The following is a 142,338-nucleotide window of genomic DNA, read 5'->3' as shown; positions in this document are numbered from 1 at the left end:
CACTCTCTCTCACACACAGTCACTCTCTCTCTCTCACACACACAGTCTCTCTCTGTCTCACACACAGTCTCTCTCTCTCTCACACACACACTGTCTCTCTCTCTCTCTCTCACACAGAGTCACTCTCTCTCGCTCTCTCACACACAGTCACTCTCTCTCACTCTCACACACAGTCACTCTCTCTCTCTCACACACACAGTCACTCTCTCTCCCTCTCACAGTCTCCCTCTCACAGTCTCCCTCTCACAGTCTCCCTCTCACGCGCAGTCTCCCTGTCACGCGCAGTCTCCCTCTCATGCACAGTCCCCTCTCACGCACAGTCCCCTCTCACGCACAGTCCCCTCTCACGCACAGTCCCCTCTCTCTTTCTCTCACAGTCACTCTCTCTCTTTCTCTCACAGTCTGTCTCTCACAGTCTCTCTCTCTCACACACAGTCTCTCTCTCTCTCACTCTCACAGTCTCTCTCTCTCTCACAGTCACTCTCTCTCTCACACAGACACTCTGTCTCACAGACTCTCTCACACACAGTGTCTCTCTCTCACACTCTCACAGTCTCTCTCTCACACACAGTCTCTCTCACTCTCACAGTCTCTCTCTCTCACACAGTCACTCTCTCTCTCACACAGACACTCTGTCTCACAGACTCTCTCACACACAGTGTCTCTCTCTCACACACACACAGTGTATCTCTCTCTCACACACACACACACACACACACACACACACACACACACAGTGTCTCTCTCTCTCACACACACAGTCTCTCTCTCTCACACACTGTCACTCTCTCCCACAGTCACTCTCTCCCACAGTCACTCTCTCACACACAGTCACTCTCTCACACACAGTCACTCTCTCACACACAGTCACTCTCTCACACACAGTCACTCTCTCACACCATCCCTCTCTCTCTGTCTCTCTGACACCGTCACACACTCTCTCACGCCGTCACACTCTCACACACAGTCACACTCTCGCTCTCTCACACACTGTCACTCTCTCTCACACAATCACACTCTCTCTCTTCGTTCTCTCACACAGTCACACTGTCTCTCCCACAGTCACTCTCTCTCTCTCACACAGTCACTCTCTCTCTCTCACATAGTCACTCTCTCTCTCACACACACACAGTCTCTCTCTCTCACACACACACACAGTCTCTCTCTCTCACACACACACAGTCTCTCTCTCTCACACACACACAGTCTCTCTCTCTCACACACACACAGTCTCTCTCACACACAGTCTCTCTCACACACACACACAGTCTCTCTCTCTCACACACACAGTCTCTCTCTCTCACACCCACAGTCTCTCTCTCTCACACCCACAGTCTCTCTCTCTCACACCCACAGTCTCTCTCTCTCACACATAATCTCTCTCACAGTCACTCTCTCTCTCACACAGTCTCTCTCTCTCTCTCACAGTCTCTCTCTCTCTCACACACAGTCTCTCTCTCTCACACAGTCTCTCTCTCTCACACAGTCTCTCTCACTCTCACACACACAGTCTCTCTCACTCTCACACACAGTCACTCTCTCTCTCACACACACAGTCACTCTCTCTCTCACTCACACAGTCACTCTCTCTCTCACACACACAGTCACTCTCTCTCTCACACACACAGTCACTCTCTCTCTCACAGTCACTCTCTCTCACACAGTCACTCTCTCTCACACAGTCACTCTCTCTCACACACAGTCACTCTCTCTCACACACAGTCACTCTCTCTCTCTCACACACACAGTCTCTCTCTGTCTCACACACAGTCTCTCTCTCTCTCTCACACACACAGACTCTCTCTCTCTCACACACAGTCTCTCTCTCTCTCACACACACACTGTCTCTCTCTCTCTCACACAGAGTCACTCTCTCTCTCTCACACACAGTCACTCTCTCTCACTCTCACACAGTCACTCTCTCTCTCTCTCACACAGACTCTCTCTCACACACAGTCACACTCTCTCTCTCTCACACACACAGTCACTCTCTCTCCCTCTCACAGTCTCCCTCTCACAGTTTCCCTCTCATGCGCAGTCTCCCTCTCACGCGCAGTCTCCCTCTCACGCGCAGTCTCCCTATCACGCGCAGTCTCCCTCTCATGCACAGTCCCCTCTCACGCACAGTCCCCTCTCACGCACAGTCCCCTCTCTCTTTCTCTCACAGTCACTCTCTCTCTTTCTCTCACAGTCTGTCTCTCACAGTCTCTCTCTCTCACACACAGTCACTCTCACTCTCACACACACAGTCTCTCTCACTCTCACACACAGTCACTCTCTCTCTCACACACACAGTCACTCTCTCTCTCACACACACAGTCACTCTTTCTCTCCAACACACAGTCACTCTCTCTCTCCAGCACACAGTCACTCTCTCTCTCACAGTCACTCTCACTCTCAGTCACTCTCTCTCACACACAGTCACTCTCTCTCACACATAGTCACTCTCTCTCTCTCACACACAGTCTCTCTCTGTCTCACACACACAGTCTCTCTCTGTCTCACACACAGTCTCTCTCTCTCTCTCACACACACAGTCTCTCTCTCTCACACACACAGTCTCTCTCTCTCTCACACACACACTGTCTCTCTCTCTCTCTCTCTCACACAGAGCCACTCTCTCTCTCTCTCTCTCTCACACACACAGTCACTCTCTCTCACTCTCACACACAGTCACTCTCTCTCTCTCTCACACAGACTCTCTCTCACACACAGTCACACTCTCTCTCACACAGTCACTCTCTCTCTCTCACACACACAGTCACTCTCTCTCCCTCTCACAGTCTCCCTCTCACAGTCTCCCTCTCACGCGCAGTCTCCCTGTCACGCGCAGTCTCCCTCTCATGCACAGTCCCCTCTCACGCACAGTCCCCTCTCACGCACAGTCCCCTCTCTCTTTCTCTCACAGTCACTCTCTCTCTTTCTGTCACAGTCTGTCTCTCACAGTCTCTCTCTCTCACACACAGTCTCTCTCTCTCTCACTCTCACAGTCTCTCTCTCTCTCACAGTCACTCTCTCTCTCACACAGACACTCTGTCTCACAGACTCTCTCACACACAGTGTCTCTCTCTCACACTCTCATAGTCTCTTTCTCACACACAGTCTCTCTCTCTCTCACTCTCACAGTCTCTCTCTCTCACACAGTCACTCTCTCTCTCACACAGACACTCTGTCTCACAGACTCTCTCACACACAGTGTCTCTCTCTCACACACACACAGTGTGTCTCTCTCTCACACACACAGTCTCTCTCTCTCACACACTGTCACTCTCGCCCACAGTCACTCTCTCCCACAGTCACTCTCTCACACACAGTCACTCTCTCACACACAGTCACTCTCTCACACCGTCTCTCTCTCTCTCTCTGTCTCTCTGACACCGTCACACACTCTCTCACGCCGTCGCACTCTCACACACCGTCACACTCTCGCTCTCTCACACACTGTCACTCTCTCTCACACAATCACACTCTCTCTCTTCGTTCTCTCACACAGTCACACTCTCTCTCCCACAGTCACTCTCTCTCTCACACAGTCACTCTCTCTCTCACACAGTCACTCTCTCTCTCTCACACAGTCACTCTCTCTCACACACACACAGTCTCTCTCTCTCACAAACACACACAGTCTCTCTCTCTCACACACAGACTCTCTCTCACACACAGTCTCTCTCTCACACACACACAGTCTCTCTCTCTCACACACACAGTCTCTCTCTCACACACCCACAGTCTCTCTCTCTCACACCCACAGTCTCTCTCTCTCACACATAATCTCTCTCACACAGTCACTCTCTCTCTCACACACACAGTCACTCTCTCTCTCCAACACACAGTCACTCTCTCTCTCACAGTCACTCTCTCTCTCACAGTCACTCTCTCTCACACACAGACACTCTCTCTCACACACAGTCACTCTCTCTCTCTCACACACACAGTCTCTCTCTGTCTCACACACAGTCTCTCTCTCTCTCACACACACATTGTCTCTCTCTCTCTCTCACACAGAGTCACTCTCTCTCTCTCTCACACACAGTCACTCTCTCTCACTCTCACACACAGTCACTCTCTCTCTCTCTCACACAGACTCTCTCTCACACACAGTCACACTCTCTCTCTCTCACACACACAGTCACTCTCTCTCTCTCACACACACACAGTCACTCTCTCTCCCTCTCACAGTCTCCCTCTCACAGTCTCCCTCTCATGCGCAGTCTCCCTCTCACGCGCAGTCTCCCTCTCACGCGCAGTCTCCCTCTCACGCGCAGTCTCCCTCTCACGCGCAGTCTCCCTCTCACGCGCAGTCTCCCTCTCATGCGCAGTCTCCCTCTCACGCGCAGTCTCCCTCTCACGCACAGTCCCCTCTCACGCACAGTCCCCTCTCACGCACAGTCCCCTCTCACGCACAGTCCCCTCTCACGCACAATCCCCTCTCTCTTTCTCTCACAGTCACTCTCTCTCTTTCTCTCATAGTCTGTCTCTCACAGTCTCTCTCTCTCACACACAGTCTCTCTCTCTCTCACTCTCACAGTCTCTCTCTCTCTCACAGTCACTCTCACTCTCACACACACAGTCTCTCTCACTCTCACACACAGTCACTCTCTCTCTCACACACACAGTCACTCTCTCTCTCACACACACAGTCACTCTCTCTCTCCAACACACAGTCACTCTCTCTCTCACAGTCACTCTCACTCTCAGTCACTCTCTCTCACACACAGTCACTCTCTCTCACACATAGTCACTCTCTCTCTCTCACACACAGTCTCTCTCTGTCTCACACACAGTCTCTCTCTCTCTCTCACACACACAGTCTCTCTCTCTCTCTCACACACACACAGTCTCTCTCTCTCACACACACAGTCTCTCTCTCTCACACACACACACTGTCTCTCTCTCTCTCACACACACACAGAGTCACTCTCTCTCTCTCTCTCTCACACACAGTCACTCTCTCTCACTCTCACACACAGTCACTCTCTCTCTCTCTCACACAGACTCTCTCTCACACACAGTCACACTCTCTCTCACACAGTCACTCTCTCTCTCTCACACACACAGTCACTCTCTCTCCCTCTCACAGTCTCCCTCTCACGCGCAGTCTCCCTGTCACGCGCAGTCTCCCTGTCACGCGCAGTCTCCCTCTCACGCGCAGTCTCCCTCTCACGCGCAGTCTCCCTCTCACGCACAGTCTCCCTCTCACGCACAGTCCCCTCTCACGCACAGTCCCCTCTCACGCACAGTCCCCTCTCACGCACAGTCCCCTCTCTCTTTCTCTCACAGTCACTCTCTCTCTTTCTCTCACAGTCTGTCTCTCACAGTCTCTCTCTCTCACACACAGTCTCTCTCTCTCTCACTCTCACAGTCTCTCTCTCTCTCACACAGTCACTCTCTCTCACAGTCACTCTCTCTCTCACACAGACACTCTGTCTCACAGACTCTCTCACAGACAGTGTCTCTCTCTCACACTCTCACAGTCTCTCTCTCACACACAGTCTCTCTCTCACTCTCACAGTCTCTCTCTCTCACACAGTCACTCTCTCTCTCACACAGACACTCTGTCTCACAGACTCTCTCACACAGTGTCTCTCTCTCACACACACACAGTGTCTCTCTCTCTCGCACACACACACACACACACACACACACAGTGTCTCTCTCTCTCACACACACAGTCTCTCTCTCTCACACACTGTCACTCTCGCCCACAGTCACTCTCTCCCACAGTCACTCTCTCACACACAGTCACTCTCTCACACCGTCTCTCTCTCTCTCTGTCTCTCTGACACCGTCACACACTCTCTCACGCCGTCACACTCTCACACACCGTCACACTCTCGCTCTCTCACACACTGTCACTCTCTCTCACACAATCACACTCTCTCTCTTCGTTCTCTCACACAGTCACACTCTCTCTCCCACAGTCACTCTCTCTCTCTCACACAGTCACTCTCTCTCTCTCACACAGTCACTCTCTCTCTCTCACACAGTCACTCTCTCTCTCACACACACACACAGTCTCTCTCTCACACACACACAGTCTCTCTCTCTCACACACACACAGTCTATCTCACACACAGACTCTCTCTCACACACAGTCTCTCTCTCACACACACACAGTCTCTCTCTCTCATACACACACAGTCTCTCTCTCTCATACACACAGTCTCTCTCTCTCTCACACCCACAGTCTCTCTCTCTCACACCCACAGTCTCTCTCTCTCACACATAATCTCTCTCACACAGTCACTCTCTCTCTCACACAGTCTCTCTCTCTCTCTCACAGTCTCTCTCTCTCTCTCACAGTCTCTCTCTCTCTCACACACAGTCTCTCTCTCTCACACAGTCTCTCTCTCTCTCTCACAGTCTCTCTCACTCTCACACACACAGTCTCTCTCACTCTCACACACAGTCACTCTCTCTCTCACACACACAGTCACTCTCTCTCTCACACACACAGTCACTCTCTCTCTCACACACACAGTCACTCTCTCTCTCACACACACAGTCACTCTCTCTCTCCAACACACAGTCACTCTCTCTCTCACAGTCACTCTCTCTCACACACAGTCACTCTCTCTCACACACAGTCACTCTCTCTCTCTCACACACACAGTCTCTCTCTGTCTCACACACAGTCTCTCTCTCTCTCTCACACACACAGTCTCTCTCTCTCTCACACACACACTGTCTCTCTGTCTCTCTCTCACACAGAGTCACTCTCTCTCTCACACACAGTCACTCTCTCTCTCTCTCACACAGAGTCACTCTCTCTCTCACACACAGTCACTCTCTCTCACTCTCACACACAGTCACTCTCTCTCTCTCTCACACAGACTCTCTCTCACACACAGTCACACTCTCTCTCTCTCACACACACAGTCACTCTCTCTCCCTCTCACAGTCTCCCTCTCACAGACTCCCTCTCATGCGCAGTCTCCCTCTCACGCGCAGTCTCCCTCTCACGCGCAGTCTCCCTCTCACGCGCAGTCTCCCTCTCACGCACAGTCCCCTCTCACGCACAGTCCCCTCTCACGCACAGTCCCCTCTCACGCACAGTCCCCTCTCTCTTTCTCTCACAGTCACTCTCTCTCTTTCTCTCACAGTCTGTCTCTCACAGTCTCTCTCTCTCACACACAGTCTCTCTCTCTCACTCTCACAGTCTCTCTCTCTCTCACACACAGTCTCTCTCTCTCTCACACACACACTGTCTCTCTCTCTCTCTCTCACACAGAGTCACTCTCTCTCTCACACACAGTCACTCTCTCTCACTCTCACACACAGTCACTCTCTCTCTCTCTCTCACACAGACTCTCTCTCACACACAGTCACACTCTCTCTCTCTCACACACACAGTCTCTCTCTCTCTCACACACACACTGTCTCTCTGTCTCTCTCTCACACAGAGTCACTCTCTCTCTCACACACAGTCACTCTCTCTCTCTCTCACACAGAGTCACTCTCTCTCTCACACACAGTCACTCTCTCTCACTCTCACACACAGTCACTCTCTCTCTCTCTCTCACACAGACTCTCTCTCACACACAGTCACACTCTCTCTCTCTCACACACACAGTCACTCTCTCTCCCTCTCACAGTCTCCCTCTCACAGTCTCCCTCTCATGCGCAGTCTCCCTCTCACGCGCAGTCTCCCTCTCACGCGCAGTCTCCCTCTCACGCGCAGTCTCCCTCTCACGCGCAGTCTCCCTGTCACGCGCAGTCTCCCTGTCACGCGCAGTCTCCCTCTCACGCACAGTCCCCTCTCACGCACAGTCCCCTCTCTCTTTCTCTCACAGTCACTCTCTCTCTTTCTCTCACAGTCTGTCTCTCACAGTCTCTCTCTCTCACACACAGTCTCTCTCTCTCTCACTCTCACAGTCTCTCTCTCTCTCACAGTCACTCTCACTCTCACACACACAGTCTCTCTCACTCTCACACAGTCACTCTCTCTCTCACACACACAGCCACTCTCTCTCTCTCACACACACAGCCACTCTCTCTCTCACACACACAGTCACTCTCTCTCTCACACACACAGTCACTCTCTCTCTCACAGTCACTCTCACTCTCAGTCACTCTCTCTCACACACAGTCACTCTCTCTCACACATAGTCACTCTCTCTCTCTCACACACAGTCACACTCTCTCTCTCTCACACACACAGTCACACTCTCTCCCTCTCACAGTCTCCCTCTCACAGTCTCCCTCTCATGCGCAGTCTCCCTCTCACGCGCAGTCTCCCTCTCACGCGCAGTCTCCCTATCACGCGCAGTCTCCCTCTCATGCACAGTCCCCTCTCACGCACAGTCCCCTCTCACGCACAGTCCCCTCTCACGCACAGTCCCCTCTCTCTTTCTCTCACAGTCACTCTCTCTCTTTCTCTCACAGTCTGTCTCTCACAGTCTCTCTCTCTCACACACAGTCACTCTCACTCTCACACACACAGTCTCTCTCACTCTCACACACAGTCACTCTCTCTCTCACACACACAGTCACTCTCTCTCTCACACACACAGTCACTCTTTCTCTCCAACACACAGTCACTCTCTCTCTCCAGCACACAGTCACTCTCTCTCTCACAGTCACTCTCACTCTCAGTCACTCTCTCTCACACACAGTCACTCTCTCTCACACATAGTCACTCTCTCTCTCTCACACACAGTCTCTCTCTGTCTCACACACACAGTCTCTCTCTGTCTCACACACAGTCTCTCTCTCTCTCTCACACACACAGTCTCTCTCTCTCACACACACAGTCTCTCTCTCTCACACACACACACTGTCTCTCTCTCTCTCTCTCTCTCACACAGAGCCACTCTCTCTCTCTCTCTCTCACACACACACAGTCACTCTCTCTCACTCTCACACACAGTCACTCTCTCTCTCTCTCACACAGACTCTCTCTCACACACAGTCACACTCTCTCTCACACAGTCACTCTCTCTCTCTCACACACACAGTCACTCTCTCTCCCTCTCACAGTCTCCCTCTCACAGTCTCCCTCTCACGCGCAGTCTCCCTGTCACGCGCAGTCTCCCTCTCATGCACAGTCCCCTCTCACGCACAGTCCCCTCTCACGCACAGTCCCCTCTCACGCACAGTCCCCTCTCTCTTTCTCTCACAGTCACTCTCTCTCTTTCTGTCACAGTCTGTCTCTCACAGTCTCTCTCTCTCACACACAGTCTCTCTCTCTCTCACTCTCACAGCCTCTCTCTCTCTCACAGTCACTCTCTCTCTCACACAGACACTCTGTCTCACAGACTCTCTCACACACAGTGTCTCTCTCTCACACTCTCACTGTCTCTCTCTCACACACAGTCTCTCTCTCTCTCACTCTCACAGTCTCTCTCTCTCTCACAGTCACTCTCTCTCTCACACAGACACTCTGTCTCACACTCTCTCACACACAGTGTCTCTCTCTCACACTCTCACAGTCTCTCTCTCACACACAGTCTCTCTCTCTCTCACTCTCACAGTCTCTCTCTCTCACACAGTCACTCTCTCTCTCACACAGACACTCTGTCTCACAGATTCTCTCACACACAGTGTCTCTCTCTCACACACACACAGTGTCTCTCTCTCTCACACACACACAGTGTCTCTCTCTCTCACACACACAGTCTCTCTCTCTCACACACTGTCACTCTCGCCCACAGTCACTCTCTCCCACAGTCACTCTCTCACACACAGTCACTCTCTCACACACAGTCACTCTCTCTCTCACACACACAGTCACTCTCTCTCTCACACACACAGTCACTCTCTCTCTCACACACACAGTCACTCTCTCTCTCACACACACAGTCACTCTCTCTCTCACACACACAGTCACTCTCTCTCTCCAACACACAGTCACTCTCTCTCTCACAGTCACTCTCTCTCTCACAGTCACTCTCTCTCACACACAGTCACTCTCTCTCACACACAGTCACTCTCTCTCTCTCACACACACAGTCTCTCTCTGTCTCACACACAGTCTCTCTCTCTCTCTCTCACACACACAGTCTCTCTCTCTCACACACACAGTCTCTCTCTCACACACACACAGTCTCTCTCTCTCTCACACACACACTGTCTCTCTCTCTCTCTCTCACACAGAGTCACTCTCTCTCTCTCTCACACACAGTCACTCTCTCTCACTCTCACACACAGTCACTCTCTCTCTCTCTCACACAGACTCTCTCTCACACACAGTCACACTCTCTCTCTCACACACACAGTCACTCTCTCTCCCTCTCACAGTCTCCCTCTCACAGTCTCCCTCTCATGCGCAGTCTCCCTCTCACGCGCAGTCTCCCTCTCACGCGCTGTCTCCCTCTCATGCACAGTCCCCTCTCACGCACAGTCCCCTCTCACGCACAGTCCCCTCTCACGCACAGTCCCCTCTCTCTTTCTCTCACAGTCACTCTCTCTCTTTCTCTCACAGTCTGTCTCTCACAGTCTCTCTCTCTCACACACAGTCTCTCTCTCTCACTCTCACAGTCTCTCTCTCTCTCACAGTCACTCTCACTCTCACACACACAGTCACTCTCTCTCACACACACAGTCTCTCTCTCTCTCACACACACAGTCACTCTCTCTCTCACACACACAGTCACTCTCTCTCTCACACACACAGTCACTCTCTCTCTCCAACACACAGTCACTCTCTCTCTCCAACACACAGTCACTCTCTCTCTCACAGTCACTCTCTCTCTCACAGTCACTCTCTCTCACACACAGTCACTCTCTCTCACACACAGTCACTCTCTCTCTCTCACACACACAGTCTCTCTCTGTCTCACACACAGTCTCTCTCTCTCTCTCACACACACAGTCTCTCTCTCTCACACACACAGTCTCTCTCTCTCACACACAGTCTCTCTCTCTCTCACACACACACTGTCTCTCTCTCTCTCTCTCACACAGAGTCACTCTCTCTCTCTCTCACACACAGTCACTCTCTCTCACTCTCACACACAGTCACTCTCTCTCTCTCTCACACAGACTCTCTCTCACACACAGTCACACTCTCTCTCTCTCACACACACAGTCACTCTCTCTCCCTCTCACAGTCTCCCTCTCACAGTCTCCCTCTCATGCGCAGTCTCCCTCTCACGCGCAGTCTCCCTCTCACGCGCTGTCTCCCTCTCATGCACAGTCCCCTCTCACGCACAGTCCCCTCTCACGCACAGTCCCCTCTCTCTTTCTCTCACAGTCACTCTCTCTCTTTCTCTCACAGTCTGTCTCTCACAGTCTCTCTCTCTCACACACAGTCTCTCTCTCTCACTCTCACAGTCTCTCTCTCTCTCACAGTCACTCTCACTCTCACACACACAGTCTCTCTCTCTCACACACACAGTCTCTCTCTCTCTCACACACACACTGTCTCTCTGTCTCTCTCTCACACAGAGTCACTCTCTCTCTCACACACAGTCACTCTCTCTCTCACACAGAGTCACTCTCTCTCTCACACACAGTCACTCTCTCTCACTCTCACACACAGTCACTCTCTCTCTCTCTCACACAGACTCTCTCTCACACACAGTCACACTCTCTCTCTCTCACACACACAGTCACTCTCTCTCCCTCTCACAGTCTCCCTCTCACAGTCTCCCTCTCACAGTCTCCCTCTCACGCGCAGTCTCCCTCTCACGCGCAGTCTCCCTCTCACGCGCAGTCTCCCTCTCACGCGCAGTCTCCCTCTCACGCGCAGTCTCCCTCTCACGCGCAGTCTCCCTCTCACGCGCAGTCTCCCTCTCACGCGCAGTCTCCCTCTCACGCACAGTCCCCTCTCACGCACAGTCCCCTCTCACGCACAGTCCCCTCTCACGCACAGTCCCCTCTCACGCACAGTCCCCTCTCTCTTTCTCTCACAGTCACTCTCTCTCTTTCTCTCACAGTCTGTCTCTCACAGTCTCTCTCTCTCACACACAGTCTCTCTCTCTCACTCTCACAGTCTCTCTCTCTCTCTCACAGTCTCTCTCTCTCTCACACACAGTCTCTCTCTCTCACACAGTCTCTCTCTCTCTCTCACAGTCTCTCTCACTCTCACACACACAGTCTCTCTCACTCTCACACACAGTCACTCTCTCTCTCACACACACAGTCACTCTCTCTCTCACACACACAGTCACTCTCTCTCTCACACACACAGTCACTCTCTCTCTCACACACACAGTCACTCTCTCTCTCCAACACACAGTCACTCTCTCTCTCACAGTCACTCTCTCTCTCACAGTCACTCTCTCTCACACACAGTCACTCTCTCTCACACACAGTCACTCTCTCTCTCTCACACACACAGTCTCTCTCTGTCTCACACACAGTCTCTCTCTCTCTCTCACACACACAGTCTCTCTCTCTCTCACACACACACTGTCTCTCTGTCTCTCTCTCACACAGAGTCACTCTCTCTCTCACACACAGTCACTCTCTCTCTCTCTCACACAGAGTCACTCTCTCTCTCACACACAGTCACTCTCTCTCACTCTCACACACAGTCACTCTCTCTCTCTCTCACACAGACTCTCTCTCACACACAGTCACACTCTCTCTCTCTCACACACACAGTCACTCTCTCTCCCTCTCACAGTCTCCCTCTCACAGACTCCCTCTCATGCGCAGTCTCCCTCTCACGCGCAGTCTCCCTCTCACGCGCAGTCTCCCTCTCACGCGCAGTCTCCCTCTCACGCGCAGTCTCCCTCTCACGCACAGTCCCCTCTCACGCACAGTCCCCTCTCACGCACAGTCCCCTCTCACGCACAGTCCCCTCTCTCTTTCTCTCACAGTCACTCTCTCTCTTTCTCTCACAGTCTGTCTCTCACAGTCTCTCTCTCTCACACACAGTCTCTCTCTCTCACTCTCACAGTCTCTCTCTCTCTCACACACAGTCTCTCTCTCTCTCACACACACACTGTCTCTCTCTCTCTCTCTCACACAGAGTCACTCTCTCTCTCACACACAGTCACTCTCTCTCACTCTCACACACAGTCACTCTCTCTCTCTCTCTCACACAGACTCTCTCTCACACACAGTCACACTCTCTCTCTCTCACACACACAGTCTCTCTCTCTCTCACACACACACTGTCTCTCTGTCTCTCTCTCACACAGAGTCACTCTCTCTCTCACACACAGTCACTCTCTCTCTCTCTCACACAGAGTCACTCTCTCTCTCACACACAGTCACTCTCTCTCACTCTCACACACAGTCACTCTCTCTCTCTCTCTCACACAGACTCTCTCTCACACACAGTCACACTCTCTCTCTCTCTCACACACACAGTCACTCTCTCTCCCTCTCACAGTCTCCCTCTCACAGTCTCCCTCTCATGCGCAGTCTCCCTCTCACGCGCAGTCTCCCTCTCACGCGCAGTCTCCCTCTCACGCGCAGTCTCCCTCTCACGCGCAGTCTCCCTGTCACGCGCAGTCTCCCTGTCACGCGCAGTCTCCCTCTCACGCACAGTCCCCTCTCACGCACAGTCCCCTCTCTCTTTCTCTCACAGTCACTCTCTCTCTTTCTCTCACAGTCTGTCTCTCACAGTCTCTCTCTCTCACACACAGTCTCTCTCTCTCTCACTCTCACAGTCTCTCTCTCTCTCACAGTCACTCTCACTCTCACACACACAGTCTCTCTCACTCTCACACAGTCACTCTCTCTCTCACACACACAGCCACTCTCTCTCTCTCACACACACAGCCACTCTCTCTCTCACACACACAGTCACTCTCTCTCTCACACACACAGTCACTCTCTCTCTCACAGTCACTCTCACTCTCAGTCACTCTCTCTCACACACAGTCACTCTCTCTCACACATAGTCACTCTCTCTCTCTCACACACAGTCACACTCTCTCTCTCTCACACACACAGTCACACTCTCTCCCTCTCACAGTCTCCCTCTCACAGTCTCCCTCTCATGCGCAGTCTCCCTCTCACGCGCAGTCTCCCTCTCACGCGCAGTCTCCCTATCACGCGCAGTCTCCCTCTCATGCACAGTCCCCTCTCACGCACAGTCCCCTCTCACGCACAGTCCCCTCTCACGCACAGTCCCCTCTCTCTTTCTCTCACAGTCACTCTCTCTCTTTCTCTCACAGTCTGTCTCTCACAGTCTCTCTCTCTCACACACAGTCACTCTCACTCTCACACACACAGTCTCTCTCACTCTCACACACAGTCACTCTCTCTCTCACACACACAGTCACTCTCTCTCTCACACACACAGTCACTCTTTCTCTCCAACACACAGTCACTCTCTCTCTCCAGCACACAGTCACTCTCTCTCTCACAGTCACTCTCACTCTCAGTCACTCTCTCTCACACACAGTCACTCTCTCTCACACATAGTCACTCTCTCTCTCTCACACAGTCTCTCTCTGTCTCACACACACAGTCTCTCTCTGTCTCACACACAGTCTCTCTCTCTCTCTCACACACACAGTCTCTCTCTCTCACACACACAGTCTCTCTCTCTCACACACACACACTGTCTCTCTCTCTCTCTCTCTCACACAGAGCCACTCTCTCTCTCTCTCTCTCACACACACACAGTCACTCTCTCTCACTCTCACACACAGTCACTCTCTCTCTCTCTCACACAGACTCTCTCTCACACACAGTCACACTCTCTCTCACACAGTCACTCTCTCTCTCTCACACACACAGTCACTCTCTCTCCCTCTCACAGTCTCCCTCTCACAGTCTCCCTCTCACGCGCAGTCTCCCTGTCACGCGCAGTCTCCCTCTCATGCACAGTCCCCTCTCACGCACAGTCCCCTCTCACGCACAGTCCCCTCTCACGCACAGTCCCCTCTCACGCACAGTCCCCTCTCTCTTTCTCTCACAGTCACTCTCTCTCTTTCTGTCACAGTCTGTCTCTCACAGTCTCTCTCTCTCACACACAGTCTCTCTCTCTCTCACTCTCACAGCCTCTCTCTCTCTCACAGTCACTCTCTCTCTCACACAGACACTCTGTCTCACAGACTCTCTCACACACAGTGTCTCTCTCTCACACTCTCACTGTCTCTCTCTCACACACAGTCTCTCTCTCTCTCACTCTCACAGTCTCTCTCTCTCTCACAGTCACTCTCTCTCTCACACAGACACTCTGTCTCACACTCTCTCACACACAGTGTCTCTCTCTCACACTCTCACAGTCTCTCTCTCACACACAGTCTCTCTCTCTCTCACTCTCACAGTCTCTCTCTCTCACACAGTCACACTCTCTCTCACACAGACACTCTGTCTCACAGATTCTCTCACACACAGTGTCTCTCTCTCACACACACACAGTGTCTCTCTCTCTCACACACACACAGTGTCTCTCTCTCTCACACACACAGTCTCTCTCTCTCACACACTGTCACTCTCGCCCACAGTCACTCTCTCCCACAGTCACTCTCTCACACACAGTCACTCTCTCACACACAGTCACTCTCTCTCTCACACACACAGTCACTCTCTCTCTCACACACACAGTCACTCTCTCTCTCACACACACAGTCACTCTCTCTCTCACACACACAGTCACTCTCTCTCTCACACACACAGTCACTCTCTCTCTCCAACACACAGTCACTCTCTCTCTCACAGTCACTCTCTCTCTCACAGTCACTCTCTCTCACACACAGTCACTCTCTCTCACACACAGTCACTCTCTCTCTCTCACACACACAGTCTCTCTCTGTCTCACACACAGTCTCTCTCTCTCTCTCACACACACAGTCTCTCTCTCTCACACACACAGTCTCTCTCTCACACACACACAGTCTCTCTCTCTCTCACACACACACTGTCTCTCTCTCTCTCTCTCACACAGAGTCACTCTCTCTCTCTCTCACACACAGTCACTCTCTCTCACTCTCACACACAGTCACTCTCTCTCTCTCTCACACAGACTCTCTCTCACACACAGTCACACTCTCTCTCTCACACACACAGTCACTCTCTCTCCCTCTCACAGTCTCCCTCTCACAGTCTCCCTCTCATGCGCAGTCTCCCTCTCACGCGCAGTCTCCCTCTCACGCGCTGTCTCCCTCTCATGCACAGTCCCCTCTCACGCACAGTCCCCTCTCACGCACAGTCCCCTCTCACGCACAGTCCCCTCTCTCTTTCTCTCACAGTCACTCTCTCTCTTTCTCTCACAGTCTGTCTCTCACAGTCTCTCTCTCTCACACACAGTCTCTCTCTCTCACTCTCACAGTCTCTCTCTCTCTCACAGTCACTCTCACTCTCACACACACAGTCACTCTCTCTCACACACACAGTCTCTCTCTCTCTCACACACACAGTCACTCTCTCTCTCACACACACAGTCACTCTCTCTCTCACACACACAGTCACTCTCTCTCTCCAACACACAGTCACTCTCTCTCTCCAACACACAGTCACTCTCTCTCTCACAGTCACTCTCTCTCTCACAGTCACTCTCTCTCACACACAGTCACTCTCTCTCACACACAGTCACTCTCTCTCTCTCACACACACAGTCTCTCTCTGTCTCACACACAGTCTCTCTCTCTCTCTCACACACACAGTCTCTCTCTCTCACACACACAGTCTCTCTCTCTCACACACAGTCTCTCTCTCTCTCACACACACACTGTCTCTCTCTCTCTCTCTCACACAGAGTCACTCTCTCTCTCTCTCACACACAGTCACTCTCTCTCACTCTCACACACAGTCACTCTCTCTCTCTCTCACACAGACTCTCTCTCACACACAGTCACACTCTCTCTCTCTCACACACACAGTCACTCTCTCTCCCTCTCACAGTCTCCCTCTCACAGTCTCCCTCTCATGCGCAGTCTCCCTCTCACGCGCAGTCTCCCTCTCACGCGCTGTCTCCCTCTCATGCACAGTCCCCTCTCACGCACAGTCCCCTCTCACGCACAGTCCCCTCTCTCTTTCTCTCACAGTCACTCTCTCTCTTTCTCTCACAGTCTGTCTCTCACAGTCTCTCTCTCTCACACACAGTCTCTCTCTCTCACTCTCACAGTCTCTCTCTCTCTCACAGTCACTCTCACTCTCACACACACAGTCTCTCTCTCTCACACACACAGTCTCTCTCTCTCTCACACACACACTGTCTCTCTGTCTCTCTCTCACACAGAGTCACTCTCTCTCTCACACACAGTCACTCTCTCTCTCACACACACAGTCACTCTCTCTCTCACACACAGTCACTCTCTCTCACTCTCACACACAGTCACTCTCTCTCTCTCTCACACAGACTCTCTCTCACACACAGTCACACTCTCTCTCTCTCACACACACAGTCACTCTCTCTCCCTCTCACAGTCTCCCTCTCACAGTCTCCCTCTCACAGTCTCCCTCTCACGCGCAGTCTCCCTCTCACGCGCAGTCTCCCTCTCACGCGCAGTCTCCCTCTCACGCGCAGTCTCCCTCTCACGCGCAGTCTCCCTCTCACGCGCAGTCTCCCTCTCACGCACAGTCCCCTCTCACGCACAGTCCCCTCTCACGCACAGTCCCCTCTCACGCACAGTCCCCTCTCTCTTTCTCTCACAGTCACTCTCTCTCTTTCTCTCACAGTCTGTCTCTCACAGTCTCTCTCTCTCACACACAGTCTCTCTCTCTCACTCTCACAGTCTCTCTCTCTCTCACAGTCACTCTCACTCTCACACACACAGTCTCTCTCTCTCACACACACAGTCTCTCTCTCTCTCACACACACACTGTCTCTCTCTCTCTCTCACACAGAGTCACTCTCTCTCTCACACACAGTCACTCTCTCTCACTCTCACACACAGTCACTCTCTCTCTCTCTCTCACACAGACTCTCTCTCACACACAGTCACACTCTCTCTCTCTCACACACACAGTCACTCTCTCTCCCTCTCACAGTCTCCCTCTCATGCGCAGTCTCCCTCTCATGCGCAGTCTCCCTCTCACGCGCAGTCTCCCTCTCACGCGCAGTCTCCCTCTCACGCGCAGTCTCCCTCTCACGCGCAGTCTCCCTGTCACGCGCAGTCTCCCTGTCACGCGCAGTCTCCCTCTCACGCACAGTCCCCTCTCACGCACAGTCCCCTCTCTCTTTCTCTCACAGTCACTCTCTCTCTTTCTCTCACAGTCTGTCTCTCACAGTCTCTCTCTCTCACACACAGTCTCTCTCTCTCTCACTCTCACAGTCTCTCTCTCTCTCACAGTCACTCTCACTCTCACACACACAGTCTCTCTCACTCTCACACAGTCACTCTCTCTCTCACACACACAGCCACTCTCTCTCTCACACACATAGTCACTCTCTCTCTCACACACACAGTCACTCTCTCTCTCACAGTCACTCTCACTCTCAGTCACTCTCTCTCACACACAGTCACTCTCTCTCACACATAGTCACTCTCTCTCTCTCACACACAGTCTCTCTCTGTCTCACACACAGTCTCCCTCTCTCTCTCACACACACAGTCTCTCTCTCTCACACACACAGTCTCTCTCTCTCACACACACACACACTGTCTCTCTCTCTCTCTCTCACACAGAGTCACTCTCTCTCTCTCTCTCTCTCTCTCACACAGTCACTCTCTCTCACTCTCACACACAGTCACTCTCTCTCTCTCTCACACAGACTCTCTCTCACACACAGTCACTCTCTCTCCCTCTCACAGTCTCCCTCTCACAGTCTCCCTCTCACAGTCTCCCTCTCACAGTCTCCCTCTCACGCGCACTCTCCCTGTCACGCGCAGTCTCCCTCTCATGCACAGTCCCCTCTCACGCACAGTCCCCTCTCACGCACAGTCCCCTCTCTCTTTCTCTCACAGTCACTCTCTCTCTTTCTCTCACAGTCTGTCTCTCACAGTCTCTCTCTCTCACACACAGTCTCTCTCTCTCTCACTCTCACAGTCTCTCTCTCTCTCATAGTCACTCTCTCTCTCACACAGACACTCTGTCTCACAGACTCTCTCACACACAGTGTCTCTCTCTCTCACACTCTCACAGTCTCTCTCTCACACACAGTCTCTCTCTCTCTCACTCTCACAGTCTCTCTCTCTCACACAGTCACTCTCTCTCTCACACAGACACTCTGTCTCACAGACTCCCTCACACACAGTGTCTCTCTCTCACACACACACAGTGTCTCTCTCTCTCACACACACACAGTGTCTCTCTCTCTCACACACACAGTCTCTCTCTCTCACACACTGTCACTCTCGCCCACAGTCACTCTCTCCCACAGTCACTCTCTCACACACAGTCACTCTCTCACACACAGTCACTCTCTCACACCGTCTCTCTCTCTCTCTCTGTCTCGCTGACACCGTCACACACTCTCTCACGCCGTCACACTCTCACACACCGTCACACTCTCGCTCTCTCACACACTGTCACTCTCTCTCTCTCACACAATCACTCTCTCTCTCGCTCTCTCACAATCACACTCTCTCTCTCACACCGTCACTCTCTCTCTCACACACACACACAGTCTCTCTCTCTCACACACACACAGTCTCTCTCTCTCACACACACACAGTCTCTCTCTCTCACACACACAGTCTCTCTCTCACACACACACAGTCACTCTCTCTCACACACACACAGTAACTCTCTCTCACACACACACAGTCACTCTCTCTCACACACACACAGTCACTCTCACACACAGTCACACTCTCTCACACACAGTCACTCTCTCTCACACAGACTCTCTCTCACACAGACTCTCTCTCTCACACACAGCCTCTCTCTCACACACACAGACTCTCTCTCTCTCACACACAGTCACACTCTCTCTCTCTCTCACACACAGTCACTCGCTCTCTCACACACAGTCACTCGCTCTCACACACAGTCACTCGCTCTCTCACACAGTCACTCGCTCTCTCACACAGTCACTCGTTCTCTCACACACAGTCACTCTCTCTCTCACACACACACACAGTCACTCTCTCTCTCTCACACACACAGTCACTCTCTCTCTCTCTCTCACACACACACAGTCACTCTCTCTCTCTCACACACACACACAGTCACTCTCTCTCTCTCACACACACAGTCACTCTCTCTCTCTCACACACACACAGTCACTCTCTCTCACTCTCACACACAGTCACTCTCTCTCACTCTCATACAGTCTCACTCTCTATCTCTCACTCTCACACAGTCTCAGTCTCACTCTCACACAGTCTCACTCTCACACAGTCTCACTCTCTCCCTCTCACACAGTCTCACTCTCTCCTTCTCTCTGTCTCACTCTCTCTCTGTCTCACTCTCTCTCTCTGTCTCTGTCTCTCTCTCTGTCTCTCTCTCTCTCTGTCTCTCTCTCTCTCACTCTCACTCTCACAGTCTCTCACTCTCACAGTTTCTCACTCCCTCAGTCTCACTCCCTCAGTCTCAGAGAGTGAGACAGAGACTGAGAGAGTCTGAGACTGAGTGAGAGTCTCAGTCTCAGTCTCAGTCTCATTCAGTCTCAGTCTCTCTCTCTCTCTCAGTCTCTCTCACTCTCTCTCAGTCCCTCAGTCTCAGTCCCTCAGTCTCAGTCACCGTCTCTCACTCCCTCAATCTCACTCCCTTAGTCTCACTCCCTCAGTCTCCCTCCCTCAGTCTCTCTCTCCCTCTCTCAGCTTCACTCCCTCAGTCTCACTCCCTCAGTCACACTCCCTGAGTCTCAGAGAGAGACTGAGAGAGTCTGAGACTGAGTGAGAGCGAGTCTCAGTCTCTCTCAGAGTCTCTGCCCTCTCTCTCTCTTACTGACCCTTTTCCCTCTCCATGTTTGATCGGTTGCCGGGGGTAACGTGAACATCCGGGTATGCCGGAATTTCAAGCAGGGTCAAGGTTCAGAGAAGAAACGGAAAAGAAGCTCGTCCCCGGGGGTGAGGGAATTCAGTGCGTCCTGGGGGGGAGGGGGGATTCAGTGCGTCCCGGGAGGGGCGGGGGTGAGGGGATTTAGTGCGCCTCGGGGGGGAGGGGATTCAGTGCGCCTCGGGGGGGAGGGGCGGGGGTGAGGGGATTCAGTGCGCCTCGGGGAGGTGGGGGTGAGGGGCATCATAGTGTGTCCCCAGGATATGTGTGGGGGTTCATTGTGTCCCTGGGGGCAGAGGGGGTTCAATTTGTCCCTGGGGGGAGTGAGGGGATTCAGTATGTCACCCTGTGAGTGTGGGGGTTCAGTGTGTCCCCTTGTGAGTGTGGGGGTTCATTGTGTCCCCTTGTGAGTGTGGGGGTTCAGTATGTCCCCTTGTGAGTGTGGGGTTTCAGTGTATCCCCGTGTGAGTGTGGGGGTTCAGTGTGACCCTGGGGGGAGTGAGTGGGTTCAGTGTGTACCCCTGTGAGTGTGGGGGTTCAGTGTGACCCTGGGGGGAGTGAGTGGGTTCAGTGTGTACCCCTGTGAGTGTGGGGGTTCAGTGTGTCCCTGGGGGGAGTGAGTGGGTTCAGTGTGTACCCCTGTGAGTGTGGGGGTTCAGTGTGACCCTGGGGGGAGTGAGTGTGTTCAGTGTGTCCCCCTGTGAGTGTGGGTGTTCAGTGTGTCCCCCTGTGAGTATGGGGGTTCAGTGTGTCCCCTGTGAGTGTGGGGGTTCAGTGTGTCCCCGTGTGAGTGTGGGGGTTCAGTATGTCCCCGTGTGAGTGAGGGGGTTCAGTGTGTCCCCCTGTGAGGGGGTTCAGTGTGTCCACTTGTAAGTGAAGGGGTTCAGTGTGTCCCCCTGTGAGTGAGGGGTTTCAGTGTATTCCACTGAGTGAGGAGGTTCAGTGTGTCCCCCTGTGAGTGAGGGGTTTCGGTGTGTCCCCGTGTGAGTGAGGGAGTTCGGTGTCTCCCCGTGTGAGTGAGGGAGTTCGGTGTCTCCCCGTGTGAGTGAGGGGTTTCTGTGTGTCCCTGTGTGAGTGAGGGGTTTCTGTGTGTCCCTGTGTGAGTGAGGGGTTTCTGTGTGTCCCCGTGTCAGTGGGGCTTCAGTGTGCCCCGGGGTGGGTGAGGGGCTTCAGTGTGCCCAAGAAGGGGCGGGGTGGGTGAAGGGGTTCAGTGTGCTCCAGTGGGGTGAGGGGTTTCAGTGTGCCCCAGTGAGCTGAGGGGGTTCCGTGTGCCACGGGGAGTGAAGGGTTTCTGTGTGCCCCGGGGGGGTGAGGGGTTTCAGTGTGCCCCGGGGTGGGTGAGGGGCTTCAGTGTGCCCCGGTGAGCTGAGGGGGTTCCGTGTGCCCCAGGGAGTGAAGGGTTTCTGTGTGCCCCAGGGGGGGTGAGGGGTTTCAGTGTGTCCTGGGGGAGTGAGGGGATTCAGTGTTTCCCAGGGGAGTGAGGGGGTTCGGTGTGTCCCGGGTGAGCGAGGGGGTTCAGTGTGTCCCGGGGGAGCGGGGGAGTTCAGTATGTCCCAGGGGTGTGAGAGGGTTCAGTGCGTCCCGGGTGAGTGAGGGGGTTTAGTATGTCCTGGGGGAGCGAGGGGGTTCAGGGTGTCCCTGGGGAGTGAGGGTGTTCATTGTGTTCCCAGGAAGTGGTGGAGTTCAGTATGTCCCAGGGGAGTGACGGGGTTCAGTGTGTCCTGGGGGAGTGAGGGAGTTCAGTGTGTCCCGGGGAGTGAGCGGGTTCAGTGTGTCCCAAGGGGAGCGAGGGGTTTCAGTGTGTCCCAAGGGGAGCGAGGGGTTTCAGTGTGTCCCAAGGGGAGCGAGGGGTTTCAGTGTGTCCCAAGGGGAGCGAGGGGTTTCAGTGTGTCCCAAGGGGAGCGAGGGGGTTCAGTGTATCCCTGGGGAGTGAGGGGGTTCAGTGTGTCCCCGGTGGGGAGAGGGTTCAGTGTGCCCTGGGGCAGTGAGGGGGTTCGGTGTGTCCCCTGGATATGTGAGGGGTTTCATTGCGTTCCCGGGGGAAGTGAGGGGGTCAATGTGTCCCTGGGGTGAATGAGGGTGTTCAGTGTGTCTCCATGTGCGTGAGGGGGTTCAGTGTGTCTCGGGGGAGTGAGGGGGTTCAGTGTGTCCCCGGGGAGTGAGGGTGTTCAGTGTGTCCCGGGGGAGTGAGGGGGTTCAGTGTGTCCCCGGGGAGTGAGGGTGTTCAGTGTGTCCCGGGGGAGTGAGGGTGTTCAGTGTGTCCCGGGGGAGTGAGGGGCTTCAATGTGTCCTGGGGGAGTGAGGAGGTTCAGTTTCCCCGGGGGGGTTGGGGGGCTGAGGAGGTTCAGTGTGACCTGGGGTGAGTAAGGGTGTTGAGTGTGCCCCGGGGGGTGAGTGGGTTCCATCTGTCCTGGGGGTTGAGTGGGTTCAGTGTGTCCCTGCGGTGAGTGGGTTCAGTGTACCCCGGCTGTGAGGGGGTTCAGTGTGTCCCCGGAGGGAGTGAGGGGGTTCATTGTGTCCCGGGTGTGAAGGGATTTTGTGTGCCCTGGGTTTGGGGGGGTTCAGTGCCCCGTGAGTGAGCCCGGTTCAGCGTGTCCCCAGGGAGGAGTGAGGTGGTTCAGTGTGTCCCCAGGGTGAGTGAGGTGGTTCAGTGTGCTCAGGGGGGTGAGTGGGTTCAGTGTGTCCCTGAGGGTGAGGGGATTCAGTGCGTCCCGGGTGAGGGGATTCGGTGCGTCCCGGGGGTGTGAGGGGATTCAGTGCGTCCCGGGGGGGGTGAGGGGATTCAGTGCATCCGGGAGGGTGGGGGGGAGTGGCGAGGGGATTCAGTGCGCCTCGGGGAGGTGGAGGTGAGGGGCATCAGTGTGTCCCCAGGATATGTGTGGGGGTTCATTGTGTCCCCGGGGGCAGAGGGTGTTCAGTTTGTCCCTGCGGTGAGTGAGGGTGTTCAGTGTGTCCCTGGGGGCAGTGAGGGGGTTCAGTGTGTCACCCTGTGAGCGAGGGGGTTCAGTGTGTCCCGGGGGAGCAAGGGGTTTCAGTGTATCCCGGGGGAGCAAGGGGGTTCTGTGTGTCCCGGGGGAGTGAGGGTGTTCACTGTGTCACGGGAGTGAGGGGGTTCAGTGTGTCCCGGGAGTGAGGTGGGTCACTGTGACCCAAGGGGAGTGAGGAGGTACAGTGTGTCCCTAGGGTGGGGGGGGGGGCAGTGAGGGGGTTCAGCGTGTCCCTGGGGGGGATTGAGGGTGGTCATTGTGCCCCGGGAGTGAGGGGGTTCAGTGTGCCTCCTAGGGTGTGAGGGGGTTCCGTGTGTCCCTGGGGAGTTATGGGGATCAGTGTGTCCCGGGTAAGTGAGGGGGTTCAGTGTGTCCCAGGGGAAGTGAGGGGCTTCAGTATGTCCCGGCGTGAGTGAGGAGGTTCAGCGTGTCCCCGAGGGAGTGAGGGGGTTCAGTGTGCCCCAGGGGAATGAGAGGGTTCGGTATGTCCCCAGGATATGTGAGGGGATTCATTGTGTCCCCGGGGACAGTGAGGGGGGTTCAGAGTGTCTCCGTGTCAGTGAGGGGTATCAGTGTGTCCCCGGGGGGAGTGAGGGAGTTCAGTTGTCCCGGGGGATTGAGGGTGGTCAGTGTGTCCCCTGGGAGTGTGGGGTGTTCGCTGTGTCCCCGGGGAGTGAGGGGGTTCAGTGTGTCCCGGGGTAAGAGGGGGTTTGGTGTGTCCCGGCGGTGTGAGGGTCTTCAGTGGGTCCCGGGGGGGTGAGGTGGTTCAGTGTGCCCTGGGGGTGAGTGGGTTCAGTGTACCCTGGGTGTGAGGGGTTCAGTATGTTCCTGGGGGTGAATGGGTTCAGTGTGTCCCCGGGTGGAGTGAGGGGTTTCAGTATGTCTCAGGGTGAGTGAGTGAGTTCAGTGTGTCCCGGTGTGAGTGAGGGTGTTCAATGTGTCCCCATGTGAGTGAGGGGGTTCAGTGTGCCCCAGGGGTGTGAGGGGGTTCAATGTGCCTCGGAAGTGAGGGGTTTCAGTGTGTCCCCGAGGAGTGAGGGGGTTCAGTGTGTCCCTGGGGAGTGAGGGGGTTCAGTGTGTCCCGTGGGAGTGAGTGTGTTCAGTGTGTCCCAAGGGGAGTGAGGGTGTTCAGTGTGTCCCCGGCGGTGGAGAGATTTCAGTGTGCCCCGGGAGAGTGAGTGGGTTCGGTATGTCCCCAGGATATGTGAGGGGATTCATTGTGTCCCCGGGGACAGTGAGGGGGATCAGTGTGTCCCTGGGGTGAGTGAGGGGGTTCAGTGTGTCTCCATGTGGGTGAGGAGGTTCAGTGTGTCTCATGTGAGTGAGGGATTTCAGTGTGTCCCCAGGGGGAGGGTGGGTGAGGGGTTCAGTTGTCCCGGGGGAGTGAGGGGGTTCAGTGTGTCCCCGGGGAGTGTGGGGGGTTAGCTGTGTCCCCGGGGAGTAAGGTGGTTCAGTGTGCCCTGGGGAATGAGGAGGTTCAGTGTGCCCCAGGAGGTGAGGGGGTTCAGTGTGTCCTGGGGGTTGAGTGGGTTCATTGTGTGCTCGGGGGGTGAGGGGGTTCAGTGTGCCCCAGGGGGTGAGGTGGTTGAGTGTGCCCCGGGGGATGTGGGTGTTCAGTGTGCCCTGGGGGAGTGAGGAGGTTCAGTGTGCTCTGGGGGAGTGAGGAGATTCAGTGTGCCCCAGGGGAGTGAGGAGGTTCAGTGTGCTCCGGGGGAGTGAGGACGTTTAGTGTGCCCCAGGTGATGAGGGGGTTCAGTGTACCCCAGAGGGGTGAGGGGGTTCAGTGTGTCCCAAGGGGAGTGAGGGGGTTCAGTGTGTCCCCGGGGAGTGTGGGGGGGGTTAGCTGTGTCCCCGGGGAGTAAGGTGGTTCAGTGTGCCTTGGGGAATGAGGAGGTTCAGTGTGCCCCGGGGGGTGAGGGGGTTCAGTGTGTCCTGGGGGTTGAGTGGGTTCATTGTGTGCTCGGGGGGTGAGGGGGTTCAGTGTGCCCCGGGGGGTGAGGTGGTTGAGTGTGCCCCGGGGGATGTGGGTGTTCAGTGTGCCCTGGGGGAGTGAGGAGGTTCAGTGCGCTCTGGGGGAGTGAGGACGTTCAGTGTGCCCCAGGTGATGAGGGGGTTCAGTGTGCCCCAGAGGGGTGAGGGGGTTCAGTGTGTCCCAAGGGGAGTGAGGGGTTTCAGCATGTACTTAGGGAGGATTGAGGGTGTTCAATGTGCTCCGGGAGTGAGTGTGTTCAGTGTGTCCCGTGGGAGTGAGTGCGTTCAGTGTGTCCCTGGGGGTGAGTGGGTTCAGTGTGTCCCCGGGTGGAGTGAGGGGTTTCAGTATATCCCAGGGTGAGTGAGTGGGTTCAGTGTGTCGCGGTGTGAGGGTGTTCAATGTGTCCCGGGGTGAGTGAGGGCATTCAGTGTGTCCCCGTGTGAGTGAGGGGGTTCAGTGTGCCCCGGGGGTGTGAGGGGGTTCAATGTGCCCCAGGAGTGAGGGGTTTCAGTGTGTCCCTGGGGACTGAGGGGGTTCAGTGTGTCCCGTGGGAGTGAGTGTGTTCAGTGTGTCCCGGGGGAGTGAGGGGGTTCAGTGTGGCCCCGGTGGGGGAAGGGCTTCAGTGTGCCCCAGGGGAGTGTAGGGGTTCGGTGTGCCCCGGGGGGGGTGAGGTGGTTGAGTGTGCCCCGGGGGATGTGGGTGTTCAGTGTGCCCCGGGGGATGTGGGTGTTCAGTGTGCCCTGGGGGAGTGAGGAGATTCAGTGTGCCCCAGGCGAGTGAGGAGGTTCAATGTGCTCTGAGGGAGTGAGGACTTTCAGTGTGCCCCAGGTGATGAGGGGGTTCAATGTGACCTGGGGGTGAGTGTGCCCGGGGGGGAGTGAGTGGGTTCAGTGTGTCCCCGTGTGAGTGAGAGGGCTCAGTGTGTCTCAGGGTCTGTGAGGGGGTTCAGTGTGCCCCAGGGTCTGTGAGGGGGTTCAGTGTGCCCCAGGGTCTGTGAGGGGGTTCAGTGTGCCCCAGGGTCTGTGAGGGGGTTCAGTGTGCCCCAGGGTCTGTGAGGGGGTTCAGTGTGTCCCGGGGGAGTGAGGGGGTTCACTGTGACCCAAGGGGAGTGAGGGGGTTTAGTGTGTCCCAAGGGGAGTGAGGGGTTTCAGCATGTCCTTAGGGAGGATTGAGGGTGTTCAGTGTGCTCCGGGAGTGAGTGTGTTCAGTGTGTCCCGTGGGAGTGAGGGGGTTCAGTGTGTCCCGTGGGAGTGAGGGGGTTCAGTGTGTCCCGGGGGAGTGAGGGGTTTCAGTGTGTCCCCGGAGAGTGTGGGGGGTTCGCTGTGTCCGCAGGGAGTGAGGGGGTTCAGTGTGTCCCTGGTGGAGAGTGAGTGTGTTCATTGTGTCCCGGGGGAGTGAGGGGGTTCAGTGTGTCCCTGGTGGGGAGTGAGTGTGTTCAGTGTGTCCCGGGGGAGTGAATGTGTTCAGTGTGTCCCGGGGGAGTGAGAGGGTTCAGTGTGTCCCGGGGGATTGAGGGGGTTCAGTGTGACCCCTGAGAAGTGAGTGGGTTCGGTGTGTCCCATGTGAGTGAGGGGGTTCAGTGTGTCCCCGTGTGAGTGAGGGGGTTCAATGTGTCCCGGGGTGAGTAATGGGGTTCAGTGTGCCCCGGGGAATGAGGGGTTTCAATCTGCCCCGGGACTGTGGGGTTTCAGTGTGTCCCCGGGGAGTGAGGGGTTTCAGTGTGCCCCGGGGAATGAGGGGTTTCAATCTGCCCCGGGACTGTGGGGTTTCAGTGTGTCCCCGGGGAGTAAGGGGTTTCAGTGTGTCCCTGGGGAATGAGGGGTTTCAATCTGCCCCGGGACTGTGGGGTCTCAGTGTGTCCCCAGGGAGTGAGGGGTTTCAGTGTGTCTCACGTGGAGTGAGGGGTTTTAATGTGTCCCACGTGGAGTGAGGGTGTTCCGTGTGCCCCGGGGGAGGGGGGCCGGGGAGAAGGGGTTCAGTGTGTCCCGGGCGAGTGAGGGGGTTCAGTTTGTACCTGGGGAGTGAGGGGGTTCAGTGTGTTCCTGGGAGTGAGGGGGTTCGGTATGTCCCGGGGTGACTGCGGGGGTTCGGTGTGTCCCAGGCTGAGTGTTGGGCTTCAGTGTGTTCCGGCGTGATTGAGGGGGTTCAGTGTGTCCCCAGTGTAAGTGAGGGGGTTCAGAGTGTCCCCAGTGTAAGTGATGGGGATCATTGTGCCCCCAGGGTAAGTGAGGGGTTTCAGTGTGCCCGGAGGGGGTGAGTGGGTTCAGTGTGTCCCTGGGGATGAGTGGGTTCTGTGTACCCCGGGTGTTAGGTGGTTCAATGCGCCTGGGAATGAGGGGGTTCAGCGAGTCCCCGGGGAGGAGCGAGGGGTTTCAGTGTGTCCTCAGGATAGGTAAGAGGATTCATTGTGTCCCCGGAGGCAGTGAGGGGGTTCAATGTGTCCCTGGGGGGAGTGAGGGAGTTCAGTGTGTCTCCATGTGAGTGAGGGGGTTCAGTGTGTCCCCATGTGAGTGAGGGGTTTCAGTATGTCCCAGGGTGAGTGAGTGGGTTCAGTGTGTCCCCATGTGAGTGAGGGTGTTCAATGTGTCCCGGGGTGAGTCAGGGTGTTCAATGTGACCCGGGGTGAATGAGGGGTTTCAGTGTGTCCCATGTGGAGTGAGTGGTTTCAATGTGTCCAGGGGGAGTGAGGGGTTTCAATGTGTCCCACGTAGAGTGAGGGGTTTTAATGTGCCCCACGTGGAATGAGGTGGTTCAGTGTGCCCCGGAGGGGGTGAGGGGGTTCAGTGTGCCCCAGTGGGGTGAGGGGGTTCAGTGTGTTCCTGGAGGTGAGTGGATTCAGTGCACTTGGGAGTGAGGGTGTTCAATGTGTCCCTGGGGGTGAGTCAGGGGGTTCAGTGTGTCCCCAGGGGTGAGTGAGTGGGTTCAGTGTGTCCCAGGGCGGTGAGGGGGTTCAGTGTGTCCTGGGGCAGTGAGAGGGTTTAGTGTGTCCCGGGGGAGCGAGGGGTTTCAGTGTGTCCCGGGAGTGAGGGGGTTCAGCGTGTCCCTGGGGAGGATTGAGGCGTTTCAGTGTGTCCCAGGGGAGTGACGGGTTTCAGTGTGTCCCGGGGTAGTGAGGGGGTTCAGTGTGTCCCAGGGTAGTGAGGGGGTTCAATGTGTCCCGGGGTGAGTGAGGGCGTTCAGTGTGTCCACGGGGAGTGAGGGGGTTCAGTATGTCCCTGGGGAGTGAGGGGTTTCAGTGTACCTCGGGTGTGGGGGGGGTCAGTGCGCCCGGGAATGAGGGGGTTCAGCGAGTCCCCGGGAAGCGGCGAGGGGTGAGGGGCTTCAGTGTGTCCCCTAGATATGTGAGGGGATTCATTGTGTCCCCGGGGGCAGTGAGGGGTTCAGTGTGTTTCCATGTGAGCAAGGGGATTCAGTGTGTCTCCATGTGAGTGAGGAGGTTCACTGTGTCCCCATGTGAGTGAGGGGGTTCAGTACGTCCCGGGGTGAGTGAGTGGGTTCAGTGTGGCCCCGTATGAGTGAGGGGGTTCAATGTGTCCCAGGGTGAGTGATGGGGTTCAGTGTGCCCCGGGGAGTGTGGGTGTTCAATGTGCCCTGGGACTGTGGGGTTTCAGTGTGTCCCAGGGGAGTGAGGGGGTTCAGTGTGTCCCTGGGAGTGAGGGGGTTCACTGTGTCCCCGTGTGAGTGAGGGGGTTCAGTATGTCCCGGGGTGAGTGAGTGGGTTCAGTGTGGCCCCGTGTGAGTGAGGGGGTTCAATGTGTCCCAGGGTGAGTGATGGGGTTCAGCGTGCCCCGGGGAGTGTGTGTGTTCAGTGTGCCCTGGGATTGTGGGGGTTCAGTGTGTCCCGGGGGAGTGAGGGGGTTCGGTGTGTCCCTGGGGGGGATTGAGGGGATTCAGTGTGTCCCGTGGGAGTTCGGGAGTTCGGTGTGTCCCAGGGGGAGTGAGGGGGTATGGTGCGTCCCGGGGGGAGTGAGTGGGTTCGGTGTGTCCCCAGGGAGTGAGGGGGATCGGTGTGTCCCCAGGGAGTGAGGGGGTTCGATGTGGTCCCGGGGGAGTGAGGGGGCTCAGTGTGTCCCTGGGAGTGAGGGTGTTCGGTGTGTCCCGGGGTGAGTGAGGGTGTTCGGTGTGTCCCGGGTGAGTGAGGGGGTTCAGTGTGTCCCGTGGTGAGTGAGGGGTTCAGTGTGTTCCTTGGTGAGTGAGGGGTTCAGTGTGTCCCGGGGTGAGTGAGGGTGTTCGGTGTGTCCCGGGGTGAGTGAGGGTGTTCGGTGTGTCCTGGGGGAGTGAGGGGTTCAGTGTGTCCTGTGGTGAGTGAGGGGTTCAGTGTGTCCCGTGGTGAGTGAGGGTGTTCGGTGTGTCCCAGGGTGAGTGAGGGTGTTCAGTGTGTCCCGGGGTGAGTGAAGGGGTTCGGTATGTCCCATGGTGAGTGAGGGTGTTCGGTGTGTCCCAGGGTGAGTGAAGGGGTTCGGTGTGTCCCAGGGTGAGTGAAGGGGTTCGGTGTGTTCCGGGGATTTGAAGGGTTTCATAGTGTTGCGCGGGAGTGGGGGTTCAGCATCACCCGGGGAGTGAAGTGGTTTGTTATGTTGTGCTGAGTGAGTTCCGTGTGTCACGGACGAGTGAAGGGAATTCAGTGTGTACCTGGGTGAGTGAGGAGGCTCAATGAGTTCCCGGGGCGTGAGGGGCTTCAGTGTGACCTGGGGAGTAAGAGGGTTCAGCCTATCCCAGGGAGTGAGGGGGGTCAGTGCGTCCCGGGGGAGTGAGTGGGATCAGTGTGTCCCGGGGGAGTGAGTGGGTTCAGTGTGTCCCAGGGGAGTGAGGGGGTTCAGTGTGTCCCGGGGGATTCAGTGTGTCCCGGGGGAGTGAGGGGTTTCAGTGTGTCCAGGGGGAGTGAGGGGGTTCAGTGTGTCCCGGGGGACTGAGGGGGATTCAGTGTGTCCCATGCGGAGTGAGGGGTTTCATTGTGTCCCACGTGGAGCGAGGGGGTTCGGCGTGTCCCACGTGGAGCGAGGGGGTTCGGCGTGTCCCACGTGGAGCGAGGGGGTTCGGCGTGTCCCACGTGGAGCGAGGGGGGTTCGGCGTGTCCCACGTGGAACGAGGGGGTTCGGCGTGTCCCACGTGGAGCGAGGGGGTTCGGCGTGTCCCACGTGGAGCGAGGGGGTTCAGCTTGTCCCGGGGAGTGAGAGGTTCAAGGTACCCCAGGGGAGTGAGGGGGTTCAGTGTGTTCCAGAGGAGTAAGGCGGGTCGGTGTGTCCGGGTGGAGTGACTGGATTCAGTGTTTACTGGTGGGTGAGGGGGTTCAGTGTGTCCCAGGGGAGCGAGGTGGTTCATTATGCCGCGGTGGGGATAAGGAGGTTCAATGTGACTTGGGGGGTGGAGTGGAGGCAGTTCAGTGTGTCCTTAGCAAAATGGCGTGGGTCATTGAGTCCCACTGGGGGCAAGTGGGTTCAGTGTGACTTGGGGGACTACGTGGGTTCTGTGTGTACCGGTCCAGTGGGGAGGTTCAGTATGTCGCGGTGGGGATGACTGTGCACAGTGTGCCCCAGATGTTAGGAGTGAGGGCAGTTCAGTGTGTCCCAGCGGATTGAGGGGTTTCAGTGTATCCAGGAGGAGTAAGGAGTTTGTGTTCCCAGCGGGTGTGAGGCACTTAAGTGTGTCCGGAGGGGTAGTTAAGATGCTTAGTATGTCCAGGAGTATGAGGGTGTTTAGTGTATCCCGGGGAGTGAGGGTTTCACTGTGACCCTGGGGGCGGGGGCTGCCTTCCAGTGTGTTTCCCATGTACTGGGAGGATGGATCTGGGGGCAGAGGCAGTGTTTGTACGGGTATGAGTCCCGGTACAGGTCCTCGGGTCGTGTGGCGGGGGGGTCGGGGTGCTGTGCTTGTGGGTGTTCTGGATGGTGGTGGTGTCGCGGTGTGATTTTTGGGTGTGGGTTGTATCCCGATGCTGTCCTGAGAGTTAGTCTGAACCATCCAGCATTTTCAGTCCTGGCCATGTGTACACAGAGCGAACCTGATTTTGGGCACCTCTCAGTGAGTGTTCACCCTTAGTTGAGGTGGCTGCTGATAGTAAAGATACTCCCTGTTTACACTCAGTTGGCAGCGGGTTAACTGCTTAATAATCCCATCTCCCCTGGGTCTTTAGCCATTTCCTTCACCATTTAAATCACCCTCCCCAGAATATCCTCCCTCCTCCCAAACACCCTCCTACTCCTCTGCCTGAGGGAAAGGCTGTCCTGGGGTAGGTGAGGGGAGAAAGTCTTGAAGAAGTAGGAGAAGATCGCTCGGGAGGAGGATGAGGGCTCGTAGGGAGGACAGGTTCACGGGCAGTGGGACAAATGGTTACATGCGGGGGAGGGGATGGAGGGAGGAAACTGGAAAGTGGTTTGTGGAGTGAAGAGAAGTTTGCACTATGCAGGAGAGTGGGACACGCACTTCCGGGGACCAGCGAGGATCGCATAGTGGAAGGGCAAATGGCTTTGAACATAGAAACAATAGTACGCCATTTAGCTCTTGAGCCAGTTCACTATTCATTGAGACCATGGCTCATTTGCAACCAACAGCTATGAGAAACCTCCGCCACTTGGCGTAATTGTGACTTTGAGATCATGAATTTCTGCCATTTTAATTTTATTTCTAACTTCCACCTCGTTGGAGGTGTATTTGAAAATGTAGCATGCTTATGAAAGCAGCAAGTGAATGGACTTACTTTTGATTCTTGTATAGGGGAGTGTGCATGCACCTGTGTAATGTGCTCACGTGTGGCTTTGTCAGACATGGTGCCAGAGCGTTAGCTGCTGGGTGTGGAGGGAGGCATTAAATGTGCATGAGTGAACGTAACAAAGTGCTGGACAGTTCCGAGATCGCATATGACCCAAAGCGCAAGTCAGCCAGTTAGGCAGGATGTACCTGAGTATGGCTGCAGACTGAGATGAAATCAGGCAGCAGATAGCGCAGTTCATGAGCAGCGTGCTGAGGTACAACACTTCAGTTTTTATTTCCGTTTTCACCCTGCTGATGGCACTTGCTTTCCAGGTCAAATTTGAACTCACTTACAGTATGCTTGGAGACTACCTGTTCATTTCTGAAAATTGAGCAATTTTCATCACGGCTGGCCAATTTACAGCATGAGTTTTATGTTTACGCCAGAAGTTGAAAATCTAACCCAATATGTTTAATCAGTTATAACAACAGATGTTACTTTTTTCCAGTGAAACTAAGTTGTCACTAAAACTTTCATTTCAATTCAGGCAGAGTTTACCTATCCAACAACAATTTGTGATTATATGGCAAACTGAATACAACAACTTCTATTTATATAGCGCCTGTTATGATACAGCAGGTGGGATTTGCCAAGCTGATCAAATCCACAAGGGAAACTTGGCCACGATATCACAACGATTTTGCAATTTGTATTTATCAAGAGGTTTGTGCACTGATTCAGAAGTAAGTGTCCACTGACACCTTTAGAGATTTAAAAGTTAAAACATTTATTAACAAAAAAGAATAAAACACATACACAATATTATAGTTATACAGTTACTTATTATAACAATTCCCAAAATTCCTAATTAACCAGACTCCCAGCTACACATCCCCTTTAAGGCAACAGTACAAAATAGATTTTAAATTTATAGAGACAATCCAGCGAGGTTACCACAAGCACCCAATCGACAGTGGAATTCCAAAGGCTTTTAACACAGCCTTGGCTGCTGGAACAGCAGAGTGGCTAGGGTCTTTCCCCCAAGTCTGTTTCACACGGTGTACCTTTCAGATCTCACACGGCTACACCCCATACAGTCTTCCATTCTTCTTTAAATATATTTCTCCTTCTTTGATTTGTAAATCCCATTGTCTCCCCATGTTTTTGGAATATATTTTAACAATAATATAAAAATTTTTTATGGTGCCATTATGTTGAGCACTTTTGGGAAAATCAACATAATAACTTTGTCCTATTTATCTTATCAGTTATCATGTCTCTTTAAAAATCCAGCAACTTTTCCCCTTATCTAAAAATGCAAGTTCCATTCACACCCTGTCTGCTGACTTTACCTTAGCTCAGCCATTAGCATTTCAAATGCCCTTCTACTCCTAACTCTTTTGATAATTTCAACCTTGCAGTCTATCCATCTAATTTAATCAAATCAGACATACACAGCACCCCACACACACAAACACATGCATGTAAGCCTACTTTACAAAATCCCACAATAATATTATTTAAAAAATAATCGTTTTGTCACACGCCTTTAACGCCATGAAACATCCTTCGGCACTTCACAGGAGCATTATAAAACAAAGTCAAATAAGGATATATTAGATCAGATGGCTAAAAGTTTGGTCAGAGAGGTTGGTTTTAAGACGTGTGTCATGCCCAGAAGGCATAAAGGATAATATATCATCCTGGCTACTTTTTTAAAAAGATAATTTTATATGGACAAAGGCTTCACACTGACTAAAACCTGACTAGCTACGACTCACACAAATGGAATTTCTAGCCTTCAGTAAACAGCAAGGGTCTTGTTACCTCTAAAGAGGTACGAATGCCTCTGTGTCTGCAGAAATCACATTCCAAGGAAATGCACAAAGAGCCTTTATATTTCTAAGGCAGAGCTCTGGCCAATGGAGACTATATCTGCAAGGACAAAGGGACCCTGAAACCTCTGCAATTCATTAATGGACAAAACATTAACCATCTCAAGAATCCGGACCAAGAATATACATCCTTTGCCCAAAACAAGGGGAAGAAATGGGAGCTTTGTCACATGACCCCCAACCCACAAATTGCAAGGACTTGGAATAAATATTGCCTTGTGAAGCTAAAAGAAGCAGTCTGTCATCTTCCAACAATAGAACAGCAGCAGAGCCAGAACTCTGTCCAGCTTTAAATGGCCTGGCCCTCATCTGCACAGTACTGGAATGTCTGAACTTCTGTACCAGTGCCTACTACAAGACACATTCATCACTACATGCTTCTCCCATTGTGGAAGTCAACGCTACTGGAAAAGTGGATTACCCTGCATCAACTTCAGCCTGCCAACCTCTGAAGGAATACACCACTTGACTTTTTGATTCTGGACTCATGTGAAACAATAATTCTTATTGTCTCTATGGTCTTGCCCAGTACCTGTTTCTTTCCTTTATCCCTCTTTTATTGTATGAATGCAAAAATGGTGGGGTAGGGGGAGTGGGTGGGGGGGAATGTTGCAAACCCTCATGTTTTGAATGTCTATAAAACAAACTAACCCCCTAATTTTACCCTATCTCAAGTTTGCTGTGGGGTTATTAATAGAGGATTGGATCACTTCAAAACTGAAGGGTTGGGGAAATCAAAAATTGAAAACACCTTTCTGTTTATGGACAGGTGGTGAGGGGAGAAATCGGGGCTGTTTAACCTAAACCGCCTCCTGTTTGTAACAAGTGTCTTGAAGGAGGAAAGTGAGATAGGCAGATAGGTATAGGGAGGGAATTCCAGAACTTTGGTTGAGGCAACTGAAGGCATGGCCACCAATGGTAGATTTGTGAATGCACATGATGCCAGGATTCAACATACAGAGGGATTAATACGAACATACGAATTGAGAGCAGGAGTAGGCCATTCATCACCTCGAGCCTGCTGTGCTATTCAATAAGATCATGGCTGATCTGATTGTGGCCTCAACTCCACATTCTGCCTACCTCTGTTACCTTTAACTCCCTTGTTAGTCAAGAATCTATCTACCTTTGCCTTAAAAATATCCATTGACCCAGTCTCTACTGCTCACCAGGGAAGAAAATACCAAGGATTCACAACCCTGAGAGAAAAAAAATTCTTCTCATCTCAGCCTTAAATGGGAGACCCCTGTTTTTAAACTCACGAGATAGCAACAACAATTTATATATTGTCTTTAATGAAACACCAAAAGGCACCACACAGGAATATTATAAAAACAAAGTCTGACACTGAATCACATGAGGAAATATTGGGTCAGATGACCAAAGATCTTGGTCAAAAGAGCTAGGTGTTAAGGAGTGTCTTAAAGGAGGAATGTGAGGCAGAGGGGTGTAGGGAAGGAATTCCAGAGCTTGGGACTGAGGCAACTGAAGGCACAGCCACCAATGGTTGAACAATTAAATTTGGGGGAGCACAAGAGGTCAGAATTAGAGAAGTGCAGATATCTCAGAGGCTGGTGGGGCTGGAGGAGGCTACAGAGATAGGGAGGGGCACCTGGATGAGAAATTTAAAATCAAGACATTGCTTGACCGGAAGTCAATCAGAAAACACGGGTGATAAGGGGATGGCATTTGCTGCAAGTTTAGACATTGGCATCAGAGTTTTGGATAACCTCACATATTAAAGGATAGCATGTGAGAGACCAGCCAGGAGTGATTTGGAATAGTTGAGATTAGAGGTAATGAAGGCAAGAATGAGGGTTTCAGCAGCAGATGACCTGAGACAGGGCCAAAGTCAAGCAATATTACAGAGGTGGAAATAGCCATTCTTAGTAATAGAGCAAATATATGGTCAGAAGCTGACCTGGAATCAAATGGAACATCAAGGCTGTGAACAGACTGGCTTAATCTCAGGCTGTTGCCAGGGAGAGGGAAAGAGTCGGTGACTAGGCAATGGAGTTTGGAGGAGGGACTGAAAACAGTGGCTTCGATCTTCCCAATATTCTCAATTAGAGGAAATTTCTGCTCGTCCAGTACTGGACGTCAGATGAGCAGTCTGATAATTTGATAGTGGGAGTCAAGAGAGGTGGTGAGGTAGAGTTGGGTAACATTAGCATATAGAATTGTACTCAACCAAAACCTGTAAACTCAAGGCCTGGCATATCCCTCGCCCTACCATTACCATCAAACCAGCAGCAGCAGCAAACATATCTAAAAATGAGGTGTCAACCTGGTGAAGCTACAACATAGGTCTACCTGCATGCCAAACTTGGAAGCAGCATGTGATAGACAGAGATAAGCAATCCCATAACCAGTGGATCAGATCAACGCTTTGTTGTCATGCCACATCCAAGTGTGAATGGTGGTAGACAATTAAACAACTAACAGGAGGAAGAGGCTAATGGGGGAGCGCACCACATCAGTGTAAAAGACAAGACTGAAGCACTTGCAACCATTTTCAACCAGTAGTGCCCAGTGGATGATTCATCTCAGCCTCATCCAGAGGTCCTCACAATCTCAAATCTTAGGCCAATTTGAATCACTCCACGTGATATCAAGAAATGGCTGAAATGCAGTGGATACTGCAGGACTATGGACCCTGACAACATTCTGGCAATAGTACTGGAGAATTGTGCTCTAGGACAAGCCGCACCCTCGCCAAGTTATTCCAGTACAGCTGCATCACTGACATTTATCCAACAATGTATAAAAATATCCAGGTATGTCCTGTCCACAAAAGGCAGGACAATTCCAATCTGTACAATCAGTGTCCCATCCGTCTACTTTCGATCATCAGCAAAGTGTTGGAAAGTGTCACTGACAGTGCTATCAAGGGGCACTTAATCAGCAATAACCTGCTCACTGATGCTCAGTTTGGGTTCCGCCAAGGCCACTCAGCTCCTGACCTCATAACAGCCTTGGTCTAAATATTGACAAAAGAGCTGAATTCAAGAGGTGAGCTGAGAATGACTGTCCTTGACCTTGAGCAACATTTGACTGAGTGTGGCATCAAGGAGCTTGGCAAAATTGAAGTCGATGGGAATTAGGTGGAAAACTTTCCACTGGTTGGAGTCATACCTGACACAAAGGAAGATGGTCGTGGTTGTTCAATCAAGGCCAATCATCTCAGTTCCAGGACATCACTGCAGGAGTTCCTCAGGGTAGTGCCCTAGGCCCAACCATCTTCAGCTACTTTATCAATGACCTTTCTTCCAGCATAAGTTTCAGAAATAGGGATGTTCACTGATTATTGCACAATATTGAGTGCGATTTGTGACTCCTCAGTCCCTGAAGCAGTCTGTGTCCAAATGCAGCAAGACCGAGGCAATACTCAGGGCTTGTGGCAAGTGACATGCACACCATACAGTGCCAGGCAATGACCATCTCCAACAAGAGAGAATCTAACCAACTACCTATGATATTCAATTGCATTACCTTCACTGAATCCCCCACTTTCAACATCTGGGTGTCGCCATTGACCAGAACCCTAACTGGACTAGCCATATTCATATTGTGGCTACAACAGGTCAGAGGGAATTCCACCACCTCCAAGGCACAAGTCAGGAGTGTGATGAAATACTGTCCACTTGCCTGGATGAGTGCAGCTCCAACAGCATTCAAGAAGATCGACAAAGCAGCCTGCTTGATCAGCACCCCATCCACCAACCTAATATTCACTGCCTTCACTGCTGCATAGTGGTTGCAATGTGTACCATCTACAAGGTGCACTGCAGCAACTCGCCAAGGCTTTTTTAACACCATGTTTCCAACCTGCAACCTCTACCACAAAAGGACAAGGGCAGCAGACAGATGGGAACACCACCACCTGCAAACCACACACCATCCTGACTTGGAAATATATCACTGTTCCTTCACTGTTGCTGGGTCAAAATCCGAGAACTCCCCGCCCCTAACAGCACTGTGGGTGTACCTACACCACATGGACTGCAGCAGTTTGAGAAGGCAGCTCACCACTATCTTCTCAAGGGCAATTAGGGATAGGCAACAAATGCTGACCTAGCCAATGACACCCACATCCCATGAAAGAATAGAAAAAATGTAAAAACTAACATTGTTTAATGATATTGCCAAGGGACAGAATTTTGATGAGATATAGGAGGAGGCCAAGCATAGATCCTTAGGGACACCAGAGGTAACAGTATGGATGCAGGAAGAGAAGGCATTGCAAGTGATTCTCACGCTGCAAATAGATAGATAAGAATGGAAGAAGGTGAGAGCAGTCCCACCCAGCTGGACAACAGTGGAGAGGTGTTGGAGGAGGATGGTGTGGTCAACTGTGTCAAAGGCTGCAGACAGGTCAAGAAAAACAGAGGGGGAAAGTTCACCTTTGTCACAGTCACATCGGATATAATTTGTGACTTTGATAAGAGCTATTTCAGCACCGTGGCAGGGGTGGAAATCTGATTGGAGGAATTCAAACTTGAAGTCCCAGGAAAGATGGGAACACTTATGGGAGGCTACAACACATTCAAGAACTTTAGAGAGAAAAGGGAGGTGGGAGATGGGGCGATAGTTTGCAAGGACATTGGGGTCAAAATTCTTTTTAAGGAGTGGGCTGAGGCTAGCAAATTTAATTTACGAATATACAAAATAGGAGCAAAAGTAGACTGTTCGGCCCCTCAAGCCTGCTGTGCCATTCAATAAAATCACGGCTGATCTGTTTGTGTTTCGAATTCCACATTCCGATCTATCCTCAATGACCTTAGATTCTTGTTAGGCAAGGGAATCAATCTACCTCTACCTTAAGAATGTACAATGACTCTGCCTTTGGAGGCAGAGTTCTAAAGTCGCGCAACCCTCTGAGAGAAAAAAATTACTCCTCACCTCTGCCCTAAAAGGCAACCCCTAATTTTAAAACAGTAGCCCCTAGTTCTGGACTCACCCACAAGACGAAATATCCTTTCCACTTCCAACTTGTCAATACCATTTAGGATCTTATATACTTCAACCAAGTCACCCCTGAATCTTCTAAACTCCAGTGGAAACAAGACCAGTTTGTATTGTCTTTCCTCATAAGACAACCCGCTCATTCCAGGTACCTCTATCTAGTAAACCACCAATGCATTTACATTCTATCTTAAATAAGTAGACCAAAACTGCACACATTATTTGAGATGCAGTCTCATCAATGCCCTGTATAACTGAAGTATAACATCCTTACTTTTATGTTCAACTCCTCTCATAACAAAGGATAGCATTCCATTAGCCGCCTTAATTATTTGCTGTACCTGAATACTAAATTTTTGTGACTCATGCACTAGAACACCTAGATCCTTCTGCTGCTGTAATCCATTTAAGTAATACTCTGCTTTTTTATACTTCCTGCCAAAGTGAACAACTTCACAGTTTCCCACATTATACTCCGTCTGCCAGATTTTTGCCCATTCACTCAACCTATCAATAACCGTCTGCAACCTCCTTATGTTCTCTTCAAAACATACTTTCCTACCTATCTTTGTTCCACCTCCTGATTTCCCTCCTGATTTACAGCTATCACTGGAAGTTTTTTGTATCCTCCACAGTGAAGACAGAAGCAAAATATTTGTTCATTTCATCTGCTATATCGTTATTACCTACTATTAACTCCCTATTGTCACACTCTAGAGGTCCGACACTCACTTTACTTACTCTTTTCTTTTTTAAATACCTGTAGAAACTGTTGCTATCCCTTTTTACATTTCTAGCTCACTTCCTCTCAAATTCTAATTTCTTTCTCCTGATTAAACTTTTAGTCATTCTCTGCCATTCTTTATATCCTGACTAATCATCTGACTTGCCATTCATCTTTGCGCAGTTATATGCTATTTCCTTAATTTTGATGCTTTCATTAACTTCTTTAGTTGACCATAGTCCTTCCCATAGAACTCTTCTTTATAGTGGGAATATACTTATTCTGAGTATTCTGAAATATCCCCTTAAATGTCTGCCACTGCTTCTACTTTGATCTATCCTCTAGCCTAGTATCCCAATTCACTTCAGCTAGCTCAGCTTTTATGCCCGCATAGTTGCCCTTATTTAAGTTTAAAATACTAGTCTTAGAGCCACTCTTCTACTGGATGTAAAATTCAATCATATTGTGGTCACTGCTACCTAGGGGTGCCTTCACCCTAAGGTCATTCATTAATCCTGTCACATTACACAATACCAAGTCTAATATAACCTGCTCTCTGGTTCCAGACGTCCTGCTATAAAAAATTATCTCAAAATCATTCTATGAACTTGTCATCCAGGCTGGTTTTTCCAGCATATATGTAAGTTAAAACCACCCATGATTATTGCTGTCCCTTTATCACAAGCACCCAATATTTCTTCTTGTATACTTTTCCCTACATTGTGGTTACTGTTAGGGGGCCTTTAGACCACTCCCAATAGTACTTCTTTTCTCCTACTATTCCTTATCTCCACTGAAACCGACTCTACATCCTGATTTTCTGAACCAAGGTCATCTCTAACTATTGCACCAATGCCATCCTTGATCAACAGTGCTACCCCCTCCACCTTTACCTAGCTTCCTATTCTTGAATATCATATACCCCTCAAAATTCAGGACCCAATCCTTGTCATTCTGCAGCCACATCTCTGTAATGGCTATCAGATCATATTTATTTACTTCAATGTGCGCTATCAATTCATTTATTTTGTTATGAATGTTCTGCGCATTCAGATATGGAGCCTTTAGTTTTGTCTTTTTGTTATCTTTGCAACATCTAGTCTTACTATTGGTGCATTCTTAGGTTTTATCTCTCTGTCCGTTCCTGCTATTCCATGACTCTCACTTCCCATATTACGATTATGGTCTTCTGCTTTGAATTTACTCCTTGATTTGCCACATCTACCCAAATTTGATCCATCACCCCTTATTAAGTTTAAGTACCTCTCTGCTTTCCTAGCTATGCGATTCACAAGAACATACGTTCCAGCATGGTCCAGGTGTAGACTGTCCCAACAGTACAGCTCCAGCTCCCACTTACCCCACTCAGTACTGGTGCCAGTGTCCCACGAACAGGAACCTACTTCTCCCACACCAGTCCCTGAGCCACGCATTCATCTCTTTAATCTTATTTGCCCTATGTCAATTTGCACGTGGCTCAGGTAATAACCCAGAGATTATTACCTTTGAGGTTCTGCTTCTTAATTTGGTACCTAGCTCCTCATACTGACTATGCAGAACCTGCTTCCTTGCCCTTCCTATGTCATGGACCTACATGGACCATGACAACTGGATTCTTCCCCTCCCATTGCAAGTTCCTCTCCAGCTATGAGAAGATGTCCTGAACCTTGGCACCAGGCAAGCAACACAGCCTTCTGCACTCTAGCCCTTTGCTGCAGAGAACAGTGACAATCCTCCTCCTATACTGTCCCTTGCTACCATTACATTTCTGTTTGCTCTCCCCGCTTGAACAGCTCCCTGTACCATGGTGCCATAGCCAGCTTGCTCATCCATCTTGTAGATGGATGGTTTTTTCTCGCTTTCGTCCACACAGATTGTGAGCACCTCAAACCTGTTTGACAATTTGCAAAGTCTTCCACTACTGCCTGCTCGGTCCCATTACCTCATTAACGGTCACATCCTTCTGTCCCTCACTGCTGACCAAAACAGACGACCCTATTCTAAGAGGCGTGACTGTCTTCTGAAATAAAGTATCTAGATATTTCTCATCCTCCCTCATGTTGTGCAGTGTCTGCAGTTTGGCCTCCAGATCGATAATCTTGATCCAGAGTTCCTTTGGCTGCTTACGCTTTCTGTAGAATTGTTTGTCATGGATCGCCATGAGGAACAACGCCTGAAGAAAGAGAACCATTTACAATATCAGCTTAACATAGGGGCCAGGAGGAAAAATTGAGTGATCAGTTTAGTGGGAATAGCATTGAGGGAGCAGGAGGTGGATCTCCTGGACAAGATGAACATAGAGAAGAGGGTAGGAGAGAAACTAGAGAAAGATATGAATCCAGGAGTGAGGTGGAGTGGTTCAAATGAAATTTGGCAATCTGGGGCAGTGGGAGTGAGGGAGATGGCAAAGGCACCTGATCAGATCACCTCAATCTAAGTGACAAGTCCATGAGCTCCATCTAATTGTTGGATGTGAGGGTGGAGGGAAGAGGGGTTTAAGGAAACACTTTGTAGTAGAGAGAGAATAAAGGGGGGTTATCTTTGCATTCCAGATGACCCTGGAATAGTGAGCAGTTTTATCAGAAAAAAGCAGGACCCAAAAGGAATTGATGGGGCATTATTTAATGCCCTCCCCCATGGTAAGTTTGAACATATGAACATACAAATTAGGAGTATGCCACTTGTGCCCTCGAGCCTGCTCCAAATTGCCACCTACCCCTGATAGCCTTTCACCCCCTTGCCAATCAAGAATCTATCTACCTCTGCCTTAAAAATATTCAAAGGCTCTGCTTCCATCTCCTTTTGAGGAAGCTAGTTACAAAGACTCTCAACCCTCTGAGAGAAAAAAATTTCTCCTCTGTCCTAAATGAGCAACTGCTTATTTTTAAACAGTGACCCCTAGTTCTAGATTCTCCCACAAAAGGAAACATCCTCTCCATATCAATCTTGTCAAGACCCCTCAAGATCTTATATGTTTCAATCAAGTCACCTCTTACTCTTCTAAACTTCAGTGGATACAAGCCTGGCCTCTCCAACCTTTTTTTATAAGACAACACCCCCACCAGTTATTAGTTTAGTAAACCTTCTCTGAACTGCGTCTGATGCATTTACATCTTTCCTTAAATAAGGAGACCAACATTGTACACAGTGCTCCAGAATGTGGTCTCACCAATGCCTTGTATAACTGAAGCATAACTTCCTTACTTTTGTATTCAATTCCCCTTACAATAACTGTTAACATTCTATTAGCTTTCCTAATTACTTGCTGTACCTACAAATGACTCCAGGCGTCGACTCTTAACTGCCCTCTGAAATGGCCTAGCAAGCTATGCAGTTCAAGGGCAATTAGGGATGGGCAACAAATGCTGGCTTTGCCAGCGACGTTCACATCCCATGAATGAATAAAGAAAGAAAAAGTGTAGTTGAGACCAAGATCAGATCAGTCTGATCATACTGACTGGTGGAACAGGTTCGAGGGGCCGAATGACCTAACCCTGCTCCTATTATAAAAGCCAAATACAGCAGATGCTGGAAATCTGAAACAAAAACAGAAAATGCTGGAAAAATTCAGCAGATCTGACAGCATCTGTGGAGAAAGAGAAACAAAGTTAACATTTCAAGTCCATATGGCGAAGGGTTTGAAGAAGAGTCATACGGACTTGAAACGTTAACTTTGTTTTTCTCTCTCCATAGATGCTGTCAGACCCGCTGAGTTTTTCTAGCATTTTCTGTTACTGCTTCTGTTGTGTTCTTATGTATGCTAACCTCTTCCGCTACTGTAACTTCAGGCACAAAATAATTATTCAGCATGTCTGCCATTTCCTTACTCACTGATAATATCAGCATTATCACTTTTCAATGGGTCCGCACAAACCCTTTTTTCCGGATGTAATTGTAAATACTTTTTGTGTTGACTTTGTTTTACTGTTCTTTGCATCTCTCCCTTTGCCAGAATCTGTGCTATTTTTCGCATTTTTATTTTACGTTTTCTTTTAGTTTGTCTCTTACTGTAGTCATCTGGTATGGCTGTTATTTTAGCAAGTAAATCTCTTGCTCCTTCGGAGTATAACCTGGCTCAGTATCATGTTAAATTATTTTTTGAACACTTTTTGAAGATCCATTGTCAATTTACCCATTAACAAACTTGTCCAGTTTACTGTGGACAATCTCTGAAATCAGCCTTGCTGAAATCTAGAATCTTGAGTAGATGTTTCATCCTTTCAAGCACCCATTGCTCACCCACTATTAAGCTAACTAATTAGGTTATTAGGCTATTGGATTAACTAAATTTGTCTCGTTGCTAAATCTAACATGGCATGCCCCCTTGTTGGTTCAAGAACATATTGTTGCAGTTACAAAGATGGGGCAAGGGCTGGTTACATGGGAAAGTGGAGATGGTTACAGGGGCTGTGGGTGGGAGTGCGGGTTACAAAGCTAGTATAATAGACAACCAGAGCCCTGAGCCCAGCGTTTTTGGATCTATGCCAAAAAAGCTCATCAAACTTGACTTCAGTGACAATGGTTACTTTCATATCCTCCCATGAAGAATATGTGCAGAAGTGGAAGGATTTGCAGGCTGACTAACAGTCTGACAAGTCTGAGTAACAACAGATGTTTGAATATGTCTTGTGTTTTTTTGTGCGGGTGCAATTTTGGTTGTCCACCTAGATTCAAACTTACTGACAAGGAAGTTGAGCAACAGCTATTCCCTTTCTGTCTGGCTTGTTCAGTGACATTTTGGGAAGGTAAGGGCTGCAATTGCAGAATGCATGATTTAAAATTTTCGATAGCTATGAGAGACTGCCCTTTGTCTGAGAGTTAGTCACTTAAAGATGTCTAGAAGTGAGACTGTTTTACTCATGCTACAGCAATGAAACCACAGTAGCTGTCTTGAGTGTTCTGTTGGATCACAGTTTGCGTTTAATTAGATGCTGATCTCCTCTCCCCACCCAAAATTATAAAGTGAGCATCTACTTGTGGGAGAGCGTTCCATATTTAATCTACCCTTTGCATGAAGAATTGTTTCCTAACTTGACTCCTAAATGGCCTGCTGTTAATTTTACTTGTATGTTGTCTTGTCCTAGACTTGCTCACAAGGAAAATGTTTGGATTGGGAGCAGTTTAGAATTCAGCAAAAGTTGACAAAAAGATTAATCAAGAAGGGAAAAATGGAGTATGAGAGTAAACTTGCAGGGAACATAAAAACTGACTGTAAAAGCTTCTATTAATATGTGAAGAGAAAAATATTAGCAAAGACAAATGTAGGTCCATTACAGTCAGAAACGAGGGAAATTATAATGGGGATCAAAGAAATGGCAGAAGAATTGAACACATTTTGGTTCTGCCTTCACAAAAGAGGACACAAATAATTTCCCGGAAGTGTTAGGGATTACGAGTGTAGTGAAAGGGAGGAATTGAAGAAAATCAGAATTAGTAAAAAAAAATGGTTCTCGAGAAATTAATGGGATTAAAGGCTGAAAAATCACAAGGGCCTGACAATCTACATCCCAGGGTACTAAAGGAAGTGGCCCTGGAAATATTGGATGCATTGGTGGTCATCTTCCACAATTCTTTGGACTCTGGAGCAGCTCCTACAGATTGTAGGGTGGCAAATGTAACCCCACTATTTAAAAAAAAGGAGGGAGAGCAAAAACAGAATTACAGACCAGTTAGCTTAATATCAGTAGTGGGGAAATTGCTAAAGTCTATTATAAAAGACGTGGTAACAATACACTTGGAAAGCATTAGTGAGATTAGACAAAGTCAGCATGGGTTTATGAAAGGGAAATCATGCTTAACTAATCTACTGGAGTTTTTTGAGGATGTAACTAATAAAATAGATAAGGGAGAACCAGTGGATGTAGTGTATTTGGATTTCAAGAAGGCTTTTGATAAGGTCCCACATAAGAGGCTAGTGGGCAAAATTGAAGCACATGGGATTGGGGGTAATATACTAGCAGGAATTAAGAATTGATTGACAGACCGGAAACAGAGAGTGGGAATAAATGGGTCTTTTTCCAGATGGCAGGCAGTGACTAGTGGTGTCCGGCAGGGATCAGTGCTTGGACCCCAGCTATTCATGGCATATATAAATGACTTGGATGAGGAAACCAAATGCAATATTTCCAAAAGTTTGCTGATGACACAAAACTGAGCGAGGTTGTGAGGAGGATGCAAGGAGGCTTCAGGGCGATTTAGACAAGTTGTGTGTGTGAGGGCAAACACATAGCAGATGCAGTATAGCATGGATAAGTGTGAAGTTATACACTTCAGTGTGAAAAAACAGAAAGAAAGAGTATTATTTAAATAGTGGTATATTGGGAAATGTGAATGTAGAAAGGGATCTGGGTGCCCTTGCCCACCAGTCAACGAAAGTAAACAGGCAGGTGCAGCAAACAATTAGGGAGGCAAATAATATGTTCGCCTTCATTGCAAGAAGATTTGAGTTCAAAAGCTGGTAGGTCTTACTGCAGTTATACAAGGCCTCGGTGAGAGCACACTTGGAGTATTGCTTGCAGTTTTGGTCTCCCTACCTAAGAAAGGATGTACTTGTTATAGAGGGAGTGCAGCTAAGGTCCACTAGGCTGATACCGGGTATGGCAGGACTGTCGTATGAGGAGAGATTTGTTCGACTGGGCCTGTATTCACTAAAGATTAGAAGAATGAGAGGGGATCTGCTTGAAACACATAAAATTCTAACAGGGCTAAACAGACTGGAAGCAGGGAGGATGTTTCCCCTGGTTGGGGAGTCTAGAACCAGGGGCCACAGTCTCAGGATACAGGGCATTTAGGACTGAGATGAGGAAAAATTTCTTCACTCAGAGGGTGATCACCCTGTGGAATTCTCTACCACAGAAGGCTATGGAGGCCAGGTCACCGAGTATATTCAAGAAAGAAATTTATAATTTTTTTGACATTAGGGGCTTCAAGGGGTATGGAGAGAAAGCGGGAATATGGCATTGAGATAGGGGATCAGCCATGATTATATTGAATGGCGGAGCAGGCTTGAAGGGCCAAATGGCCTACTCCTGCTCCTGGTTTCTATACCCTATCAATCCCTTTTTAACCCTTCAAAATTCTATATTCCAAATAATACAAAACCAACTCACAATTATAAAGTGCCTTTACTGGAGTAAAAACATCCCAAGGTGTTTCACAGGACTTTTATCAAAAATATTTTGACATCAAGTCCACTAGATATTAGAACAGGTAACCAAAAGCTCAGTCAAAGAGGTTGGTTTTAGCAAGCTTCTTCAAGGAGAAGAGAAATTATGAGAGGCAGATGTTTAGTGGGGGAATTCCAGAGCTTATGGCCTATGTGTTGAAGCAACTGTCAATGGTGGAGCAATCAAAATTGGGTATGTACAAGTGGCCAGCATTGGAGGAATGCAGAAATTTTGGTAGGTTGTAGGGCTAGAGGATGTATAGAGATTGGGAGAGGTGAGGCCATGGATTAATTTGAAAAGAAGGATGAGAATTTTAAAATTTTGTTGTAGCTTGACTAGAAGCCAATGTTGGTCAGCAAGGACAGGATTTGGTGAAGTTTGGATACTGGTAGCAGAGCTTTGGATGAACTCAAGGTTGTGGAGGGTGGAGAGCATAGGAAAAGTCATCTCTAGAAGTAACAAAGGCCTGGATGAGGGTTTCAGCAGTAGGTGAGTTGAGGTAAGGCCTGATTCTGGTAATGTTGTGGAGTTAGAAGTCAGCAGCTTAGACGCTAGCATGGGTATATGGTTGGAAGTGCATCTCCATTACAACATCATGGGTGTGAACAGTTTGGTTCCGCCTCAGAATTTGCCAGCGACAGGGATGGAGTCAGTGGCTAAGAAACAGAGTTTGTGGCATAGTGCTGAGGACAATGTCTTTGGGCTTCCTAACATTTAGTTGACACATAGAAACAGTGGAGAACTGAACAGTGGAAACTTGAAATATTTGCTGAATCTGTGCTGTACTCCGTCCAAGGCCAATATATCCTTTCTAAGATGCAGTGGCAAGAGCTGTACATAATATTTCAGATATAGTGTAAAAAAGGCTTCGTATAGGTGTAGAAACATTTACTCCACTTTATATTCCAGCCCTCTAGATTAAAGCCTAACATCCCAGTAGCTTTTTTGATTTTTGTTCTGTATCTGACTACTGCATTTTAGTACAGAAGCCAAATGCTGGAAATCAGGAAATACTCAGCAGGTCTGGCAGCATCTGTGGAAAGAGAAACAGAGTTAATATTTCAGGTCAATGACTGTTACGTCTTCTGGTTCGCATAGGTTAGAAATAATCACACTTTAGAGCCAAAATGATGGAGCTTCATTGAGTGTATTTCTTGCTGCTCTCTATGCAGCTGGTGAACTGATAGACAATGGGCCGTAACCTCCGAGCTCCCCAGCTTCAGATTTGGGTGGGGTACCCCAAAGATGTGCTGGGGAATCCCTCTGGGAAGTTCCCAGGTAAAGGTTTGCATGGCAATTGCCCAGAAGTGCACACTTCCTCTGGACAATTGCGCTGTGCTGGAAACCATCTGAAAATGTGGTTTAAGTTGCAAACTTTGGATGTTCCACTGGGGTTAAACCAATAGCTACCCAGAAAAAGTTAGAATTAAAACTTCTTCTAACTTCTGGGTAACTGTTGTAAAGACCCAGACTGATCCCCCAGGGGACATCCCCACCCCTGACTACTCACTCCCCACTGCGGTATTCCCAACCTGCTGAAACCCCCATGGGATTCCCCCCACTTGCACTGGACTCCTCACCTGACTACCCCTGCCCCTCCCACCTCCTTTGTGGGCCTAACTCTTACTCCCCGACCCAACCCACACCCTCCCCTGAAATTCCAGCCACCTCACCCCCCCACAAATGTTCAGTCCGCTCCAACTGCGGGAGTGGGCACGGAGTGGCAATCTGACACTGTTTGCCACTCTGAGGAAGTTACAGCCTGTTGTTATTTGGCAAATGATTGCAGTGCAACAGTGAAATGTGGCTCGCCGGAACATAACAATTAGTTCCTGGCTCGTTACGGAGTATATATCAATGACATTTCATCAGATCAGACTCTGTGGGCAAGTTCATCCCACCAGTGGGAAGCCTGTGTCATATCTCGAAGGGGTGCCTGAGACTATTTAAGTGCATTCAGGCTCTTGAGTGGGCAGCGTGGGCCTCTAGCAGAATTAAGTCTCCAGTATGACAGAAATCCGGCCCTCGCGAGTTGCTGTCCAACCAGGGGCTGGCAGCTCTACACAGGCAGTACCACCAGGAGGGAGGCCTTCACCAGGTATCAATTGCTGGATTCCCGGAGACAGGTGAAAGGGCTGTGTCATTGGCGAGGGGATACCGGGACCCTCAATCGGGCAATAAGAGGATCCCCCTTTGGAAGCCACCTGACGGAATTTGCTGGGTGGCCTTCTGGAGGCATGGGAGAATCACACAAGTTCAGGGCAAGCCTTGACCACCACTAAATCCCTATGGGTTTAGCGATAATGGCCTATAAATTGCTCAATAATGAGCACAATTAGCTGAAGGGCAGATTCGCTGCGTTAGCCCATTCCCACTGCTGCCTAAATGAGGATGGGATCAGTTTTCCTGCCGGTATGAATGGACCGCCCGGCCTCCCCTGTGATTATCCAGACCTGCACACCACATAGCCTACTCCAGGCTCCATTAAAACCCAGCCTGTGTTCCTTCCACAGATGCAGCCAGAATTGCTGTTTTTGCTACATTTTGGTAATCCATGTACATGGATCCCTACACTTCTTTGAACCTCCACTATTCCTAGCTTTTCACCACGTTAAAATTACTCAGATCAATTCCTTTCAGCTCCAAAATGGATGACCCGGCACTGGTCATTATCACATTGCTGTTTGAGAGAGCTTATTGTGCACAAATTGGTTGCCACATTTCCTACATTACAACAGTGATGACCCTCAAAAGTACTTAATTGACTGTTAAATCTTTGGGACATTAGTGAGAAAATGTTATATAGATGAAAGTCTTTTTTTCCCCATCGTTCAGCTGAGCTCACGCCTGAGCTCAGACCACAAAATAATAGCCCTTGTTGGGCAACTGGCTCTACCTGGGAGCAGAGACTCAGCTGTAATTTGTGTACTTCCCTTTTATTTTCATAGTTTGGTCACTTCACTTTTACCTTTACAGAAAGATTAAACCAGTTTTCAGCTGCCCTGAATAATGGCACAATTTGAAGGGATTCAGCTTGGAGGTAAGTTGGTGCATTTTATTTTAAAATGATTTATTCATTATATAGCTTTACCAGACAGATATATTGAGAAACTGTTCCTCCCTCATGTAGTTTATCATTTTTATTCACCATATCTGTTAACATTTTGTATTTCCATGGCCCTGGGTATTTAAGGTTAACATCATGTTTTTGGAATCTTTTGACCATTTTTCCCAAACCTCTAATGTCCTGTGTCCCTTAATTCCAGATCCCTCAATCACTGTGAACAGGTTTTTACTATCCACTCTATCCCATCCTTTCACAAGTTTAAACATCTTGAATAACTGTCCAGTAATCTCCTCTGTTCCAAAAGAGAGGAAAAAAAATCAGGCTTGAAATGGACCACCGTTCCTGTCTTGTGTATTTACACTGTACCTGAGGGGGTTGTTCCTGGTGTCTGTTGTATTTGATGTCAAAAAATCAAGGTGCAGGTCTCACCAGTTGCCAGTTTGATTGGATGTATTCCTGGAGGTCCCAGCACATTACTGCCATCTCCATGCTCCACCTCTTCGCAATCACATCGGTCACCCGGCTCGTCTATCCTCGTGGTGCCCTGCCTTCTCGTGCCAATTGGAAAGTGAACAGTTTCTTCATTATCTGTCAGTCAAATAGTTTTCACATCACCATCTCCAACATTGAATGATAGAATGGTTACAGCAAAGAAGGAAGCCATTCGCTTTGCAAGGGCAACACAGCTAGTCCCACTCCTTCACTCTTTCCCTGTAGCCCTGTAAAATTTTTTCTCCTCAGATCAAAGTTATCCAATTCCCTTTTGAAAGCCATGATTGAATCTTTCTCCATCACACCCTCAAGCAGTACATTGAAGATATTAACCACTCAGTGTAAAAAAAAGGTTTTCCTCATGTCGCCTTTGGCTCTTTTGCCAATCACCTTAAATTGATGTCCTCTGGCTCTTGACCCTTCGCCAAACAGTTTCTCTTTATCTACTCTGTTGAAACACCTCATGATTTGGTCATGCTTATAAATAATATATAAAAAAATCTTGCAAGAATTTTTTTTGAAATGACCCCATGATTTTATTTTTCCCCCAGGTTGCTCCCACTGGTACCTTGGCATTTAATCTTCAATCCTTAGAGAGCCCAAGAGAATCCTGGAGGGTTTGCAAACCTTACACCAAACAGAGACTGTGTATAGGCCTCCCCTTTGCCCAAGTGTGAGGTGATGATCAGAAGACCAGTGGGCTTCAGAAGGCCCACTAGGCCTCTCAACCTCACCCTTGTGACCTTGTGGCTATGATAGTGCTGTAGCTGCCAGAAGCTGAGGTGACACTTTGTTTTTTCTCTAATGTCCCAGTGCTCTCAGGTCTTGCACTGTTTGCTTTGGGCAGTGTCTCAGACTAAGGCAGCAGAGCCAGGGGATTTTTTTAGAGAAACAAATTTCCCTTTGAGGTCAGCGATCCCATGACTTATTCTGGCTGGGATGATGGTGTGTTGGGGTCTGCAGTTGAAAAAGAATAAGCAAGGTATTGTTGAAAGAAGGGACATGCTGTCAAAGCTTTTCGTCTTGCACTCAGCAGGGCAGATCGCAAGAATTTACCAACAGTAAAGGGAACAACAGTTCATGCTGCATGAAAAGAGGGTGCTAATTGGTTGGCAAGTGGATTCTGATTGTAGAGGTGTTGCAATGGAGAAAGCAGCAGGGAACAGTTAACTGCCAAGCTTTTGTTCAAATTCAAATCAGGAGGGTCAACTCTGGTCATGGCATTGCCATGGGGAATGAACCAGAGACTGGCAGTCCCCCAAGATTTTGTTTAGTTGAAAAGACACAATGCATGGATGAGCTCCTGCTGTCTCTACCAAAGTCCTTTTGCCAACCATCAACACTCACTTCTTATGCAGTATAAATTGTTGTTCCTCTTACTGTTGGTAATCTTGCAATCTATCCTGATGAGCACAAGACGGCAAGCTTAGACAGCATGTCACTTTTTCCAGCAGTATTCAAGTTCTGTACTACCAAATGACTATTATTAAACATGGTATTACTTCTGCTGGACAGCATTATTTTCTTTGCCCTTTAGCTATAGGGAAGGATGGAGACTCCATGAAGAGTTACCTCCAGAGCTCACACGATGTCCTGGTATCTGCACTGTACAATATAGACCCATTACTCGACCAAATGATTGCTTCACACCTCTTGACCCACGAGAATTACTACGAAATCCGAACTGAGAAGATCCCACCCCAGAAGGCACGCAAACTGCTGGAGATTGTGCAACTGCAGATGAATGAGAATGATGTGCGGCTATTTGTAGAGTGCCTGAGGAGATGCAAACGCCACTACCCCCGTCTGAAAGACTGGCTGGCAGGGGACGCTGGTTAGTTTTGTGTCCTGATTTAAACAAGGCTAGAGTAAATTAAGATGTCAAACATGTTCAATGATCCACTTAACAAGGTGATAAAACATACAAACCAAGCACTGGAGCTTGTTTTTAGAGGAAATAGAATTGAAAAGCAGAGAAGTTTGTTAGACTTGTACAGCACTTTGGTTAGATCATACTGAATGGTGGAACAGTTCTGGTCTCCATATTGTGAAAAGGATATAGCAGCACTCAAGAAGTTACAAAAATATATTTACATGGATGATATCAGAACTGAGAGAGTACAACAATCAGGAAAGATTGAACAGGCTGGCTGGGGCTGTTTTATCTAGAAAAGAGAAGTCTTTAAAATTATGAAGGGGTTCAGTAATGTAGATGTAGAAATGATATTTCAACTTGCAGGGAGTCCAAAACTAGGGGCCGTAAGTATAAAGAGAAAATGATGGAAATGCTCAGCTGGCCAAGTGACATCAATGAAGAGAAAAATAGTTAATGATTCAGTCCGATACATCTCTAGTTATTGACTCACTCGACAGAGGGAATAATTTTTCTCAGGCTACTCTGTCAAAACTCCTTCTCAACTTGAAAACCTCTATTAGCCCGCCAAGGAGAACAGTTCTAACTTTTCTAATCTCTCATCATTTCTGAAGTCACACATCCCTGGCAACATCCTGGTAGGCCTCTGTACCCTAAGGGCTTCATATCTTTCCTGAAGTGTGGTGGACAATTCTGGGAACCAAACTCCAGTTGAGGTCTAACCAGTGATTTATAAAGTTCTAGCATGAATTATAGTATACTGTCTTTCCATATTACCCCTTTAAAAGTGCATCACTTCACACCTCTCTGCTACCTATTTCATTATCCTGTCTACGTCATCCTGAAGCTTAGAACTATACTCAGCAATAACTATGGCTTTTGCCAACTTTTCCATCATTTGCATTGTTTTTTATGGAATCAGCCCTAACCACCTCCCTGTGCATGTTTTATAGTTGAATAGTTGCACGATCTTTGAATCTGCAGCCGTGTGTACATACCATCCTGCGCTCCAATTCTCTTTTGAACCAAAGCAGCCTGAATTTCCTCGATATTTGAGAAATCCGCTAATTATTTCTCCACTACTATCTATTGCAAGCTTGCCTTCACCTGTCAACATAAACATTGGGATTTGTATAGCTCCACCCTACAAGATTGGCCTTCATACCAATCTTGTAAATAGGGCCCTAGCCACTTGCTCACTTTGCAAGCTCAACACAAGAGTAGAATGCATCAAAGCTATCCTGTGGGACAATGGCTATCCTGATCAGATCATTGTTCACTTGAATCTCAACCTCGTAAATGGGCCAAAGGACAATACTTTTGGTCCTGAAAAGTGCCTGATCTACCTCAAATTAGCCTGAAAAGGCAAAGTATCTCAGAAATTTGAGCAACATGTTAAACAAGCCGTTTCATGCTGTTATTATGCAGTAGCTACATGAATGATATTTTCCACATCAGGATGCTCCGGTCAGCCCAAAAACGCATTCTGTCAACCACATAATTGAGTAACATTGTTTCAGTGTTGGTGCGATGCCAGGTACGTAGGCTATACTTCCCAATGATTGGTTGATCAAATCAAACAACGTTGGTTGTTTGTGAAAGGCAGAGTACAGACTGTACTCAACCAACCCGAGCTTATGAAACCCAAAACAAAACATTTACTGTTAGATGTGATTCTGCGATTGGGCAGCACTTGCTGAACAATTCTGAGTATGTTAATAGCTGCACTAACAGCCAATTTTAAATAATCAGTTGAGCTCATAATGTGGCTCATTTACACATGCTAAGTGTGACATTCTTTCGTACACAGGGACTCATTCTCTGCATCAAAAGAAATATGTCCAAGTTTTGTGCCTTTTTTTGAATAATCCAGGAGCCTGGGGAGCCTTTAGTTCCCCAGTGCTTTTTCCATGGCAACTCCTTAGCCAATCAGAATCAACTTGCCAACCAATCAGCACCTTTTTCTCCTGTAGTATAAATTGTTGTGATTGTTTGAAATTTGGCATTCTTGTAGTTGTCCTGATCGGTTCAAGACAAAAGCTTTGACACCTTGTCTCTCTTTTCAACAATACTCAAGCTCTATCTTTTTACCATTTTTTGCTACTCTGGCCTTATTTGATGGTGCACTCTTATATTTGTATGCTCTTTCTCTTCCTGTCACACCCTGGTTATCAATACTCTCATCACTATCCTGCAATATTGCCTTGTCCTTTCTCTTTAACTTTCCAAATCTTCCCTCAAATGAACCCTCCCCCCACCCTGCAACACCCAACAATTTAGTTTAAGCCCTCTCCACAGCCTTGTTATACAATTCAGCAGGGCTTACTGGTCCCAGCATGGTTCAGGTGAAGGCCGTCCCAATGGTACAGTGCCCTCTTTCACCAGTGCAAGTGCCAGTGCCCCATGAATCGAAACCCATTTCTCCCACACCAATCTTTGAGCCAAATATTCAACTTATTTACCCTATGACAATTTGCTTGTGGCTCAGGCAGTAATCTAGAGATTATTACCTTTGTGGTTCTGCTTTTTAATTTAGTACCTAAGCTGTTCTTGCTACTTCAGTGGAACCTCGTGTCATTGGTACCCACATGGACCACAACAACTAAATCCTCACCCTCCAAGTTCCTCTCCGCCCTGAGGAGATGTCCTTAATCCTGGAACTGGGCAGGCAACCCAGCCTACGGGTCTCACATTGCAGAAAACAGTATCTCCCTAACTATACTGTCCCGTACTACAACTATGTTCCTTTTTACACCCCCACCCCACCCCCATTTGAATGGCTCCCTGTGCCACAGTGCCATGGTCAATTTCCTCATCCCCCCTGCAGTCCCCACTCTTGTTAGCACAAGTTTCAAGGACCTCAAACTTCTTGGACAATTGCAAGGGCTGAAGCTCCTCCACTTCTACCTTTTGGATCCCCGTACCCGCCTCATTCGTAGTCACACCCTGCTGCTCCTGACCCACAGTCCATATCCAAGGTACCTAGCCTAACAAGTGTGACTGGCTCCTTTAGCAAAGTGCCCAGGTAACATTCCCCCGCCCGATGCATCGCAGCATCTAAAACTCTGGCTCCGAGTTGATGAGCTGGAGTCTAAGTTACTCAAACTGCAGACATGAGCAAGGAAACCTCCTGCTGATTACCACTCACCCTCAGTTGATGAATCAGTACACCTTCATGTTGAACACCACTTGAAGGAAGCACTGACGGTGGCAAGGGCGCAGAATATACTCTGGGTGGGGAACTTCAATGTCCATCACCAAGAGTGGCTCGGTAGCACCACAACTGACTAAGCTGGCCGTGTCCTAAAGGACATAGCTGCTAGACTGGGTCTGCAGCAGGTGGTGAGGGAACCAACAAGAGGGAAAAGCATACTTGACCTCATCCTCACCAACCTGCCTGCCACAGATGCATCTGTCCATGGCAATATTGGTAGGAGTGACCACCACGTAGTCCTTGTGGAGACAAATTCCCGTCTTCACATTGAGGATACCCTCAACCATATTGTGTGGCTCTACCACTGTGCTAAATAAGATAGATTTTGAACAACTCTAGCAACTCAAGACTGGGCATCCATGAGGCGTTGTGGGCCATCAGCAGCAGCAGAATTGTACTCAACCACAATCTGTAACCTCAAGGCCCAGCATATCCCCCACTCTACCATTACCACCAAGCCGGGGGATTAACCCTGGTTCAATGAAGAGTACAGGAGGGCATGCCTGAACCAGGCATATCTAAAATTGAGGTGTCAACATGGTGAAGCTACAACTCAGGACTACTTGTGACCCAAACAGCATAAGCAGCATACAATAGGCAGAGCTAAGTGATCCCATGATCAATGGATCAGATCTAAGCTCTGCAATCCTGCCACACCCAGTCATGAATTGTGGTGGAAAGTTAAACAACTCACTGGAGGAAGAAGCTCCAAAAAAAATCCCCATTCTCAATGATGGAGGAGGCCAGCATCTCAGTGCGAAGGATAAGGTGGAGCATTTGCAACAATCTTCAGCTAGAAGTGCCGAGAGGATGCTCCGTCTCGGCCTCCTCCCGAGGTCCCCAACATCACAGATGCCAGTCTTCAGCCAGTTCGATTCACTCCATGTGATGCCAAGAAACGGCTGAAGGCACTGGACACTGGACACTGACAATATTCCAGCAATAGTACTGAAGACTTGTGCTGCAGAACTTGCCAAGCCCCTAGACAAGCTGTTCCTATACAGCTACAACACTGGAATCTACCTGGCAATGTGGAAAAATACACAGGTATGTCCTGCACACAAAAGCGGGACAAACTTAACCCAGCCAATTACTGTCTCATCAGTCGACTCTCGATTATCAGTAAAGTGATGGAAGGGGTCATCAACAGTGCTATCAAGCGGCACTTGCTCAGCAATAACCTGCCCACTTAAGCTCAGTTTAGGTTCTGCCAGGGCCACTCAGCTCCTGACCTCATTACTGCCTTGGTTCAAACATGGACAAAAGAGCTGAACTCCCGAGGTGAGGTGAGAGTGACTGCCCTTCACATCAAGGCAGCATTTGACCGAATGTGGCATCAAGAAACCTTAGTAAAACTGGGGTCAATGGGAATCAGGGGGAAAACTCTCCACAGTTTGGACTCATACTTAGCACAAGGGGAGATGGTTGTCGTTGTTGGAGGTCAATCATCTCAGTTCCGGGACATCACTGCAGGAGTTCCTCAGGATGGTGTCCTCAGCCCATCCATCTTCAGTTGCTTCATCAATGACCTTCCTTCCATCATAAGGTCAGAAGTGGGGATGTTCACTGATGATTGGACAATGTTCAGCACCATTCATGACTCTTCAGATACTGAAGCAGTCCATGTCAAAATGGACAATATCCAGGCTTGGGCTGACAAGTGGCAAGTAATATCCATGCCATAGAAGTGCCAGGCAATGGCCATCTCCAACAAGAGAGAATCTAACCACCACCCCTTATCATCACTGAATCCGCCACTGTCATCATCCTGGGGGTTACCATTGACCAGAAACTGAAGTGGACTGGACTAGTCATATACATACTGTGGCTACAAGAACAGATCAGAGGCTAGGAATCCTGTGGTGAATAGCTCACTTCCTGACTCTCCAAAGCCTGTCCACCATCTACAAGTCACAAGCTAGGAGTGTGATGGAACACTCTCCCCTTGCCTGGATGATTGCAGCTCCAACAGCACTCAAGAAGCTCAACACCATCCAGGACAAAGCAACCAGCTTGATAGGCACCCCTTCCACCCTTCCACAAACATTCACTCCCTCCACCACCGACACACAGCGGCAGCAGTATGTACCATCTACAAGATACGCTGCAGAAACTCACCAAGGTTCCTTAGATAGCACCTTCCAAACCCATGACCACTATCATCTCGAAGGACAATGGCAGCAGATAGATGGGAACACCACCACCTGGAAGTTCCCCTCAAATACACTCACCATCCTGACTTGCAGATATATCGCCAGTCCTTCAGTGTCGCTGGTCAAAATCCTGGAACTCGCTCCCTAACAGCACTGTGGGTATGCCTACACCACATAGACTTGCAACAGTTCAAGAAGGCAGCTCACCACCACCTTCTCATGGGCAATTAGAGATGGGCAATAAATGCTGGCTTAGCCAGTAATGCCCACATCCCATGAATGAATAAAAAAAGAGACAGTTACTGCAGATGTGGTTGCTGTGGATCACACCAATGACCACCAAATCCCACATGCTACAGCTGCAACGCTAAACCTACCTTGCCATTTTTATTGTGGTTAATTTAAGTAATTAAGTTTCACTCAGCTGTTGTCTGTAACTCTTTGAGTTAAAACAATTAAACTAAATTAACAAAATTGGAATAAATCAGGCACAGCCCCTAATTCAGGTCAGCTGTAAAACCAAGAGCAAAGTTTAAAGGAAACTTACAAACATTAAACCAAAATGTGATTAAAAGGGGTCAACAAAACACCCCAGTCCCCGCGGTGCCCACCGGGCATGGAAGGCCTCGAGAGTGCCAGCAGACACCGCGTGCTCCCTCTCCAAAGACACCCGGCCGCGAACATAGCCACAGAAGAGGGACAAACAATCGGGCGGGACTCCCCCGTCGATCGCCCGCTGCCTGGACCTGTTAATGGCCAACTTGGCCAGGCCCAGGAGCAGGTTCACGAGGAGGTCCTCCTCCTTCCCGACCCCCTTCCGCACCGGGTGTCCATAGATCAGGAGCGTGGGGCTGAAGTGCAAACAAAACATTAATAACAGGTTCTTTAAATAACTAAAAAGGGAGTGCAGCCTACCACACCCTATATATGCATGGTCCACGGACTCCACAAGACCGCAAAAAGGGCATTGTCCTGAGAGTTCGTGAACCTATGCATTCTACGATTATAGAGGACTGCTGCATGCAACACCCTCCAACCCAGGTCCCCGATAGAAAGGGGGAGGACACCTCCGTAGGGGGCCTCCCATCGGGGGCCTCCGCCGTCGGACGGCAACAAGGCACGCCGGGCCGTGTCCGGGTGGCGGACAAGGGCGAGAAAATGGAAGGTGTGCAGCAGCAGTCCGTACAAAAAGCTCCTCCGTGCCGTGCCAAAAGGCACAGAGGGCATGTCCCCGAGGCGGCTCATATTGCGGGGCACCAGCACCCAAGGGAGGGTTCGGGGCTTGGGACCAATGTGGAATTCTGTCCGAACAGGGGAACGCTCAGACGGAAGACCACCGCGCACCTGGGCCACCTCAAGACCTAAAATAACATCAGGTCCGAGCACGACCGTCCTTAGGTCTTGGATGACATTGGCTGCGACCTGGACACTCACAGACGCGCCACGCGCCAACTCCTGCGGGAGCATCCAGCCTAGTCCTCCGCCACCCAGCACATCCCCGATCCTGGTCACGCCTGCGGCCACAGCCCTCCTCTCCGCCAACCACTGAAAGGGACAGAGGGGCGGATTCCTGAGCAGCGTCTCTCTGACGATAGCTGCTACTCCTGACGGGGGAGAGCTGCGTCGCGAGGTGACCATATTCCAGACTTTGATCAGGTCCTGGTAAAAGACGGGCAACGCCTGCAAGGAGCCACCGAGGCCCCTCTGTTCTATAAACAGGAGCTGCACATCATAATTCAGGCCGTGCACCTGACGGAAGAAATATGTCGTCAGGGCACATCATCTCGGAGGGGGATTGACGTAAAGGTATCGCTGCAGGGTCTGAAAGCGGAAAGTCGCCACCTGTGTGCGTAGGCACACTAGCGCCTGACCACCCTCCCTAAGCGGGAGACTCAGAACCTCAGCAGCGACCCAGTGCAATCTTTTGTCCCAGAAGAAGACAACTAACAATTTCTGGATTCTTGTGACAAAGTCCAGGGGAGGGGTCAAAGTGACCAGCCGATACCACCACATGGCGGCGATCAGCTGGTTTATGACCAGAACTCGACCCCGGTAAGATAGCACTCGGAGCAGTCCTGTCCAGCACCGCAGGCGAGTGATGACTTTCGTCTCCAGTTCCTGCCAGTTCGCCGGCCAGGATTCCTCAGCAGGGCAGAGATGGACCCCCAGGTAGAGGAAGCTGATCCTGCTCCAGGTGAAAGGCCTGAGCTCCTCGGGTAGGGGATCCATCTGCCACTGACCGACCAGGAGTCCAGAACATTTATGCCAGTTGATCCTGGCAGAAGAAGCGGCAGAGTAGACCTCCTGGCACTCGCGCATCCTCCGCAGGTCAGCTGGGTCACTAAACATAAGGAGCACGTCATCAGCGTAAGCCGAAAGGACCACCCCGATGCCCGGCCCACGCAGAACCAATCCTGACAACCACCTCCGCAAGAGGCGCAGGAAAGGCTCCACGCAAATAGAATACAACTGGCCAGACAGGGGGCAGCCCTGACGTACCCCTCTCCCAAAGTGAAGGGGCGCCATCAGGGACCCGTTAACCTTCACTAGACACTCCGCGGCGGTGTACAGAAGTCGGATCCGGGCGATAAAATGCGTCCCGAACCCAAACGCTCGCAGAGTTCCGAGTAAGTATTCGTGATCCACCCTGTCGAACGCCTTCTCCTGATCAAGAGACAGGAAGGCGCTCGACAGACCAGCCCTCTGGGTCACCATCCTGACTTGCAAATATATCGCCGTTCCTTCACTGTCGCTGGTCAAAATCCTGGAACTCGCTCCCTTACAGCACTGTGGGTATGCCTACACCACATAGACTTGCAACAGTTCAAGAAGGCAGCTCACCACCACCTTCTCATGGGCAATTAGAGATGGGCAATAAATGCTGGCTTAGCCAGTAATGCCCACATCCCTTGAATGAATAAAAAAAGAGACAGTTAGTGCAGATGTGGTTGCTGTGGATCACACTGGTGACCACCAAATCCCACATGCTACAGCTGCAACACTAAACCTACCTTGCCATTTTTATTGTGGTTAATTTAAGTAATTAGGTTTCACTCAGCTGTTGTCTGTAACTCTTATAGAGTCAAAATAATTAAACCAAATCAACAAAATTGGGATAAATCAGGCACAGCCCCTAATTCAGGTCAGCTGTAAAACCAAGAACAAAGTTTAAAGGAAACTTACAAACTTTAAATCAAAATGTGATTAAAGGGGTCAACAAAACACCCCAGTCCCCGCGGTGCCCACCGGGCATGGAAGGCCTCGAGAGTGCCAGCAGACACCGCGTGCTCCCTCTCCAAAGACAGCCGGCCGCGAACATAGCCGCAGAAGAGGGACAAACAATCGGGCGGGACTCGCCCATCGATCGCCCGCTGCCTGGACCTGTTAATGGCCAACTTGGCCAGGCCCAGGAGCAGGTTCACGAGGAGGTCCTCCTCCTTCCAGACCCCCTTCAGCACCAGGTGCCCATAGATCAGGAGCGTGGGGCATTAGTGCAAACAAAACATCAATAACAGGTTTTTCAAATAACTAAAAAGGGAGTGCAGCCTACCACACCCTATATATGCATGCTCCACGGACTCCACAAGACCGCAAAAAGGGCATTGTCCTGAGAGTTCGTGAACCTATGCATTCTCCTATTATAGGGGACTGCTGCATGCAACACCCTCCAACCCAGGTCCCCGATAGAAAGGGGGAGGATACCTCCGTAGAGGGCCTCCCATCAGGGGCCTCCGCCGCCGGACAGCAACAAGGCACGCCGGGGCGTGTCTGGGCGGCGGACAAGGGCGAGAAAATGGAAGGTGTGCAGCAGCAGTCCGTACAAAAAGCTCCTCTTTGCCGTGCCAAAAGGCACAGAGGGCATGTCCCCGAGGCAGCTCATATTGCGGGGCACCAGCACCCGAGGGAGGGTTCGGGGCTTGGGGCCAATATGGAATTCTGTCCAAACAGGGGAACGCTCAGACGGAAGACCACCGCGCACCTGGGCCACCTCAAGACCTAAAATAACATTGGGTCCGAACACGACCGTTCTCAGGTCTTGGATGGCATCGGCTGCGACCTGGACACTCACAGACGCGCGACGCGCCAACTCCTGCGGGAGCATCCAGCCTAGTCCTCCGCCACCCAGCACGTCCCCGATCCTGGTCACCCCTGCGGCCACAGCCCTTCTCTCGGCAACCACTGAAAGGGACAGAGGGGCGGATACCTGAGCAGCGGCTCTCTGACGATAGCCGCTACTCCTGACGGGGGAGAGCTGCGTCGCAAGGCGACCATATTCCAGACTTTGATCAGGTCCTGGTAAAAGACAGGCAACACCTGCAAGGAGCCACCGAGGCCCCTCTGTTCTATAAACAGGAGCTGCACGTCATAATTCAGGCCATGCACCTGACGGAAGAAATACGTCGTCAGGGCACACCATCTAGGAGGAGGCTCGACGTAGAGGTATCGCTGCAGGGTCTGAAGGCGGAAAGTCGCCACCTGTATGCATAGGCACACTAGCGCCTGACCACCCTCCCTAAGCGGGAGACTCAGAACCTCAGCAGCGACCCAGTGCAATCTTTTGTCCCAGAAGAAGTCAACTAACAATTTCTGGATTCTTGTGACAAAGTCCGGGGGAGGGGTCAAAGTGACCAGCCGATACCACAACATGGCGGCGATCAGCTGGTCTATGACCAGAACTCAACCCCGGTAAGATAGCACTCGGAGCAGTCCTGACCAGCGCCGCAGGCGAGCGGTGACTTTCATCTCCAGTTCCTGCCAGTTTGCCGGCCAGGATCCCTCAGCAGGGCAAAGATGGACCCCCAGGTAGAGGAGGCTGGTCCTGCTCCAGGTGAAAGGCCTGAGCTCCTCGGGTAGGGGATCCATCTGCCACTGACCGACCAGGAGTCCAGAACATTTACCCCAGTTGATCCTGGCAGAAGAAGCGGCAGAGTAGACCTCCTGGCACTCGCGCATCCTCCACAGGTCAGCCGGGTCACTAAACATAAGGAGCACATCATCAGCGTAAGCCGAAAGGACCACCCCGATGCCTGGCCTGTGCAGAACCAATCCCGACAACCACCTCCGCAAGAGGCGCAGGAAAGGCTCCACGCAAATAGAATACAACTGGCCAGACAGGGGGCAGCCCTGACGTACCCATCTCCCAAAGTGAAGGGGCGCCATCAGGGACCTGTTAACCTTCACTAGACACTCCGCGGCGGTGTACAGAAGTCGGATCCGGGCGACAAAATGCGTCCCGAACCCGAACGCTTGCAGAGTTCCGAGTAAGTATTCGTGATCCACCCTGTCGATCGCCTTCTCCTGATCAAGAGACAGGAAGGCGCTCGACAGACCAGCCCTCTGGCTCACCATCCTGACTTGCAGATATATTGCCGTTCCTTCACGGTCGCTGGTCAAAATCCTGGAACTCGCTCCCTTACAGCACTGTGGGTATGCCTACACCACATAGACTTGCAACAGTTCAAGAAGGCAGCTCACCACCACCTTCTCATGGGCAATTAGGGATGGGCAATAAATGCTGGCTTAGCCAGTAATGCCCACATCCCTTGAATGAATAAAAAAAGAGACAGTTAGTGCAGATGTGGTTGCTGTGAATCACACCGGTGACCACCAAATCCCACGTGCTACAACTGCAACACTAAACCTGCCTTACCATTTTTATTGTGGTTAATTTAAGTAATTAGGTTTCACTCAGCTGTTGTCTGTAGTTATACCAATTAGCTTAACTAGTTAAACTATAAATTGAATGCAGTACTAATATCTCCCCAGTACTGATCTATCGGGATAAAGTCTTAAAAATTCACCAATCACCTACCTGCTCACCTAATTAAAGCCTTGAACACTCAGCAGCTTCTGCAGGCTGGAAAAACAGCTATGTAAAGCAACACCTCCTTTCATCTCTGCACCGAATTCCCAAGTTAGCGCTCGTACCTTGTTGCACTCAGACCTCATCTCACACTCTTGTTACAGTGTATTACCATTAAACTCTCAGTCCCTTCCTATCCCACTCTGATTGCTTTTACCCAAATTGTTATACTGCTTTATTATCTCAACTTTTTGGATTTTACATCTCCCTACACTTGACTGCTGCTCTGCTCTTAGTCTAAAGCCTTGTATACGGTCCTAGTTATTCACCAGAACATTGATCCCAGCCCAGTTTAAGTCGAGTCCATCTCAACAAAATAGATCCCTCTTTCTCAAGTACTGGCGCCAGTGACTAATGAATCAAACCCCTTCTTCCTACACCATTCTTTGAGCCACAGTGTTTAAATCTCTCATTGCTTGACCCTATGTTGGCTGGCCTGTGGCTCAGGTAACAATTCAGAGAATATTACCTTTGAGGTTCTGTGTTTTAACTTGGATCCAAACTCTCTCATCATTCCTAGTTCTACCTATGTTGTTGGTTGCTACATGCACCACAACAACTGGATCCTCCCCCTCCCACTTCAAGTTTGTTCCAGCCTCAAGAGATGTTCTTAACCCTGGCAGCAGGCAGGCAACACAACCTTTGGAGCTCCTTGTTGCGGCTGCAGGGAACAGTATCTCTCTCCTTGACTATATTGTCTCTGACACTACCACATTCCTCTTCACTCCCCCCACTTGAGAGGCATCTTGCACCATGCTGTGGTCAGTGTGCTTATCCACCCTGTAGTCCTTGTTCTCATCCACATAGGTAGCAAGTGCCTTCTACAAGTTGGTCTGAGGGCTGAGGTTCCTCCATCACAACACCCTGGAACCCTATACTTGCCTGACTTGCAGTTGCACCCTCCTGTCCCTGCCCATTGACCAGCTCTAAACTGCTGCCAAACCTAAGGGATGTGACTGGCTCCAGGAACAAATATCCTGGTAACTCTCCCCCTCCCTGATCCCCAGCAACGTCTGCAATTCAGGCTCCAGCTCAGCAACTCTGAGCCAAGGTTGTTCAAGTAACTAACATTTACTGCATATATGGTTGGCTGGGACTGCAATGCATTTCACAGTTTCCCACATGCTGCAGTTGACTCTGGGTTTTGTTTTATATCTTTCTTGTCTAACTTGCATCTGCATATGCTTCCTGTTGTCACTCTTAGTTCCTTTATCTAATCTTGTTGTGCTTCCTCCCACACTGTCAAACGCAGGTAACTCCTCTGGTAAATTTGATTCTGTGATCTTGTTTGGGACTGGAGTAAATTGCACTGAGCTTTTATTACTAGCTGACTTGAGAATTTGTTTTCTATCTTTACAGATATCAAACGTGGACCGACAGGTATGTCGTCTTTATCATGTCGCTCAAACTGCAGGGATTACTTAACGTGAGTAAAGATGAAGCTGGGGTATTGAGGGCTTGAGCTGTGAACTTAACTATCCTATATGCGGCTGGCTGTCTTTCTCTCTGTGCTAGTGCTAGTTGGCACCATCCCCGCAATCACTTGTTGGACATTTTAACATGCTGTCCCTTGACAGTATCAGCCGAAAACACAGGATCACATTCCACATGTCCCTCCCTTACCTCTGTAACCTCCTCCAGCCCTACAACCTTCCACAATTTCTGCACTCCTCCAATCTCTGATATCTTGCGCACCAGTTTTAATCAGTCCACCATTGACTGCCATACTTTCAGATGCCAAGACCCTAAGCTCTGGATGGAATACCCTCTCTAAACTTCTCCATCTATCTCCACCTCCTTTAAGATGCTTCTTAAAACTCACCTCCTTGACTAAGCTTTCGGTTATCTGTCCTAATATTTCATAAACGGAGACAACAAAAGAGATTAGGCATTTCTGTGATATCACTAATAGAGTTTGAAGAAGGAAAACCAGTAAAACTTTGGAAATGAAGGGTACCAATGAAAGTTGTCTGAACTGGTCTTGTATACCTTAAAGTGAAATTCCAGTATCACTGGTGCCAGTATTACTGATTTTCACTGGAATTTTATTTATTTTACACTTTGAACTTGTTTCTCCCTCTAGCCCATCTATAATTTGCATTTATATTGTGCCTTTAATGCAAATTTACAAATCCTTAAAGGGCACATTGATAGGGCAGTTGTGAAAGCTTATCGGAGACTTGCCGCATTTACAAATCATTGATTACAAAACCAGAAAGTCATGTTAGACCTTTCTGAATCATGGATTAGGCCTTAACTGGAGTATTGTGCATAATTCCGGCACCATACTTTTGGAGAAAGGCTGTAGAGAGGTTTACCTGGATTATACCAAGAGTGAGGGACTTTGTTTATAGGGAGACACTAGAGAAGCTGGGATTGTTCTCCTTAAAGCAGAGAAGGCTAAAGGGAAATTTAATAGAGGTGTTCAAAGTTATGAGGGGTTTTGACAAAGCAGAAGGGAAAAAAAACTTGCCTTTAGATCAAAAACCAGAGGTCCCAAATTAAAAATAATTGGTAAAAGAGCTATGAGGAGAGATTTTTTTCATGTAGAAGGGTGATAAAATCTGGAATGGACTATGTGATAATGGTGAAATCAACAGACTTTTTTGGTGTGCTTCAGCCATATCCTTTGCACTGATATGCTGGGCTCCCCCATCATTGAGGATGGGGATTTTCTGGAGCTTCGTCCTGCAGTGAGTTGTTTAATTTATTTAAATGTGTAGTCTTTCGCACGGTTGTGCAAGTGCAGTAAAGGGGCTGACTTTCTGCGCAGTCCGTGTGGGAACTATTGGGTCGCACAGCTTAAAGCGAACATTGGGTTGAATCAGATTCCATGAGAAGTTTCAAAAGATAATTGGATATGGACATGAAGAAGAACAGTTTGCAGAACTATGGCAAGAAAGCTCGGGAGTAGGACTAAGTTGGACAGCACTTTGAAAGAGCTGTCACACCCATGACAGGCTGAATGATCGCCTGCACTATAAGATTCTATGATATTTTAACATGCACCAAGGGGCATCACAGGAGTGTTCTCAAACAAAATTTGACACTTTCACAGAAGGAGATATTAGCACAGGTGATCAAAAGTTTGGTTAAAATGTTAAGTTTTAAGGAGCATCTTAAAGGAGGAGAGAGAGAGAGGCAGAGAGATTTAGGGAGGGAATTCGAAAGCTTAATGCCCAGGCAGCTGAAGGCACAACTGCCAATGTTGGAGCAAAGAAACCTGGGAGCACTAGTGATCAAAATTGGAGAATCTTTGAGGGCAGAGGACTGGCAAAGGTTACAGAGAAAAGGGAGGGGTGAAGCCATGGAGGGATATGAGAAAAAGGAGGAGAATTTCAAAATCAAGACATTGCTGGACCAGATGCCCATGTAGGTCAGCAATTACAAGGGTGATGCGAATGGGACTTTGTGTGAGCTAGGATACGGGCAGCGAAGTTGTGGATGAGAAGGAAGCGGTGCATTTATTTACCTCTTTGGGACTTAACACATCACAAAGTGCTTTGCCAGTGCAATTCTTTTAAAAGTGTAATCACTGTTTTGGTGTAGGAAACACAGCAGCCATTTGTGCACAATAAGCTCCCACGAACAGTAATGACCATTTTTCTTTAGTGCTGTTGAGGAACGAATGTTGGACAGGACACTGGGATAACTCCTCTGCTCTTCTTTGAAACAGTGCCATGAGATCTTATACATCCACCTGAGAGGGTAGACAGGACCCCACTTCTAACATTTCATCCGAAAGATGGCTCCTCCAACAGTGCAGCACTCCCTCAGTACTGCACTGAAATGTTAGCTTGGATTTTGTGCTCAAGTCTCTGGAGTGGGACCTGAACCCACGACTTTCTGATTCAGAGGCGAGATTGCTATCTAGTGAGCCACGGGTGAGTTCAACTTTACGGAGGGTTCAAGATGGAAGGCTGGCTGGGATAGTGTTGGAATAGTTGAGTCTTGAGGTAACAAGGTATCACATGTTCTAGAATGAGTGAAGACCTGCAGGAAGAGTCACCCTTCCTCTCTTCTGTGGTCTTGTGTGCATTCTGGTGAGGAACATGATTTGATCGCGGTGTTCCGCCACCGCTGGGCACCATAGGATGTCCAATGAATGGAACTAATCAATGATATGTATCTCGTGCAGAACAGCCCATGTGTGGGAGGATTATATCAATGGTACACTTCCCTTGAGGGGGCCCTAGCAGTGATGATGTGATGATAACTTGTTTAAAGGATATGTTCATGTTTTTCCATTTGCTTTGTAGAGAACCACTTGTGGACAGAATAACACTAGTGTGAATAAGACTGTAACCTGATAAATTTGTATTCCTGTAGAGCAGAAACTACAAAAACAAGCAAATGTTGTGTGTCAGCGGCTTGGGCACCTGGTTATTCCCATCGCCATGAGGTTATTCTCCAATGAAATGATTTCACAGTATGAGCTAGACATCGTGCAAGGGGAGACTACACTTTACTGTCAAGCGCAGCGATTGATTAATATCTGCCTGCAGAAAGGAGAGCGTTCCTGTCAGAAACTCTATGAGGCCCTACATGAAGAGGACACAATCCTGGCAGAAGACATTGATGGTGAGGGCATGTTTCATTGTTTGGCTAAATGCAAATTAGTCTGGAGTCACAGATGGAAGAGTATCAACATCAAATTAAGATGCTGCATGAAACAGATCACAATGAAGATTCAGTTGTTATAGATTTTGAATGCGCACCATGAAGTATTTTTGAGTTCTTACAAACTACTGAACCAAAAAAAATGCTTTTTCCATTAAAAGGTTAGCTGCCAGCTCTTGAACTTTTGGGCATTATCAACAGAGTCATTAACCTAGGAAATGGCTAGGGCAATGTCACTGTCAACAGTCACATGGTGCCTGAGGAGGGTGCTGTCACTGAATAATCAGCCTATCCCTGAGCATAATGTTATTGGAATTTACTGTAAAGTAATAGTGTGTGTTTGTGTCACTTAATTGAATTAAAGACAGTTGGCCTGAAGGCTTTGCTGTAAGAAGAGAAGCTAGGTTTGAAATGCTAAATAGGTAAACATGGATGAAGTTTTAGAAAATGAGGTGTAAAGGGAACATTTACATTTTTAAATAAACTAGAGTAGCTTGAATTCAAAAGAGGGGGTGAAATGTTACACCTAGCCAGAAGAGGTTAAGAAAAAGTGTGTTTATTTTTCCCAAAGATTACTGGTAAAATTAGCACTATGATAGATTTTTATTTTTAGAGGTAAAGTCCAAAGACAAAGCAAACAATGGGAATTTGCAGTCAAAGGGGAAAATATGTATAAAGGAGAGAAGGCTGTGTGTAAGGACAGGAATTTTAAGATCTAACACAAGTATGAAAAGCCTCCAGCATCTAAACCTCAAGCTGCTGTCTACAAGGAACCGAAGCTGAGAAAAACTCACTTTGAATTCAACTGTTCCAGGGTGTGTGCTTTGCCTGGGACTGTTTAAATCTATCTGTTTTACTGTCGCCTTAACGGAGGTGTAACTGGGAGTCAGATCAACTAGGGGATTTAGAAGTTATTATAGTAGTCATTTGGCAAACCTATGTATGTGCTTAAAATCATTTATTTTATTTAATAAAGGTTTTATTTAGTTTTGTAAGAAACCTATAAGACTCAGTGGTCTTATTACTAATGAATTCAAGGCACACTCTCGAAATAAATACAAATTGTAAAATAGTTGTGGCAGTTGTTTTAAGTTTCCCTCTGGGATTTGAACAGCTCAGCATTTACCATCTGCTGTTCCATAACAACCAGCATAAAATCACAAAAGGACACAAATTGACCTGTCAAATTCATGTCAGCTCTCTGCTCCCCAACCCCCAAAGTCCTGTAAAGCTTTGCTCCTTCACGTACTTAATAAATTCCTTTTTGAAAGCCCTGCCTCCACAATGCTCTCAGGCAATGCATTCCAGATCATAACCACCCATGTTTTTCCTCATGTTGCTTTTGGTTCTTTTGTCGATCAGCTTAAAACTTGTGCCCTCTGATCGTAGCCCCTTCTGCCAATGGGAACAGTTCCTCTCTATCTACTCTGCCTAAACCCCTCATGATTTTGAACACTACTATAAGGTCTCCTCTTAACCTTCTCTAAATAGAATGCCTCAGATTCTCCAATCCATCCATGTTACTGAAGTCCCTCATTCCTGGAACCATTCTTCTTCACATCCTTCTTAAGACAGTTTCTATCTATTCTGTCTTGATCCCTCATGATTTTGGACAATTCTATCAAATCTCCTCTCAAATTCCTCTTCTTCAAATAGAACAACCTCAGATTCTCCCATCTAACCATATAACTGAAGTCCCTCATTCCTAGTATCATTCTTGTAAATTTTTCTGTGCCCTCTCTAAAACCTTCACATCCTTCCCGAAGTGCAGTACCCAGAGTTGAACACAATACTCCAGTTGAGGTTGAACCAGTTGTTTTATAAAGGTTCAGCATAGCTTCCTTGCTTTTGTACCCTATGCCTCTATTTATAAAGCCCAGGATCCCATGCCTTTTAGTTGCTTCCTCAAACTGCCCTGACATCTTTAATGATTGGTGCACATATACTCCCAGATCCCTCTGTCTTGCACCCCATTTAGAATTGTAACCTTATTTTATATTGCCTGTTATTGTTCTTCCTACCTAAGTGTATCACTTCACACTTCTCTGTGTTAAATTTCATCTGCCATATGTCTGCCCTTTCCACCAGCCTGTTTATTTCCTCTTCTACTCTATCACTGTCATGTGGGAATGCATCACTTGCTTCCATTTTTATTTATCTAGTTGCAGCCAAAGAATTGCCATCAATGGCTTCTCTTCTCACTCCAACCCATTATCTCTGGTAGGTCCCAAGTATCTATCCTTGACCCCCGCCTATTCCTCCTCTACTTACTTCAGCTACATCATTTGGAAACACAGCATTGATTTTCACATGTACATTGCCAACATTGAGCTCTATCTCACGATCAACTCTCCTAATCCCTCCACTGACTTTAAACTGTCAGACTACTTATCCAACAATCCAGTACTGGATGAGCAGAAATTTCCTCCAATTCAAGATTGGGAAGACTGAAGCCATTGGCCAGGATTTTCCCCTCGCCGATTTGGGGGCGGGCCCGCTCGCCGAGGGGAAAATGATGCAGGATGATGTCGGGAGGAACCCCCGACATTATCCTGATCCATTTAAATCTTCAGGAAGGCCGCCGACCTGTCAATGGCCAGTTAAGGCCATTGACAGGCTAATTAACCTTGTTAAAGACCCTGCCCGTCCAAGCTTAAGGCTAGCGGGCAGGCCAGGAGCTCCAGCAGGCTCCAGATTATTCATGAAACTTCATCCACTGGCGGGATGAAGTTTCATGTCAGTTTTTAAAAAATTTAATAAACTTTATGTGTTTCGTATTAACATGTCCCATCTCATGTGAGATTATCACATGAGGGGGACATGTTAATAATTTTAATATTTCTCTATTTTTTGACTTTTCTTACCTGTCAGTAAACTCCCTGAGACAGGACTTTGCCTCAGGGAGCAGTGCGCTCTTTTGTGCGCACGCGTGAAAGAGCACACTTTGACAGATGGGGAATCCCTCCACCCCCTGGCCAAGAAGCGCATAGCGCTTCCCGTCGGGTAGGCCGCCCACTGAAAATTGCAGCGGGCCACGTTTCGGTGGTGGTGGTTGGCTGTCCACCCGCCGGTGGGGCCCACACACCCACCAAAGGCAAATTTCTGCCCATTGTCTTTGGACCATCATAAACACTATTCCCTAGCTACTGACATTATTCATTTCCCTGGCAACTGTCTGAGGCTGAACCAGCTTGTCTGCAGTCTCAGTGTTATATTTGACTCCGATGAATTTCCAACCACATATGCCATCACTAAGACCCCCTATAGACCTTTACAACATTTGCCCCTTTTGCACACCTCAGCTCATTTGCTGCTGAAACCCTCATCCATGCCTTTGTGACCTCAAGACCTGATGACTCTAATGCATTCCTGAGTGGCCTCCCACATTCTACCCTCTGCGAACTTAGACAGCAGAGTTTTGGATGACCTTATGTGCTTACTTGCACCATCTGCCTGTGCTCACTGACCTACATTGGCTAAGCAACATCACGATTTTAAAATTCTCATCTTCGTTTCAAATCCCTCCACGGACTCACCCCTCCCTATCTCTGTAATCTCCTCCGACATTACAGCCCCCTGAGATATCTGTGCTCCTCTAATTTTGGCTTCTTGAGTATTCCCTTTTTAATTACTCCACTGTTGGCAACCTTGCCTTCAGCTGCCAAAACCTTAAGCTCTGGAATTCCCTTGCTAAATCTCTCCACCTCGCTTTCTTCCTTTAAGATGCTCCTTAAAACCTACCTCTTTAACCAAGCTTTTGGTCACTTGCCCTGATATATACTTACGTAGCTTGGTGTCAGATTTACTTTATATTACTCTTGTAAAGCACATTTGGATGCTTTATTGCATCATTATATACTTGTAAGTTGTCACTGAGCATTTGGCCTATCCCTAATGTGGGTGATATCTCTGAACATTCAGCCTGTCCCTCAGGTAGTTATTGTCTTTGATCATTCGACCTATCCCTGAAGTGATTGTTGTCTCTGAACCCTCTGAACCCTGAGGTGGGTGATGTTATTGAACAGTCAGCCTATCCCAACAGTGGATGATGTCATTAAGCACATCATCATGTTGATTCAGTGTGGTTTTGGACCAATCTTAAAAGTTTGTGAATAATTTTACCTCTCTCTACTTGCAGCAGCTCTTAATGAGAGGAAACCAGCATTTCCTATCCAGCTACAGCAAGGTAGGAGAGCTAGTTCTACACAAAACCACTGACAACAGCAGAGTTAGTTATTTACAGAATGTGTTTGTCCCATGCTGCAGTGTTGGCATTAAATTGCAGGTCACAGTGATGCTCATTGCACCAGTCTTTGCCCTGCAGTGAAGTATTGATATGATTCACAGTTCAGATGATGCCCAGTGTAATGTTTACATACCTTTCACTGATGTGCGTTCCTGTGATGTCAAACAACATTGGCGTCCAACAGAAGAGAATGGTATAACTTGCATACTATTTTGTTTCTCTCTCCAGCTGTATTTCTATTGAACATATAACCTCTCAGACATCCAATCAGGACGATATTACAGTTGAGAAGTTACTGAGTTTCTGTTATTGTTGTTAAACTGTATTCAATATTCTCCAGACTGCATTTGGAAGAGTTCAAATTCAGTTTAACCTTTTCGACCTTGTCTTAGTGGTAGCATTCCCACCTCTGAGCTACAAGGTCATGGGTTCAAGAAATCAATCAATATAAAAGTCGGTCCATGATACAAGCTTGTGTTGAGTTTTAACATGGGAATGAAGAGAGAGGAATCCTCTTTGAGGGGTGGAAAAATTACCCTGAAGAGGTGCATGGTGTGGGGGGGGTGTGGTTAGAAGAGAGGAAGTATCCATTGAGGAGTGATGGGGGAGAGAGAAAGGAAGTGCTCTTGAGAGGGCTACTGTTTGGAGAGAGAGACAGTATCCCAGGGAGGGGAGAGAGATGGAATGTCCTGGATGCATTGGTTGTAATCTTCCAAAATTCCCTAGATTATGAAAAGGTACCAGTGGATTGGAAAACTGCAGATGTAACATCTCCATTCAAGAAAGGAGGGAGCAACAAACTATAGGTCAATTAGCCTAATATTTGCCATTGGGAAAATGCTCAAATCCATTATTAAGGAAGTAGTAGCAGGATATTTAAATCATAGTACAATCAGGCAGAATAAACATGGTGTTGTGAAAGGGAAATCATGTTTGGCAAATTTATTAGTATTCTTTGAGGATGTAACAAGTAAGGCGGATAAAGGGGAACCAGAGTTGTAGTGTCATTGGTTTTCCAAAAGGCATTCAATAAGATGCCACATAAAAGGTTACTGCACAAGATAAGAGCTCATGGTGTTGCAGGTAATATATTAACATGATAGATGATTGGTTAACTGACAGGAAACAGAGAGTTGAGATAAATGGGTCATTTTCAGCTTGGCAAACTAACTACCAGAGTGCCAAAGGATCAGTGCTGAGGCCTCAACTATTTACAATCCGCATTAATGACTTGAATGCAGGGACCGATTGTATTGTGGTCAAATTTGCTGACGGTACAAAGAGAGGTAGGAAAGCAAGCTGTTAAGAGGACGCTGAGTTTGAAAAGGGATATAGATAGATTAAATGGACAAACTTTTGCAGGCAGTTTCAAAAGAAGGTGTTTCCCATTTAAGACAGAGACGAGGAGGAATTTCTTCTCTCAGAGAGTCGTTAGTCTTTGGAAATTTATTCCATGGAGAGCAAAGGAGGCCTGGTCATTGAATATATTCAAGGCTGAGTTACATAGATTTTTGGTATGCAAGGGAGCCAAGGGTTATGGGGGGGCGGGCAGGAAAGTGGAGTTAAGGCCACAGTCAGATCAGCCATGATCGTATTGAATGGTGGAGCAGATTCGAGGGCCAAATAGCCTACTCTTGCACCTATTTCTTATGTTTTTATGGAAGAGGGAGTATCGCAAGGCAGATGGTGAGGGAGAGAAAGGGAACCTGGGGCAGGGAAGAGAATGTGCCCCAGGGCGGGGAATAGAAAGTGTCCCAAAGTGGATAGCCAGTCTGGGTAGAGAGAGGGAGTGACCCCAAGGAGGTGTGTCCCAGGGGAACGAGGGAGTATCCCATGTGGTGTGGCGTGGAAAGAGGAGCGGGGGCATGTGATGGGGTGGAGAGGAGAGACAGGACTAGGGTGCGAGTGATGGAGAGAGCGAAGATATGCAGCTGGGGCAGGCTGTTTCCCCAATTGAATGGGGGAGAGTACTGCAATTCGGGAGGAGTGAGGGATTGGATTGACCTGACATCAGGGGGAGGGGTGGATGGCAGATATCTAGGGTGTTCCTGAGTGGAAGAGAGGGATTTCCACTACCCTTTGTGTAGAAACAGGACTTCCTGCTTTAACACCTAGCTTTAATTTTGAAATTGTGCCTCTTTGTTCTAGACTCCCCTACCACAGAAAATAATTTCTGAATTTACTCTGTTGAATCATTTCAGCACACTTCAATTAAATCAGCCTTGACCAGCTAAACTCAATACCTGTCACCCACTTGTGTACAAATGCACTGAAAACCAGGTGATTGCTACATCTCTTTAGGAAATGACAAATAAAATAACTGACAATTGACATTGTAAAGGAGGTATACCATGGGACCTAACATGTAGAACAGCTCTTCAAGGAGAAGTCACTGTTCATCCTGTAATTCCAAGTCAATTGACCAGCACGTATGTAGAATTCCAAAAAAAACATTCCCTGTGAACGAAGCTTTCCTGGAAGGAGGGCCAGCGTTTGGTAAAGTTGGATAGTCCTTCATGTTGTAATTGCTCTGATGTACTGTGTGTGTTTGAGTAGCTAGCTTCTCAGACTTGCTCAGACCCCTCAGATCTCACTCTTTCCCTTGCAGATACAGAACATCCACCTTTGTTATCATCTCTTGTTCCTGTTCCACAAGAGGAAACACAGCCAGTAACTTCCCGTGAGTAAAAGCGTTCTGTAATGATTTCCTGGGTCGTAGTCATGTGTCGTGGACATACTTTCTCTAACTCTCTTCAGTGTGTAACATTGATAGGGAAGAACTAACAGTGGTGACTATCCAGAAGTGCACCACCTGCAGCCGCCCCCCCCCCGCCACCCCCGCCCCCCCCACCCCGGCCGCCTCCGTGGCACTTACCATTTTTGTGGGAAGAGACTTTCGGATTCAAGTCTCTTCTGCAATTTCAAGCCTGAACTTTGTGGGATGGTTGGGATAGCCAGGGTACTCTTTTGAGGAGGTACATTACTCTTTTGGAAATTGGCCCAGGACACCATTGGGAGAAGTAGGTGCCCTTGGGAGGAGTAAGGTGCCCTTTAGAAATCTAAAAGTAGTCATGAATATGAGTAAAAAGTGCATAAACTCATTGGAACTGTGAAGATCATTGGAAAAGTCAAAAACAACTGTAAAGTGTCAAGCTGAACTGCAAAGGGGCTTATTAAGCTGCCAAGGCATTTAAAACTCCTGTCCTTTAACTTTTTAAAAGAAAATAGTCTGGAGTATTAAAAAATATTGCCTGCTACTTCACTCTATCTGTTGATGTAAGCCTTAGGACTGCCAATATTGGATTAGTGCTAGTTCAATATCACAGTAGGGTGCCTGCTATTTCAGTTGCAAGTGGTTTTGGACTCTTTGAAGTGGGACTATGGTCAGTTTTCAGGTCGCATTTGAAATGAGATTTATCAAAGAAGGAAGGGTTTAGGGAGAGAATTTCAGAGAGTATGATCAAGGAATGAAGGCTTGACCAGTGACGGGGAAGGCAGGAACATCTAGCGCTGAAAGAACTACAATGGCAGATAGAATGGCTAAGGAAGGTCCTGTCCACCTGCTCAGAACAATGGAAAAGATCCCAGAACTCCGTTCAAAGAAAAAATTCCCAGGGAACATGCCTTCCTCCATCAACAGCACCCAGGTTGACTGCTCATTGATCCATTCAGTGATTGCCATGGTTCCTTCAAAATAGCATTGCCTGCACTTCGAGAAGGTAATCTACTGGGAAGTGCTTCGGGAAATGCTGAGACTATGATGAATGCGAGTGTTTTGTTTCCTCTACATTCCATGCTCTGCATAAGCAAGAAGGGAAGTTTGGGACAATAAGCTTGCATTAAGGTTACTTTTTTGGATGTATTGCCAATCCTTTCCTCCTTGTGTCCTGCTCAGTGTAATTGTCCTGTGTGAGTTATCAAGTCTGCAGTCTGCCAAGTTTCCAATGATTCACATTCAGGACTGAAATTGGTAAACACTCATTTTCTTTCATGCAATGTGCAGATTTGTATCTAATATCATCAGCAATGCAAGCAATAACCACAGTCATTGTCAGCCTACCTCTCTCTCTGAAATTTGATTTTCATTTATTGTCTTTCAGTGTTGCAAGATTTGAAGCTGAAGTGCGGATTTGACGAAGAAATTCAGCTGCGACAAATAGAGAAAGGTTTGTACGTGGCGGGGTATTCATGTTCTCACAAATTACTGTAGGTGAGGCTGGGCGGAGGAGGGCAGGGTATTGAAGTGGGCAGCTGTATAGCTCCTTCCATAACTTTAATCGGGGTTTCATTCATGCTTTGGGACTTGCCAACAATTCCAGTAGGGAAGTTGACATGGGGATATAATGAGAAGTAGGGCTGAAGGACTTGAGGATGACACAGTTCTCCCTCCCTAAAGCACTACATTATTCTCGCTCCCATTTGAAAAGACTGCACTAATATCAGGCAACCTTAAACTGGGCCACCTGGGCCCCTTGCTCACAGAGGTTGAGAGGCTACTGAATCCAGGGTCCGCTACACAAACATTCAGCACCCAGGATTCAGGCTGTTGCACTTCGCAGAGGCAGAAGAGGGTGTTGAGATGACCCCTGCATTCCTAGGAGAGAGAAGCATCACTGAGTCAGGCATTTATGGCAGAATTTAAAAGGTGTTGCCTTGCTTCAGCTGTCCTCTTGCACAGTTTGAGTTGTGGGGCCTGGGGAACAATGTGTCCATGTCCTATTTTGCTGGAGTGGAGGATAAATGCTGATGAGGAACGATAGAGCCTAATACGGTGGTTCTCAAAGTGAGGATCTGTCAGGGTCCTCCAGATGGTCTGCCAGCTGGATCAAAATGCAAGTCACTGAAGGTGGTATTCACGAGAAAAGTTTGATGGACGTTTGGCTCCAGGTACAGTATAAATATCGTGGTAAAAACAAAAAAACTGCGGATGCTGGAAACAAAAACCGAATTACCTGGAAAAACTCAGCAGGTCTGGAAATATCGTGGCCTCTCTGTCGCAGCTCCCGACCTGCTGCCATTCCCAACAACACACAACTGTGAAATTGTATTTTCAGAAATAATGGAACTGAAAACAAAGAGGAGGAACCAGCTGAACATGGAATCCATCATGAGACTGAAGCTCTCCAGCTTGGAACCAGGCATCTCCTCACTGGTGTCTCCCGTCCAAGCTATTAATTCTAATGAGGTTTTTGCGTTGGCAAGTAAACCTGGGTAGGGTAAGACCGTAGGTCGCCTGTGGAGCCTTAGTCCCATCTAAATGGTCCATGGACAAAATACTTTGAGAAACACTGGCTTAGTGGACCGATTCTATTTTGTAACATTAGTCTTGGAGTGATGCTGAACCCCATAACATCTAACTGAGGTGCCAGAGTTCTCACTGAGCCAAGCTAACAGGGGCATAGATAGCGTAGACAGGAAGGAACTTTTCCCCTTGGTGGAGGGATCAATAACCAGGGGGCATGGATTTAAGGTAAGGGGCAGGAGGTTTAGAGAGGATGTGAGGAAGAATTTTTTCACCCAGAGGGTGGCGGGAATCTGAAACTCACTGCCTGAAAGGGTGGTAGAGGCAGAAACCCTCATAACATTTAAGAAGTATTTGGATGTGCACTTGCGAAGCCATGGCATAGAAGGCTATGGGCCTAGTGCTGGAAAATGGGATTAGAATAGTTATGTACTTGTCTGACTGGTGCAGACTCGATGGGCCGTAGGGCCTTTTTCTGTGCTGTAGACCTCTATGACTCTCTCTATGACACTATAACATTTCTCTTTCAATTATTCAGCCTCAGATCTGCACTAAAGTTAACCGTGACTCTAACATGATTTCTTTCTATCCGATTTCAGTTACACTGATGCTGCTCCCCAAGGTCAGGAAATGTAGCAATCCCTCAATACCGCAGACTGTTAACATTAACTGTTACTCAGTAATGCTCTCCCCTCTGAGTCTGCTTTAGCCATTCACTACCAGATCTGTGTGGATCACATAAAACACTGTCGGGTCTGCACTCTTCTGCCAAAACCTCTCACTATTCCAGGATGGAATACAAAGATAACTCCCAGTTTCTCTTCACCATGACAATCCATCTTCTTAAACCACTCTCGACTGTTTAGCCCATTCTCATCTCCAACAAACACGAGCAGCTCATAGATTTCCTTGTCACAAAGACTGAGACCATCTGTTTAGCTGACTCTGCTTCTTCCTTCCCATCCACTACCCATCTGGAAAAACATCCTCTATGGTTTCCCTCTGTCTTAGCCTGGACTCACATTTTTCTTCAGTTTCTCTTCTTCATCTCCACATCCCATCTCCGAGCTCTTCTTGTCTGTGAGACTGACCTCCTGCTCTCCTGACTCTGTTCCCATCCACTTCCCTTCTGGGCTCCCATGTTAACCGATGTTATCAGCAGTTCTATCTCCTCAGGTACTGACGCTCTCTGCTTCAAATCTCGTGTCATCACCTCTCTTCCCAAAGGCTGTACCCTTGCCCCTAACAACCTTGCAAACTACTGCCCCATCTCCAGCCTTCCGTACTCCCTCCAGTCCTTGAATTTATTATCAGCCCCCCAAATCCATGCCTATCTTTCCTGGACCTCCATGTTTGAACCATGGCCCCCACCCATGCCAGAGTAACAAAACGTAACTGTGACAAAGGTTACTATCCATTTCCATCTATCAGCTTTGACATGGTTGACCACACCATCATTCTCCAACATCTCTTCACTGCCGTCCAGCCAGGTGGGACTACTCTCACCTGGTTCCATTCTTACCTGTACAGTTGCAGTCACAGAAACAATAGCTTCTCTTCCCATTTCCGCACCCTTACCTCTGGCATCTCCCAAGGATCTATCCTTGGCCCTCTCCTATTTCTCATCTACATGCTGCCCATCAGTGTGTCAAACTGCTTTTCCAACATCCATTATTAAGTGAGCAGAAATTCCCTCCAACGAAATATTGGGAAGACCAAAGCCATTGTCTTCGGTCACCACTATAATGTCCGTTCCCTAACCACTAACTCAATCCCTCTCCCTGGCAATGCTCTGAAGATAAATCGGGCTGTTCACAACCATGGTGTCATATTTTGCCTGAGATGAGTTTTCGACTACATATCTGTACCATCACCAAGGTCATCTATTTCCACTTCCACAGAATCACCTGACTCTGCCCATGCTTCAGCTCATTCCTGTCTTTGTTACTGCTAGATTTTACTATCCCAAGGCACAACACATTCTACCCCCTGTAAACTTGAGGTCATCCAAAGCTCTGCTGCACATACTTATACTAAGTCCTGTTCACCCTTTGCCCTTGTGCTCACTGATCTACATTGGTTTCCAATTAAGCAACATCTCAATTTTAAAACTGTCATTCTTGTCTTTAAATCTCCCTTTGGTCTCGCTTGTCCTACTTGTGTGATAGGCTCCAGCCTCACAATGTTCTGACATATGTGCTGCTCCATTTCTGACCTCTTAAGCATCCCTGATTTTGATCACTCCACCGTTGGCTGCCATGCCTTCAGTTGCCGATGCCTTCCCTAAACCTCTGTACCATTCTTCCTCCTTTAAGATACTCCTTAAAACCTATACTGTTGACTAAACTTTTGATCATCCACCCTCATATCTCCTTAAGTGATCATTTCTCCTGTGCCTGCCTAGAGGGAACCAAAGTTTCTCGCTGTTCATTTCTTGCCATACCTTTTAGTCTATTTACCCAATCAGCCTTAGCCAGTTCTCCCCTCACACCAACGTTCATTTTAAGTTTAAGATTCTTGTTTGTGATTAGAATAAAAACGTAGAAACATAGAAACTAGGAGCAGGAGTAGGCCATTGGGCCCTTCGAACCTGCTCCGCCATTCATTATAATCATGGCTGATCATCCAACTCAGTAGCCTGCTCCTGCTTTCTCCCCATATCCTTTGATCCCTTTCGCCCCAAGAGCTATATCTAACTCCTTCTTGAAAACATACAATGTTTTGGCTGCAACTACTTTCTGTGGTAGCGAATTCCACAGGCTCACCACTGTCTGGGTGATGAAATTTCTCCTCATCTCAGTCCTACATGGTCTACCCCGTATCCTCTACATGTCACTTTCAAAAGTAACACAGATTTCAGATGTATTTCAGATGTATAATGGTCATTAGTTCCCAGAGGATCTTTTACTGTGAGATTACTGATTAACAATGTCTCGTTATACAAGATCCAAAATAGCTTTATCCCTAATTGGTTCCACAGCATGTTCCTCCACGAAACTGTCATGAAAGTATTCTACAAACTCATCTTCCAGACCCTTTTGGCAATTTGACTTATCCAGTCTATATTAAGATTAAAATCTGCACCCCCCCCCCCCATAATTATTACATTACCTTTGTTATAAGGTCCAGTAATTTCTTGTTTAATGCTCTGTCCCACTACTGTTATGGAGCAGGGAGCCTATACAATATCTCCACCCATAATAATTCTACCTCCAGATCCTCTGAGCCAAGATCCTTTCTCACTACTGTCCTTATGTCATCCTTTACTATCAGGGCTACCCCTTCTTAATCCATTCTGTCTATCTTTTTGAAATGTTGTGTACCCTGGAATATTTATTTCCTAACCTTGGTTACCTTGTAACCATGTCTCTGTAATGCCTATTTGATCTAAATCATTTATCTTCATCTGTGTCACTTGTTTTTGGTATGTGAGTGATGTTGGCAAGACCTCAATTATTGGTCCTCCCTAGTTTCCCTGAGAAAGGGGACGTGTCTTCGAACTGATCAGCCTTTAGGATAATAGCAGCCCTACCGTGGGTTTTATATATAGAGGAAATGGAATTGGGAATGCTGAGATAATGTGGAAAGGGAGGTGTGTAAGGGAATTCAAGGATTTCCTCTGTCCAGATCTAGCGCAGTCTCCACCTGCCCCAGGCTACCCTGTGGATGCTGCTTTGAATGACAAATGGGTTATGCAGCATATCATGCTAATCCTTGAAATTTTAGTTGCATGACCTAAAGGGCCAACCACCACTCCACCAGCCCAACCCCCCACCAACCTTCTGAAAATCTATAGCGCTGATAATGTGCTCAAAGATTGTCTGCAGTAGCCAACCTTCTTCTGGATTGAGCATTAATTGCCACTTGTGGAAGTCAGTTCCAAACTTCTACCACCCTTTGTGCATAGAAGTGTATATTAAAAAAGAAAAACTTGCATTTATGGTTTTCATGACCACGGATGTTTCAAAATGTTTTACAGTTAACTAAGTTTTTTTTTTGTAGCATGGTCACTGCTGTAATGCAGGAAACCTAGTAGCCAATTTGTGCACAGCAAACTTCCACACACAGCATTGCAGTTATGACCAGATAATCTGTTTTTGTGATGTTGTTTGAAGGATAAATATTGTCCAGGACACGGGGGAATAACACCCCTGCTCTTCAGAATAGTGACTATGAGATCTTTTACATCTACCTGACAGGTAGACGGGGCCTTGATCTAACGTCTCATTTGAAAATCCGGCACTCCCTCAGTACTGCATTGGAATACCAGCCTTGATGTTTGTCCTCAGACCCGAGAGTGGGACTTGAAGCTAGACCTTGTGATTCAGAGGTGTGTGTGCCACTACCTGAGCCCAACTGACACTTAATTTCTATTTTGAAATGTCTGGCTCACTCACTTAGACTATGCACCCTAGTACCAGACTCCCCAACCAGGGGAACTAGTTTCTGGGCCTGCCCTATCTATTCCCCCTCCGGCAATTTGTACAGTCAAAACATGACTTCTACCCCCTTGTATTCTATTCCTCTAGCTATAAAAGCCAGCATTCCATTAGTTATTTTGATCATTTTCTGTACCTGTTCATAACTTTTTAATGATCTTTGTACCTGGATCTCCAAGTCTGTTGGGACCACCTTTGTTTCTAGCTTTTCACCATTTAGAAAGTATCTTGTTCTATCCTTTTTAGGCCCATAGTGAATAACCTCACCATTGCCTACATTGCCTACATTTACCAATTTTTCCTATTCACTTAACTATTAATATTTCTTTGTAATGTTATGCTTCCATCTACATTGCTAACAATGTCAGCCATCTTTGTGTCATCAGCAAACTTGGACATGTGGTATTCTATCCCATCATCTTAGTCATAAATAAATATTCTAGATCTCAACGCAGATCCTTGCAGGATACCACTAACCAAGTCCTGCCAATTAGAGCTCTTATCCATTATCACTATTCTCTATTCCCTGAAGCTCAGTTAATTTCCTAACCAGGTGAATAATTTGCCTTCAACTCCATAAGCTTCAATTTTAGCTCACAGTCCCTTTAGTCACCTGTTCAAAAAATTCAATCATGTTCGTCAGGTATGACCTACCCTTTACAAATCCAGTGGCTCTCTTTGATCAGTTCAAATTTCTCAAGGTGTTCAGTTACCTTGTCCTTTAGTGTAGAATCCAGTAATTTCCCAATCCATGTTAGGCTAGCAGGTCCCTAATCCATGGTTTTCCTCTCTCACCTGTCTGAAATAGTGGAGTAAAATGTGCAATTTTCAGGTCCAAAGGAATGTTTTTTTTTTGGTTGGGGGATTTGCAATATACTTATCTACTTCCTTTAAGTTCCCGAAATGGAAGTCATCTGATCCTATTTAATAATTTTCTTCATTGTTGTTACTTATGGTAATTTTAGTGAGTACCTGTCTCTAATTCAGTATTGATTCAATATTCAGTATTTCAAGTATTCCTTGGGATATCTGGCATGTCGACCTCTTTCTCTTTTGTAAATACTGATGCAAAGTAATTATTCAAAATGTTCACCTTTTCCATATTGTCATTGATAATATCACCATTATCATGTCAAGGGTTCCACATTGCTCTTGACTACCTCCTTTTCCAAATATACTTGTAAAAAGTTCCTTGTGTTGATTTTGATATCCTTTGCAAGTTTCTTTTCAGACTTCCTTTTTGTAAATTTTACTATCTGTTTTGTCACCTTTTATTTCTCTCTGAATCTTTCCCATTTGCCAGGCTGTGTGCCATTTTTTGCACATTTTTATGCTTTTTCCTGTTAGTTTCATGTTGTTTCTTACCTCCTTAGTCATCTATGACTCTCTTTTAGCAAATACACATCTTGTTCTTTAGGGGTATAAACTAGTTCTGTACCATTTTTTTAAACCCCCCATTGATCTTCTGACGTTTTAGCCTTTTACAGGTTTGCCTATTCTATTGTGGACAGTCTCTAAATCATCCCATTGAAGTCAGTCTTATTTAAATCTAGTATCTTAGTAACTGTTTCACCTTTCCCCCTTTCAGACATTGCATTGCATTTGACCATATTATGATTGCTATTTGATAGATTTTCACATACCATTATTAATAAGTCTAGCTTGTTATTCCTTTGGGGACAATATAGTGAGGGGGATTGACACTGTTCTCTGCAGCAAAGAGCAAGGGTACAGAAGGCTGTGTTGCCTGCCCAGTGCCAGGGTTCAGGATATCTGCTCAGGGCTGGAGATGAACTTGCATTGGGAGGGGAAGGATCCAGTGGTTGTGGTCCATGTAGGTACCAACGACATAGGTAGGACAAGGAGGGAGATTCTGATCAGTCAGAGGAGCTAGGTACCAAATTAAGAAGCAGAACCTCAAAGGTAATGAGCCATGTGCAAATTGGCATAGGGCAAAGAAGATTAGAGAGATGAAAGCATGGCTCAAAGACTGGTGTGGGAGAAGTGGGTTCTGGTTCATGGGATACTGGCACCAGTACAGGGTGGGGGAAGTGGGGACTGTACTGTTGGGACGGTCTACACCTGAACCATGCTGGGATGAGTGTTCTTGCAAATCACATAACTAGGGGTTGAAACTAAGCAAGGGGGAGAGGGATCAAGCTTGGGTGTATGTGGCAAATCAAGGGTTAGATTCAAGGCAGGAGACCATAATTGTAATGTGGGAAATGAGAGTCATAGAATAATAGGAAGGGACAGAGACAAAACCTAAAAATACACCAATAGTCAATACCAGATGTTACAAAGATAACAAAAAGACAAAACAGTGATGAGGAGAAAAATTTCCTCTCAGAGGGTTGTGCCCACAGAAGGCGGTGGATGTTGGGGGGTTCAATGAATATCTTTAAGGCAAAGGTAGATAGATTCTTGTTAGGCAAGGGAATCAAAGGTTATCTGGGTTAGATGGAAATGTGGAATTCGAAACACTAACAGATCAACCATGATCTTATTGAATGGCAGAGCAGGCTCAAGGGGCCGAATGGCCTACTTCTGCTCCTATTTCATACGTTCATATTGAATGTAATATGGTAATGCCCTTGTTAGTTCTAAGATATAGTCATTCAGAAGACTATCCAAGACACTTCAAAAATTCTCTAACTTTCTGGCACGTGCTAGTCTGCATCTACTTGAATCTATATGGAAGTTAAAATCCCTGTTGAAACCATTCTTGAGTATTGCTGAAAAAGGATACATGCTATCAAAGCTTTGCTTCTTGCACTAATCAGGACAGCTCGCAAGAGATTACCAACAATAAAGGGGAACAACAATTTATACTGCATGAGAAGAGGGTGCTAATTAGTTAGTAAGTGGACTCTGGTTGAGGTGTTGCCCAGGGCAATGCCTTGACCAGTCAGACTTGATGTCCCTGGTTTGAATTTGATCAAAGCTGGGTAGTTAACTGTGCGATGCTACATTCCGCATGTCAGCGCTGTCCTGATGAGTGCAAGACGAAAAGCTTTGACAGCATGTATCTTTTTCAGTAATACTCATGTTCTGTACTACCAAATGACTATTTGTAAAACCATTCTGCTTTTGCTACATGTTTTTCTAATCTCTGCATTTATACAATCGACCGTTTCACAGCTGCTACCACACTCCCACAACTCCCACTACAGTCTTGTATCCTTTTCTATTTCTTAATTCTACCCGAAAAGCCTCTACTGTCTACTTACTTCTGATTATAACCTCTCTTATCATTGAAGTGATTTTATCCTTAATCTCAAAGGCTCCCCTCTACCATTTTCCTTATATTTCCAGTAGACACACAGAACTGAAGAAAAATTAGATTTCGCGAGCCAAGTTAAATCAAAGTATGCCAGAAAGTTCAAATGATCTACCAGGCACTATAGCAACTGTAACTCTAAAACAAAATCTTATGTTTTTTTTAAGAAAGCAAACTGCCCCTGCTTTTATAGTTCCACAAGTAAGACTACTTCAGTCAAAACAAATCCTTATTAGTGTCTTTAACTTAAAATGTAAATCACAAAGTTTTCCCCACATCTATTTGCACAATGTTAGATGGAATGAATGTTGTCTACATATTCACATTTCATGCAACTTAGAAATATTGATCTCTGTAGTAGGCTATGAACTCATATTTACCCATATAAAGATGCTCTATAATGGCTCAATACCCATATAATAATCATCTATAATGATTTATTTACACATATAATGACAGCCTACAGCTGAGGTGCATCATCACCCCCGGTATTGATATTTTGGTTTAATTAGTTAAGTTTCCTTTCACATTTTTGTTTTAGTTACAGTGCTCCACCAGGGGCTGTTTACCCCTTCTCATTTATTGATTTTTGTTTAATTTATTGAGTTTTGTTTACCTCAAAAGAGAATTATGACAGCCTTATTGTGATATATTTACCCATTTACTGACAATATATAATGATTTATTGATCCTTATGATGTTTGGTTTATTTACCCACATATTGATGCTTCATAATAAAAAAAAGGAAGACTAGCAGTTATATAGTGCTTTTCATGACCACAAGATGCCCCAAAGCACTTCACTGCAAATGAAGCACTTTTTTGAAGTGTAGGTCTGAATAATAAGTTGTGGCGGGGGAGGGGTCAGACAGCTTACCCCCACCAGAAGCAAAGCTGGTGTGGAGCCCTCTGCACCAACCCGCCCACAGCAGGCCAGCTAAACAAGGGCCAAGTGGGACTTCTGCCCCCTCCAAATATTTTATGGCATGTGCATCGTATTATCAGGGTTAATTGGCTTGGTATCAAGTCTTGACTAGTTATTTGAATATGGTGGGTGGGCTGCCGATTTTGGCACCCACTCATCCCCCATATTACGGGGGTGAGCTCGGGGGTATGTGGGAAGGTGATGGGGTGGACAGTCACCCTATTTTATGTGCTATGCCCACCCAAAACACTCCTGCCAGGGACATGTAAAATACAGCCCATAGTCGCTGTTGTAACATAAGAAACACAGCAACCAACTTACACACAGCAAGCTCCCACAAACAGCACTGCGATAATGACCAGATAATCTGGTTTTGTGATACTGAATGACAGATAGCTATTGGTGCACGTACTAGGGAGAACTTCCTTCAAAATAGTGCCATGGGATCTGTTATGCCGCCATGAGACGGTGACTGGAGCCTCTGTTTAATGTCTGATCCAAAAGACAGCATTTTGGACAGTGCAGCACTCCCTCAGTATTGCACACGGGTGTCAGAGTTTTGATTTTTCTGCTCTTTTATGATTTATTGACCCATTTACTGATTCTCTACAATGTTTTATTGAGCTATATAATGATTCTCCATATTGGTTTAATTACCTTTATACTGGTGGTCTATACTGATTCATTGACCTATATAACGATGCTCCATATTGGTTTATTTACCCAAAAACTGATTGACACTGATTTATTGACCTAGTAATGAAACTCTATTTTGGTTTAGTTACCCATATAATGACAGTGTATAGTGTTTTTTGTCCATGTTCACCCAGTTAGTCATTATCCAATAAAGTGATTGAACAGGCTTGAGGGGTTGAATGTCCTACTCTTGTTTCCTATGCCCCATAGAATGACAGTATATAAGTGTATTCACCCATGTAATGATTATATATAGCATCCACCTATATAATGATTGTGTGTACCATTCACCTATACATTGATTGTGTATACTATGCACCTATATGATGATCATTCATTGCAGCTTACTGAAGTTTTCTTCATTTTATTTTTCTGATGATATTTGTTTCTTTGAATTCTCAGATCCCGAAGTTGAGTGATCTATGTATTGGGGATGGAAACCTTTATATGTTGGGATCCCAGTATCAGCAGCAAAAATCTACTGATCTGGTGTGGCACCCACTAGTTACATGCTTCCCGGATAGTGTTTCCAAACCCCAGCCTCCGTTGTAACCTCTTTGTGTTTTATATCTCCTGTGGTCTAAATAAGTGATACTGCAAATTCGGTGCCAATAAGGCCAGAATTAGGATGCCATTATACCATGCCTATGTGACCTTATCACATAGCATTCCAATGACCAACAATGAGTGGGGACTTTCTTTCACAAGAGTTTGGTTCAAACACAGATGCTAGCTCATTCTTAATGATAAGTGTTGATGTTTCCTTTATTTAGATCTCATCAGAGAGGCTGTAACATTGCTTCAGTTGGACACTGGCGGGAGCATGTCGTTAAATGTTTGTGAGTTTGGACTGTTGCTGGGCCTACCACGGAAGGTTGTTCAGGACTGCCTCTTTGAACTTGAAAGTGCTGACGATTTTCACCAGCTTGCTGCAGTGATCCACATATTCATGGAAAAAACCAATGATGAGGAGAGACTCAGGCAAAAGATGGCTTCTGCTAACAGATATCGTAAGACCAGATATTCATAATCCTGTAGATCGAAAAGACTACAGGAGGGATTTTCCAGGCCCTCCTGCTGCTGGGATCGCCTGGTCCTGCCGAAAGTCAATGGACTTTTGGCTGGGCCGCTGCATCCCCGCAGCGGGTCCTGCCATGACTGGGCTGGAAAATCCCGACCTTTTTTAAGCAACATTTGTGCATGGCTCAAATTTGCTGTCCACGTTAAATGTCATGACTAGTGATTGTTAGTGAAAAGAAAGGACAACGTTGTATCTATATAGTGTTTTTCGCAATCTCAGCATGTCCCAAAATACTTCACAGCAAAAAAGTGCTTTTGAAGTGGAATCACTGTCATAATGTAGGAAACACAGTCACCAATTTGAGCACAGCAAACTCCCAAAAACAGCAGTAAGACAAATGACCAGATAATCTGTTTTAGCAATGTTGGATAAGGGATAAATTTTGGTCAGGAGCCCTCCTCTCCTTGACTTCAAATACTGATATAAAATCCACCTGAGAGTGCGGTTTAATATCTCGTATGAAAAACAGCACTTCTGACAGTGCAGTGCTCTTTCAGTATTGCACAGAAGAACAATCTAAATAATAAGGTCAAGTCTCTGGAGTGAGGCTTGAATCTTCTTGAATTGAGAACCAACTGCATGTCCATGCATCATAAATGCTGGCAAATTTGTTTGGGATGACAAACTCTACCGTTCTTTGTTTCCCTCCTTAGGTTTGTTGCTGTCACGACGAGCGAAATTGTTGTTGAAACTACTTCAAAGTGGCCTGGATGATAGTCATCACAGCAAAGAATTTTCACAGCAGTTCAGCAACATCTGGCTTTTCATTTTGAGGGACTGCTTGGCTGAAACTGAAGAAGATGCTTCTGAGGTATCAACCCTGGATATTACAGGATGTCTCCAGAAGCTGGAAAGGAATGGCTTTGTGGATGTTACAATTCTCAAGGAACTGGCGGAGCTATGGATAGAGGGAACAGTTGAAACCTTCCACAGGAGCGTCCCACTTACTGCTCAGCTTGTCAGAGATCTTTTTCCTCACTTGGACTCAGTGGAGTTTGATGCAGTTCCTGTATGGAAAGGTGTTTATCGTTGCCACCCACGAGCAGTCAGGCGAGTTACCAGCTTCAAAGGTAATGAATAGGTTCCTTCCAAATGCTCTCTTCAGGAAGCATGCAATGTTCAACACTCCTGTTAATGGTTCTCGTAACAAACCATGGTTTATGTTCCATTCTTTCTAATAGTCCAACATCATTGAATCAACTGTGTAGCTCAGTGCTAGCACTCTTGCCTGAGCCAAAAGGCTAACACACAAACTAGTCCAACCCCCCAATGTAGCACTGAGGTAAAACTGCACTGTCAAAGTTGAGCCTTTTGGATGTGACATTAAACTAAGTTCCCATTTGCCTATTTGGATGGACATAAAAAAATCTCATGGTACTATCTGGAAGAAGAGCAGGGGCATTCTCCTCAGTATCCTAGCCCATATTTATCCTTCGACATGAGTAAAACAATTCAGATAGTCTGGTTATTATCTTATTGCTGTTTCTGGGACTTTGCTGTATGCAAACTGGCTGCTGTGTTTTCTATATTACATCAGTGACTATGCTTCAAAAGTATTTGATTGGCTTTGAAGTGTTTTGGGACTTCCTGAGGTTTTGCAAATTATTGGATGGATGCAAATCTTTATTTCATTCTCTCAAAGATGTACACAGGAGATATTCTGCTGTCAGCCACCCTTTCTGTCCATATCTTGACTCTACCCAGCCCAGGGGTAAGGGGAGGGGAGTAGGGTTTTGGCCTTAAGCTATTGGAGAGGAAGGATATGGGGGACTATATTTTGTAAGTAGAATCATGATAGGAGAATAAAGGAATGGGAGATTTAGGTCCAGGTATGTGGCAGAAAGGGCAGTGGGGGTGAGGAGTAGGTGAGAAGTGGCAGATATATGTACTGGGGACAAGTGAGGGATTTAGAAGGTGACGGATTGGGACTTTGGTCATATGATGGAGAATACAGTGAAGTAGTGGCACCTCACAGTGGGCTGAGCAGCAGGGGGTGTTCCCGAGAGTGGGAGCTTTAATTAAAGGAGTGGGCCTGGAGATTGGGTTCCGCAGTCATGAAGAAATCTGGGAATGACATATAAAAATGCAATTATGAGCAGGGGCTGGCGATGAGGATTGAGTTGGGCGAACAGGAGCAATAACTGATGGAAAATGGTGGTGATTGAACAAATAAAATGAAATTAGTATTAAGTAAACTAAAAATTTTAAACTTAACTGACTCAAAAAAACAGCAGAACAAAATAGCAGGTCATGTGGATGACTCAGCTTAGCACCAGCAGTGCTGGGAGGACCAAATGGCAGGCACTATAGTGCTACTTATTATAGGTAATGGAACTGTACTCCTACAGATTGCCCACTTCACTAAAACATTAAATAATGACAACGCGAAATAGCTTGAGAATAGGTGTATGAAATATTGTACCTACTGATTTCCACCATGATACTGTCAGCAGCTGACCACACTATCCTCCTCCCATGCTTTTTCTCTGTTGTCCAGCAAGGTGGTATTGCTTTCATCTGGTTCCATTCATATCTATCCAGTCATGGCCTGTAACAATATCTCTTCCTGCTCCTGCACCATTACCTCTGATGTCCCCAAGAATCTATCCTTGGCCCTCTATCCTCAACGACATCATCCAAAAACGCAATGTCAGGTTCTACATATACGCTGACAGCACTTAGGCCTACCTCACCACCGCCTCTCTCAACCTCTTTTAGAGGAGGCGGTAGTGTAGTGGTATTGTCACTGGACAAGTAATCCAGAGACCCAGGGCAATGCTCTGGGGACCTGGGTTTGAATCCAACTGTGAATTAAATAACAATCTGAGATTGAAAGTCTATTGATGACTGTGAAACCATTATCGATTGTCGTAAAAACCCATCTTGTTCACTAATGCCTTTTAGGGAAGGAAATCTGTCTTCCTCGCCTAGTCTGACTACATGCGACTCCAGACCCACAGCAATATCGTTGACTCGTAACTGTGCTCTGAAATGGTCTAGTAAGCCATTCAGTTGTACAGAAAATTGGATAAGGAATGAAACTGGACAGACCACCCAGTATCGACTTAGGCATTGGAATGATAACGGCAAACTCAGCCCGGTCGACCCTGCAAAGTCCTCCTTACTAACATCTGGGAAATTGGAAGAGCTGTCTCACTGACTAGTCAAGCAACAGCCTGTCATAGTCATACTCGCGGAATCATACCTTACAAATCATTTCCCAGACACCATCATCACCATCCCTGGGTATGTCCTATCCCACCAGCAGTACAGACCCAGCAGATGTGGTGACACAGTGGGAAACAGTCGAGAGGGAGTTGCCCTGGGAGTCCTTAACATCGACACTGAACCCCATGAAGTCCCATGGCAACAGGTCAAACATAGGCAAGGAAACCTCCTGCCGATTATCACATACCATCTCCTCCTCACCTGATGAATCAGTACTCTTCCATGTTAAACACCACTTGGAAGGAAGCACTGAGGGTGGCAAGGATGCAGAATGTACTCTAGAGGTGGGACGTCAATATCCATCACTAAGAGTGGATCAGTAGCATCACTACTGATCAAGCTGGCCAAGTCCTAAAGGACATAGCTGCTAGACTGGGTCTGTGGCAGGTGGTGAGGAAACTAACAAGAGGGAAAAAGATACTTGATCTCATCCTAACCAACCTGTCTGCCATAGATGCATCTGCCCATGACAGTATCAGTAGGAGTGACCACTGCACAGACCTTGTGGAGACAAAGTCCCGTCTTCACATTGAGGATACCTACCATCGTGTTGTGTGGCACTACCACAATGCTAAATGGGATAGATTTTAAACAGATCTAACAACTCCACTGGGCAACCATGAGGTGCTGTGGGCCATCAGCAGCAGCACAGCCACAATTTGTAACCTCATGGACCAACATATCCCCCACTCTACCATTACCACCAAGCCAGGGGATCAACCCTGGTTCAATGAAGAGTACAGGAGGGCTTGCTGGGACACCTAAAATTGAGGTGTCAACTGGTGAAGCTATACCACAGGACTATTTGTGCGCCAAAGAGCATAAGCAACAAGTGATAGACAGAACTAAACGATTCCACAACCAACTGATCAGATTCAAGCTCTGCAGTCCTGCCACAACCAGTTGTGAATGGTGGTGGACAATTAAACAACTAAGTGGAGGAGGAGGCACCACAAATGCCCCCATTCTCAATGAAGACGGAGCCCAGCCCATCAGTGCAAAAGATAAGGCTGAAGCATTTGCAACAATCTTCAGCCAGAAGTGCCGAGTGGATGATCCATCTTGGCTTCCTCTGGAGGTCACTGGCATCACAGATGCCAGTCTTCAGCCAATTTGATTCACTCCACGTGATATCAAGAAACGGCTGAAGGCATTGGATACTGCAAAGGCTATGGGCCCTGTCAATATTCCAGCAATCGTATTGAAGACTTGTGCCCCAGAACTTGCGCGTCTCTAGCCAAGCTGTTCCAGTATAATTACAACATTGGCATCTATCTGGCAATGTGGAAAATTGCCCAGGTATAACCTGTACACGAAAAGCAGGACAAATCCAATCCAGCCAATTACCGCCCCATCAGTCTACGCTCGGTCATCAGTAAAGTGATGGAAGAGGTCACCAACAGTGCTATTAAGCACCAATTATTCAGCAATAACCTGCTCACTGAACCTCAGTTTGGATTCCACCAGGATCACTCAGCTTCTGACCTCATTACAGCCTTGGTTCAAACATGGACAAAAGAGCTAAACTCCAGAGGTGAGGTGAGAGTGTCTGCTCTTGACATCAAAGCAGCTTTTGACCAAGTGTGGCTTCAAGGATCCCTAGCAAACCTGGAGTCAATGGGAATCAGGAAGAAACCTCTCCGCTGGTTGGAGTCATACCTAGCACAAAGGAAGATGGTTGTGGTTGTTGGAGGTCAATCATCTCATTTCCATGACATCACTGCACAAGTTCCTCAGGGTAGTGTCCAAGGCCCAACCATCTTCAGCCACTTCATCAATGACCTTCCTTTCATGATAAGGTTAGAAGTGGACTTGTTTGCTGATGATTGCACAATGTTCAGCACCATTTGCGACGACTCAGCATGAAGCAGTCTATGTCCAATATACAGCAAGACCTGGACAATATTCAGGCTTGGCTTCACAAGCAGCAGGTAATGTTCATACCACACAAGTGCCAGGCAATGACCATCTCCAACAAGTGAGAATCTAATCATCACCTCTTGATATTCAATGGCGTTACTGAATCCCCCACTATCAACATCCTGGCGGTTACCATTGATCAGAAACTGAACTGACTAGCCATATAAATACTGTGGCTACAAGAGCAGCTCAACGGCTCGGAATACTGTGGTGAGTAACTCACCTCCCAACTCCTCAAAGCCTGTCCACCATCTATAAGGCACAAGTCAGGAGTGTGATGGAATACTCTCCACTTGTCTGGATGAGTGCAGCTCCAGCAACACTCAAGAAGCTGGATACCATCCAGGACAAAGCAACCCGCTTGATTGGCACCCCATCCACAAACATTCACTCCCTCCACCAGCGACGCACAATGGCAGCAGCGTATACCATCTACAAAATGCACTGCGGGAACTCAACCAGACTCCATAGACAGCACCTCCCAAACTCACAACTGCTACCACCTAGAATGACAAGGGCAGCAGAGACATGGGAACACCACCACCTGGAGGTTCCCCTCCAAGTCATTCACCATCCTGACTTGGAAATACCTTGCTGTTCCTTCACTGTTGCTGGGTCAAAATCCTGGAACTCCCTCCCTAACAGCACTGTGGGTGTACCTACACCACATAGACTGCAGCAGTTCAAGAAGATAGCCCACCACCACCTTGTCAAGGGCAATTAGGGATGGGCAATAAATGCTGGTCAAGCCAGCGACACCCACATCCCATGAATGAAAGAAAAAACTCTTCCACTGTCTCTAGATTGTCAAACTACTTGTTTGACTTCTGGTACTGTATGAGCACGTTTTCCTCTATCAATTAAAAATAGCAAAACCATTATCTTCAGTGCCCACCCAGAAATGCTATTCTCTCTCCATTTACCCCATCCCTCCTGGCTGAACCATCGTATTCTTTTTGAGCCTGAGCTCGAGTTTCTGACGCCATATCTAATCCATCACCAAAACCATCTACTTCAATCTCTGCAGTGTAATTGGCTTCTGCCCTTGTCTCAGCACATCAAATGCTGAAGCCCTCATCCATGCCTTAATTACAGCCAGCCTTCCAACTTGCATCTTCCATAAACTTGAGCTCATCCAACTCTCTGCTGCCCGTATCTTGGTCACCCATTTCCCCCGTGCTCACTAGCCTGCATTGAGCCCTGGTCCGGCAATACCTCAATTTTAAAATTCTCAACCATTTTTTTCAAGCCACTCCATGGCCTCACCTCTCCCTTTCTCTGGAACCTTCTCCAGCTCTGATACCTCGTTAAATGCTAAGCTCTGAAACTGCCTCCCTAAACTCTTCACCTCTCTTTTCTCCTTTAAGACTTTCCTTAAAACCTATTGCTGTGATTACATATCCTATCATCTTTTGTGGCTTGGTGTCGAACCTCATTTGATAATGTTCCTGTGAAGCTCCTTGGGATGTTTTACAACATTAAGGATGCTATTTAAATGTAAGTTGTTATATATCTTTTATTCCACAAGCAGTACATGAGATGGGAGGCAGTGAGCTGGAATCCAGCACAGACTGCTGTCCTCACCCAGAATTAAACCCTTACCATTCATTCTACAGATAGTGAACAAATTATTAATTGTGGTGGAAGTCTTGTATTTCATTGCCTGAGATTTCAGACCATTTCTGTTTGTTCTAGGACTTCCAGCAAGGATCATTCTGAAAGTGATGCAACCCAAATCTTTATTGTCTGTGAATGAGGAAAGAATAAGCTTTGTAAACCAGGAGCTTCTAGCTGGAGAATTTACACAGATCTGCCTGAAAACTGCTGATATTCTTCAACGGCTCCAGGACTATCAGTCCAATGAGGTGATCTCAAAACACAGAAGACACTTGAATAAACAGGACGTTGCAAAGGAAATCAGAATGGTTTTGGCTACTGAAGACTTTGGGTGCAATTCCTTTGACTCTGGTGTGAAGGCACGCCTCCTGTCGCTGGTTGACTTTGATCCCTTCTTATGCAATAAGCCTCTGTTTCTGAGCCTTCATTATGACACCTTCATTTCCTTAGTTGAATATTTGAAGACTAATGACACACACTGTTTCCAATTTGTTTTCAAAGAGGTTCACATGTATCAGTGTAATGCAAGGTTTTATGGGGTGCGGAGTGTGCGGGATCCCGTGGCTATTGACGGAGGAATAGAACAGGTGTTCCAGTTTTCCACCTCGGACCGTGCTTCGTTTTTGGTCCAGCTTCATTGCAGAGGTTACAGAGATGGTCAGTATCTCCAATGCGACCGACCGCTCTTGTACAAGCTGTCAAATCTGTCTGGCAGTTTGCAAGAGGATGCCGAGAAAGCTGGCACAGTGGTTGCCAACCAAGCTGGCACAACTTGGCTCCGGGAACATCCTGATGGAGGTTTGAAGGAAATTGTAGAGAGGATTGTGCAGAATTCCAGTGGAACTGTAGAAATAGGAAGCTGCTGCTTCCTCATCAATTCGTGGAATGCAGAGTGTGAAATCAGGCTCCTTTACAAAGATGATACAATCACTGCAAGAGCAGAAAGAAATGCCGACATTCACTGACTTGTAAATTGTCATGAAAGCCTCCCTCTCCGACTGCAGAATGTTGGACCGTGAAATGGGATTTCACCCAGGTTGAGGTATTCCCTGACTGGTAGCCTCCCGATGTGACCTTGTACCAAATTCCAGCCAATTACTTGCCTGGCAGACATTCAGCCATTTAACCCAAACTTCAGCTACTGGTTTTGTTGCACAAACAGCCAGCAAACTGACCATGGCACCATGGTACAGGAAGCCATTTAAATGGGAGGAGTGAATAGAAATGTAGTGGTAGCAGGGGACAGTAGGGTCAGGGGGATAGACACAGTTCTCTACACCTGAGAGCATGAGCCCAGAAGGCTGTGTTGCCTGCCTTGTGCCAGGGTTCAAGACATCTGTTCAGGGCTGGAGAAAATAATAAAAAGAGCAAAGGTAAATTATGAAAGAAAACTAGCACAAAATGTAAAAACTGATAGCAAAAGCTTCTACAAGTATATAAAAGGAAAGAGAGTAGCTAAAGTGAACGTTGATCCATTGGAGGATGAGACTGGGGAGTTAATAGTGGGAAATGCAGAAACGGCAGAGACGCTTAATCAGTATTTTTCCTCAGTTTTCACAGTGGAGGTCACCAGTACCACCCCAATAGTAACAGGTAGTGCAGAGGATAGAGAAGGAAGAACTTAGAACAATCACCATCTCTAGTTCCAGTGGATTTGAAAAATGCTAATATAATGCCCTTATTCAAAAAAGGAGTTGGGGGAGACAGAAAGTAGGAAACTATAGACCAGTTAGTTTAACGTCTGTCGTTGGGAAATTGTTGAAATCCATTATTAAGGAAGTAGTAATGGGGCATTTGGAAAGTCAAAATGCAATCCATCAGAGTCAGCATGGTTTTATGAAGGGTAAATCACGTTTGACTAATTTGCTAGAGTTCTTTGAAGATGTGACAAGCAAAGTGGATAATGGGGATTCTGTAGATGTAGTATATCTGGACTTCCAGAAGGCCTTTGATAAGGTGCCGCACAAAAGATTAATACACAAGATAAGATCACAGAGTTAGGGGTAATATATTAGCTTGGATAGAGGATTGGCTAACCAACAGAAAGCAGAGAATTGGGATAAATGGGTGTTTTTCTGGATGGCAAGCTGTAACCAGTGGGGTGCCACAAGGGTTCGGTCCTTGGGCCCTAACTATTTACAATCTATATTAATGACTTGGATTCAGGGATAGAAGGTACTATAGATAAATTTGCAGATGACACCAAAATAGGTGGGAAAGTAAGTTGCAATGAAGAAATAAGAAATTTACAAATGGATATGGACAGGTTAGGTGAAATGGCCAAAATTTGGCAGATGGAGTTTAACGTGGATAAGTGTGAGGTTATCCATTTTGGTCGGAAGAATAAAAAGATGACTTATTATTTAAATGGAGAGAAACTTCAGAACGCTTCAGTGCAGAGGGATCTGGATGTCCTCGTGCATGAATCGCTGAAAGCTAGTATGCAGCTACAGCAGGTAATAAGGAAGGCAAGTGGAATTTTGGCATTTATTGCTAAAGGAATAGAGTATAAAAATAGGGAAGTGTTGTTGCAACTGTACAAGGCATTGGTGAGACTGCACCTGGAGTACTGTGCACAGTTTTGATCCCCTTGAGGAAGGATGTAGTTGCATTGGAGGCGGTTCAGAGGAGGTTCACTAGATTGATTCCAGAGATGCGGGGCTTGTCCTATGAGAGATTGAGAAGTTTAGGCCTATACTCGCTAGAGTTTAGAAGGATGAGAGATCTAATTGAGGTATATAAGATGCTAAAGGGGATAGACAAAGCAGACATGGAGCGGATGTTTCCCCTTGTGGGGCATTCTAGGAGGAGAAGCCATAGTTTTAGGCTAAGGGATGGTAGATTTAAATCAGAGATGAGGAGGAATTACTTTTCTCAAAGGGTCGTGAATCTGTGGAATTCACTACCTCAGAGTGCAGTAGATGCCGGGACGCTGAATAAATTTAAGGAGGAGCTGGACAGATTTTTAATTAGTAATGGGTTGAAAGGTTATGGGGAGAGGGCAGGAAATTGGAGTTGAGGCCGAAATGAGATCAGCCATGATCGTAATGAATAGCAAGGCAGGCTCGAGGGGCTGAATTGCCTGCTCCTGCTTATGTTCTTATGTTAAAAAGTACGACAATAGAGAAACAGTGGCAGACACTTAAGGAGATAACTCTCAGCAAAGATATATTCCATTGCGAAAGAAAGGCTATAAGGATGCACCATCCCTGGTTAACTAAAGAAGTTAATAAATGGTATCAAATTGAAAGAAAAAGCATACAGTGCTGTGAAGATTAATCATAGGTCAGAAGATTGGAAAGATTTTAGAAATCAGCAAAGAATGACAAAAAATGAAGGAAAACGTAAAGTATGAGAGAAAGCTAGCTAGAAATATAAAAACAGGTAGTAATTTCTACAAGTATTTAAAAAGGAAAAGAGTAACTAAAGTGAGCGTTGGTCCCTTAGAGGGTGATAATGGGAAATTTATAATGGGAAAAATGGAAATGGCGGAAGCATTGAACAGGTATTTTGTGTCTACCTTCACTGTAGAAGACACAAAAAACATGCCAAGAATTCTTGAAAATAAAGAGGTAAAATAGAGAAGAACTTAAAACAATCACTAAGAATAGGATACTGGGAAAACTACTGGCACTAAAGGCTGATAAAGTCCTCTGGACTTGCTGGCTCTCATCAGGATGTTAAAGGAAGCAGCTACAGAAATAGTAGATGCATTTTCCAAAATTCCCTAGACTCTAGAAGGGTTCCAGTGAATTAGAAAATAGCTAACCTAACACCTTGATTCAAGAAAGGAGGGAGACAGAATGTGGCAAACTATAGGCTAGTTAGCCTAACATCTGTCATAGGGAAAATACTAAATTATTAAGGATGTAGTAGCAGGACATTTAGAAAATCATAATACAATCAGGCAGCGTCACCATGGTTTTGTGAAAGAGAAATTGTGTTTAACTAATTTATTAGAGCTCTTTGAGGGAGTAACAAGCAAGGTGGATAAAGGGCAACTGGTAGATATGGTGTATTTGGATTTCTAAAAGGTGTTTGACAAGGTGCCACATCAAAGGCTACAGCACAAAATAAGAACTTATGGTGTATGTTGAACAGGTTGGCCCTATACCCATTGGAGTTCAGAAGAATGAGAGATGATCTTATTGAAACATATAAGATTCTGAGGGGATTTGACAGGGTGGATACTGGGAGGAAATTTCCCCCTTTGAAGGAGTCTAGAATTAGGGGACACAGTTTAAAAATTAGGGGTCTCCCAAAGGGCCGAATGGCCTACTCCTGCTAATTCTTATGCTGCGTCCAGATGGAAACTTGCAGTACTATGATTAAAGAGCTGGGGGAATGGGACTGACTGGATTTCTCCACAGAAGGCTGGCATGGACTTGATGGGTCAAATGATCTCCTTCTGTGCCATAATGACTAACTCTCCGTTTCTGATTTGCCCTTTCTCTCTCTCTCTCTCTCTGTTCTCTCCCTGTCTGCCTTGCACACTACTTTGAACTTGTTTCACTCCCAACTTGCCAATTAAAAAGACCCCCGTCTATATTGAAGTGTCTGCATTGAGTTGTTTGACCTCAAAGGCAATATCAGTTCTACAAGTTACGATTTTCTTAAAACTCTGGTCTATTCCTCGAAATGGTCAAATTTGGCACTTGTATTTATTGTAACTTGTATTGTGCTTTAGACATTAATGGCAACTGCTAGTGCAATTGAATATTTAAATATATTTTCTAGGAAAATGAATTATAAGAATCAGTAATGCTGAAAGCATGCTGCTAGTACGTTATCACTGGACTAGCTGCGGTGATTATAACTTTTTGTGGATTTTTAAACATAGAATTCTCCATGATCATTTCATTGGAAAATTGGTGCAAATATTGAATTGGATGTAAAGCCAGGCATGGGGCCAATGGTTCAAAATAAAGAAATATATAAACATAGGAGTAACTTATTATCATTACAAGTGTCAGCCATGGCTCAGTTGTTAGCACTCTTGCTTCAGAGTTAGAAGGTTGTGGGTTCATGACTCACTCCAGAGACTGGAGCATATTATCTAGACTGACACCCCAGTGCAGAGGTGTCATTTTCCAGATGTGATATTAAACTGAGATCCCATCTGCCGTCTCAGGTGAGTGTAAAAGATCCCACAGTACCACTTTGAAGAAGAAATGGGGATTTCTCCCAGGTGTCCTGGGCAACATTTATCCCTCAACCATTGACTGAAGCAGATTACCTGGTCATTTATCTCATTGCTGCTTGGGAGTTCTTGCTGTACATAAATTGGCTGCTACATTTTCTATATTACAACAATAACAACACTTCAAAAGTAATGCATTTACTGTAAACTGCTTTGGGATGGCCTGAGGTTGTGATAATGCTATATAATTGCAGTTTCTTTTTATTATATTACCTTGAAACCTGTACCATGGATTTGCCTCTCCATGTCATGAAGTTAAAAATACAATGCAATCCTTAATAAGGTATGTGGCAGGTTAGAATAATAAAGTTAATTTGTTTAAATATTTCTCTTATTTTCAAGACTCTGTGCATTTTACAGTCTGGGACAAGAATACATGTTTTTCAAGAAAAATACCTTTGATCTCTTGTGGAAATGGTCACAGATGAGAGTTACATGTTGTTTTGACACTCTCCCTGTCACACCATTGTCTAGGAAGGACGAGAAGGCATTAGAAAGGGTGCAGAAATTATTACGAGACTGTTTCCAAGGATTAAGAACTTCAGTTACATGGATAGATTGGAACAATTTGGCATTGTTCTCTTTGGAGAAGAGAAGGTTGAGAGGGGATTTGATAGAGGTGTTCAAAATCATGAGGAGTCTGGAGAAGTAGAGAAAATTCCTGTTAATGCAAGGATCAAGAACCAGAGGTCACTGATTTAAAGAGATTGGCAAAAAGAGGCAACACTGACATGAGGAAGAACTTTTTTTAGACTTTTAATGATGTAGTCTATCAAAATTTGCACATGACACAAAAGTTGGAAGTATGAGGAAGATAGTGATAAATTTCAAAAGGACATAGACAAGCTGATGCAATGGGTAGACAAGTGGCAAACACAATTTGACGCAGAGAACAATGAAGTGATACATTTTGGTAGGAATAACGAGAATCTGGACTGCAGCCTGAGAGTGGTTGAGGCAGATTCAATCATGTTTTTGTGGGGAGACAGCGATGTAGCAGTAACATCACTGGACTAGTAATCCAATGGCCTGGGTTAATGGTCTGGGGACATGGGTTCATAATCCCACCATGGCTGCTGGTAGAATTTAAATTCAGTTAATAAAAAACAAAATTTGGACTAAGTAATGGTCACCATGACAACTATCATTAATTGTTGTAAAAACTCATCTGGTTCACTAATGCCCTTTAGAAAAGGAAATCTGCCATCCTTACCTGGTTTGACCTACATGTGACTACAGACCCACAACAATATGGTTGATTCTTAATTTGCCTCTGCAATAGCCTAACAAGACATTAAGTTCAAGGTGGCCAACAAGTGCTGGCCCTGCCAGTGACACCCACATCCCGTAAAAGAATAAAGGAAAAATAAATTGGCAGCAAGATCGAAGCTCTGGACTGCCCTGCCTGAAAGTGTGGTGAAGACAGATTCAATCATGCGTTTCAAAAGAGAAATTGGATCATTATCTAGAGAGGAAAAGATTTCACGGAATCACACAGTGCAGGAGGCCCTTTGGCCCATCAATTCTGCACCGACACATGAGAAACACCTGACCTACCTATCTAATCCCATTTACCAGCACTTGGTCCATAGCCTTGAATGTTATGAAGTGCCAAGTGCTCATCCAGATACTTTTTAAAGAATGTGAGGCAACCCACCTCCACCACCCTCCCAGGCAGTGCATTCCAGACCGTCACTACCCTCTGGGTAAAAGGTTTTTCTTCACATCCCCCCTAAACCTCCTGCCCCTCACCTTGAACTTATGTCCCCTCGTAACTGACCCTTCAACTAAGGGGAACAGCTGCCCCCTATCCACCCACCTCATAATCTTGTACACCCCGATCAGGTCACCCCTCAATGTTCTCTGCTCCAACGAAAACAACCCCAGTCTATCCAACCTCTGTTCATAATTTAAATGTTTCATCCCAGGCAACATCCTGGTGAATTCCTCTGCACCCCCTCCAGTGCAATCACATCCTTCCTATAATGTGGCGACCAGGACTGCACACAGTACTCCAGCTGTGGCCTCACCAAGGTTCTATACAACTCCAACATGATGTCCCTACTTTCATAATCTATGCCTCAATTGATAAAGGCAAGTGTCCCAAATGTCTTTTTCACCACCCCACTAACATGCCCCTCTGCCTTCAGAGATCTATGGACACACACGCCAAGGTCCCTTTGTTCCTCAGAACTTCCTAGTGTCATGCAGTTCATTGAATACTTCCTTGTCAAATTACTCCTTCCAAAGTGTATCACCTCACACTTTTCAGGGTTAAATTCCATCTGCCACTTATTTGCCCATTTGACCATCCTGTCTATATCTTCCTGTAGCCCAAGACACTCAACCTCACTGTTAACCACCCGGCCAATCTTTGTGTCATCCACATAGTCATCTATGTCGTTTATATAAATGATGAATAATAGGGGACCCAGCACAGATCCCTGTGGTACACCACTGGACACTGGCTTCCAGTCACTAAAGCATCCTTCTGTCACCACCCTCTGTCTCCTACAACTATGCCAATTTTGAATCCAACTTGTCAAATTACCCTGTATCCTTCTTTATAAATCTCCCATGTGCGACCTTGTCAAAGGCTCTGCTGAAATCCATATAAATTACATCAACTGCACTACCCTCATCTACACACCCGGTCACCTCCTCAAAAAATTCAATCAAATTTGTTCGGCATGACCTCCCTCTGACAAAGCCGTGCTGACTGTCCCTGATCAAACCTTGCCTCTCCAAGTGGAGAAAGATTCTCTCCTTCAGAATTTTCTCCAATAGTTTCCCTACCACTGACGTGAGACTCACTGGCCTGTAGTTCCCTGGCTTATTTCTACAACCCTTCTTAAATAGTGGAACCACATTAGCTGTTCTCCAGTCCTCTGGCACCTCCCCCATGGCCAAAGAGGAATGAAAAATTTGGATCAGTGCCCCTGCGATCTCCTCCCTTGCCTCCCGCAGCAGTCTGGAACACAAATCATCCAGACCTGAAGATTTGTCCACTTTTAAGCCTGTCAACACCTCCAATATCTTGTCACTCCCTATATCAATTTGCTTAAGAACCTCATAGTCTCTCTCCCCGAGTTCGATACCTACATCCTCATTCTCTTGGGTGAAGACGGATATGAAGTATTCATTTAACACTCTAGCAATGTCCTCTGGCTCCACCCATAGATTGACCCCTTGGTCCCTTATGGGCCCTACTCTTTCCCTGGTTATCCTCATCCTGTTGATATACTTATAGAATATCTTCGTATTTTCTGGGCTACAGGGAAAAGTCAGAGGAGTGACTGGCACTAGGTGAGTTACTGTGTGGCAGAGAGGTGACGGGCAGGACAGGCTGAATGTCCTCCTACTGTGCTGTAACTATTCTTTGATTCTATTCTCTGAGTGTAGTATTCAGGTTAGGAAGTCTTGTGGCACAGTGGTAACATCCCTACCTTTGAGCCAGAAGTTCCAATCCCACCCCAGGATCTAATGGCCACAGAAGGCACATTCGTGGCATGGTTAAGCAGATAGACCATCAACCTGTAAATCCTTCCAATATACCTATGGCAGGTGGTAAGAGTAGGAGAGTTTCCTAATCAGCCAGAACCTACAGGAAGCAAACCACTACACTACCTTGTAAAGCATAATCATAGACCAACACATGGAAGTCCATGGTTGCTAATGCACCTCTTAGGACATGTTACCTGGAGAGAGAGAGATAGTATTCAGGTTAAGCAGAGTTAAAGGGCAGGGAATATTGGAATTTGGAGGGAGATGAGTGGTACCTGGTGAATTACTCTTTTGCTGGGACAGGGTGGGCTGAATGTCCTCCTGCTGCGCTGTAACTATTCTGTAAGTGTAGTATTTGGGTTAAACAGGATTAGAGGACTCCAGAAGAGGGGCAGGATTAGGATTGGCTGAATGCCCTCCTGCTATGGGGCGTGTCCAAGCTGCTGACTGGGTGATTGACAGACGGGGGCCCCGCCCCTCTGATGCAATCGGTCACATGAGCAAGCGGAGTCTGGGACTGGATCGGAGAGAGACCGAGAAGACAGGAGAGGAGCAGTACACCGGGATCGAGCCGAGAGACACCGAGCCTATCCTCTTCCTCAGCCACTGTCACCATGAGCCGCGCCGCCTCCTACTGCCTCTTCGCCCCTCTGCTCCTGCTGGGTAAGAAAAGGCTTGAGACCGCTGGGGAGGGCCTCGCTCTCGCCGTGTGGAGAAGGCGGAGTAGGGTGACAGGCTGGCGGCTCTGTGGGGAGAGGTGGAGGGGTTGCTGTGTCAGTAGCCCGGGGAGAGGGAGCGGGCGGGTGTTGGTCGGGGATAGGGACCGGGCTATCCCGGTGGTGGTGGGGAGAGGGAGCCAGGCTGTCCGTGGGCCCGAGGAGGGGGGTTGTGAGGAAGCGCGCGGCCTGACCGTTACCCCGGGGATCACGTGATGGCTTGTCATGTGAGGCCTGGAATGATCGAGAGGGGGGGAGGGGATCCATCACAGCCGGCGTCATCTGGGAGGGGATCCCTCACAGTCGGCGTCATCTGGGAGAGGGGGGGAAGTGGATCCCTCACAGCCCGTGTCGTGTGGGAGAAGGCGTGTGGGGACTCTATATATTTACACATAAATAGTAAAACAGTGATAAAGGGTGGAGTGGGGCTGATTAGGGACCAAAAAGGGGATCTACGCATTGAGGCAGAGGGCGTATCATCTGACTTTGCCCAGGCAGAAGATCCTAGCCAGGCCATGGCGGAAGAGGAGGTAATTCAGACACTCAAAGGATTTAAAATTGATAAGGAGACGGTATTGAGTAGGCTGTCTGCACTTAAGTTAAATGGAACATGACCAAATGAGAACCATCCAGAGATATTGAGGGAAGTGAGTGTGGAAATTGCAAAAGCACTGGCCATAATTTTTCGGTCTTCCTTCAACTTGGGTGTTGCCAGAGGACTGGAGAATTACATGATATATACTAATGACCTACACCTTGGCATACAGGGCACAACTTCAAAATTTGTGGCTGATATGAAACTTGGAAGTATTGTGCGCTGTGAGGAGGCTAGTGTAGAACTTCAAAGGGGCATAGACAAGTTGGTGCAATGGATGGACAGGTAGCAAATGAAATTCAATGCTGTGAAGTGATTCAGTTTGGTACAAAGATCATGGAGAGACAGTATAAAATAAAGGGTACAACACTAAAGGGGGTGCAGGAGTAGGGGGACCTGGGTGTATAAGTCATTGAAGGTGGCAGCACAGGTTGAGAGCGCAGTTAATAAAGCGCACAGACTTTATTAATAGGGGCATAGAGTACATAAGCAAGGAGGTTATGTTGAATTTGTATAGGATACTGGTTTGGCCTTAGCTGGAATATTGCATCCATTTCTGGGCACTTTAGGAAGGATGTGAAGGCATTGGAGAGAGTGCAGAAGAGATTCAGGAGAATGGTTCTAGTTATGAAGGACTTCAGGGAGGGAGGAAGAAAAGAAGCCTCGCAACTGGTTTAACCTGGGAGTTTGGGAAGGGGGTGCCTCACACGCAGTGTAATCTGGGAGTGGGGAGGTGGAGGGGAATGCCTCACCAGGTGTAATCTGGGAGTGGGGGGGGAGGTGGGGCATGGTACCTGCTTTAATACGTCTTGTGGTTGGAGGGCATGCTCATGTGCATCTGCCACTTAGTTGCTTTCTTTATTTTGCCTCTTGTGCCTTGCCCTCATCTTTCACACTGCTGCTTTTCTGTCCTTAGTTCCTCTTGTATTTTTTTTTATCCAGTAAATCAATTGTCCTTTTTAACCTTAAGTTTCTGGCTTCGGTTCTCGGCTTTTACCTTTCAGCCCTCAGTTTCATCGTTTATTCTAAGGAGATTGTTTTCTGCCTAGAGTATTCTGAAAGTGGCTGTTGGTGATGTAATGGTTTTTACCTCAAGTTGAAATTTTTGAAGCTGAGTATTTGTTAATAACGGACTGTGTTGCTGTTTGAAGCTCAGAAATTGAAGGATGTCTTAATCAGTTGCGTGAGAAATTTCTCCAAGTAACTGTACCATTATTTCACAAGCGAGCACAGAACTCATGAGCGAGATATTGTCAGCCACATGGTCATAAGAGCAATTGCTCTTGATAAGCTAGCTAAACTGACTTTTGTAAATGTGTATTTATGATCTGGCGAGTGTGAAATTGTAAAACAATTATTGGATATCGCAAGTTTACAATTGTATTGCATAACAATCCAGTTCAGAAATGAGTAGATAAACACGTTAAAGTTAATGGGATAGCTATTCAGAAGAAACATTCATGCTAAATGGTATTTAATACCAGTTTGCAGAGACAGATACCTTTTAAAGATTGAAGATCTAAAGAACACTAAAATAAAATGCTATCAAAAGGATCTGTAAATTTAGTTTAATGTTCCATAAAAATACCTCTCCATTTTGAACCATATAGTTATATTTCACCCCTTCCTTGGATTCACCTAGTTCTGTTGAAGGGTCATGAGGACTCGAAACGTCAACTCTTTTCTTCTCCGCCGATGCTGCCAGACCTGCTGAGTTTTTCCAGGTAATTCTGTTTTTGTTTTAGTAATATACACCAACACTCAACCTCTTGTCTCCCTGTTTTGATGCTAATTTTTCCTTTGTGTAAACTAACAAGTGGATCAGGACTATATAAATTTTATTTTAATTCCTTGTCAGTAATTTCCCTTTCACCTTCTGACTGTTAACATCTTGTTACGATGCCATTCTACATAGATCCATTACCCTCTGGCACTTTGTCAAGGGGTTCAATGTTAATGATAACTGTCATGCTAGTTAATTAGGTGTTCATAGAAGTCAAAATTGTTCTCCCAAGCAATAGTTTCAGGAATGGAAATGTACCTGATTCTCTTTTGTGATCCTATTTAGAACTGGGGAATGCCATCTGATCTTAAGTTTGATAAATTTATGCTTGTAATTTAACATGGTCAAAATCACAAAAGAATATAAGGAATACTAGCAGGAGTTGGCCATTTGGCCCCTCACACCTGCTCCACCATTCACTAAGGTCATGGCTGATCTGATTGGCCTCAACTCCACTTTCCTGTCTGCCTCCCATAACCATTGACATGTTGAAACTGGGTCTAGATTCCTCCGCAAGAGGGAACATCCTCTCAGCATCTACCCTGTCAAGCCATCTCAGAAATTTAACCGTTTTAGTCATTTATTCCAGAAGACTGGTTAGCTGTGTGGATCTCAAGTACATCCATTTTGCTGTCCTGATGAAAGGTCATCATGAAACATTAACTCTGTTTTTCTCTCTACAGATGCTGCCTGACCTGCTGAGTACAACATTTTCTGTTTTTAACTTGGATTTGCAGCTTCTGCAGTACTTTGTTTTTAATGTTGTCTTATGTTCATGAAGAAAATTCCTCAAGTTTCAAACTTAGCAAAAGACTGCCGGTTTTAATGTCATCTGTAAGTTTTGAAATCATGCGGGCAAGGTTTTGAAACCATGCTAAAAATGATGCAAGGAAGAATTAGTCCTTTGATTGCTTGATGCGTTTGGCACATCCTGTGGATCCATTTGCTATTTTGTCAGTAGGAGGCTTTTAAGTTTTCATTTCAAGGATGTCAATTGCACAGTTCAGATTTTCAAAAGCTTCTCATGTGAGACAAATTCCTCCTATTACTGCTTTCCAGCTTCTCAGAAGTTATGGCTGGAGAATGTCAGCTCCTTACTTGCCATGGAGAAATGGTCTGGCATTGTTTAGGTGGCGATGTCTGCATGTTCTGATTTCAAATTGTTAATGATATAATGCATAGGTATCAAGTCATCAATATCAAGCCATTGATGAGCCAGAGTTTTCTCCATTAAATACTGGAAAGATTAAAACCATCTTACTCAGCATCTGCAATAACTCTGCTTGGATGCTGATTCCATTTCGTGTTTGGTTGGCTGCACAGCTAGAGCTAAATGTCAAAACCTGTGTGTGCTGTTTGATCTTGAGCAAACTAAGGCTACTTTTCTAATATGTCCCCCTTGCAGTTGCAACAATTGTCCATGCTTTTGCTATCTGTAAGCTCTACTTTTCCAATGCCTTCCTCATTACCCTCCTGAACTCCATCTTACATGAATTGCAATTCATCTGTTGCCTGCATTGTAAAGCCTAACTTGACTGTCACTACCACTGATACCCTTTTCTTCAACAACTGAATTTTAAATTCTCTGCTCTTTTACAAATTCCTCTGTGATTCAGCCAACCTGTTCAACCTCACACAGAGCTCCATCCTAACTTGTGACCTTCAATTTACAAATTCTGGCCTCCTCTCTACCATCAGTAAAATGACCATCAACTGCCTTAGACTTCCTCTTTGGAGCTGCAGGCATCATTTAATGCCTCTGCTTTGCTATGCTTCTGGCAATCTCCTAACAATTCTCCCTTGTAAAGTGCCTTTGGATCCCTATGTTGAAGGTGCTGTATAAATACAATGTTTTACCATTTTTAAGGGTGACAATCTCTAAAAACAGCCTCTTCAAGGAAGTTGCTGTGACTAACCTTCCATGCAAGTTGGTTAATCTTGGTTCCCATTTCTATATCTTTTGATTCACAGTATGTTATTGCTTTCTGTTGAGTGTTTCTTTGTATTACTTGTTGTAGAGCAGTGGTTTGAACTGTCGTCCTCTGACAAACATAATAGTTACATTTGAGGATGTTTTGATTTTGAGCAGCAGTTTAGATTTATGCAGCTCCTTTAACATAATTAAATATGAGATCAGAAGCTCATCTTGGCATTGATGTAGCACAAAGATTATGAACAGGTTGATTTAGCCTCAGATTGTTGCCAGGGAGAGGGATGGAGTCAGTAGCTAGGAAACGGAGTTTGAAATGGGGATCGAAAACAATAGCTTCACTCTTCCTGGTAATTGAGGAAATTAATTAATCAAAGATTATTGCAGAAAATAAAAGCTCATTGTGTAAGGGGTAACAAATTGGCATGGATAGAAGATTGGCTAACAGGAAACAGTTGGCATAAATGGGTCATTTTCTGGTTGGCAAGATGTAACAAGTAGTGTGCTACAGGGATCAGTGCTGGGGCCTCAAATTTTTACAATTTATATAAATGATTGGATGAAGAGACTGAAGGTATGGTTACTAAATTTGCTAATGGTCAAGGATATGTAGGAAAGTTAGTTGTGAAGACTACAATGGCTACAAGAAATATGGGTTAAGTGAGTGGGCAAAGATCTAGCAAATGAAGCAAAACATGGGAAAATGTCCATTTTGGCAGGACGAATAAAAAAGAAGCACATTATCTAAATGGTGAGAGATTGCAGAGCTCTGAATGCAGAGGGATCTGGGTGTCCTAGTGCATGAATCGCAAAAGGCTAGTATGCAAGTACACCAAGCAGTTAGGAAAGTTAATAGAATGTTATTGTTTAGTGTGAGGGGAATTGAATAGGGAAGTAGAGAGGTTATACTTCAGCTATACAGGGCATTGGTGAAACTATATCTTGAGTATGGTATACAGTATTGGTCTCCTTATTTAAGGAAGGATGTAAATGCATTGGAAGCAGTTCAGAGAAGATTTACTAGACTAATACCTGGAATGGGAGGGTTGTCTTATGAGGAAAGGTTTGGACAAGCTTGGCTTATATTCTCTGGAGTTTAGAGAAGTAGGAGGCGACTTGATTGAAGTATCTAAGATTCTGAGGAGTCTTGACAGGGTAGATGTGGAAAAGATGTTTCCTCTTGTGGGAGAATCTGGAACTGGGGTCAGTGTTTAAAAAATAAGAGTTACCCATTTAAGACAGAAGTGAGGAGAGTTTTTTTCTCAGCAGGTAGTGAGTCTTTGGAACTCTTCCTCAAAAGGTGCTGGAAGCGGAGCCTTTGAATTTTTTTTAAGCTAGGGGTCGATGGATTCTTGATAATCGTTGCTTATCCTGGGTAGGTGGGAATGTGGGGTTGAGGTTGCACTCAGATCAGCCATGATCTTATTGAATAGCAGAGCAGGCTCAAGGAGTTGAGTGGCCTACTGCTCTTAACTCGTATGGTCATATGTAAATTTCTGCTCATCCAATACTGAACGTTAGATAAGCAGTCTGATAATTTAGCAACAAAGAGGTCAAGAGAGTTGGAGGTGAGGTATAGCTGGGTGTCGTCAGTGTACATGTGAAAAATTACTATGGTGCTTTTGGATTATGTCGTCAAGGGGCAGCATGTAGATGAGAAATAGGAGACCAAAGATAAATTGATCTTTCTATTGAAGATTTGATAGGAAATTACTGTATGCAGTCATTTTTATAAAATAAGACCCAAGGATGGAAGATGGTTAGTACATGAACAACAACAACTTTTATTTATATAACGCCTTTAATATAATGAAAAGTCCCGAGTCATCCTAAATGGCCTGGCTGTAATTTTAAGATTATGTCCCTTCATTCTTGATGGTCTGTTCAATGAAATTATTTTCTCTGTACGTACGCCCTATTGAATCTTCTGAACGTTTTCAACAGCTTGATTAGAATACCTCTCAATCTTCTTTAATCCAGTTTAAACAACCTATCCTTGCAATGTTATCTCTAACTTCTAGTATCGTTCTGATGGATCTAAGCTGAGCAACCCCACCCATGGCTATTGTATCTTTCTTGAGGTGTGGTCCAGTACTCCAGATGGGGTCTGACCAAAACTTTATGCAACTAGAGAATAACTTCCTCCCTGTTGTATTCCAGCCCATCCAAGGTAAAGACCAACATATCATTAGTTTTGTTGATTGCTCTTTTCTCTGAAGGTGGTGATAGAAAGGAATGGGGTACAAGAACGTCAGGCTCCTTGAACTGAGAAGACTGAAGGCAGTTAAAGGCAGTTAGTTTTGAAGAGAGTTGTAAATGTTCAACGAAGCTCAAGGTCAAAAATTATTTTTAATTCAGTTGTAGGATGTGAGCATCACTGGCTATGCCCGCATTTACAGTGTTGCCCATCCGTAATTGCCCTCGAGAAGGTGGTGGTGAGCTGCCCTCATGAACCACTACAATGTGGTGAGGGAGGAAGTTCCAGGTTTTTGATCCAATGACAGTGAAGGAACGGTGATATATTTCCAAGTCAAGATGGTGACTTGGAGGGGAACTCACAGGTGGTGATGTTCCCATGCATCTGCAGCTCTTGTCCTGCTAGGTGGTGGAGGTTGCAGGTTTGGAAGATGCTGTCGAAGGATCCTTGGAGAGTTGTCGCAATGCATCTTGTAGATGGTAGCCACTGTAGCCATTGTGTGCAGATGGTGGGTCGGGTGCCAATCAAGCAGGTTGCTTTGTCCTGGATGGTGTCAAGCTTGAATGTTGTTGGAGCTGCACTCATTCAGGCAAGTGGAGAGTATTCCATCATATTTAATCATAGATAGGATTGGTGCTGCTTCTCTTCTACACTCCTTAATGAATTAGGATTGTTGCCTTGTGTGATGGTAATGATAAGAGTAAGGGATATGTCAGACCAAGCAATTACAGATTGTGGTGGATTACAATTTTTCTTTTGGCTCGCATTCTGAAGTAACAGAAGGCTGTTTAAGTCATTTAATCAATCCACTAACTGTATGTTTGTTTGCTATGAAATAATTTGTAATGTGCTTTGCCAAATATCAACTCTGTTTAGAGAAATTGAAGAAGCAGTCATCTAAAATGTACAAATGCCCGTTTTAGGTCACAAGGGGATGCTCTTGTTTTATTGCTATGTTGTGCTGTTATGAGTTACCTCCTTTTAGAAATAAAGCAATGGTGTTACTAAACTTTGAGCGTCTACGGCAAATCCAGGTTTCAAACAGTTTCTGTTGAGTGAGTGTTTGCAAGTATCGCCTTCTAGTGAGTGTTTCAGTGCTTTCCTTTTTTTAACTGCATAATTTTCTTTATGCAGGTTTTTTACAGGTTACTTTGATGAAGAGATTTGAGGTGAAAGATGGAAGTAAAATATGCTTGCTAGCTGAATTCTCAGCCAACTTTTCAGTCAGCTATGAAACCACTGCTAAAAAGGAAGTAAGTAACATAATTGTTTCCATAGCATAGCCCTTAATCTCTCAGTCTCAAAAATCAGTTGGATGATTAAAAGTCAACTCTACTAATCGCCTACACAAAATGTAACAAAAGCTCACAAAGGTGTTCGTAAAAAGAAAATTAATCTGATTTTTGTCAGTGCTAAAGTTGATATGCAGCGATGCTCTCTGTGCTTTGAAAATAACAGAATTGAGCTTTAATCTTCGGTACTGGATAACGTTTAAAATCCACTCAAGTGCTTGGATTGAAGTTCAAGTGACTTAAATACCCTTTGACATGCTGAATTGTTTGTTTATGCTTGGGGCAAGTTCGATGAGCTTAGCTCTGCTCAGGTATTTAGCTCTTCTGGGAAATATTAACAGGAGGAACAATGGTTGGAAACTTAATGGCTGTGGGCTATAAAAAGCAACACCAAGGATCTTGGGATATTGATGGATAGTTTAATGAAACACTGTGTGCAGCGCTATACAGAAATTTGACTCTCTTGCAATTTTTACATGGTAAAATACAATAGTAAATCCTCTCAGTAGGAATCGTAGGAAAGAATAATTCAGCATGGAAGGAGGCCATTCAGCTCAAATTTGCTCTTTCGAAGAGCAGTCCAGTTAGTCATCTCCACTTTTCTTTCCCCCATAACCCTGCAATTTTTCTCATTCAAGCATGTATCCAATTCCTGACTTTGGTATGTGTCCACTACTCTAGCAGACAATGCATTTCCAAATCTTAAAACTCTGCCTTCTAGTCATTGATCATTCAGCCATTCTTTTTATTTATTCTTGTGTATGTCCATGTAACTGGAATCCTTCATCACTGGAACCATTCGAGTAAATCTCTTCTGTAATGTCTCCAATTCCTCCACATCCTTCTTGAAGTGTGGTGCCCAGAATCGGGCACAGTACTCCAGCTGGGGCAAACTAATGTTTTATACAAATTTAGTATAATTTTCTGATTTTTGTACTCTGTGCCTTATAGAGCTGAGGATCCCATATATTTTATTAACTGCTTTGCTACCTTCACATATGAATCTGGGTATGGCTACACCTGTGTCCAGTGCCAAATGTTGCTCTGCAGCAAGGATATTCAGGCATTGGAAATAGTAGAGGGCAACCAAACTGACAGCTAACTTAAGAAATCTGAGCTATGAGGAGAGGTGGAAGAACGTGAGATTGGTTACAGTGGAGAAAAGCAAGCTCGGGGGAAATATTATGGAAGTTTTCAGTTGTTCTGGAATCAATTAACTGAACTCTGAAAATTTGTTTTTTTAATTCATTTACGGGATGTGGTGTCACTGGCTAGGCCAGCATTTATTGCCCATTGCCTAATTGCCCTTGAGAAGGTGGTGGTGATCTGCCTTCTTGAACTGTTGCAGTCCGTGTGGTACACCCACAGTGCTGCTGGAGAGGGAGTTCCAGGATTTTGACCCAGTGACAGTGAACAAACGGCGGTATATTTCCAAGTCAGGATGCGAGTGGCTTGGAGGGGAACTTCCAGGTGGTGATGTTCCCATGTGTCTGTTGCCCTTGTCCTTCTAGATAGTAGTGGTCGTGGGTTTGATAACTGCTGCCTGAGGAACCTTGGTGAGTTTTTGAAGTGCATCTTGTCGATGGTACACACTGCTGCCACTGTCGGCGGTGGAAGAAGTGAATGTGTTTGGAAGGGGTGCCAGTTAAGCGTGCTGCTTTGTCCTGAATGGTGTCAAGCTTCTTGAGTGTTGTTGGAGCTGCACTCATCCAGGCAAATGGAGAGTATTCCATTACACCCCTGACTTGTGCTGTTTAGATGGTGGGCAGGCTTTGGGAGTCACTCGTCGCATGATTCCTAGCCTCTGACCTGCTCTTGTAGCCACTGCATTTATATGGCTAGCCCAGTTTAGTTTCTGGTCAGTGGTAACCCCCGGGATGTTGATAGTGGGGGATTCAGTGATGGTAATGTCATGGGGTGATGGTTGGATTCTCTCTTGTTGGAGATGGTCATTGCCTGGCATCTGTGTGGCATGAATGTTACTTACCTCTTGTCAGCCCAAGCCTGGATATTGCCTAGGTCTTGCTGCACTTGTACATGGACTGCTTCAGTATCTGAGGAGTTGCAAATGTTGCTGAACATTGTGCAATCATCAGTGAACACCCCCTCTTCTGACATTATGATTGGAAGGAAGGTCATTGATGAAGCAGCTGAAGATGGTTGAGCCTCGGACACTACGCTGAGGAACTCCTACATGATATCCTGGAACTGAGATGATTGACCTCCAACAACCACAAGCATTTGTCTTTGTGCTAGGTTTAACCCCAACCAGCAGAGAGGTTTTTCCCTGATTCCCATTGACTCCAGTTTTGCTAGGGATCCTTGAAGCCACACTTGGTCAAATGCTGCCTTGATGTCAAGGGCAGTCATGCTCAGCTCCCTCTGAAGCTCAGCTCTCTTGTCCAGATTTGAACCAAGGCCATGATGAGGTCAGGAATTGAATGGCCCCGGCAGATCCCAAACTGGGCATCAGTGAGCAGGTTGTTGCAGAGTAATTGCCGCTTAATAGCACTGTTGATGACCCCTTCCATCCTTTTACTGATGATTGAGAGTAGGCTGATGGGGCGGTAATTGGCTGAGTTGGACTTGTCCTGCTTTTCGTGTATAGGACATACCTAGGCAATTTTCCACATAACCAGATAGATGCCAGTGTTGTAGATGTACTGGAACAGCTTGGCTAGGGGTGGAGCAAATTCTGGAGCACAAGTCTTCAGTACTGTTGCCAGAACGTCAGGGCCCATAGCCTTTACAGTATCCAGTGCCTTCAGCCATTTCTAGATATCTCGTGGAATGAATTGAATTGGCTGAAGACTGGCATCTGTGATGCTGGGAAACTCCAGAGCAAGCCAGATGTATCGTCCACTTGGCACTTCTCGCCGAAGATTGTTGTGAATGCTTTAGCCTTATCTTTTGCTATGATGTACAAAGGTTGGTACAAACTCTAGAGCCAGGGGATGGGCTTAATCTCAGGAGTGAGGAGGGCAAATGGTTTAGGTTGGGAAAGAGAGCAGTAAATATGAAAGGATTAGAATAGATATTGGAGGATTGGATAGTTGAGTGGTACATTATGCAATGGTTTAGATGGATGGAGTGCAATTTCTTTTGGTCTTATATTTAACAATGGACTACAAGGACCAGCACTCTGTCCTACAGAGCAAGAGTTAGATATAAATAGCTACCCTGTGTTGTGTGGCTGTGCTTTCAGTGCAAAGTTTTTGATTAAAATTGAGAGCAGCCAGGACTGAAGTTCTACCACGTTTCAGCAGAAGGGAGATTTTAAGGCTACATATATCTCCAAGAGCGAATATTACTTGTGACAGGAAAGAGTAAATGAGCTTACTGGAGGGCAGATGATGAGAATTGGAAGTTAGTCCTGCTGCATGATGTGCATTCTCCTTTATGCACCATGATCCTGTTTGGTCAAACTGCAGGCTTGCAATTCAGTGTTCAAAGCAACGGTGAATCCTGAATAATGCTAGTTAGAGATTCCCCTCCAGTAGGTGTGCTGTCCAACACTGATGACAATACTGTGAGTTCTTTACATTGGAAAATAACTCCTACTGATCTCCCAAGTTGTTTAGGCTTGTAAATTGTCTAAAAGAGAAAAACTACTTAAATGTTGAAGTTTATTGCTGTCTGATTAATGGCCCAGATTAACAAACAACTAACACCCAACATTCATTACACCTACAGCTGCTACACTGATTGTTATGTCAGTCAATGCGCTGTCTAAGGGGATCTGGGGGAATGTGTGTACAAGGCAAGCAACCACGTGTCTCAATTCTTGCTGATGCAAGCAGTCTAAACCAGGAAGTCTAAATTAGAATACTTAATGTAACGTCATGTACAGAATGCACAAGAAAGGGATAGGAAGACGGGGTTGAGAGAGAGATGAGACAAAGGAAACAATTTTAAAAAATATCTTCAACATTACTTAAAATCTGGAGTAGCTATATACGAGTGTAAATTTGCAATGTTGGAGAAGTGGTTTGGCATTAATTTTAATTAAATTGATAACAATGCACTAACAGCCAAAATGTACTAACCCTAACAGTTTCTGGCATGTTTGGCGGGTATGTGCTGCAACTTCATACCTCCACCTGTTTGAGTGCCAAATCTCATGGTAAGATACTGTTAGAGCATATCTTGTGGTGGAGCAGGGAAAATCAGACAGCAGTTTCTGGAATTCTGCGTTTAACTGCTTGTGTGGGCGCCAGAAGTTGCAGTCCAATATACCTCTCGATAATGGTGAGTGCTGATGGTCTTTGTACTGAAATTTTTCTAAATTTATTGTTAAAGTGGGCATATTTCTGGGATGAGAAATTTCTGCCGTTTGGTAAAATTCCGACTTTTGAATAATGGAATTTGCCCTTTTAATTTTTTTCTGACCTTTTCTTCCCCCATCTGCCATCACCTCTAATCTAGACAAACCCAGCTGATAGCCTCATTACTGATGGAGATTTTCCAGGCTGAGGCAGGGAACAGAATCCAGGGGAGCTGCCACTCAGTCTCACGCCAACATGGACCCAGCTCCCAGCTGCGGTCACTCATCCCACCAGGAGGACAAACTTTGCTGCTGGCTGCTTGGTGGAGATGAAGGGTCAAGCAGGCCTGGCTAGGGGTTGGGGGGGGGGGTGTCGCTGGAGACTGTTGGGGGTGTGGGTGTGTAGGGAGCAATGGGGCCAGAGTCTCTGAGGTTCATTAGGTGGAGGGTTGTTTGGGAAGAGGGGTTGCTGAGTGAGAGTTCAGGAATGGAGAGTTTGGGAGAAGGGCTGCTAAATGAATCAGTGGGAAGGGAGGGAGTTTGGGAAAGTGGGGATTCTGACTGAGTGGAGGTGTTGGGAAGAGGGGCTGCTGAGTAAGTTGGGGTTGGGAAAGAGGGGTGTGTGTGTGTGGTGAGGAAGATGGGCTGATTAAAGTGTGTGTGAGGGGTGGGAAGAAGAGGGGTTTCACTGAGTTGTCTTTCCCCAGGGAACATGGGGAGCTTAGCTGAAACCTACCATGAAGGTACAAAATAATTTTTACCAAGTAATTTAGCAACAGATTTTTGATGTTTATATGATATTTATTATACGTGATCCATGAACTACATATGGACAAAACCCTGCCCAGGTATGTGAATCAAACCAACTAAGCTCAGAGTAGGTGAACTGTAGCTGAACAGAGTTTGCATCATTCTTTTGTCTTTTGGAGACATGGTTTTATATTTACTTTTTCTGTTTACTAGTCTCTAGGATGCTGCAGAATATTAGAGATTAATCTAGCCGTGCGAGCCATGGTTTTCAGATATCCTAGGTTTGAAGTACCTCCCCAATCTCGCCTCCACAAGAGACACAATCTCTTTTAACTCTCAGGCAATTTTCTCCACCTACATTTTAGAATTTTCTAGTTGTTTATGCTTGCTGTTCATTGAGGACAGTTACAATTGTCTGTCCAGTTGGCTAGGTAAAATTTGCTTTTGTTTAGGTTAGTCTTGAAGCTATGAACTGCAGTTTATTTTGGATCCATAAATGAAGAACGGCATGATAAATAGCCTTGTGGTTCACAAGTAAACCAGGAATGAATAAGTGGGAATGTCTTGAGTGTACAGATTGTCTAGTTGTGGCAACGCAGTGAGTCCCTCAGCCTTTGAAGGACTTGTTAGCCGTGGCTAAATGCGATATGCACAATGCTGGATATATGCATATTGAAACGCTTTGGCATCGCATACAGTATTAACTGCAGGATTAGCAGTTTTACTGTATGACAAAATGGAGAGTGAAGTCTTGAGTAACTTTTAGTACATTTTTTTAATATTCATAGTTTAAAAATAATTGGAGCAAGTTTAAGAATTTCAGAAATTTAATGCCCCAGAAGAGCAACTCTGTGAAAGTTACTGAAATGGCTTCACACAAGGCAGAATTCACAAAAACGAGTGCACAATAATGAACGCATTTTTGCCCAAACAAATTTGATATGGAGAATTAAACCATCATTTATGCACAATTATGTGCTGAATGATTTTAACCTTTGGCGAGTTAAGCAGTTATGAATTTTTTTGTGTTTCAGGCTACAGTTTTGTTCTCCCTCCCAGAGGATGCAGATGTAGACAACCGTAGTAATTGTAATAATATGACTGCACCATTACTGGTAGTAGGCTTTGGGGATGGTCATTCTCTCAGCATGAACTTCTCGAGGCACAACGCATCATACAAGATGGATGTACTGACTGTTTCTTGCAAATGGAGTGACCATACATTTTTTCCAAATGCAAGTTCCAATGGTAAGTTATAGTCTATATCTGTAGATGCTTCAGACATCAGACAGTCTAATGCAAATTTTTGTGGTTGCAACATGCCTACAGCTGGGTCAGGATGGGCAGTTTCCTGATTGTAGAGATGGAAAAAGAAAGGTAGTGATGTTTGAGACAGTGTTAAGAAGCTAAAGTGTCAAGATTTAAACAGGTAGCCAAGATAGAATTTCTTTGGATGGAGCTAGGAAATGACAAAGCATACGTCACATTGCTAATAGACAGTGGAATTAAAGTTGATGAAATTACATAGATGTGTATTAACCATCGAGAATGCTTTCTCTTCACAGCATCCTAATAGGATGGGGTTGTTCCAAGAGTGTTGCTTAAAAAAGGTGACTCAGGCTTATTTTAGTCTGATGTTAATCAATGATCATGAGGGAAGTGTAGGATGAAAAGGCAACTTTGGAAAGGAAATGGAGTGGTTATGATTTACATGGATTTTCCAGAGCCATTGGATAAAGTACTTTTGGCAGTTTATGGCATGAACTGAAAGATACTCTGCTAAAGCAGTGCCAGCACATTATCACCAAGCAATGGGACAAAAACTTTGTAGATGGAGTATAATGTTGGAAAATGTGAGGTTGTCCACTTTATTGGGAAGAATAGAAAAGTAGAATAATATTTAAATGGAGAGAGACTGCAGAGTGATACGAATAAGAGGCATGAAAGTTAGCATGTAGGTACACCAATTAGGAAGGCAATTGGAATGTTAGCCTTCATTACAAGGAGAATGGAGTATAAAAGTAGGGACGCCTAGCTACAACTGTACAGAGCATTGGGTGAGACCACATCTAGAATACCATGTACAGTTTTGGTGTCAGTGGGATATATTTGCATTAGAGGCAGTTAAGAGAATAGGGGTTGCCTTATGAGGAAAAGTTGAGTAGGTTGGCCCCATACTCACTGGTGTTTAGCAGAATGAGAGGTGATCTTATTGAAACATCAGATTCTGAGGGGGCTTGACAGGTTTCTTTTTAGAGAAACTGAGATGAGGAATTTCTTCTCTGACTGTGTTTAATCTTTGGAATTTTGTCCGCTAAAGAGCAGAGGTTATTGAATATACTCAAGGCTGAGCTAGACAGATTTGTGATCTACAGGAGAGTCGAGGATTGTGGGGCAGGCAGGAAAGTGGAGTTAAGGCCACAATCAAATTAAATGTGATTTTATAGAATGGCATACTCCTACTCTTTCTTATGTAAGTGACTATATATGCTCATAAAAATTATGTAAATCATTCCGCCAAATGGGGATGAAGGACCCAAATGAAGGACAAAATCAAGTTCGATGATGTGAGTATTTTTTTAAAAAGGGCCATTTTCTTGTGGGTTGAAAATTTGAATTGGGGTTTTATAATATTCTCCGATTTCAGATAATTCTGAAGTTTCTTTTTTTGTAAAGTTGCTGTTTTGAAAATCTATCCAGGTACCTTGGTAAAGTCTTCCAGGTTGATGGACATCAGTGCAAAAATGAATACAACATACAGGTGTATAAGTGATTCTACTGTGCACATGAAAAATGTAAATGTAACTCTGAGCCAGGTTCGAATGGAAGCTTTTCCTCCAAGTAATAATTTCAGTAAAATTGGTAAGCATTTTCAGCTTGACACCATATCGAAGTTTTCAACCAAAAATGTTTGAAAGCAGTGGAATTTTTTCATGTATTTACATCAGATCAATTTTATTTTCAGAAACTAAATGCCAGGCTGATATAACTCCAACTTCACCTGCTACAACGCTGGTTACCACCCTGACCCCAACTACTGCAACACCACCAACACAGAATCCTGTTCTAGGAAAATATAATGTCACCACTGGCAATAGGACCTGTCTGCTTGCAGAGATGGGACTGCAGCTCAATATTACGCACGTTACCCCAGATAATAAGGTAACCAACTTGATTTTTTACAGTTGAAGTAGTATAAAACAGGAGGTATTTCGGTGTTCTACCATACAAAATATAATTAGGAACAGGAATAGGCCACCTGACCCCTCGTGCCTGCTCCTCCATTTGATAAGATCATGGCTGAACTGACTGTGACCTCAACTCCACTTTCCTGTCTACCCCTATACCCTTTGACTCCCTTGTCAATCAAGAGCCTGTCTAATTCAGCTTAAAAATATTCAATCACCCTGCCTCCACTGCTCTCTAGGGAAGAGAATTCTGCAGATTAATAACCCTCTGAAAGAAAAAATCTCCTCATCTTAAATGGGAGACCCCTTATTTTAAAATTCCGTTCCCTAGTTCTAGTCTACCCCATAAGGGGAAACATCCTCTCAGCACCCAAAATGTAATTTTGAAAAGAATCATTTCATTAACTAGGCAGTGAGTGCGGTATGATCAAGCACATTCCGTAACAGCATGGGCAACATGCATCAGCTGACTCGGATATTTTCGATTGAGGATAGTGATGGCAAGGATTAATTTATTTATAAGTATTATGAAAATTATGCTTTTGTAAATCTCAGAAGTTGAGCATGTCCTCTACTTGATCATGGGGTTGTCTAATTTAATGGCTTGCATACATTGTCATTACAGCACAGGAGAAATCCATTCAGTCTGTTGAGTCTACGTACCATTATAGAATGATTTGGGTCATGTTTGTTGCCTTGAGAATTGGCCCCAAAATATGTGCAATCTATCCCAGCTAACCTTGTGTAGGCAAGAGGAATGTGATCAGATACAAAATTGGAAAAGGACAATTTTCCATTTACTGATGAGTACGACTTGGCTGGATTAAAATCAATTTATTATGTGACCTGATCTAATGTAGATTAGGTTTGAGCAGGTAATGGGGGAAATCTATGGAATAAACCTGTTGAGACCATTTATTTTTAAGTCATATGACTTTATGGTCAGCCTTTTTTTGGAATGTACATAATATGTTGTCTTTTTCAAACAGTTTTGCCAACTTCACGTAATGGGTTAAGCCCACCAGATTTGCTGTATAAATACTGAATGCTTTTTACGCTACAGGTGTCTGAAGCTAATTATAGTTAACAGTTGAACTTGGATTCGTGCACTTCATTAAGAAAATGTATTGTAATAATTGTCTTCATATATTGCAGACCAATATTTGTGTAACTTGGCAGAGCTGTTAAATTTTATAAGTACTGCTTGCACCATAAGAATTGTTAACATAATTCTTGTAGCAACACTTTTAAAGTGTAGGCCATGTCTCATTGGTTGTGGTTTCGTCTCTGAGCAGGCAGGCCATGAGTAAAAGCCTCTCTCCACAGATTTAAACGTAACCTAGGCTGATGAGCAGTAGTACTGAGGACTGTTCTGTAAAAGTTTAAAACTACAGGCAATGTAAAAGAACATTGTTTATGCAATAGAATGAGTTGCCTGATGGGGTGGTGGAAACAGAATTCAAAAGGGAATTGAAAAGATTTTTAAAGGAGAAAAATTCAGGGAAAGAGCCAGGAAACATAGCTAACTGGATTGCTCTTCGAAAGAGCTGGCATAGACTCGATATGCTGAATTACCACCTCCTATTCCGTGATGTTTTTGTTCAGTACTCTTAATTGGCTATACATTCTTTTAAGGAGTATCTGTTTGAGTTTTATCAGACTGTGTAATAACTGCAGTTCAAACAAGCTATTTTAAATCTTGTGGGTGGACTCAGTCTTTTTTTTAAGCATTGCTTTAATATTGTGGTTGCTCAGTTTCTGTGGAAATTAGTTTTTGTTTCTGTATCTTGATCTGATGGTGTGGCATCATCCACCTTTTCAGACCAGACAGGATAATGTATGGAGTATTCCATACGAAGGCTGCTTTTTTTGCCTTGAACAGAAGATTTAAAGAGAGAGCTTGAATTATTACTAACCCTTTCCAGAACTTAGATAAATGAGACCATTTTTACTGGGTTCTTTGAGATTACCTTTTGAGGAACTGATACTTCAGGCTCTCTGTACAGTGGAATGTCCAAAACTATGTCTACTACCCTACCCAAATCCTAATTATAACTTATTTGGTTTGTACTTAAAAGCCCTTATTTATAAAACTCAAAATGACATTGGCAATTAACATTCTTAAGTTTACCTCCTAGGTGTATAAACCCCAGAGGAGATGATGGCATAGTGGTAATGTCACAGGATTAGTAATCCAAAAGACCCAGACTAATGCTTTGGGGACATGGGAGCTATATGGAATTTAAATTCAATTAATTAATTTTTTAAAAAGGACTTGAAAACTAGTTCAGAAATGGTGACCATGAAATTATTATCGATTGTCATTTTTAAAACAAAAACCCATCTGGTTCACTAATGTCTTTTAGGGAAGGAAATCTGCTGTCCTTATGTTTACAACTCACTGTCCATTCATTGAGTAAAGGATGAATCTGGAGCTAGTCTTTCCTTTTCACAGGTTTATTTACAAAACAACACAGCACTGGCACAGACTAGTTTTTCCTCCCCTACCCTGGTGTAAACCAGTTCTTGCATCCTTGAGAATAATTTCCTAATCTTCCCCAATTAGTTCTCGCTTATAATGAAGTGCATGCTTTAGTTTGTAACAGGATTTCAACATTAACAACCTGATCTGGCCTATATGTGATTCCAAACCATAGCAGTGTGGACTGATGGTATGGTTGCTAAATTTGCTGATGACACAGATAGTTACGAAAGTAAGAGGTGACAAGGAAATAAGGCTGCAAAGGGATGTAGATAGGTTAAGTGAGTGGGCAAAGATCTGGCAAATGCAGTATCATGTGGGAAAATTTGAAATTATCCATTTTGGCATGAAAAATAGATAAGCAGCCTATTACTATTACCTAAATGGTGAGAGATTGCAGAGCTCTGAGTGCAGAGGGATCTAGGTGTCCTAGTGCATAAATCACAAAAGGTTAGTTTGCAGATACAGCAAGTAATTAGGAAAGCTGAAGGGAATGTGGTTGACTCTTAAAAATGCCTTCTGAACAGGGCAATAGGGATGAACAATAAATGCTGGCCTAGCCAGTGCCACCCACATCCCATGAACGAAAAAAAATGAAATGCAAAAGGTGGGGATTATGCTTCAGTTATACAGGGAATTGGTGAGACCACTTCTGGAGTACTACGTACAGTATTGGTCTCCTTATTTAAGGAAGGGTGTAAATGCATTGGAAGCAATTCAGAAAAGGTTTACTAGACTAGTACCTGGAAATGGGCACGTTGTCTTATGAGGAAAGGTTGGACAGGCTAGGCTTGTATCAGCTTGAGTTTAGAAGAGTAAGAGACAACTTGATTGAAACACACATCCTAAGGGGTCTTGACAAGGTGGATGTGAAAAGGATGTTTCCTTTTGTGGGAGAATCTAGAACTCAGGGTCACTGTATTAAAATAGGGGGTTTCCCATTTAAGACAGAGGAGGAGAAATTTTTTCTGAGGGTTACAAGCCTTCCTCAAAAGGCAATAAAAGCAGATTCTTAGAATGTTTTTAAGGCAGAGGTAGAGCAATTCTTGATAAACATGGGGGTGAAAGATTATCAGAATAGGTGAGAATGTGGAGTTGGGGTTACAATCATCAGCCATTACCTTATTAAATGGCGGAGCATGCTTGAGGAGCCGAGTGGCCTACTACTTCGCCTAATTCATATGTTCACGTGTTCACATATCAGACTCTTAACTGCCCTCTGAAATTGCCTAGCAGGACACTCAGCAAAAGGGTAATTAGGAATGGGCAACAAATGCTGGCCTTGTCAGTGGCACCTTCATCCATAAAAGAAAAATCTTGTGACTGCTAATCCAAACATAGGGATGAGCTGTGTTGCTGAAATTATCGTTGGGCACTAGGTCACCAAAGAGTGTTGAGTTCTGCCCTTTGTTAAGGATCAAGTGCAAGCTGCCTGAGGATGCACTACTTCACTTTTTAGCCACTGTACTGAGATTCATTTGTTGTTTACCTCATTAATTCAGATAGCTGTGCGTTCAATATTACTCCTATGGGAGCTACAGTGCCATCTACAACTGTGATAGGCACAGGCTATAGCCTGTGACATTTTAATAAATATATCGATCATATTTTTATTTAATTTGTAGGGGAATGGTGCTAGAACGTATATTGAAGGGGGGTCTGATGATTCTTTTCATGATGAGGCTTCTTTTGTCTGTGGGCTGAATAAATGTACAATTCTGTTTGGAGGTAGGGAGTATGTTAGTTAGTGCAGAAATCCCCTCTGATCTGTATAACAATTGGTGGTTTGTTTATGCGTAATCTTGCATAAAGGGTGGCCTGTTCAGATGTAAAATTCCAACAAGCTTTGTCTTGTGCCAAGTGCAATAAACAACTCTTGGCAGCCAAGGGAGTTTTTTTCCCGTTCCACCTACCCATGGTGATAGACCAGCATCATCACATGACTTACTGTCCCAGCTGCTGCCATTGCAAATTCCTGCTTCTGCTCTCGACAGGAATGGGACTTGGATGGGTAGATTCTGAGAAATTGAGGCTACTCTTTATTGCTATGGCTAATAACATTAACTAAAGTAGTCCTTCAACCAGAGTTCTTGGAAAATGCACTATTTAGATATTGATGGTATGCTTCAGGTGTGTGTGTTGGTCTGAGGATGCTCTGAGGCTCTTAAATACCTTGCTGGTGTCCCGAGGGTCATGGTATTATGCTGCATGTTGTTCAGTTCTGCTGTACAAAGAAATCTCCCCATGCAGAGCCTGAAGCAGGAAGGCTCACAACCAGCTTTGGAGCTTGAGTAAAAAGCAAAAAACTGCGGATGCTGGAAATCCAATACAAAAACAAAAATACCTAGAAAAACTCAGCAGGTCTGGCAGCATCTGCAGAGAGGAGCACAGCTAACGTTTCAAGTCTGAATGACCCATTCTTCTCTCTCTTCTTTCCCAGCAGTCTGAGTACTCAACAGAAACTTAACAGCCCATAAAGCTTCTAGTGATGGGCCTCTGCTACAGAATGAGCTGCCACATGTGCCAGGGTAAACTCTAATGCTCAGGCCCTTTCCTCCACTGTACTGGAAGTGCAGCAACTGAGCTATTGCAGCTGTACTAATATCTTCACAATTTAGTATGATACCTGAAGCATAGACTACATGTCTATCACCGTCTACATAGTCCCACCAAATAGTAGTCACATAATCTCTGTTACTATCTTAACCATGAAGAATAAATAACAGCTTAAATAGCAAGGTTATTTAAGGTTTCAATGCCCTAGAAATTATATGGTTTGAAGGACACTATTATTTGAATAAGTGACCTTATGGTTTGTTTCTTAACATTAACCAACATAGCCATCTATATCTGTGATCAGATGAATACAGAAAGTTTTGGATAACTTCCTATTATATTGTCCTATCTGTGCAATTGGTAACTCCTAATGGCATTTAGATAGCCTCTTCAATATAAAAAGCATTCCAAGTGCTCAGGTTGGATATAGAGGAACAGAGGTTAGCAAGTTTGACTCGAAGCTTGGCCAAGAAGCTAGGTTTTTAATGTAGGGAGGTGACAGGATGGAGAGAGGGGTTTAGGGAGGGCATTCCAGAAAGTTGGACTGAGGGATTTTGTGGGGTCTCATTGCAGGCTGTGTGAATGGACAGAGAAGGGGATGGTGTCTGCAAATGACTTGAGTTTGTGGTTGGGTGTGATGATAGCTGACTTTGGTCTACTCATGTTCAGAAGTCGTGATTCTGTCTACTTTTGATCTTCAGAAAAGTGATGGCAGGAGTCATCAGCAGTGCGATCAAGCAGCACTTGCTCAGCAATAACTTGCTACTGGTACTCTGTTTGGGTTCTACCAGGGCCACTCAGCTCCTGACCTTGTTACAGCCTTGGTTCAAACATGGACAAAAGAGCTGAACTGTAGAGGTGAGGTGAGAGTGACTGCCCTTGACATCAAGGCAGCATTTGACCCAGTGTGGCATCACAGAGCCCTAGCAAAACTGGAGCCAATGGAAATTGGGGTGAGGCGGGGGGAATCTCTCTGTTGGTTGGAGTCATACTTAGCACAAAGGTGGTTATTGGAGGTCAATCGTCTCAGTTCCAGGATATCACTGCAGCAGTTCCTCAAGGTTCCTGGGCCCAGCCATCTTCAACTGCTTCATCATTGACCTTCCTTCCATCATACAGTTAGAAGTGGGGATGTTCGCTGATGATTGTGCAAGGTTCACCATTCGCGACTCCTCAGATACTGAAGCAGTCCATGTCCAAACACAGCAAGACCTGGACAATATCCAGGCTTCAGCTGACAAGTGGCAAGTAACATTTGCACCACACAAGTGCCAGGCAATGATCATCTCCAACAAGAGAGAATCTGACCATTGCCCCTTGACAGTCAATGGCATTACCATTGCTGAATCCCCCACTATCGACATCCTGGGGGTTACCATTGACCAGAAACTGGACTGGACTAGCCATATAAATACTGCGCCTACAAGAGCAGCTCAGAGTCTGGGAATCCTGCGGTGAGTAAGTCACCTCCTGACTCCCCAAAGCCTGTCCTCCATCTACAAGGAATAAGTTAGGAGTGTGATGGAATACTCCCCACTTGCCTGCATGAGTGCAGCTTCAACAACATTCAAGAAGCTTGACACTATCCAGGACAAAGCCTGCTTAATTGGTACCCAAACACAAACATTCACTCCCTGCACCACCAACTCATAGTAACAGCAGTATATACCTTCTACAAGATGCACTGCAGGAACTCACCAAGGCACTTTAGACAGCACCTTCCAAACCCACCACTGCTACTATCTAGAAGGACAAGGGCAGCAAATAGATGGGAACACCACCACCTGGAATTTCCCCTCCAAGTCACACACCATCCTGACTTGGAACTATATTGCCATTCCTTCATTGTCAATGGGTCAAAATCTGGAAGCCCCTCCCTAACAGCACTGTGGATGTACCCACAACACATGGACTGCAGTGGTTTAAGAAGGCAGCTCATCATCACCACCTCAAGCGCAATTATGGGTGGGCAATAAATTCTGGTCTAGCCAGTGATGCCCACATCCCATAAATGAATTTTTTAAAAAATCCATGACTTGACAGTGCTCATAGGGTTGAGAACGGTGATGAAGATGTAGAATTAGAATTACATGTGGAGGGGGTGTTAGCAGGAAGGAAAAAATTGGAGAATTAAAATCATGCTTGGTTACTTGCTATAATAACCACTTGCACTATTGCAAAATAGAATGTGAATGAGTGTATTTTTCTTCTCGTAGACTGCATTGAAAATTTTTAACATCCAGCCAAACTTAACACATTCGGATGGAAACTGCAGCGATGATCGTGCATCTCTTCAGTTGGCAGATAAGTGGACCAAGCTGAATTTTGTGTTTGTTGTGGTGAGTTAAGGATGATGCATTAAATATATATGTTACGCAAGATCCATTGTGTTTCATTTTGCTGATGTGTATTTTTAGAAGAGAGTTTTTCATTTGGTTTTCTCCTATTTCCCTGCATCTTGTGAAAATGATAACTTTGTTTTGAGTAGAGTAAAACTCATTGGTGATGTTCTCTTTGGTTATGCTGCCTTTGACCGTTCTTCGTGTATGAACATGAAAACACTTAGCAATGTTTTTGTTTTGGGGCATTAGAGCTCAGGCCTTTTTCCTTGACTTCAACTGACCCGGAGCCCCACATGAATCATTTGATAGCAATAAGAAATGATTAACTTTCTGCCTCGTATGAGGTTGTTGAGATAATAATAGTTCCCTTCCTGCATCCTGGATATGATTACCAACTCAGCTCAGACTGGGAACCTATTTAGAATTTTTCCTGGTCTGTTTCATTCAAGATCTGCATGTATTGTGTATTTACCCGCAGACCCATTGGCTCTTTCTTACCTGAAATAGTCTGAACAAACTCCTTAGTCACAAAATTTAACTTCAGGTAAATGTGGGGTGTCACAATCAAGTTATCAGTTCCAGTTTTTGGTTTGTCAGTCGTGTAGTCCTTGGCAGGTGGGGGGTAAGTGCAGGTTGATTCTGTTAATTGCATAAATTAAGGTTAAGTATATACAGGTGGAGGACATTGATTATATGTGCTCAAGTAATCATCCAAAGAGACACTGGTGCAGGAGTAGAGTTAGGAGTTACACACTTGGTAACCTTTCACTCTGAATAAATCTAAAACTGAGTAAAGATTGGCTTCTGATTTCCTGCTTCACCAAATGGCTGTCAGGAGTTTAAAATCTTCAATCCTAGTGTATGTAATGGATACGCTGAATTTGGAGACCCAGCTTAAGTAATCTTCTCCCTCAGTCATTGTAAACTGAACCATTAAATGGCAAATTGGGTTAGTCTGCCTCAATGTTGCCTTGCGCTATTAAACCCATGTCTCATTGCAGCAAAAACAAAAATACCTGGAAAAACTCAGCCGGTCTGGCAGCTTCTGTGGAGAGGAGCACCTCTCTGCTCCTCTCCATAGATGCTGCCAGACCTGCTGAGATTTTCCAGGTATTTTTGTTTTGGATTTCCAGCATCTGCGGTTTTTTCTTTTTATCTCAATGCAGCAAGACCTGGACAATATCCAGGCTTGGGCTGATAAGTGGCAAGTAACGTTCATGCCACACATGTGCCAGACAACCATCGCGCCTTGACGTTCAATGGTATTACCATCACTGAATCCCCCACTATCAACATCCTGGGGGAGTTACCATTGACCAGAAACTGAACTGGACCAGCCAGGTGGTCTTGTGGCTTCAAGAGCAGTTCAGAGGCTAGGAATCCTGCGGCGAGTAACTCATCTCCTGACTCCTCAAAGTCTGTCCATCATCTACAAGTCTGAAGTGTGTTGGAATTCTTCCCACTCTGCCTGGATGAGTGCAGCTCCCACAACACTCAAGAAGCTTGGCATCGTCCAGGACAAAGCAGCCTGCTTGATTGGCACCACGTCCACATTCACTCCCTCCACCACCGATGCACAGTAGCAGCAGTGTAAGCCATTTACAAGGAATCCACCAAGGCTCCGTAAATAGCACCTTCCCAACCTACGGCCACTACCATCTAAAAGGACAAGGACAGTAGATAGATGGGAACGCCACCACCTAGAAGTTCCCCTCCAAGTCATTGTCATCCTGACTTGGAAATATAGCACCATCCCTTTACTGTTGCTGGGTTAAAATCCTGGAACTCCCTCTCTAACAGCACTGTGGGTGTACCTACACCACAGCGACTGCAGCGGCTCAAGAAGGCAGCTCACCACCACCTTCTCAAGGGCAACCAGGGATGGGCAATAAATGCTGGCCCAGCCAGCGAAGCCCACGAATTTTAAAAAGTCTTAAATGTACAAAGTTAACATTTACCAGAACTGTGGGTATTTAGAATCTTGTTAAAGCAACTTTCAAAAATCCTCTGTTGGATGAGGAATTGTAATTGACTTTGTACTGATGCTATTCGTTTAAACTGACATTATTACTTGAGGCAATGTTCTGTTATGCAAAGAATTGCTGACTTTACTTTGAAAATGCATTACAGAAGACCATAGTAGTGCTCACTGGTTTTGTAAAGAACTAGCTCTCTGTTACTCAGGTGTGATTGCATAATGATATTTAGCTTGTAATGTGAAATCTGCTGTCTTTTTGTTCAGAATATTACTACCAATAAGTTTTACCTGAAGGAGCTCTCTATTTCCACGCACATTGTTTCGCCTGCTGCTGGAGGTAAGTTTCAACCTTCAGAAAATGCACCTTGGTGCAATTAAAATGGTGGATAGTTGTGGCAAACTATTATTCAGATAGGCCTAGGTGTGCACTATTTGGATTTGAAATACCCAATCTTCTAGAAGGAGCTGCCTGTTTAACATTAGACAATGTATTTATAGAAGGACCAATGCTATATTATTTCTAGACTTGCATCTTACATTAATGGAATTGCAATGTCACTCAATTTCAGAAATTGAAAAATGCTATTGGGAATATTCTTTGTAGAACTTACAACTGGGTCCTGCAATTTGACTGCATGGGGAGCGATTCATTAGTCTGGAGGAGGATCTCTTTTTTTGACAAAGCCAGGGATATAATGTCAGATTTTTGCTCACTTGGCCCACATTTTGGATTCCTAGTTTCTGTCAAAGGAGACTGAAGGCATGGACCTAGCTGTACTACATCCTTCACCTCCTTGCTGGTTTTGTCTGTGTCACCAATGAAAATATTTATAATTTTTAATTAGCTGCAAAATACTGTTCAAAATTTTGGGTTTTGTTTGCATTCGATATTTAATACATCTTTTTAACAAACCCATGCTAAGATTAATCCCCAGGTTCCACTGTCCCTGCATGTGTGTTAGAACTGTGCCATTAACTACATTGCCTCTACCTATCCTTTCTGTCAAAGTACATCCCCCTGCGCTTCTCAGGGGGTACTGGGGAGAATATAGTATAGTGAATGCAATAAGAAGCAGGTGACAGGGACAATATACTGTGGAGGAGTGAGGTAATATATATTGGGGGGGGGGGGCTTGAAGGAGTGTGTAGAGGAATACCCTCAATGGAAAGGTGATAGGTGTGATTCAAGGGTGTACCAATGGATAAAGTTATAAAAATGGCTTTTATAAATTGAGGCGTAGATTACAAGTGGAAAGAAATTGTGGTAAAATGTATATAAAATACTGATTAATCTACAGTTGCTACCCAAACTGTGGACAATATTATATCATTATAGAAGTAGGAAAGGTCTAATGTTTGAAATTTTTTAAATTTATAAAGGGTAGTCAATGGGAAAAGACTATCTCCTTTGAGTAATGGTGCTTTGCTCAAGAAATTGAAGGTTCTTGAACTGTACAATAAGAATAAATGTCTGTTGGAAAATATATATCTGCAATTAGAATTCTTTGTTTTGAATTCAGTTTTTTCTTGTATCAATACTTTCACCTTCCCTACTCTGATTTTGGTCTGAATTGAGGCTATGTCTCTATTTGAGGTTAGTTCTTAATCCAGGTTAATTATAACTTGTTACTGTGGGGGGAAAAATTCAGATGGAATACAGTAGTCTAATAGATGTAGTACTGCACTATTAATTCAGAAATTAGTTCCAAATCCCATCAGTAAATCTCTGGTAATGTGCCGATCAGCACCAAAAGAAAAGCCATGAAAGCCTCAGGATTATCAATTTTAAAACCCAGCTTGGTTCATTAATGTATCTTAGGATATCTGGCCTGTGTGTAACTTTATCATCACTCTGTGCTTGACTCCTACTACCCTCAGGGTGACTAGAAATGGACCACAAAATGCCAGTGTCACTGACATTCTGAAAACAAATCCAATACAAGGCTCTATACGTGAAGGTTTTACTGTATTCTCCTATTGCTGATAGTCTTGCCCCAATGTAAGGTTGACAATAACTGGGATACTGTTTATTCTTGGAAGATTTTACTTTTGTTTCACTTTCTATTGCCTCCCTAGACATTGCAACAACCTGAATTCTGTTCTTCCATTTCCTTTGATTTTCATAATTAGGAAAGGAATTTATGGCCAAAAATGAAAGCCTGAACTACCTACAGACAACTTTAGGCAAATCTTATATGTGCCATTCCGAACAAACACTGCAGGTGAACCCAAGCTTCTCCATCAATGCATTTGAGCTCCATGTTCAGCCATTCGGAGTAAACAACTCAAAATATGCAACTGGTAGGTTATCGCAATTTTAATATATTAATACTTTGCTAAATGCATCATGTGAACAAGATGGTTGAGTGATTATCTCCTATCATGCATATCATTAAAGAGTTCCTTATAAAGACTTGACGCTATCTTGATAGCAGAAGTCTTCAATTACATTATACAGTATTCCGTATCGGCCTCAATTAGCTTTGTCTATAGAAATGAAAGGTGCATTGACCTGATTACATGTATTTTGACTACCTTACATTAAAGGATGCCATCTGCATTATTTGAGGTTCTGAAGCTAGCTTTAAGCAATGAGTTTTTAAATCTTAATTTTTGTTTTGTCAGCTGAAGAATGCCAAATGGATAAAGACAACATGTTGATCCCAATCATTGTTGGTGCAGCTCTTGCTGGCCTTGTACTTGTTGTGTTGATTGCTTATCTGATTGGAAGGAAGAGGAGCCACGCTGGATATCAAACCATTTAACCTCACATAGATTTAGCTATTCCACCTCTGTAACTAATTCTTTTTCAAAGAAATGCACGCACATTCTCTCTGGAATCTTGGGCATGGACCTCTGTTAAAGGGAGTTTGAGAGAAAAATGTTTACTGACAAACGGAACCCTCTGCCTGACAACTTGCTTCTAACATTATATGTTTTTAACCATATATGGTGAAATATTTCCCAGCGCACCCTTCCCCCATTGCCCCTCGGCCTTGAGATGGAGTATAATCATTACAGTGTCCAACTCTGGGGTCAGTGTTCCAATTGGGGAAAAAATGCATGGTAGCTAAATGCAAACTGAAACCCAAGACCTACCCCAATTAGAAAATGCAATGTTGCCGGGAGGGTATGCACACTTAATTCGGGTTGTGAGAGAGTGGCAACTGTGTGCCAACTTTCCACATTTCTGTTCTACAACTGGTTCCTTTATCCCAGGAGCAGATGCGCTGTGGACAAGGTCAAGGCTTGTTTATGTTATGGAGTACAGCCAACCAAGAGAGACCAGTTTTTCGGCAGAGGTTGTACTACTGTAGTGCAAGAGCACCTTGGGAAAAGGACTGTTTGTGAGTAAATTCATAACATTTCACACTTCCGCTGTGTAACCAAGAGTGTTAATTCCTGCTTTACAAAAGTAATGGTGTGTTGTGCAAAATTAATTTTTTTGGCTAATTAGATTTAACTTTTCCATAGGGGTGTGTGTATGTATACACAAACACGTGTGCCTGTAAATTAGGCTATTTGCAAATTATGCTCCCATCCTCTTTCCTCCCTCCCTCTCCACCCCCGCCACCACACTAAAAAAAAAGTAAATTACAATGGCTGGAGCATTGGTAGATTTAATTCGGGTTGTGTATTCTTTAATCATTGGAATGATACCTTTAGGAAAGGACTTGTCATCTGCTCCTTGGCATTTTTTCCCCACAGGAAAAAAACACCTTGGTGTAGATTGTGTTACAGTGTTTGACCTTTTTGCAAAGAAAAGCATAATAATGCTCTCACCTTGCTAGCATTTCACTATTGTTACCATTCACATTGTGATTGTATGGACATAAAACAAAGTGCATTGGGTGTGAGCAGCTTTTTCTGTTTAAATCAGTGTTAAACCTGCAACAGCTTCACTAATTGCTGATAGATAAAACCAGCTGAATGTGGAATCAAATCCAGAGTTCAAACTAGTTTGTGGTAGTCATCTTGTGTATGTGTTGTGTGAACTTTGATCTGTAAACTTGAAGAATGTTGGTTGGACTAAAGGATACCCCAGCGCATTTAGCACACACTGTTCTCACCAATGCTCTCAATATAAATATAATTTAAGCTTGGTTTAGCTTGATGGCCACCTAATTTAAATCTGGTTTATGGTATTAAAAACTTTTTTCCTGGGTTATATTTTTAAGCTGTTGATTTATGCTTTTGGGTGATCTCTACTGAGTGCTCTACAAATGGTTAGGAGCTGGCACTCTGTTCTCTTCTCCCCGTTTTTTAAAAATTAATTAAACTGTGTGCATTTTTTTTGTGACTGCACTTTTTCAGGCATGTCTTACCGTATAAAATTTCAGCCTGCCAATCGTGCTTAAGAGCTTGTTTGGGACTGTTGACTGAAGACTTGGCACATAAGGTGTATGCATTGCCTATAACCGTGCTAATAAAGGATTTGTTTCTCAAAGGGCTATGTGCTGGTTTCCCTTCTGTTAAAGGCATTTGGCCAGCTCTCCCGATTGGATAACAAAGGGAATATTTTGTCGCACAATCACTTATCAAGTGTTGATCATTTGTTATTGAGAAAGTCTGTTTCTAAGATTGCATCTGGTTAGCAAGTCTTTGTATTGGGAAGGAGGAGGCAAACATTCTTCTTGACCATGTAACTGCATCAAGTCTGAAGTTATGCTTGTATGATTTCCTGCAGCATATTTAGGGCCTTTTTGTTTTACAAGAAATGTTTTCATCAACATTGCAAGTTGCTCTGTTTTTACATGACTTGCTTGATTTGACCTGTTTGCACTCTGTTCCATTCCTTTTTTTGTACTTTGCTTTTTTGAGTTTTTTTGTTTCTGTAATCTAGTTTGATGTTGGAGATGAAACTTTCCTGACTTGTACTTGTGCACCAATAAAATTATTTCTATTCTGTCTGCCAAACATGTTTTTAGGTTTACATTAAAAGCATAGTCAGATTTGCCTCTGACAAAGGATTATCTTTCATAATTTAATATGACCAAGCTTTTGGATATCTGTCCAAATTTCCTCATGTGGCTTGGTGTCAAATTTTGTTTGATTAAAGATCCTGTGAAGTGCCTTGGGACATTTTGCTATGTTAAAGACACCATATCAATGTAAGTTGTTGTACAATGTCACACTGAATTCTGATAAATTTGCTACTTTGCATGGGCAGATTCACCAAGTGCATAGCAAGTTTCACACAAATAATATCCTGCTATTCTCTTTTCCTCGCGTCTTAACTTCCTTTTTGTTCTCTGCTTCTCTTTATTCTGTGACATAAAGTGCAAATTTGCGATGGGCCACTGGTTAATAAGAATTCAGTTCTGTGTCTTTCAGCAATGAGACAATTAATATAAGGGTTAAGGAAGGAGAATTTTAGATGTTGAATTATGGGCATATCCAAATGGATCAGGCTGGGTGAAGTGTTACAAGCAAAAGACTTGAGTTTAGGAACAGCCCAATGTCAAGCAGTAAGCCAAAGACACAAAAACCTCTCTGCAGTGGAGAGCTAAGAGTTGATGGATTTAAACTTGTTTCGCCAACTTAAAAGAAAGCACTGTAGAGACATCAGGTAAATTTAGTTAGGCGAGCTGATTTTAGCTCTGAGCTTAGAAGTCAGATACCCTGAAGGGGTCTGTTGACTGCAAAGCTCCACTGTTCCTCAAAGTCTCAGTTTCTGTTTTGTATCTCCTATAAACCTTGGGTTGTATTAATGCTGCCAGTTTCTTGGGACATTGTGATGTGGGCGCACATCAATACAAAAATGCAAATATAACTCAAAAGTCTCATTATTATAACTATTGCGTTAAAGCCCAGGATTGGATGACCGCTTCAAACTGGCTATTTACAAAGAAGCTGAGAAAAATCCAGCCTAAGTTTAAAACCAAAAGGATTTTGGGGTTGTCGGCAGCAGTTAACCCTCAATTCGAGGTTGACGTATACTCAGGGTTGAGAATTTCTGCCATGGGTGGTGGCGAGACTGAACAGGCATATGGGCAGGATGTGCCATGAGGTAGTGCCTATGATTATTGCACTTTTGAATAGAAAAAACACCCTTTAATTTAATGTCTGAATTGGATGATATACTGTCTGATTGGAGACACATATAAAAATGACACTAAGACATGGTGGCAAGTACTGTGTAACTGAGCTGTATTAGACCTTGAGAAAGTGTCACTGACCATCTGTGTGTTGGTGGAGTGCATTGTTACATCGTATTCACAGCAGAAACTGGCCATTTGGCCCATGCCTGTGTTTATGCTCCATACAAGCTTCCTCCAAACCTTCATCTAGGCCCATCAACATAGACTTTGATTTCTTTTTCCCTCATATGTTTATCTAGCTTCCTGTTAGACTGTGGAATTCTAGAAGGCTCAGCTTGTTGCATGGATCCTGTCAATAAACCTTTTTTTAAAAAGCACTGTTAAATTAAAATGTGTAGATTCAGAGTGAAGACATGAGTTAAGTCCTCACTCTGAAGACATGCTTTCCATCTCGTTCGCTCATTATATGGGCAATTTGAATGATCAGTTCAGTCCTTGAGTATTGGGAAACTGCCATCAGTTAATTTCCCTTTGTCTGCATGGGATTTGTGCCTGTAATGGAGATCTTGCACCTTATGTTCACTCTCCAGCCTAGTGCACTGGCATGCTGTGCAACACAACCAGGGCTTCCAAGCACATTCCATGGCAACTGGATTGAGGCCACCGGCTGGATTTTTTTCCTTTTCCAAATAATCAAGAATATGCTTATTGCTTGGGGTTTTTTTGCCTAATGCAGTTTGATGGAAATATTCTGGCTTTGAGGTGCTCTCTTTGTTTTTGTGACCTTGCCGGACCTATGTTGAAGCAGCACAACTTTGTTGATGTCTTCCCAGTAGCAGTGCATTGAAAGAGATGAAAGGACTGGGCATGACGTAGAGGAACAAATCTGCAAGGAAATTGCTGGGATGCAGCATTATAGAGTAGTTATAATGGGAGGCTTTAATTACCTGGATGTAGACTGGAACGGTGTTAGTGTAAAGGGCAGAGGGAGCAAAAATACCTAGATTGTGTTCAGGAGAATTTTCTACAGCAGTATGTGACCAGCCCAACAAGAAAGGAGGCACTGCTAGACCTGGTTCTTGGAAATGAGGTGAACCAAGTAGATCAAGTGTCAAAGGGGGAACATTTAGCAGACTGTGATCATTGTCTCATAAGGTTTAGGATGATGGTAGAAAAGGACAAAGAGAAATCAAAAGTAAGAATGATTAACTGGAGGAGAGCTGACTTCAATGGGGCAAGAACAGAGCTGGGCCAGATAGACCCAGTGGGAAAAAGCTGAACAATGGGCTCCCTTCAAAAAAAGAAATTGTTCGGGCACAAACAAGGCATATTCCCTCAAGAGGGAAAGGTAGGGCAAACAAATCCAGAACTCCCTGCATGAAGAAGGAATTGGAAATTAAGATAAATAAGAAAAAGTGTTAATTACAGGTACCAGGTAGAATACAATTGAGAACAAAAACAGAATTACCTGGAAAAACTCAGCAGGTCTGGCAGCATCGGCGGAGAAGAAAAGAGTTGACGTTTCGAGTCCTCATGACCCTTTGAATACAATTGAGATCCAGGCTGAAAACATAATGTTCAAAGGAGAGATGAAAAAGCAATTCAGAGAAGCGAAGACGGATTATAAGAAAAGATTGGCAGCCAACATAAAGGGGAATCCCAAATCTATAGGTGCATTATTAGTGAAAGGGTGGTAAAAGGAGTAGAGCCGATTAGGGACCAAAAGGGGATTTGCACATAGAGGTAGGGACATGGCTGAGGTGTTAAATGAATACTTTGCATTTGTCATTACGAAGGAAGCAGATGCTACCCAGGCAGGAGTAAACTCTGTCACTAGAAGGCTTCAAAATTGAAAAGGAGGTGCTATTGGATAAATGGTCATTACTTAAAGTTGACAAGGTACCAGGACTGGATGAGATGCATCTGAAGATATTGAAGGAAGTGAGAGTGAAAATTGCAGGGGCACTATCCATAATCTTTCAGTCTCTAGACTCAAGGGAAGTGCCAGAGGACTGGAGAATTGCAAATGTTACACCCTTGTTCAAAAATGATTGTAGGGATAAGCCCAGCAATTACAGATCAGTTTGACTCTAGTGGTGGGGAAGCTTCTAGAAACAATTATATGGGATAGAATCGATAGTCACGTTGAAAAATGTGGGTTGATTAGGAAGAGGTAGCATGGATTTCTTAAGGAAAAATCATGTTTAACTAAATTGCTGGAGTTTTTTTGAAGAGATAATAGAGGGATGATGAGAGTAATGCTGTTGAGGTGGTGTACATGGACTTCTAAAAGGCATTCGATACAGTGCCACACAACAAACTTGTGAGAAAAGTTGTAGCTTATGGAATAAATTGGACATTAGCAAAATGGTTACAAAATTGGCTGAGTAATAGGAAATAGCCAGCGAAAGTTAATGGGTATTTTTCAGGCTGGAGGAAAGTTTGTAGTGGAGTTCCCCTCATATTTGGACTCTTGCTCATCCTGATACATAATGATCTAGATCTTGGTGTGCAAGAGACAGCCTTAAAGTTTGCAGATGATACAAAACTTGGAAGAGTTGTAAACTGAGGAGAGTGTATAAACTTCAAAAGGACATAGACAATTTGGTGGAGTGGGCAGATAGATGGCAGATGAAGTTCAATACGGAGAAGTATGAGGTGATCCATTTTGGTAGGATGAAAACGGAGAGACAATATAAAATTAGGGGTACAACTCTAAAGGGTGTGAAGGAGCTGAGGGACCTGGGTATATACATGCATAAGTCATTAAAGGTGGCAGAGAGCAGTTAAAGCATACAGTATCTTGGGCTTTATTAATAGTTGTATAGAGTACACGAACAAGGAGGTTATGCTGAACTTGTTATTGACACTGGTTAGACCTCGGAATATTGTGTACAGTTCTGGGTACCATACTTTCGGAAGGATGTGAACTCGTTGAAGAGAGTGCAGAAGAGGTTTACAAGAATGCTTTCAGGGGTGAGAAACTTCAGTGATAAAGATAGTTTGGAGAAGTTGGGATTGTTCTTGGAGCAGCGAAAGCTAAGAGAAGATTTGATAGAGGGAGTTCAAAATCATGAGGCTGGTCAGAGTAGATAGGGAGAAACTGCTCCTGCTCTTAAAAGGTTTGAGAATGAGACAGCACACATTTAAATTAATTTGCAAAAGAAGCAAATGCAACGTGAGAAAAAACTTCTTCACACAGCAAGTGGTTCGGGCTTGGAATGCACTGCCTCGAAGTGTGGTGGAGGCAGGTTCAATCGAGGCATTCGAGGGCATTAGATGATTTGAATAGAAACAACGTGCAAGGTTATGGGGAAAAGGCAGAAGAATGGCAAGTCATAATGCTTATTCATGAGCCCATGCAGACATGATGGGCCTCAATGGCCTCCAGTACTGTTAACAATTTTCTGATGAGTCATCTGTTTGATTAACAGGCACTTTCTACCCCTTTGTATTACTACCCTCCTGAGATAAAAGCCTAACAATCCATTTTCCTCTTTTTTTTGTATCTGTCCACTTGTGGCTAAACTGGTTTGCCTTGTGCTTTTGTCCTTAAAATCTACTGTTGCTTGAGAATACAGTTCAGAGTGACATAGAATATACCACACAGAAACAGGCCCATTTGGCCCAACTATTCATGCTCCATAAGAGTCTTCTTCATGTTCTAACCCCATTAGCCTATTCTCTTTTGTGTGTTTATCTAGCTTCCCTTTAAACATCAAGAATTGATTGACAGCATGTAAAAAGACCATTCGATCAGTTGCGCTGAAAAAGAGCCACCCAGTTTAATGCCTGTTTCCAACACTTGGTCCATTGACCACAGCACTGCAAGTTTATGTCCAAGTCTGATGGTTTTGCCTCTACCATTCTCCAGGCAGTTTATTCCAGGCCTCTAGTACCCTCTGGGTGAATAAGTTTCTCCTCAATTCCCCTCTATTCCTTCTACTTTAAATCTAATCTCCCTGGTTATTGTCCCATCTGTTATGTAGTTCCTTTCTATTCACTCTTAGCTCAGCCTCTCATTTTATGCTATTTGTATATAATGTCTCAACTATTCCAGGTTGTAACAAGTTCCACATTCTAACCACCCTGGCTAAAGAAGTTTCTCTTGTTTTCCTTATTGGATTTTTAGTGACTATTTTGTATTTATGACACCAGCTTTGGACTTGCACGATGGAACATTTCTACATCCACCCCATTAAACCGTTTCATAATTTTAACAATCTCTCTCAGGTCACTCCTCAAGCCTTTTCAAGAGAAAAGAGTTCCGAACTATTCAATCCGTCCTGATAGGTGTAACAGGTAGGATTTTCCGTTCCCCCCTGCCATGGGACCAAATATTCAAACCGGAAGTCAGTGGACTTTTTGCTGATCTGTCAAATTTTCTATCCCGCTGATACAATTCCCAAGGTGCGTAAGACTAGAAGATCCTGCCCAACCTCTCAGTTCTGATATTCTAGTAAATATTTTTTTTGCACCTCCGGTGCCCCTTTTTTTTCATAAGAGGGAAGCCAGAACTGTAACAGTACTTGTGACCTAATCTAAGCTCCATAAAAGTTTAAGCTTGCACGATGTGGATTTGTTTCAATGGCAGTACAGCGGTAATGTTACTGGACACGTAATCCAGAGGCCTGAACTAAGATATCAGGAACGGAGACACATGTTCAAATCCCATCATGGCAACTGGTGGGATTTAAATTCAGCTAATTAATACATCTAGGATTAAAAAGCTCGCCTTGGTTATAATGACAAAAAACTACCAGATTGTCATAAAAACCTGGGCAGGATTTTACAATTGGCGTGCAGGGGCCAGGCCCAACATACCGACATGTAATGACGTCGGGCAAGCGTCCCGATATCATCACTCAGTCCATAATTTTTATATCGATTCAATCTCCCTGAGGCAGCCCCGAGCCTCAGGGAAATTGAAGCACTCTTTCGCACAAATGCGCAAAAGAGCGCTGGCCCCAACTCTCCCTCCTCTCCCCGCCCACACAGGTTGCACTATGCGCTACTTGTCGCATCTTACACTGGGAGGGCCTTAATTGGCCCGCCTGCATAAAATGGAGGCGTGGAGCCGATCACGGGCAGCGATTGGCTCTGCACCAGCTCCTGCCGGGCCCACCCGCCTAGGGAAGGAAACCCCTTGTCTTTACCTGGTCTGCTCAAAATGTGACTCCAGACGAACAACGATGTGGTTGGCTTTTAACTGCCCCCTAAAATGGCCTAGCAAGTCATTCAGTCGTATTGCGCTGCTACAGAAAGGTTGCAAAGGGATAAAACCAGATGGACCACCTGCCATTCAGCTAGCCTGAAGGCACCCAAAGTTGCTGTCGGTTTCTGAACTCTGACAATTTTACCATCTACCGCCACAAAATCTGGGCTACGATTTTTATCTGAGGCCCAGCAGTCACTGCAGTCTGTAAAGCCTGCATGCAAGTTGTACGTTTTGAAACAACATCATATGCAAACAGTCCACGCAGAATAACTTTTATTGAAGATCAGAAGTCCATTAACACAGACACGTTCTTCTTTCTCTTCCATTGAAATGCAACAGATTTACATTGCTCTAGAATTCAATGCCTTCCTACTGTAATATTTGGTTTTAATTACTCCCTCCCCATTTTATTAATCCATTACAACAAACAAGTTAACCTCCATAATAAATGGGCAGGAGTTGATATAAATACTAAGTTAAATTTATCCAGTTACAACAAGTGCCCTCTGACCACATGGAATGATCTTTCATTATTCCGTGTGGCAAGCCACCATCATTTGGTCTCAGCAATTTGATTCCCTTGATTGTTACAGTCTTTCATTCCCACAGCCAACTGTAGTCCCACAAGACCAAAGATCATCCATCTCAGCTGGAGGTCGGAGCCTCACTAGACAAGTGGGAGGGCTGGGGAGATGTTGACAACGAGGCTGTAACACTAGCCAGAATTCCAAACCCCAGACCTCTAAAATTACAGCATTGATACAGATACGGAATGTCATCAGACATAAGTTCAATCATCAGCATTGCCTCTAACCCTAGCGATAGCAATCTTTGCGATCTCTGCCCAAAGCAGTTCTTGGACTGAAACTATTGTGTGCAACAGTACTTCAGATCGGCACATAAAAAAAAATTCTTCGTCAAGTCCTAAATTTAAAAAAACTTATTTATCCACTTTAAATCCAGACTGAGACTTTTAATTAAAACATTGTTCTTCCAATTTATGCAGAGATTTTAAACAATCTATTAAAATGTTACCAGGCTATTTACTGGCAAAGCTTTTCCTTTGTACAACAGGATTGTTTTTAAAATCTTTGAATGATAATTTAATTGTTCCTTGATAAAACTGAGGCTGACAACACCACCCCAACCCCCTCTTGACAAGCCTTCTGATACAATCCCATTGTGACGTTAGTGGTGATGTCCTTGATAGG

At 45.8% G+C, this 142,338-nt stretch overlaps 3 protein-coding genes across 6 annotated transcripts in view; 2 read left to right on the top strand and 1 right to left on the bottom strand.

Annotated features, from left to right (window-relative positions):
* The window catches only part of LOC121290732 (cilia- and flagella-associated protein 44), a 375,801-nt gene extending 355,003 nt beyond the window's left edge, over positions 1 to 20,798 (bottom strand). The window contains exon 1 of the mRNA XM_041211577.1: positions 20,690 to 20,798. Within this exon, the coding sequence (XP_041067511.1) occupies positions 20,690 to 20,705 (16 nt within the window). The 5' untranslated portion in view covers positions 20,706 to 20,798. The remainder of the gene's footprint in view (positions 1 to 20,689) is intronic.
* Positions 20,799 to 44,636: 23,838 nt separating this feature from the next.
* LOC121290358 lies at positions 44,637 to 96,528 on the top strand. Of its 3 annotated transcripts, XM_041210725.1 has the most exons (11): positions 44,637 to 44,715; positions 50,113 to 50,176; positions 52,233 to 52,529; positions 65,158 to 65,178; positions 68,128 to 68,379; positions 72,557 to 72,604; positions 75,273 to 75,344; positions 76,765 to 76,830; positions 88,019 to 88,255; positions 88,980 to 89,396; positions 95,170 to 96,528. In XM_041210725.1, exons 2-11 carry the CDS (start codon positions 50,146 to 50,148, stop codon positions 96,054 to 96,056), a joined length of 2,328 nt encoding a protein of 775 aa, XP_041066659.1. In that variant the 5' UTR covers positions 44,637 to 44,715; positions 50,113 to 50,145; the 3' UTR covers positions 96,057 to 96,528. The 3 variants fall into 3 exon arrangements, with proteins under 3 accessions (XP_041066659.1, XP_041066661.1, XP_041066662.1); XM_041210727.1 differs by lacking the exon at positions 72,557 to 72,604; XM_041210728.1 differs by lacking the exons at positions 72,557 to 72,604; positions 75,273 to 75,344.
* A 7,745-nt stretch (positions 96,529 to 104,273) lies between these two features.
* On the top strand, positions 104,274 to 134,785 carry LOC121290628 (lysosome-associated membrane glycoprotein 1-like). 2 transcript variants are annotated; one of them, XM_041211307.1, is made up of 9 exons: positions 104,274 to 104,458; positions 112,151 to 112,269; positions 118,357 to 118,570; positions 120,023 to 120,184; positions 120,288 to 120,484; positions 127,765 to 127,887; positions 130,133 to 130,205; positions 131,999 to 132,169; positions 132,494 to 134,785. In XM_041211307.1, exons 1-9 carry the CDS (start codon positions 104,410 to 104,412, stop codon positions 132,631 to 132,633), a joined length of 1,248 nt encoding a protein of 415 aa, XP_041067241.1. In that variant the 5' UTR covers positions 104,274 to 104,409; the 3' UTR covers positions 132,634 to 134,785. The 2 variants fall into 2 exon arrangements, with proteins under 2 accessions (XP_041067241.1, XP_041067242.1); XM_041211308.1 differs by lacking the exon at positions 104,274 to 104,458 and adding an exon at positions 104,854 to 105,041.
* The last annotated feature ends 7,553 nt before the right edge of the window (positions 134,786 to 142,338 follow it).

The sequence above is a fragment of the Carcharodon carcharias genome, chromosome 18 (assembly GCF_017639515.1).
Source record: "Carcharodon carcharias isolate sCarCar2 chromosome 18, sCarCar2.pri, whole genome shotgun sequence".
Lineage (NCBI taxonomy): Eukaryota > Metazoa > Chordata > Chondrichthyes > Lamniformes > Lamnidae > Carcharodon > Carcharodon carcharias.
The sequence above is the reverse complement of the archived record's forward strand: the minus strand, read 5'-3'. Positions and strand labels throughout refer to the sequence as shown.

Coding starts and splice junctions, on each gene's coding strand:
- LOC121290358 (XM_041210725.1), top strand. CDS start 50,146: ATGGCACAATTTGAAGGGATTCAGCTTGGAG. Junction 65,179..68,127: donor TATCAAACGTGGACCGACAG/GTATGTCGTCTT, acceptor GTATTCCTGTAG/AGCAGAAACTACAAAAACAA. Junction 88,256..88,979: donor GGCTTCTGCTAACAGATATC/GTAAGACCAGAT, acceptor TTCCCTCCTTAG/GTTTGTTGCTGTCACGACGA.
- LOC121290628 (XM_041211307.1), top strand. CDS start 104,410: ATGAGCCGCGCCGCCTCCTACTGCCTCTTCGCCCCTCTGCTCCTGCTG. Junction 130,206..131,998: donor TGTTTCGCCTGCTGCTGGAG/GTAAGTTTCAAC, acceptor TTTCATAATTAG/GAAAGGAATTTATGGCCAAA. Junction 132,170..132,493: donor CAACTCAAAATATGCAACTG/GTAGGTTATCGC, acceptor TTGTTTTGTCAG/CTGAAGAATGCCAAATGGAT.